The 144,179-nt window shown below is 31.8% G+C and overlaps 2 protein-coding genes and 1 long non-coding RNA gene across 5 annotated transcripts; 2 read left to right on the top strand and 1 right to left on the bottom strand.

Moving 5' to 3' along the window:
* Positions 1 to 498: 498 nt before the first annotated feature.
* Positions 499 to 65,454, bottom strand: LOC123656696 (calmodulin-A-like). Of its 3 annotated transcripts, none has more exons than XM_045592357.1 (9): positions 65,365 to 65,454; positions 57,954 to 57,995; positions 27,888 to 27,963; positions 25,302 to 25,474; positions 13,773 to 13,806; positions 12,750 to 12,851; positions 2,682 to 2,817; positions 2,056 to 2,204; positions 499 to 1,329 (listed from the first exon to the last, which is right to left on the bottom strand). In XM_045592357.1, the coding sequence occupies exons 1-9, from the start codon at positions 65,452 to 65,454 to the stop codon at positions 1,298 to 1,300; spliced, it is 834 nt and encodes a 277-aa protein (XP_045448313.1). In that variant the 3' UTR covers positions 499 to 1,297. The 3 variants fall into 3 exon arrangements, with proteins under 3 accessions (XP_045448313.1, XP_045448311.1, XP_045448314.1); XM_045592355.1 differs by having other exon boundaries at positions 27,879 to 27,963; XM_045592358.1 differs by lacking the exons at positions 25,302 to 25,474; positions 27,888 to 27,963; positions 57,954 to 57,995; positions 65,365 to 65,454 and adding an exon at positions 15,355 to 15,724.
* Positions 42,530 to 55,261, top strand: LOC123656278 (troponin C-like). The gene is made up of 5 exons (XM_045591983.1): positions 42,530 to 42,575; positions 42,630 to 42,773; positions 48,392 to 48,508; positions 53,887 to 54,018; positions 54,999 to 55,261. The coding sequence occupies exons 1-5, from the start codon at positions 42,530 to 42,532 to the stop codon at positions 55,025 to 55,027; spliced, it is 468 nt and encodes a 155-aa protein (XP_045447939.1). The 3' UTR covers positions 55,028 to 55,261.
* Positions 65,455 to 100,320: 34,866 nt separating the features above from the next.
* LOC123656306 lies at positions 100,321 to 124,816 on the top strand. Its single transcript, XR_006743515.1, has 3 exons — positions 100,321 to 100,390; positions 123,562 to 123,598; positions 124,803 to 124,816. It is a non-coding gene; the product is annotated as an uncharacterized LOC123656306 (long non-coding RNA).
* Positions 124,817 to 144,179: the final 19,363 nt, after the last annotated feature.

The following is a 144,179-nucleotide window of genomic DNA, read 5'->3' on the forward strand; positions in this document are numbered from 1 at the left end:
CTCGAAAACGCACAGTCTGTACATGGCCTTACATTTTTTATATTAAACGATTTTACGGTTACAAAATGGACACAACCGATTTAAAACTATCCTTTTTATATTTAATATTTTCTAAATATCTATTTCAATATCAAAACGACACGTATATTTCTAATTGAGTATATTATAATGTATAAACCAAGAGCCAACTAATGTTTTGATTATTATAAAAAAAAAGTAATCGTCTATTTTTTTTTTCATAAAGGACTTCTTGAATCGAGTAATGGAACTGACTTAGTTATCAAGACTCGATCCATTGTGGGCTCTTGGTCCACGTTAAGAAAATAATGGACTTATTTTCGGCCAGTATTGTTTTGTTCTTTTTTTAAAATAATGTATTGATTAATTGTTTCGGTGTTCAAATTTCGTTTCATATAAGTATTACCGAATTTACAACAAATGCTATTGTTACTAATAATAGTTTCGCATTTTGAATATCTTATGAATAAAAATATCTTAACGGATTTACAACGTCAATTTTTTTTTCATTTTTTTTTCTTTCACAGACCAAAAATCAAGCACTTGATAAAATACAACAAGCCTTACAAACTTGTTTAAAATATTTTTATTCAGTTTTATCATAATTTTATTATGTCTGTTAACAAATATATATATTTAAAACATTTATCAACTATATTCATTTAAATTATGAATATTTTAAATAAAACGGTCTCGACGGTCCGTTTACATCCACAGACAAACAATATTTACAGACCGCTCATACAGCCCGATATGTGGCTCTTTAAAATCATCGTACAAACATCAAGCGACAATTCTTATAGCGTTAATAAACAAACATATAAATAATCATGCAACAGCTTCATTAGCTAGCGAATCTACATTTAAATCCAAAGTTTTTCTCCATACTTTGATGTTATTTCATGTCAAGAGACACGTCTCATCACATCCGCTACAAAATTAGCGAGCCAGCGTTTCAATTTCAATAATAAATTAAAATACAGATAAACGACACGATTGAATAAATTGAAAAAATCACGGTAGTTATAAAAGGTGCACTTCCACGAAGGCCGTTCGTATTTCATGTCATGCAACAAAAAAATTCGTTGGGAGATTAGGCGTTTGTTCCACACAGATTCAGTATTAACACTCCCCCCACAAGCGTATAAAACAACACTTTCGAATTGAGTTTACACTGACTCATCTAAATAAGAGTTTCTTTCCCTCCGAGCTTTGTTAGTTCCGTATATGGACACTGTCGCGGCGGGGGACGATCTCTCTTGGGTTTTTGCTCTGCATACTAGTTTTTCGAAGTCAATATTGTTACAAACTCTGAAAACATCAAAAGAACATTTTGAATATCATAGAAATATTTCGTATCAAAAATGGTTAGGCGAGTTGCTTGTGTGGTGTTCTGAGCTAACACAGGCGCTTGCATAGTGCCTAAATATTGGAGAACTCAGAATGAAGAACTAACATGGTACGCATGGTCTTATGTCTCAAATAATGAACAAATGAACATTTAAAAGTTGTCTTTGGAAACAATTTCAGCATCAAAATACTGTATGCCGTCACTGCGTAATTCTGTAAAGCCCCAAAGCACACATTACTAGTGGGTCGACCGTTAAAAATTTGAATTAAAGAAGATCAAACAATTATGAAAATAAAGAACCTTTTTTAAAATGTTTGAATTTGACTAAAGACTAACAATCAATAAAAGAGTATATTATGCGTGGGTGTGTGTGTCAAATATGTGGTAGTGTGTGTAATGTTTTTTTTATTGATTCAATATATTTTCATGAATAATTAAAAAAAATAGCATTCTGCACTCTTTCCCCATATAAACTATAAGTGTACGAAATTTCCTAGTCCTCCATCCGCGCAATTTTCGTAAAAAGGGGTTTGCTTCACGTTTCATTTTCGTAAACAAAGTTTTTGCTTCACGTAATTAATATATAGATTATGCCCATTAAAAAGATCTTAATTTTAATTGTCAGTGTTCATGAGACATCATGCCATTTTCTTTTCTTACTTCTGGTACTATTTTAGATAACTTACCATCGTAATTGACCATGCCATCTCCATCGAGGTCAGCCTCACGGATCATATCATCTACTTCTTCTTCGCTAAGTCTCTCTCCAAGATTGGTCATGACGTGTCTAAGTTCAACTGAAGATATTAATCCATCGTTGTTCTTGTCGAATACCCTGCAAATATTCATTCATATATGTTTTAGTAAATATTATGCTATGACTTTACTAACTTCACTGATATTCACGGAACGGCGACACAATGTAAACAATGGCATCTTTATCCAGTCGATATTCAATGCATTCTTTTCAAATTGTTTTCATCCAGCTTTCTGATAGCAACTGCCGAGACTTTGATCTCCGTTGCCTCTTACAGTATCCGCGTTTTCTGCTACCTGTAACTTGTGTACTTTTTTGAAATAGGTATTTTCTGAATAAGTGAACTTCCACCGATAGATATCTCGTCTCACCAAGCGCCAGATTACCTCTTGTAAAAAATTTGGGTTATGATATTATTTATGTTTCATTCTACTAGAACTCAAGGAAATATATTTAAATCATGTTTTTTCTATATATGTCAAAGATTGGACATGAAAATATGATAATATAAATAAAGAAAATAGATAAAGTATAAAATAGAGATTTTATTTATACCTGAAAGCTTCCCTCAGCTCATCTTCGCCGTCTGCTCCGCGCATCTTTTTAGACATCATCTGCAGGAATTCATTGAACTCGATAGTTCCATTACCGTCTTGATCCACTTCTTTCACCATATCTCGGAGTTCAGTCTCTGAAAATATTTTTTATAAAATTTTAAGTTGTTCTAAAATATACTATTTATAATATTTATAAAAGTTATACGTTAAATCTTGATACACAAAGACTAATTAAAAATAATTACATTTTGAAATGAAAATATTTATGTAATAATACCAATATTTATAAACAATTTATTATCATACTGATAGTTACAATTTAACACATATAGAGAACAATGGTAGAACATATTTTACATAACCACCTAAGATAACAGGGGCAGCTGGCTCAGCTGCTTGCGTGATAGGACCGGAGTCTTTTTTTTTTGTTGAAAATGTTCGGAATCATTATTGGTATTCAAGAAGCTGTAGATTTTTAATTTTGACAAGAGTAGCTCTGGGTGCAGACAGTCAACAGTACTCTGATTGAAAGTCTAAATAGGCACAAAAATTCTTAATAGTCTTAGATAAAGGTTAATAATGTATCAAATAACGCCATCTATCGGAAAGCAATATTAAGTCGCGAGTGAATAGGTTACTTCTAGGTAAGCGTGCTCCATCTTAGACCGCATTTTCACTTATCATCAGGTGAAATAGCGGTCAAACGCCAGCCTATCTATGCATAAAAAAAAAAAAAAAAAAATATTATTAAAAAACGTCGATGGCGTTACAAGAAACTTAACGAGGTCATATATTCAGTAGATTTTAATCATCATATATTTTTTTTCATACCTTATATGAAAATCGATTCTTAAGTACCTAGTAAGCTCCGACAATAAGTACAAACAAAACAAAACCAATAAATTAAAATAAATAAAGAGAAATACAGAGAAACGAAAAAACAAACAAGCAGTAGATGAGTCATTCAAATCACTTTACTACAGTGTTTCCAACTTTATTTTTCAGAAGATCGTACCATATACTAGAAAAGATCGTATTTTGGTAACATTTCAAGGAAAAAAATGATACGTAATAAAATTTCAATAAAACAACGAAAATAATTTTTAAGGGGAAATTCATTTTATTTTATCATTAATTTTGAATCAATATTTATCATTTAAGGAACATGAATCAACATTTAAAATTAATAATTTATATATTTTTAGTTAAGAGAAAAGTTACATAGGTATATTCTAAAACATTGGAATTGAGAACCTCCTTTTTGAAGTCTGTTAAAAATAAACTTCAAATTTAAAAACAAACTTATATTTTACTTATTAACTAACAAAAATGAAACTAATTAACAATGTAATGGACTTAACAAAAATTGGTATTACTTATATGTATATATACATATTTTGTCACTAGTCACAGTCACTATCAGAGTCATTAGGCGCAGCAGCAGATGCAGGAGTGGAAGTATTTATTCTTTTTTACATAGCTAAATTCAATTTGCGTAACATTTCGTCAGATTGCTTGAAGTCGATACATGATCCAGCATCCTTAATATGTTGTGCAGTCAACAAAGTTCACCTACCCCACCCCAGCCTGCAAAATAATGATATTTGTAATAAAAAAATACTAATCGATAGATTTTCAATAGCTCAATTTAACTACGTTGTCCTTTGAAATTGCTCACCTTAAATTATTTGTTGTTTTTTTTTTATAATATCATAAATTAATTTAAATTGTCATCTATTTTTTCTTCGTTATGATGATGAGTATAAGATTTGAAAAAATCGTATATTTTGCGTACGATTTCGATTACTCGATCCTACATCGTACAAGAGACAAAAAGGTCGTTTAAATACGATTTAAAGCGTACGGTTGGCAACACTGATTTACTATCACTGTTAGACTACCTAACACGATTACGATCATTCACTCGGAAGTTTTATAAAATTATTTTAGTTTTTAGAAACACCACACAGCTGATACAATACAACGCCACACTTGTACTGTGAAAGTTTATACTTTGTTTGAGTTAATCAGCGATTTAGATTGGTTTAATCAATTTTTATGCAGCACAATACTGTTCCAACATCTTAGCAGACCTGCGGGCGCGGAAGGAGTCTATATCTGTCATGTATCACCTGTCAAAGAATTCCCTTTGACATGATGTCCTATATATTATTCAAAACATATTTATCAAAAGACATATCAAAAACTACGTTACGATTTTATCTTGGTTAAATTTGAAGCAGAATCTGAATTTTCGCCAATAAACAAGACATCCGTTAGAAAATTAATTATTTTGGACTTTTGTGGTGCACTAAAAAACTATACATTTTCTTACATGTAGTATTTAATGCCTTTTAATATTATATTTGTATTAACGTAAGCCATGTGTCTATTATCTATGAACATATTTCATTATACTCCTAGTCATACATTTCATAGTCTTTAGTGGGTAGTTAGAAAATGTTTATAACATTAAAAGCTCATCAATAAAAACAATAAAAATAAATATACAATGAATTTAGCATTTCATTCTTATTTCTAAGATTATGCCAATACAACAATAAAACAAGTTTTAGTTGAAATACAAAATATTCAAAATGGATACACTTTGACCTAGTCATACATAAAAACGTGGAACAATACCCGGGTACCCTCCCATTTAGCAAGATCCGTGTAAAATACAGGACCATAAATACAGGAGATCCGGACAGGTGGACATTTAATTTCGTAGCTACCTTATAAATGAGATATGATTCTAAGTTATGCTATTTTGGTAAAACCTGCATAAGTGGTAAATAAAACGTTAATTTGGAGTGAAAATATTGAATGTAGAAGTAAAAAAAAAAATACAACCACTTTGTGATGTAACCAGAACTTTAAAAAATATTAAATTCTAAAATACATACCTACCTACATTATATTTATTTTTACTTGTAATAAAATAATAGCAGTAAGCATTTATTCAAAGAAATTGCTATTTTTTTTTAAATCAAGATATGATTGAATTCGAACGGATGAAGTAACAGTGGTGGTAAGTTGATAAAAATTCATGAAAATCCATTTATACTGAGCCGCAAATTGAAACGTCTACCCACTGTTATCATTTATTCATTGCTGTTCGTCCAAATATCTCGATTGGTGAGAACGAGAAGTTAGATGGAAATGACATGTACGTAATAGTATCTATGTAGAGAGTATACCGGGCAAGTTTCATGAGTTTCGTGCACCTATAATTTAATAAATTTAATTTAAATAAAAATACACAATAAACCCATATTCGATTGGAACTTACGACAAGGAGCAAAGAGTTTGGTTATTGCAAACAGTGGCAATAGGCTCTTAAGGTATTAAGAGATTGACACATTAATATATTTATATTATACTATACTTGTTTATATTAAATAATAACTTACTTATGTAATTCAATGATTTATAAGCCAGGTTTAAATCTATAAAAATATAATAAACAAAACGAAATTTTCTCCAAAATATCTGCCGTGAGATTCTAAGATTATGTAGATTACGCCGGTTTCAATGTAATGCATAATGTTACAGAAGGATCTCTAATTTTTGAACTAGGGCTGTACACTTCAATAATTTATACCTACTCAACTCAAAGAGCTAACGGTGTTAATACTTTTACTATAGTATTTATATTTTATCACCTTATAAAGTTTTAATTTAGTTAAAATTAGAAATCGTTTGTCTAAATTCTCATCTTAATACCTTTGTGAAATATGGTGTCATCAAATCACTAAAATGTATCTTCGCATATAACATACGAATGACTGCACCAAATTGTATTTTAAAAAAAATGTGTTCGTTATTTTCAAGAGAAGGTTTGCTTTAAAAAAAATCAATGTATATACGAAAAAAATATGTCGGTACGAAATTCACTGAAACAACTGGCATAGACTTAAGTGTTAGTCATTTGTCATATTTAGTTTAGAATATTTTTTATGGTCTAGGATCCGAACCTAAGTCGATCTTTACCAAGCTGAAGAATGAAACATACTTTATAACAAATTTAGTATATTAAATAATATATTAAAAATTGGTTTCCTGAAAAAATTCTGGTCTAACTATTTTTACCTGACTTAATGAATTTTCTATAATTAGTAATTTTTCTATTGTAATGTATTTAGTTAAACTATAAGCCATTGTATTCTGTATAAATAACGTATTTTTTGTATTTAGATATAAGAAAAATTAGTTAAGTAGTAGGAAAGGTCGATTTTTGATATGATATTAAAAAATGTTTAGAATTTCTTAATGTGTGGGTAACACAAAAATAAAATCAAACAAATTAAAAATAGCATGGTGTCGTCTCCTGTCAAAGATTTTCATTGTTATATGAAACTTTGAATAGTTACGAGTTTCTGTAAAGAACTCACTATAGACGGCGCCACGGTTCGCTTAAACCGAATATAAAATCATCATACCAAAAATTTCGAATTAACGGGTACATCGTTCCATAGCTTAATTCGCTAGTGCACCGACACGGTCAGTCGGAGATCCAGGTTCGATCCCCGCTGGAACGGTCGAATTTGGATATGATATTAAAAATGTTTATAATAAAAATTACTATATCCGTTAGAATATTTAGCAAGATTATCGTAGTTAATATTTAAGTACGTATATGTAAAAGAATTAGCCGTTACATAATACATCTTTTCAAGCTAGCACAAGACACTGCAACATATGACACGTTATGAACTTTTAAAGATATGAAAAGAGGCACAGGTGTTAAAGTTACCTGCCCTAATATTAGCTGACGTTCATATACTTAAGTGTGATGTAAATCTAATAAATTATGAACATGCTGGGCCTATGAATTCGTATGAATTATTTGCAATTAAAAATATGGATTACTTAGTAACACTGTAATTGTCATTTATGAAAACAGACAACTACGGTACCATTATCAGCATTAATATTAATAATTATGCAGATATATTTATTTTGTTACAGTTTTCAAGCAATTTTTTTCGTGATACTTTCGCAGACAGGCTACTTTTACGGTATATATTTAGTTTCAAATTTTTTACACAAAACATAGAAACAGAAATAACTACTATGGTTTTATGCCTATATTTATTCGTATTTGTATAGATTAGGTGACTTGAGCGATTTTACTCACGTTATAGTTGATGGTTACCACTACAATTTAAGGAGTTGTAATACGATGTTTTATCGCCTAAAGTTCGTTTTTGTAAACGCCTTTCTGACAATCAGCTTCTCTTTAACCAGTCGATTCTAAAGTATTTACAATCAAACAAAGATCTTAATTTTTATATATTACTAGCTGACCCGTGCCCACTTCGTTGGGCGTTAATTATTATTTTTGATGCAAATATATAGTAAAATTTTTATTTCACTCGCATTTCTTCGACTTTATTTACATATACTATTATTTTTCACTGAAGTTTTCGGTCAATAACAATAAAATATAGCCTATACCACTCCATTTTTAATTAAGGACATGATTTATACCATAACTATCTGTAAATATTTAGTTGTTAAATTGTAGATTGTAAAAAAAAATATATTTATATATCTAACAGATCGTTCATATTAAATGAAATCTACAGCTTTTATATTTATCAAATTTATATCATTTGAACTTTTATCCATCTGGCGAATTGAAAAAGGTCGCGATGAGAAGTGACCCCCGTATAATCCCTGGAACGCTTCAATTAAGATGAAATCACGGAAATAAATCTTCTTATGGAGATTGATTTACTTTTACATTTTTTGCGTTTTTTATTCAAAAATATTTTTACTATAGAGAGAGCGTATTCTGCGTGGTTTTTAATTCTATTTATAATAAATAAGTACATTATGTTTATTTGATAAATTAATAAATAAATAATAAATAATGATAATATGATATTTTCTTTAATGTATTTTTTAATTGTACAATAAATAAATAAATTGTGATAGTACTGACTGAATTAATTGATTTGTTGTCGCTATTGGCAACCACGATTTCCGTTCCAGAGCTCTGGGTTCGATTAGAAGCAGACGAAACAATGTGTATGTTAAACGCTGCGTTATACTTCAGCTTGTAATATTTTCTTTCCCCATGTAAGAGAAGGATCAGAGCTTAATTAACCGCGATGGTTAAAATGCAGGTTGGCGGATATATTCCCTACTATGAATAACGATCGCTATCATGTGTACATGATAACAACCGACTTCTTAACGTGCTCTCCGAAGCACGGTGGGGAGATCCACAAGGACTGCACAAACACGCAGACCACGGTAAACGTCTATATGACCAATACAAATGTTCGCAACCATCAGCGCAACAGACATAAACCATTGCTGTGACCATTGCGTATGTATATTAAACATATTTAATTTAATAATTTACTGTTAGAATACTACGGAATTCTGACATAGTTTAGTAGTAATTTCTTATTATTTGTATTATTATACAACAAGAGATAAAATTATAATATTTGATTAATTTAAACAGAAAGAAATTTAACAATGACTATTGTTGCGTTAACTGTCATGGATTCAATTCTCACTCATGAGAAATATTTATATTATGGTCACCGCGAACTGGCAGTCTAAGCACTAGCTTGATTTAAAAAAAAAACTTTTTTTTAGCGAACAAAACAAAATGCTAGAACAACAAACAACCGCCTGTCGAGCGTTGAAACGAAACTCATACCGAGGGAATTTTAAAATTAATTATAAATAGATGACAATCTTAAATGACAGTGTTGATCGCCAACTATTTCGTATCATATCTGGCCGAAACTCCCGGATATTAATGTTGTTTGTGACTCACAAATAATATTAATCAAAGTTAATTAGATATGGGACTATTTATATTAGGGACAAGATATATATAGAAAATTACGAGTATCATATATATTAATACACTAAAGCTACCCTTTTTAGAAAAAAACCTCACAATTACTCCACATAAATTATATATCATTTTATTGATGATTGTTTGCTCTACCGGTACCCACAACTAAAAAAAATATTATTGCTTCTGTTTTTATAAATTAATTGATTTCAAATCAACTCACGTATAAATACTTTTTGTAATTCTGTAAAGTTATAAAAATTATACTTATTTAGTGCGAATTATTCGCACGGGTATAGCTAGTATTACATGAATGAATAGCTAACGCAGTAAACTTTGTACGACCCGTTTTTATTTTTTGTAGACACTATATCAATTTTTTTTAATTTTCTGTAATACAAACCTTGTCCTGATAATAACGTTCTTAAGTTACACGCGTACAATAGGTATTTAAGTATAACCGATTTCCTATATTTAGAAAACGATTCGTTTTCCTAAGAGTTCATTAAATTTCGAACATGTCGTATTCGGAATTTAACGGTTCCTTACCCGTTAGGAAAACGTATCGTTTTCTGATAGTGACCGGGCATAAAACATATCTGACATCGTGTAATATTTTTTAATAGTGCCTGAAGTACTTTGAGGTGGCGTAAAATTGAGACTGTCAAACTGAAAACGACAGAGTAAATGATGTTTTAAAAGTAGATTGTTTTTTACACAAACTAGTTGCGATGGCAAGTATATATTTTTTTTCTTTTTTTTTTAATTTATAACTTCGTGTTAAAAGTACAAATATTAACGAAATTTATAACAACAAATTTAATATTAAATTAATATAAATAACTATAGTTAAATTATCTATACTTATATCTTAAAGTTTTAATAATTCTCTTTGTTCATCCCTTTATACGGCTAATACGATATTTAAGATTTAGATAATAACTAGCGTCCCGCCGCGGCTTCGCGCGGGTAAAAAGCTGATACTAACAGATACTACAGAATGTCTATATATACAACGTTCACACCTTTATTGTCATTAAATATACAAACATATTTTCTTTAGATGTTACTCTTGAATTGATAAATTATGCTTTTAGTCTAAACCTATCCTACCTAATGTACTTACTATAAATTCAGTTTAAAAATTAACCTTAATACCGACTTTAGTCGGTACCGCAAAGTACGAACATACAATTTCGAAAAAATTGTCGCGCCGTACTTCTGGCCCGTACCGCCGCAACCGTTATGTCCCTACATTTTAATGTGTAATATCTTCGAAAATATCCATTTAAATTACATGCTGTAAAGGGCTATATTGATCTGTATTAAATGCACAATACAATTATGGTACTTAATTGGGTAAGGATTAATCCTTCCAGTATTAGTGCTGTGTTGCTTAAAATCGCTTCATAAAGAAGCCATTATTTCTCGTAAAAAGTAAAGGATACAAAATGGTTATTGTGGGTTATCCCTAAGAGATAGACATATACACGACTTTTTTGTAGACTTTTTTAAGATCTACAGTACTGTGGTACATTATTTTGATTTATTTTGTTGGGTTCAGCCAGCAATTAAATGAATATAATGTAAGAGCAAAAAAAATGAGTTTATTTACGACATCACATTAGAAACTTCTAAAATTTTATCTGTGTTTCTCTATTATATTTTGCATGTTATATACAAAAAAAAACCGTTAAAATCCGTTGCGTGGTTTTAAAGATATAAAGCATACATAGGGAAATAAGCATACATAGGGACAGACAGACAGCGGGAAACGATTTTGTTTTATACTATGTAATGATATGACTTCTACTAAACTGTTCATGTATAAAAAATACAAAATTCTTTTCATTAACAACATCATATGAAGCAAATTATTAACAAGTTACTACAAACCTATTCAGATGTCTGCCAAAACTACGAAAAGTACTAAAAATACAAAATAGTCGTTCATAACATTCAAATATATAACGCTACTCGTTTCTGAATGTTTATTCTTGTACAGACGAATAAATGAAGGTGAAATGACACACGTACGCCTCGGACAATAATTTCTTATTGTAAACAATACTCGTAATAAAAATTTTAAATATATAGTTCGACTACGTTATATAATGTATGCAAAATATTTTACTAGCTTATAACCCGCGGTCGCATCTGCGTTATTTTAAGAAAAAAATGTACTAAATTAGGCATCTAGTCAGAGTGAGTCTGTGAAATAATTTATATAAATTATAGTGTGTGTTTTTTCACATTGTTTGAAAAATATAACGAAATATAGTGGTAGAATTTTTTCCAAGAAAAAGTTGTATATGATAATTTAATTGTGTATATTTTATATTTATTAGTTCTTTTTTATGTGTTTTATATATTATATATGGCCTATAGCCTGTAGCCTTCCTCGGTAAATGGATTATTCCAAACAAAAATATTTTTTTATTCAAACCAGTAGTTACTGATCTTAGCGCGCTTAAACAAACAAACTACGATTCAATCTGTAACATCCCATTGATGGGCATAAACCTCTTTCTCCATGTGTAGGAGAAGGATTGAAACGTAATCCACTACGCTGTTCCACTGCAGGTTGCCGAATATGTCCCTACTATGAGTAACGATCGCTATCAGGTTTTTATGATAACAACCGGGACCGGCGTGGTGGATTAAGCTCTGATCCTTCTCCCACATGGGGAAAGAGACCTTGCCCAGTAGTAGCATATTATAGGCTGAAGCGAACCGGGACCAAATAACCAACAACGGGCTTGACGTGCTCTCTGAGATAAGGTGAGGAGACCCACAAAGATAGACATCCAAACCGGAAAGAAATATTTGTAAAAATACAAATATTCATCCCGATCTGCTGCGTCGTTACAGCAGTAAAGAATATAGCTACCCCATCTCTTCCCGTGGGTGGCGTAAGAGGCGACTGAGGGATAACACAGTTCTACCACCACCTTGGAACTTAAAAAGCTGACCGATGGCGGGATAACCATCCAACTGCTGGCTTTGAAATACACAGGCCAAAGACGGGCAGCAGCGTCTTCGGTGCGATAAAGCCAGCCCTGCGGTCACCAACCCGCCTGCCCAGCGTGGTGACTATAGGCAAAACACATGAGTTCACGCCATTTTTGGCGCCATTTTGTGGAGGCTAAGTCCAGCAGATCCAGCGGTGGACTGCGATAGCTGGAAGTGAGTGAGTAAAGTGATAATTTTTACTATGAAAGCTATATGTTGCTAAATTACCTGACGGCCTCTGTCCAAGTGATCTCATCACCACACCTAGTTCTGCCATCGTGATGGTGCCATCTTCGTCTTTGTCGAATAGCATAAATGCTTCCTTAAATTCTGGAACAAATATTTCGTAACTTACTCCAAATGTACCAATAGTCAATACACGTGCCTCGTGATAGATGGTGCCTGGGAATATAGGAAGGTAGTAGTATCTATGGATACTCATTAGAAGCGTCAAGAAATTACATGATTTTTGGAGAAGGTAGGAGCTAACTAAGCGATTCGCTAGTACATTCTTGATCCGTACAGCCAAAGAATGGAACTCTCTACCAGCGTCTGTGTTTCCGGAAAACTATAACCTGGGGATCTTTAAGTCGCGAGTGAATAGGTTACTTCTAGGTAAGCGTGCTCCATCTTAGAACGCATTTTCACTTATCATCAGGTCAAGCCTATCATTGTATTAAAAAAAATCCAAATATTTTGTCAAAAAAAAAACTGTTAACACGTTGTCGAGTCGCATTAGGCAAGGATTATTTTAATAAAATTTAAGAAACATTACTTGTAGTAAATTAAGTGTATGTACCCCATGTGTGTTCCCGTGTTGTGTTCTAAATTAAACGGTTCGTAAGCAAAATTTAAACAAATACTTAAAGATCTTAATGTATTGGTTGTCATTGTTTTCGGCAAATTGGCTGATCTCAATTAAGAAACTGATTATCAATTTTTTTATTCTGCCATATATTTTTTATGACAAAATAGGAATTTGTAACTATATTTTATCTTAACGGTTGCACAGGTCGAGAGTTATAAACTTCCTTAATTAGAAGGCACGATCATTTTTAAGCAACCATTATAATTTTATTTTGAAGAAAAAAATATTTAATCAAACATACATACATATACAATTTTACACATTTACCTATATATCAAATAAACAAGCAAACAATAACACCAATGCGGTTAAAAGGTACTTGAGTATAAAAATAATTACTGTTATGTTATACTGAGATCAAGTATAAATGTTTACTTACGTACCTGCGACTTGTTCTTCCGTGAGTCCGTATTCTGACTGAAAATTAAAAAAAAAATGTTAAACTTACTTTGACTGTATCAAGTATCAAGATTAATTTCTTCGTAATACAAGAAAATAATATACTTTCGTGTCAGATTTTGAGTGCCTTTCTACAATGACTAATTATTATCTATTATCGAAGTACCAAGATTAGTTTGTATGTAATTAATATACTTTTCTAGTATTGAGACATAAAATGACTAGTATTATCAAATTTTACATTACATCTATACAGAGGTTTCAAAATTTGCAATAACCTATATAATACGAATGGAAAGTTTCTACTGTTTTTAACGAAGGTTGTATTCTTGACCATTCTGATCAATACCCTTCGTGTATTTTTTTTCATACGTGACATTTGCGAAATTACCTGTACCTCTTGACATTGCAAGCCAATAAAAAAATTGTAGCTGCATAACTTGTATACTCATATTTTAGATTTTTCTTATTGGAGATAGAATTTAGTTGAGAAAAGAACTGGAATTAGAAATTGTATCAGAAATTTATCTACACACACACACACACACACACACACGCACGCACGCACGCACACACTCACACACACACACACACACATCATATATATATATATATATATATATATATATATTTATTTATTTATTTATTCTAGATTTCTAGTTATTTTATAAATATAAGTAATTGGAGTTATGAAGTTATACCTTTTCAGATATTTTTTGAAAACAGTGTGTTACACATTATTCCGCTTTTCACGCGAAAAGTAAAAATGAACTATTGCCAATGAAAAGTGCATATAGAACATAGTTGTAAGTAAGTTAAAATATATGTTTATGTGACATAGCTCTGATGTAGTAGTGCGTGCACCATGTGGACCACACACACCGACAATTGCGGGTTCTATTTCCGCTCGGGATGGATATTTATATTTGTAAAAATATATCTTTCCGGTCTGGTTGTCTGTCTGTCTCGGAGAGCATAATAAGCTGTCAGTCCCGGTTTTTATCATAGACAGCTGAAAGCGATCATTACTCCTAGTTAGGAATATATCCACCAACCTGCAGTGGAGTAGCATGGTGGATTAAGCTTCGATCCGTCTCTTATATGAAGATCGAGGTCTATGTTTTTATGCAAATAAAATAGCTTGATATATAAGCGTTAAAATGGTTTAATATTTCTTTTTAAAATGAATTTATTGTTTTTTTTTTTTTTCATTAATTGAAATGGTTTTAAGAACGTAATACAATTATTAAATATGTGTTTTTCAATGTTCGAAAAGTTTTCGTATAATTAAAACTTACGTTTTTACAGTAAAGTAAACAGTATATTATAGTATGTATAGTTATCTAGTTTATGTATAATTTCGAACATATTTATTGAATCTAACAATTATAAATCCAACTTACAGTGTCTATGTATGACAATCAACGATACATGATAACAAAAATGTACACTTGCTATTAGATAATACTAATTTATTTCTAAATTAATATAGTTTATATCTACTGTTGTGTTTTACTCTATTATATATTTGTTAGTAAACTAAATTTTAAAAAAAATGAAACTAACAGAAAACTGTCGAGTTGCAAAATCACTGGTAACTCTACGAATCCTTCTGTATTCCTTTTTATAAATATCATCTGTCCTAGCTCCCGCCATTTTTGACCGATAAAAACTTCACACGAAAAATCTGTACAACTTTAATCTTCCAATTCCCGACACTGGCACAAAAATGATTTAAAATAAAAAAATACTCTTGAAAATGGAACGCGAGCTTCGTATTCAATGCTACGAACATTCCAACGTATCAATACTTTTTACGTGACATTTTTTTTAAATTGAAGTTGACAATTTATTTTGTTTTATTTTTTTTTTTAAATCGAATAGCAACAAAGGTCGCTTGACACGCGCGGCGACAATGACAGCTGAATATATGTGTCTATATTTAAATTGGATTTTTGCGCTATATAATCAGTAAACATCTAGAATGGTGCCAAAATCGTTTAACTCGTTACGTGACCGTATTTTCGATTTTCAATGTAAACGACTCTTAATTAATTTTGGTTATTGCTCATAATTAAAAAGTTTTTTTTTTATTACTTAGAATATTTTTTCTTTAATATCTTCAAAGAATTATATTATTTTAAAACGTAAAAAAACAAACGCTACGGATTAAAATTTGTTAATTAATATCTATCTATACAATAAAATACATGTTTTGTATTTATGTTTTTTTTTTTAGCTCAATAAAAAAATATATAATAAAAATTATAGCAAAGCGATCTATATCATCTTTTTTTTTTAATTTAAAGTTTCTTCTGAAATTTGTGTTCATAAAATCTGTTCTGAAATTCTGTCAAAGGTAGGTAGCCCTTGACAGAATTTCATAACAACGACTGTTTCGTGTTCAAAATTAATGGTTTCAAGATTTTATGCTACCGTCTCAAGAAGTACTACACAGATTTTGATGAAAAGGGGCATAATTTGCTATAAACATTAAATTACATCTTACATAAATGTTGCGAAAACCATTAACATCAAAATCGGTATGGATGTAGGTCGTCAAGTGTATATAGAATTATCATATAATATAGAGTTGCATATAAATACTCTATTAATATGGTGCATCGAAAATAGTATAATATGTCGTAATAAAAATATTGCGTTCAAAATGCGGTCATTGTAAAACAAACAAATATTTCCGTGATCTTGGCACAGTGAGAATCATTTGAAACCGGTCGCTTTTGACGGGAAAATTATGGATAAGACATCAACGTAATCGTAATTATACACAGTAAAAAGTTCTGAGGTAGCATAGATAAAAAAAACAATAAAAAACTAAAGTCGAATTAAGAACCTCCTCTTCTAAGTTTTATCTGCTTCCACTGGCTATAGTGTCATGTATCAGATTTTATTTCTATTACCTGTAGTATGATTATATTAGTAGGAGATCAGAACTAGAAACGACCTTCACCTAACTGTTTAATGGACGAAAATTATTCTATATTTTTCTAAGTATAATAAAAAAAATTACGAATCAATTGACTGAAAAGTTCCTGGCCAGTCCAACCACTGTTCTAACTAGATTTTAGCAGACAACCCTATATCACTCTATTCGCAAAAAAAATAACGTCTATTTTGTTCTTAATTCGGATCTTAGACCATATATTTTAAAGCCAAGAAACTTTCCAGAAAGTTCGAAAGAACGGAAGCAGGTCGGATTAATCCTATTTTAATAGATTATAAATTCAAACGAGTTCCGCTTGCACCACACTTCTCTTAGCCTTATCTCATTTTCTACCTTTAAACTTAACATTTTCGTGTAGCAGGATGAGATTTTTAAATAAAGTTTTTTTTTTCTTTTTGTAGTTTTAACTCTTCATTGTAAATCTTGCAATGTCTCGCATATAAATCACGGAGCGTTAGCATTACTATTATAAATTATAATGGAATTATAGTAAGCTTTTACGTTATAAAAATATACACAATTCAGAATATAGCATCCCTCTGGTGGGCATAGGTCTTTCTCAGTGTAAGGGAAGGATTGGAGCTTAATTCACCTCGCTGCTCCACTACGGGTTGGCGCATATATTTATTTTACTGATTTCTTATATAACATGAAATTTTGACGAATTGGAAAATTATGTCTTCATTAAAATCCTCAGGCTAAGTTAATATTTTTAAATATAAAATACCGATTCAAATATGGCGACCCAGGAAAATATAGTAATTATTTAAGTAAATACATATCGATATCGATCGAAAAAAAATGTTGTACGGGTCTGATGTTACCGATAACAGAAACATTAAGTTGCTTATCTTAGAAACAGACGACTGAGAGTGTATGTCAAAAGTATTTTATTTAAGATTAAACTGTTTTTAATCTACGTCCAAAAAATGAGGAGGTTCTCAATTCGATTGTATTTTTTATGTATGTTACTTCAGAACTTTTGACTGGGTGAGTCGATTTCAATAAAAAAAATTAAACCGAAAGGTGGTACGTGCCATTTGGTCCCAATTAAATTTATTTGAGATCTAACAACTACTTTTTGTGTTATATCTAATAATGCGTTTTTACTTGACTATTTTTTCGTCGACATACGTTGTACCTATTTATGCCGCATAACTTTTTACTGGTTGTCGATTTTGATGATTTTTAATTTAATCAAAAGCTGGTGCTTATCATGTGGTCATATTTAAATTTCATCGAGTTCTGATTACAAGTTTTTGAGTAATCTTTGATAACGCGTATAGTGAAGTAATCACTATTTATTCGTTTACCAACGTTGTATTACGTGTTGAAGTAATTGAAGTCGGTTTTTTTTCACAATTATTTTTTTACCCTGTTGGATGCAAATAAGTAATATTAGTTTACGCTAGAAGAGAAAAACGTACTACAGACCTTCTTAAGATTTAAAATTTTCTAGTTCATACATTGTTCTTATGTAACTCTAGCCAGCGCTAAACATAGGAGCGTAAAATATAAAAATACTGCCTCTGTGCGACGCTTTTCACAAAACAATTTGTATGTAAATTGTTTGTAAATAACCCTGTAGTAGACCATCCGTGATTGATTTTTAAAGTAAACTTTGCTTGTAAAAATTAAACTGCACCAAGTCGTACAATAATATTTTAAGGCCACATTTTAGCAAGATGACTATTTATTTCGTTGTATATTCATATGGCATTATAATGGAATAATATTTTATTATCATTACGACTAGATGACGTAATGATGATGATGATGATTACGACTAGGTCGGTAAACTAGTGTACGGCCCAACTCATAGTAAACTATTACCAAAGCCTATGCCCGCTACACCAGAAGTATCGCAAGCGCGTTGCCGATTCTACCCCGGGTTCTCCTCAGAAGCTCTTGCCACTGGAACACTGCTTGTGTGCAGTCTTATTTAGCTGTTATTTTTAATTACTTTCTGTAAGGTTGAGGTACCTTAATAGAGATTATAATTAGTTAACAAATGCAAGTATAGTTTTATCAAAGAAGAAGTAATAGGACCTTTAAATGGTTATAATAACAAATATACTAGGTAGCTTTAAAATTATTATCAATATTAATTTGATATGGTCGAAATTTTCATTTATATAATACAGTTTCTTATTGTATTTTCATATGTAAGTGAAAATTTTATAACATTTTGTGTATTATCTCATTAGAAATAATCATGTTTACTTTTTTTTACGAATACCTAACGCCATCTGTGTATCGCTATAAAAAATATTTTAGTTAATAACGTCCATAGTAGATGGCAGCACATGCCTCAAATTTATTAACATTGAAATTGCCTCTACCAGTGAAAACAATCGTAATTATTTTTTAAAGTACCTAATACTTCTTTACGCACGCTTGACTTGGGTTAAGCTGGTGAATAAAAGTAAAATGAAAATATAATAACCAACTTTGTTTAACTTGGCTACCTGGAATACCTATGTATTCTGACATATTTTCTCGTGCACAGTAATGGTCTGATGAACATGATGAAATCAGATCCCTCTTCATGTTCCTCTTCTATTTTTGCTTCAAGCCATTACCTATATAGTGAGTGATTCTCCGGTCTTTTTTAATGAAATATACTATAATATGCCGAAGTATAAACTCAACTGTAAATAAGGGATTGACTTTCTGAGTTGTAAAACAAGAAAAAAAATACTAACGTCAATACGTAGTCGATTCGGTAAATATTTAGTTATCTAGGGTTTAAATCTCATATGAGTGTATAAATATATGTACCTAATATATATGTACATAAGGTAATAGTGTTTCTCTAAATTTAGCAGAATACGGTAAGGTCGAGCTTTACGAGCGCTGGTTAAAAAAATAAATTATAGAAATCCTGTCAACAAAATTATATGATATATATATATATATATATATATATATAAAATTGTAGCTATATCAGTCGGCTTATATATTATGTAACTAGACTGGCAAATAAGCGTACGACTCATGCAGAAGATCACAGTGTAAATAATACTGCTTTCAATCGTAAGGTGACCAGAGCTCCTGAGGGAATTGGGGATAGGGTAGGCAAAGCGCTTGCGATACTTCTGGGATTGCAACCGCCTATAAGCTACGGTAATCGCTTACCATCCGGTGAGCGTAGTTATATAAAAAAAATATATATCCTAAACGTAAAAAAAGGTGTAATTTGTGTAAACACCTGTTAAATACTCCAAGAATGACGACACTCCGTTGCATGAAATGCAAAATTCTGTTTGTGGTCCTCATAACATTGGCATCTACTATAACTATGCATACAAATATTTTTAGAATTTTGATTTCATTTAGTTCTTATAATACTAAACTTTATGACATAGAAAAAGTTATTACTATTTAAGAGTCGTGCTAAATATTGCTGTTTTTATTGCGTAGTCCGCACGACGAATGCTTAGTTACAACATAGTTTCCTTATCTACGGTTAGTAATAATAATTAATAATAAGAGTTGTTCGGTCTATCAGAATTTATTTCAAGACAGTTGGTAAAGCGTTGTTATTTATGAATATTAACAAGCCATGAAATTTCCCCGTCAAAATGTTTAAACACCAAAACAAGGAAGTTGATTAAATAAAGCGGTAGACCGGGGTGTGTTCACGCCTTGTCTTTTAGTTCTCATAAAAATGTCACTAGCACGTGATTATTCTATTTCATATCTGTATCATGAGAAAAAAAAATGTTGGTTAGTACTTGGAAACTAAGATTATATATGGCTTCTGCCCGCGACTTCATCCGCGTAGATTCCACTCCTATTGGTCTTAGCGTGATGATATATAGCCTATAGTCTTCCTCGATAAATTGGCTATCTAACACTGAAACTAGCAATTATTCTTATTATTCAATTAAGAATTGTTCCTGAGATTAGCGCGTTCAACTAAACAAACAAACAAACCCTTCAGCTTTATAATATTAGTATATATATAATTCAAACAAATATTAAAATAAAAGTGTTTGTCAACGCGACTGTAGTTTACTGCTTCATAGAAATTAACCATTACATTAAAAAATCAAAACGTTCTATTAAATAAATTCGACTAGAAGAAAAAAAATAATATAAATAGATTCTTGTTTTTCGTATCGGTATAGTAAATGCTGGTATTTCTACAAAGTATTGGTATTTCTACAAGTAAAAACGCTGAAAACGTCAATCCTAGCGCCACTTAGCGTCAGCGTCAATTGTTTCCTGAGTTCTCTCTCTTTTGATTATTTTTCATGACAACGACCTTATATCGTTTCTGGTAAACTAAACTGCAAAAACTGTTTGCTTGTATCTATACAACTGATTACTTGTAAGATTTGAAGATAGAGTGTTAAATCTTCACAAAATATCCGTGTGAAGTACTCATTGTTGCGTTGTGTACAGAAAATAAGAAAGCCAAAAGCAAACAGTGTTGAAGATGTGCTCCATCTATTTTCCTCCTTCCCCACAAACTAAAAGATACCCACAAGTACCTAAGTTTCGCTTATTTGACAGTTTGGAAAGGACAAAGTCTATCAGATCAGTTTTATATAAATAACGAGTGTGCTTTAGACCACACGACTGAAGTAAAACTTCTTTAGATCCGTCTAACTTATATCAAGATTCAACTTCCGTTCGCCTCGCTCGATCACACTTTTCGTAACTCTCTCGTCACGCATTCACCAGCTTACTCTCAGTTTTACTTCAAAAAAATCATTAATATCGTAACGATATCGTTCGTGATTATCAGAATAAAACCGGTATATCGTAAATCTATTACGGGATGTGAGAGCCCGTTTTTCAGTGTTGCTCTATCTTAGAAGGCTTTGTGAGTAAAATTAGATTATTTCAGTATTGTCGCTTTCAAAAACCTATAACTGGTTGCGATGAAAAGGAGCATTGTTTTCAGAGTTAATGTATGTGTGTAGGTCATAATGTTGTCGGTAGATACGTGATACTGTAGATTTGCTAGGTTGTGTATATATTTTTTTCTAATGTTTACGCGAATGTCACTCATTATAATCAAACAGCTTTTTTGGTTTTTATTGCAGTATATTAAGTATTTTAGATCCCTATAAGTTGTTTCATTGTAAAGATTGTGTATATTATATTAATAACGACGCGTTAGCGCAGTGGTAATAGCACTGGCTGTTGCGCTAGCGGTCGGAGTTCGATTCCCGCTCACGACAGACATTTGTATCGACCATATAGATGTTAGACGTGGTCTGGGTGTTGTGTTTGTGTATTGTATGTGTTGGACACACAGGAGAAAATCCTACTGGGGGATCCGTTGAGTGTGACCGCTTATATTAATAAAATATCACCTAGATAACAAATAAATAAAGGTTTCAAAGTCATAAATAACTTACAAAAATTTTAATGTTGTAATTTTAATTCTATACCAATACAATAATAGCTGAAAAATTTGTTTGTTTGTTTTTTCTTTTTAATTTGGATAGCGCATTTACCGTGGAAGACTAAAGGTATTTTTTTATATATAAGGGTTATTATCAGCCTTAACAATCGTTACATTGGCGTTTTCAAATGAACAAAACACCGGTATACTACGATACATTATTAAATCAATAGAAAGTACTTGTGTCTTCAAAACATAAACAACGTCGAATTTCGGCTTGAATCTCGAACCCCGTGGTTATTATGGCTATGATGAAAATAAACAGCGACCCCATTATAATTTAGGTGATTTTTATGTGGTTAGATTTATTACATAATAAAAATTTAATATTCTTTGTGTAATTAATTTCAAAGCGGCGAAAGAAAAATTATTAGGGCAGATATTTAGAATGACCAATACTTGTTAAGTAACTAAAGTGAAATATATCCCAACACCAAAAACCCAGAATTTTTTAATTGATATAATTCAATTGATGAAGATTTTGATTTTCAAGACTTTCACCAGAATTTAGATTTCGAATCTGTTCGTATTTTCATATTCAAGTATTATGATATTGTGCACTGAGGATTCAATTATAATTTAAAAATCTTTAAATCATATCAGAGTACAGTATCAATTTTGATTAATGGAGGACACACAGTATGAATATCCCGAGTAGAAAAAAGGTCAGGCTCAACCAGATCATGTATCTGGACTGGATCAGGATAGAATAAGGCATGCGTGATCCGGCAAGCTCTATCAGGACCAGGTCCGGTCCAAACAAGGATAGCCTGATATAAAATATAATCAAGTATGGTAAGGCATAGTGGATCAGGACCAGGTCCGGTCCAGACAAGGATAGCCTGATGTAAAATATAATCAAGTAGGGTAAGGCATACTGGATCAGGACCAGGTCCGGTCCAGACAAGGCTAGCCTGATGTAAAATCTTACCAAGTATGGTACATACTGGATCAGGACCTGGTCCGGTCCAGATCAGGATGACCTGAAAGAAATGACGCGAACTGAGCCTGAATCGCGCTATTAATGTTTTTAAGCGCACTTAGTATATATACAGTTATCAGGACAATCTAGCAGGGAGTCCATTTCTAAACAGTGGAGCAGTCGTAAGTAATAGGAAATAGTAGTTAGTAGTTAATCATTAGAAGTTAATAAATAAAATTTAATTAATAATAATAATTAATTAATAACATAAAAATAAATAATATTTAAAGTAAAAACATAAATAAATAATACATTGGAGAAAAAAAAGGGAAATAAATATTATAATAATTATGTTAATACATATTTATATTAATTCGCTTTTTTTTTTGTTAAACAATTTTTTCAAAAATATACATTCGTGTTTTTTAAAAGGACCGAACCGAACCCGCTGATCAGGATGAGATGAGATTTCCTGATCAGGTCCAGATCAGGAAATCTCATCTCATCATGATCAGGTCCAGACCAATCATCTGCGTTACATGCCATATCTAGTCCTGATCAGGCATGCCTGGTCCGGTCCTTCTAAGGAAGACGAAAAACTTTCTACTCGGGATCTTGCTCCAAATCTGGAGCTGCTTGAGAAAATACCATAATTTTAAAGAAGATCATAGTTAATACTGTACTGCTGTGCTTAAAATTGTGAGTTAGATAGTCAGAAGTCTTGAGAACGCGCTGTGTTGAAAGCGGGTATAGGGTCATTAATGCGCGTATGATATTGCTGGGGTTGCACGAGTCTATAGTCGGGCGAAGTGTACGCTTGTTTGTCACACTAGTTGTATAAAAAACACCCTAAAAGATTGCATAAAGTCACTGATATGAAGCGGCATATTAATAATCGTGACGAACTTCGCGTGTATACGAAATATTCACGCGTAAATTCAGTTGACAAACGGCCCAGCCCAGCACACGCCTACCGTGCCAAATCAATGCACGCTAATAGGCCAACGAATAGGACGGTATATGTTTTTAATTTTTCAACGAATTCAGGAGTTGGGTGTTTTGTCTTAAGTTTACGACATTTTTTATTTAACTCGATAATTTAACTAAACACAAAACTATTATATTGTTTTTTATTTATTTAATAAGTCAAATTGGTTCCAATTTTGTTAGTAGTGGTAAATTAAATGATACAATTAAAACTATATATTACGATACATAAACAATAATATGTATGAGTCGAGTAAAAACTAAATTAAATATTAAACCATTTTTATTTTTAAAAAAGTGTGTCAGATCGCACTTTTGTCTAAACGTTTTTTTTTATCACACATTTGTATTGTACACTTAAATTTTATTACTTTTCATTGGCCGAGAAATTTTTAAATAACTGTCTATTAAGTTATGCTCTATTTTACGGTCCTATGATAGACAAACGCATGTAGAAGAATATTTTTCAAATGGTGTCATTGGAGATCTTATTACGGAACCCCGAAAGGGCTGTATTCAAACAAACATTTCTAACTTGTCTAAACTTCTTTACATCACTCGAAACTTCGTTATCGTCCCTGTTTGTCTTATTGCCTCCAGACGTTTTCAAAGTTATATCAGACAGAGAAACATATAATTAAATTTGCGTTAGAAAGAGATAGAAAGAAAAAAATCTTGATAGATATATTTATGGTGGTCTTCTAGTTGATATCAAGATAGACTTAAATAATGCCGGATTCTTTTTAGAATTTAACTATACATTATTTGGCTGAAATATTGAAATTCTTTAGCTTAGTACGTAGTTAGTATATGTTACTAGTTGTACCCGCGACTTCGTGCGCTTGTAATTTAACAAAAAAGTTAGTTATTGTTCAGTTCGCAGAGTTACAAAATAAATAAATTTCTGAAATAAAACTAAACTAAACTACTCGTTATTACATCAGCTATCTTCCAATGAAAATCTCGTCCAAATCGGTCCAGGCGTTATAGATACTCAAAATACATTAACACACCCAGAGAAGAAAAGATATTTTAACTTTTTTATTTGTTTTTGGTTAAACTATGAGAGTGGAAGTTTAGTGATCATTTTGTTATTTATTTACTATAATATCTAGAGTTCACGTAGACTTTAAAATCTACAATAAATAGTAAAGAAAGAATTGCCCAAAAACATGAAATATGTTTCGTAATAAAGGATGTATTAGTATTATACTTACCAAATTTATAGTGACAATGAGTTCGTACTGTTGGTGTTTGTGGCCTTTTTTCTTCTTCCCCTGTGGCGTCTTCGCTCCAGCCGCTGCCGCCTGCTTGGGTGGTGCTGTCTTCGCCGCTCCTTTCTGTGCTGATGGCTTGACTGGAGTTTTTGGACCACCTTTTGTTGCTGCACCTAGACAAATTCAATTCAGTTAAATATGAAATCAATTTTATATTTAAGAACACCTGGCTGTCAATAACCTTTTAAAACTTGATACTCTTCTCCAAAACCCGTTGCTCGATATTTGAAAATATTCCATGTTAAATAATACTAATAGAAAAAGTTAGTTCGAAGGAGCTTCTTTACTTTTTCAATCCCCTTTGCCTACGAAATTATGGGGAGCAAGCCATAAACATACTTTTAAGAGTCGTCTGTTGGTTCCTTAATTACTAATACTTTGTCCGTAGTTCAGTCTTGTGATAGCGTATAAATAAAAATATTACTAACAACTACAGTTGTAGTAGATCGAAATCTATAAATAAATAAATATCTATACAATAGAAAGTAAGCAACTTAATGCTTGTATTACAGGTACAAGCTGACTGGTATAGCTACATTTTTTTTTTCGATGAAAACACTTATAAATAATACATATATAAATATATAAATAAATATTTATATTACACCCAGACTGGAGGTAGGAATCGAACTCACAACCCTCGGAGCATAAAACAGGGTCACTACAAACTGCGCCACCGAGCTAGTCTTTACGCACTACTCTACTACATAGTTTACATTAAGCTTACTTGTAGAAAAAAAAATTAAATGCTATTCAATACATTATTATTTTTTTTAATTTATAAAAGTATGGAATATTAATCAATAAAACAATAACTCACAATATGAATACCAATCATAACTACAATCGTAAATTACAATATATTATATGAAGTTGAAGCAAAGATTCATGTTCAGAGGTAGAATTAACAACCAGCACTTAATCGTTTTATACAAATTAAAGTGCACTATCGGTTAATATTATTGACGTCAAAATGTTGAAAACAATTATTCAAAAAGAACATATTGTTGTATTAATTGTTAGTTGTGCAATTTATCTGTATAAATAGGAAATAAATATTAAAAATATAAATAGGAAAAAGATATTAATATAGTTATGAAACGGAGCATAATAGAACACGCAAGGTATTTAGAGAAAAACAGTGTAGAATATGTAAAAAATTTTAGCTAATAGATCTTATCAAAACAAGAATAGCAAATAGGTCTTAATATGGCCATTAATACTAAACAAAAACAAAACAAGATGTATCGGAAAGCTAAACATTTTCAACATAAGATAAAATGTTAGTAAGCCTATGTCTCCGTCTAAGATTTTCCTACAATATAAGCGGTGACACGCCGTATGTACATCCTTATCTGTCACTTTCAACGCTCAAGATCGTTTCCTCTTTCTGTAGCGATAGGATGGATGTGACAAGACGTAGAGTTGACGTAATGTCGCTATAAGTAAATAAGCTGTTTGAAACATCAGTTGTGTGGAATAATATATTATAATATTTAAAAGAAAGTAAAATATATTCTTTTTATTTTATACAACTAGGTCGGCAATCGAGCGTACGGCTCACCTGATGGTAAGAGATTACCGTAGTTTATAGACGACTGCAACACCAGAAGCATCTCAAGTGCGTTGCCGACCCTACCCCTAATCCTTCTCAGGAACTCTGGTCACCTCACTCACCACAAGAATACATCACTGCTTGAAAGTAATATTATTTAGCTGTGATCTTCTGGTCAAGGTCAGGGTCAAGATACTTCCAAGATATTTCCTGCTGTGCTCTACCTCACTTCCATATTCTATTGAATCGACAAATAACCTCTTAGGTTTCGGTAATGCATTAGTTTAGTCTAATCCACGTTGCTCCAATGCGGGTTGGCGGATATTTTACAAAACACTATATAATAGTCTTAAAGGCTTATTATTACAATAGCTTAGTAATTTTTAATATTCTTTGCTGTCACGTGACTTCAACTTTGGTTTTGCAGTATCAGAAGCTACATAATGCTGTACATGATCGTACAAGTAAGTTTTCAATCTGAATTTTATTTCTTTGAGCCGCAAAGACTCAGCGAACGTACACGCACGTGTTTCGGTTTATTACATAAACACTTAATAACGTAGTCTAAGTTTCAATGAAGCACCATCGAGATGCAATCTCTTAACCATGTTGTATATTTATTTTATATTTTGCTATTATATTATAAATAATCCCTTTTTTTCTTTCTATCTCAGAACAATCAAGGATAAATAACAAAAGGTTGTCTGGAAGAGATCGCTCTTCTAGCGATAAGATCGCCTTTATACATTGTTCCTTATTTGTAATATGTTATTGTTTTGATTTTTATTATGTACAACGAAGAGAATAAATAAATAAATAAATAAACAACAATAATCAAGGATAAAAAATAATAACAACCAAAGTTTTACAATTGTCAATTAAGTAAGTATAGTATCGAAAATTTTATGTTTATATCATAGAATCTTCGATGTGTAACGCTAACTCTCCAAAAAAGCAATTACCTTTTTGACACGATGGCGTTGATTTCTGGCCCGCAGCATTTTTTTGATTGACATGTCCACTGCCATCAGCTGGCTTGTTTCGAGCCTGTAAACAAAGATATTTTAATATACAGCTTTGAGAAAATTCCGTAGAGTAACTAAAAATAGCACTAAAATTTGATGTAAGCTGCTTAAATTAAATTATTAAAATTTTTAATGGGAATTTGGCAGGGATCAGTATTAGTTTATATTAATATTTTATATAGTAATATACACACACTTCAGCCTATCGCAGTCCACTGCTGGACATAGGCCTCCCCAAGTTCGCGCCACACATCCCGGTCTTCCGCAATCCTCATCCAGCCTACACCGGCAATCTTACGTAAATCGTCGGTCCAACGGGCCGGAGGACGTCCCACACTGCGTTTGCCAAGACGCGGTCTCCACTCTAGGACCCGTCTACTCCAACGGCCATCGGTCCTGCGACATAGATGACCAGCCCACTGCCACTTCAACTTGCTAATTCTGTGGGCTATGTCGGTTACTTTCGTTCTCTCGCGGATAGTCTCATTTCTAATCCTGTCTTTGAGAGAGACCCCAAGCATAGCCCGTTCCATTGCACGTTGAGCGACTTTAAACTTGTGGACCAGTCCCTTGGTCAGTGTCCACGTCTCGGCTCCGTATGTTAACACAGGCAGAACGCATTGCTCGAAAACTTTTGTCTTCAAGCATTGCGGAATCTTCGAAGTGAAGACTCGACGGAGTCTGCCAAATGCCGCCCAGCCCAACCGAATCCTCCTATCGGCCTCCTTCTCGAAGTTGTTGCGGCCTAGTTGGATAGTATGGCCTAGGTAAATATAATCCTGAACAACTTCGAGAAGGGTACCATCGACCGATACCGGTATCGGTATGACTTGGTTGTTAAACATAACTTTCGTCTTATCCAAGTTCATACAGAGACCGACACGTCGGGAGGACTCGTTTAGGCCGGCCAGCATTTGGCCTAGCTCATCCAGCGTCTCCGCAAAGATGACAATATCGTCGGCGAAACGAAGGTGAGAGATGAATTCACCGTTGACGTTGATGCCCCGTTCCCCCCAATCCAAGGTCTTAAAAACATCCTCTAGCGCAGTGGTAAACAGTTTCGGTGATATTACATCCCCCTGTCTTACCCCTCGCCGGAGGGAAATAGGTCTTGTTCTTTGGTCATTGACATGAACGGTCATCGTCGCCGCGTCGTACATAGATTTCAGTACCTCGATATATCGCCAGTCAATATGACATCTCTGCAGAGAGTCCAGGACAGCCCAGGTCTCGACGGAGTCGAAGGCTTTCTCGTAGTCCACAAATGCCATACACAGCGGCTGATTATATTCTTCCGTCTTTTGGATAATCTGCCGAACAGTATGGATGTGGTCCACGGTGCTGTAGCCATTTCGAAACCCAGCCTGCTCTGGTGGTTGGAATTCGTCGAGTCTTCTGGCGAGACGATTCGTAACAACCCTCGAAAACAGCTTATAGACGTGAGATCGGTCTGTAATTCTTTAACAGAGACTTATCGCCTCTCTTAAAGAACAGCACCACCACACTCCTGGACCACGCCTCCGGCGTGGTACCTCGGTGGATGACGGCGTTAAATAGTCTTGCCAAGGCTTTCAGGACAGGTCGCCCTGCGGCTTTAAGGAGTTCAGTGGTAACTCCGTCATCCCCCGGGGCCCTCCCGTTTTTAAGCTGCCCGAGCGCTGCACCAATCTCATCCTCTTCGAAGTCCGGGATACACTCCGAATAATGGCGCAACAATGGTGCCCGTGGATCTTCGGTGTCCCAAGTCGCAGGCTTGCGTGCGCTCGACGAGTACAGCTGTCCATAAAAATTCTCAACCTCTTCTCGGACCTGAGGGCGAGAGCAGACGGTTCTGCCATCTGCTGTTTTAAGCTTCGCAAGAAGGCTTCTCCCCAATGGTCTTTGGAAAACTTTGGACCCCCTATTCTGCTCAATCAGAGTAGCAACCTCTCTCGTATTTGAGCAGCGGAGGTCTCGGCGAATAATTTTCCGTACCCTCTTGGAAAGAGCCCTCTGTTCCGGCGAAGCAGCCGGCAACTCGCGCCTCTGCCGCATCAGATCCAAGGCTTCGGGAGAAAGTTTGGACTGCTTCGTTGGCTTTGTTGGTGGAAAGTGCCTGCGACCCAGTGTACACACCGTCTTCACCACGTTGTCGGTTATCTCGTCCACGTCGCTAGTAGTTTCCAGCGAATCGAATCGGTTTTGGAGTTCCAACTGAAACTGCTCGGAGCCACATAGTATTTGGGGCAGCGTAGGTCGGAGAGTAGATTTCATCAAGCGGGTCCGCTCCTTTCGGAGACATATATTCAGAGTGCCCCGTACCAGCCGGTGGTCGCTGCCGGTGTTAAACCTGTTAACCACTGAGACATCTCTGAATATATGCCTTTTATCCGCTATGATGAAATCTATCTCGTTCCTCGTCACAGTATCGGGGCTTTGCCATGTCCACCTCCTTTGGGGCTTCTTCTGAAAAAATGAGTTCATCAAGAAGAGCCCCTCCGATTCGAGGAAGTTGACAAGCGTCTGCCCCCTGTGATTCCTGTGCCCCAATCCGTGTGGTCCGATGCTCGATCCGTCGCGGCCTTGTACTCCCACTTTAGCGTTGAAGTCTCCCATAACAACGCTGTAGAAGGTCGAAGTAGTGCCATGTATGGCCCTTGTAATATCTTCATACAAGGCTTCGACTTCATCGTCAGAGTGTGCCGAGGTCGGCGCATATACCTGTATCACTTTCAGGGAGCACCTGTCGGTGAGCTTAAGTACAAGGTACGCTACCCGGGTCGACACACTACTGACTTCCACAACGTTGTTAGTGAGAGTCTTGTGAACCAGAAAACCGACGCCACCTTGGGAAAGCCCATCACCTTCACGGAAGTAGAACAAGTGCCCGGAGTCCAGGATCATCGTGTCCTCTCCCTCTCTTCGGACTTCAGACAACCCCAGTATGCTCCACTTAATGTGACTAAGTTCTACCTCAAGTTCGGTGAGGTGATGGTCCAACCGTAGCGTGCGTCCATTATACGTAGCCAGGAATATTTTTCTATGGCAGCCTCCCGTACCCCGGTGATTCTTGGCACCCTCTACCCCACCGTTACCACGGCCGCTGCCGTAGCCGGGAATAGTGGGGCTGCCGGGAACTGAGGGCCTTATTTTTAGGTTCGAACTCATGGGGGTTTTTGCCCATAGTCACCACGCTGGGCAGGCGGGTTGGTGACCGCAGGGCTGACTTTGTCGCACCGAAGACGCTGCTGCCCGTCCTCGGTCTGTGCATTTAAAAAGCCAGCAGTTGGATGGCTATCCCGCCATCGGTCGGCCTTTTAAGTTCCAAGGTGGTAGTGGAACTGTGTTATCCCTTAGTCGCCTCTTACGACACCCACGGGAAGAGATGGGGTGGCTAAATTCTTTAGTGCCGTAACCACACAGCATAGTAATATGAATGATGAATATTTTTGTAATGGTATTTTTACAAAATCAAAATCAAAATCAGCTTTATTCAAATAGGTCCCAAGAGCACTTTCGAATCGTGGAATTCGAATTCGAATTTATTTTAAGCTGATTATCACCTACTTGAGGTAAAGTTGATAGCCAAAAAGTGTAGTTTTATTTTGTCTCATCATCATCATCATAGTTTCATTTAAATACTATTTTTTATTCCTATTCCTAATGTCTTGTCACGCCAAATATTATGAAGTCACGCTACAAATGATGTGTGGTTCATACAAGGGATATGGATATTAAATACCCTTGGATACTTTATCACGATTTTATAACGATATCTTAACAATTGTGTATTATCTATAATATTGAAAATTTTGACAAGAACATTGTCATAACATGAACAGAAATTGTGAACTTGTTACTCAAACAACAAATGTCGAGCTTTCTTGGTTTTCTAATAGTCCCGCATTAGATTCCTTGTCTGAAATTGGCTCTTTCTATGCATATACTGTAATGTATATTAGTGTACTTTAATTTAATCAAGCAATTAGTTGAATATACACTGCATTTAGTTTACTTAAACGATGGTAGTCTGACCTACTTTCGTTACTCTATATTGTATATTTAACTAATTGGTCGATCACAGTCATTAATGCAAGCGTAAATTTTCACATTTTCCTGAAATAGAACATTCAGTTTTAATGGTCTTGATTATTACTTACTTTCCCAATATTGAAAGATATTAGTTCATAAAGAATAATGTTATGTTTAACTAAAATTAATTACACATTACAGAAATGTGAAGGTAGTTTTTTTAAGGAAATAATTTACTGTGGTTTTAAAGTAAAGTAAAAATCTAACGCCAAATTCTATGGGTGAAACGCGGTTTGTCATTTGCATCTCCGAATTCTCTTTTATCTCTTCTTGACGTAATACCGTTTTTTATTTTACAATACCAATACCTTTTTTAGAGTGAAGTACTCCACTAGTATAAAATAATTATATAATTATAAATAGTAAAACAAGATTTTATTTTTATTTTTATTAAAACGTTTAAGCCATTCCTTTACTTTAAAAAAGGTTTTATAGCCCTTTGAGTACAGCAGAAACTCCTTCGTTACTAACAAACTTACTCTTTGAAACATCTGTTATAATACTCAATATTAAAATGGAAAACGTTTTAAATTATTTTGAAAATTACAGTAAGAATAATAGACATTAAAAAATAACTCGGGTGTTAGGGAATAAATTGCCTACGATAAAAATGAAACAATTTCAATTTGTTAAAGTTAATTTAAATGTTTCATAAAACTTTCACGGCTTATTTAATTAGCGTCGACCGTTCCATTTTTTCGCAAGTCGAGTTTAATGTAATTTTATAGTACTTTACAAAAATGGCAGACCAGCGCAACATAATATTGACGTGCGGTTTAATTAAAAACTTTTTCATAATAACGGTAAAGTAAAAACTGCGGTTTGGCGTAGGTGGAACGTTTATTATATGCTTCTGTTACTGTAATAATACGTCACTATTTTTTTTACTACACACTGGACTTTTTCTAAGCTTATATGGTAACTAATCTGCAGTTGCACGACTGGGGAAGTACCTCGACCTTACAGAAGATCACAGCTAAATAATACTGCTTTCAGGCGGTGTTGTGTTCCTGTGGTGATTAAGGTGACCAGAGCTCCTGGGGGGTAAGGTCGGCATCGCGCTTGCGACGCTTCTGTTATTAGCTTCATAATCTACGGTAATTGATCACCATCAGTTGTTTGCCGATGTAGTTGTATAAAAAATTGTACTATAAATTTGGATGAAAAAATAAAAAGTGTAAATATAAATGTGGTATATTTTAATATACATGTTTCTGTAAAATTCCGAAAATCTGAATATCCCAGCTTAACTTACAAATTATAAGATGTATGATATAATGTATTGCGAATAACGCAATATATTAGGATTTTAAATTTGAGATGGGATTAACCACACAAATACCAATGGAGTCACACACAACCTAACATTTACTACATTTTTAGTAAATGTATTTTATCACAACTATAAATCATATGAAATTTTTTTTATTATGTAATGAAATTTATCAAACTACTAGTAAATCTAGAAGAAATTAAAACAACGGTACAATAATATAGGTACTAGCAATAAGTAACATTTAAGACATATATAGAGAAAAAGCGTCTCAAAATAGGTTAGATTAAAGAACGTTAGATTTGAGGTCTTAGTTTCAATAATAACTAATGGTTAAGGTGTTAGTTATTGAGATTAAAAAATTCGTTCATTTTATTCTACGATTTTTTTTCATTTCTGTCTTTAAAACAATACTTTTGTTGACGGTAGTACGAGTACAATGAGAAACAGACATGCTAATTACGTTTTGTAGCGATTGTGACAGCGCTTCAAGTAATTTTACATAAAGCGCTTTTACACATGTTTAAGCTTCATTACAAAAATTGTGTATGAAATTTTTTTAATTACTATGGGTTGTTATTTGTTTATATATCTTTATTCTCGAAACGAATGTCATATTTAAAAATAAATGTTAAAGATAAAACGTTCTAAAGATCTGTGTTTTCTTTACAATAAAAACAAATGGTTAAGCAGTCGTTAAACTATTTGTAACTGCTCGTTTTCAACTGCGTTGAGAAAAATGTCGGACGGAAACGTAATGATAATTAAATCTATTTTGAAATATTCACATTGTGTCATGTTTGATTAAAACTATTATAATGTTATTTGTAACAACTAACGCGGATCTTTTTAGACAAAATATCAAAGAAAGAAAAAAGAATTCACAAAACTATTATATTTAACTTGACGTATATCCTTTTGATTATCTAATTGAAGTTAAAAATATCTTCTCGTTTAAAGTATCGTTTTTAGTCGTTTAGTGCTTTATATATTTGTATTTGTAATATGTGTATTTCTAGACCCATAGAATTTAATTCTTCTAGGAAGTGACATATGTGAGGCATTAACTTATTTTTTTTTTCAAGTATTACAGACGAAAACAATGCTTTAGATTTTTTAGGATTTAGATAAAGTATTATTTTCTATGTCTTCATTAAGTTAATGTTTTTTTTAGATTTGTAAAATATGAAAAACAAAATGTATAAAATAAAACATAAGAATCCTGTTTAACATATATAATAAAATAAAGTTATTTGTCGAAACCACATAAAGACTACACTTTTAAGTGTGTGTGTCCATGTGATGGTTTATTTTTAACTAGCGACCCGTCCCGGCTTCGCGCACTTGCAAAAAATATCAGTGTTCCTCTACTATATTATGCATATATTAAACATGTATTTATTCATCTAGAATCACTCTATTTAACAAGGAAAACCGCATCAAAATCCGTTGTGTAATTTTAAAGATCTAAGCATACAGACAGCGGGAAGCAACTTTGTTTTATACTATGTAATGATTTATATATGGACTAAATTGCAATGTAACATTACTATCATTTACAGACAGTTCCATTTGTTGGTAATACTGTTACAGCACTGATCTACTATAGCCACAAGATACAAAACTATTTAACCCTCCAGTACATAACCAATTATTTGTCCTCGATAGAGATAGAACTTGCAAGCAACTAGATTGAAGAACCATCAGTTTGTATAATCACTGTCTACTGACGAGGTGATTGTCAAAAACGTATCAAAAAAATAAAGGTGTATATACTCTTCATTTTTAATATAGTTTCATTGTAGGTCTAGATGAAAATTCATCTAAAGATGTCCTATAAAACCTTTTCACTCATAAAAAATAAAAAAGAATATCATATTTCTATTATATAAACGTTATATAATTATAATCTCGTTAACGTGAGAAGCTTTAACTCATCATAAGGTCAGCCGGTGTCAAAGTTCTAAGTAGTTGAATTTATTTGCGCGTCTGTGACGTGACACAGATTTCGTTTAAGTTAATTACATCTTTTGCATTTTATTAATTGAAACCTTTTTTAATCATTAATGTTTACTGAATATTCTAAGTCTTAATTTTTTTTGTTTGTACAATTTGGGGATTTTGCCCAAAATCACTACGCTGGGCAGGCAGGTTGGTGACCGCAGGGCTGGCTTTGTCTGGCGCGAACTTGGGGAGGCCTATGTCCAGCAGTGGACTGCAATAGGCTGAATTGACTGACTGACTGTACAATTTGGGTCAGTTTTGTACTCAAGTCTGTTTTTCCTTATTAAATTCATATAGTAAAACTTACCTTTTGTACTACCTGAACACCTTATCTATCTCGTTTGTTCGATATTAATATCAATGACTAATAATGGAAGAGCATTTTTATGATACGAAATATATTTTTATATTTGTATTGCATAAATGCACTTCTTTGCATCATTTTGTTTGTATTATCTGTTTCTTGTATAAAAATATTCAAAGGTGACATACATTAGATTGGTCATTAAACTATGAAAAAATAATTAATTTTAAATTTTATGACGAAATGAAAAATAAATACCGAATGGATTGTTATAATTCTTTTACAATTAAAAAGTATACAGGTGGAATATACAGTATAAATAAAATATGTCAAAACACCGATACAACAGTAAATTTCAAAGTCGTCAATGCCTTATTATTAATACACTCAACTGTCTAACAAATTGAATAAATAAGATATATTTTAAAAAGTATGACCTATAGATTATTTTCAGTAATAAAATGAACGCAGCCGTATTCCCTTGGGGCTTTAGCAATAACGGACTGTGATTCTAAGATTACATTTCCTTTCGTACGTTCAATCGAATCTTTTGGGAATTAAAGTTATAACCGTTTGATGTTGCCATTTTTTTGAAAAAATGGTATTATATTCGGAAGATTTATACGATGAAAGATTTATAATACACTAATATTTTAAGGAAACGTTTTACGTGTTTTAGCGCTAATCTAAATATTAACATATGAATCGAAAATTGCGGTCACCAACCCGCCTGCCCAGCGTGGTGACTATGGGCAACACACATGAGTTCACGCATTTTTGGCGCGAACTTGTGGAGGCCTATGTCCAGCAGTGGACTGCAATAGGCTGGAATAATGATGATGAATGATGAATCGAAAATTTATTTATACATATAACCTACAGAAGTACTTTAGAAATGTCATTTTAAGAACTATTATTCATTACCTTAATTAATTTTTATAATATTCATTATAATTTATTAGATATTGTTATGGTGAAACAACTGCAAATTCGGAATGTAAATACTGCTGAGATGAATCGATAAGAAACTAAGCAAGTTCATGACTTAAAAAACTGTAAATCATAACAAATTAGGTCACGTCTTAAGGAAATTTCCCTAAAAAGCAAATTATTTAAAAAAAAAGAGTTGAATTGCTACACATCTAATTTTTTGAACTCGGTTAAAAAATGCTGTGTCTTGCATAAAAAATAGTGCAACTAAACGCTTACCATTATTATTAATATTTAACCGAATTAACGTCTTTTAACATAATCTTAACCAGAAATCAATTTGGGAGTCGTCTTTTTTTACTTATTTTCTGGTTGGTCTTTTACAGTTCGTTGTGAAAAAGGTACACAAAAACAAAAGAATGCGATATCGTAAAAAGTTAAATGTTAACACGCATGATTTACATTACAAAATAAAACGAAATCTTTGTTTATTTAACTGTATTACAATTGATATATTTATAATAAACTCATGATAAATCCACACGATCTGTTGCAACTAGCGACTTTGTAAATTTGTGTGAAGTAAAAAGTTAAACTGACTTTCAGTTAAAATAAGACATCTTGAAAGAATTGAAATACGAATCAAAATATAGAATGTTACATTATTACGATGATTTGCGATACATAATAAGCAAACATATACATGATAAGCGAACGGTTGTAACAGACTCCATTTTCTAGTTAAATGTTTTTATATCATATATTATATAATATAATATCATATATTATATAATATAATATCATATATTATATAATATAATATCATATATTATATATATCATTATAATTGTAAATAAATCAAATTTTATTAGTTTTATTCGCGCTTTTTAAACTGACAGCCATTAGTAATAGAATAAAAATTAACGAAACTATTCTTTCTGTTTTATCTTTAGAAACTCGTAAAATAATGAGCAAACATTACGAATGTTGATGTGATAATGTTTTTACGAAGACATAAAAAAACTCCTTGAGGAAATTTTGTATGAATGTTGAAAATTTATTGTTACACGCAATAACCGTGCGGTTGGTCGCTAACGAGTTGTTCATGTTTCCGAAAATTATTTCAGCTTTATATCGCAATAGCGACATCTAGCGTGGCCATCACTTAATTAAATTTCTTTAATATTAGGTACTTGTGTATATAATTATGTAAATTTAGACATTCAGAAACTTTATTGTTTGTTCACCTATATTTCATTTGAGCTTTGTTCTTGTTGTGTAACGAGTTTGAACTCATGTTGACAGAACAAAATATAGTGCTTATTACTTATGTATGATTGAGCTGACTAACGATCTATAAAAATCATATGATTTAGTAAAAGTATGTTGAGATTTTTTTTTTAATAAAGAAATATATTTCATGTACTATTGGGTGCTATCCGATCATTTGACAATTAAAACGGCCCACTGAAGTAAATCAAATCGTGGACGACTCAAAAATCGTAGAAAGCGTATTTTGAATATAATCTGTCCATATTTTTTAATTATATTCTGCAATCATATAGCGCAACGGTCACAGCATTGGTATGTGGCTGTTGCGTTGGCAGCTGCGGGTTCGATCCCCGCACATGACTAACATTTGTATTGGCCATACAGATGTTTACAGTGGTGCGTGTTTGTGCAGTCCTTATGGATCTCCCCACCGTGCCTCGGAGAGCACGTTAAGCCGTCGGTCCCGGTTGTTACCATGTACACCTGATAGCAATCGTTACTCATAGTAGGGAATATATCCGCCAACCCGGATTGGAGCAATGTGGTGGATCAATCTCTGATTCTTCTCCTACATGGGGAAACAGGCCTATTCCCAGCAGTGGGATATTACAAGCTAAAGCGTTAATCATGTCAGAAGTTATTTACCTAGAGAATTATATAACTTTCTATTAACCTGTATCGAATATTTAATTGTTATTTTTTTTTTAATTTTTACTAATTTTTTTAACTAAGATTATGTACCGCTAAAATTTTGCCAGGTCTGTTTTTCTTGTTTTTAGCAGCTCGAATGTTAAAAAAAGTCTTACAAGCTGCTTTGAGATGAATGAAAATATATCCTACATATATTATAGACTTGCTTTCCTTAAATAATATACACACAATTTGTCAATAAGAATAACATTTAATATGTAAACATACATGTAAATGACTCCTTTTATAGCCATTTAATAATTTTTTGTTTTGTAATTAGATGTCTTCGCGTTTGTGTACCTAAAATAATGACTACCATCTCAATATCACATCTCATTTATGCCTCATGTACCATACTCGCCAGTTGGTTTCGGCACGCGTCGATTATACCGTGTTTCGTGGTATAAGGAGCTAACCCGAATTTTAAAATATGGTGCGTTTTAGGCTTATAATACAAATTATACGTGTTTTTATTTTATTTTTTATATTTAAATTCAGAATAACGATCATGTTTTTTTTCTTTTTAAGTTAAAAAATATCTACGTTTTTATTTTTTGTACACTTTATTAATTGGTGTAAAAATTTATTTTTTATATTATAGCAGACGAATCAAATAGATGACGAGCAGATAACAAGTAAGTGATCTAAATTATTATTTTTACCGTAGTATTAATAACAGATATAATTATTATAATATTATATAAAAATATTAAAATACTGGAAACATATAAAAAGGCAATAAAAAAAATATGTAAAGGATAGATCTTAAATATTTAGGAAAATTTCAAATCTTTCTTTTCGATTGTATTACGACTAAATAAAAATTCATCGATTTGATATATCATTTTGCTCTAATAATAAAATGCTAATTTTTGGTTCAATCTCAAAAATTAAAAAACGAATTAAAAAAAACCGCTTTACATATTTAAAATGTAGGCTACAAAACTCTGCCACTGAAAATTTGCTTAATAGGATATGTAAATTACAAAATATATGAATATTAAAAAAAAAAACAGATTTATTTTTCAGGTAATATACCACGGACTTATCCACTGTCATATGATATTAAATTAATTACCATAATATAAAAAAATAAAAGCATAAATTATACTCGCTGACATAAAGAGTTTATAAAAATATGAAACGTCACGTTTTAAACATTAATTTACAGTAAAATGTCGTAAAATAAAAAATAAAAAATATTATCTGCTCTTTTTACCCGCATTGTTAGAACTGTATCTAAAATATTAAAATTCGGGTAACATAAGACTTAAGTGTCATCATAATCTCAATTAATATTGTATACAATCATTTTATTTATAACTTGAAATAAATTAGTGATTATCTTTATATTAAGGACTAAGAGTGTTGTAAAAAAAATATCACGTGGGCTTCAAAACTATTTTTAAATTATCGTATTAAGTGTAAAATTTTTGGTTAGTTATTAATAACAGTTGATGTGAAGTTACCACAAACAATTATAAACTTTTTGAAAGGTCAGCCTAATATTTTTATAATCAAACTGATATTTCATTAATATTTGTACCAGGAAGGCTATTTTTAAGAAAAGGTTTAAAATTTTATTAGTTTCTTAAATTGTGTTTTACGTTAAAAGTTTGAAAATCTAAAATTTTAATGGAAGCATTTTTCATACAAAGGTTAGGTCGCAAATTGCATACAAATTTTCATTCTAAGCCATTTATCATCCAGTGGTACGAGCAAGTCCATAATGGGCAACGTATCGTGTATCGAAATTTATGTAGCTCACCTAAATTATTTATGCAACTATAGTAAATTCTAAAAAGATTATTATTTTTATGTCAAACGACCCGTTACATTTTATTGTATTTTACCATTGATTTTTACACACGTATCCAACTGCGATCATCAGTCGGATAGTGCAATTTCTTCAGCCATCTTTTTTATGGGCGAGAAAGAAGCGTTTATTTACAAAGTACTTTAATATTCTTATATATAAAATTCTCGTGTCACAATTTTAGTTAAAATAGGTACACCTGCAAAACGGCTGGACCGATTTTTATGAAATTTTTTGTGTATATTGGATAGGTCTGAGAATCGGCTGTGTGGCTACGGCACTAAAGAATTTAGCCACCCCCTCTCTTCCCGTGGGTGTCGTAAGAGGCGACTAAGGGATAACAAGGTTCCACAACCACCGTGGAACTTAAGAAGCCGACTGATGGCGGGATAACCATCCAAATGCTGGCTTTAAAATACACAGGCCGAAGACGGGCAGCAGCGTCTTCGGTGCGACAAAGCCAGTACTGCGGTCACCAACCCGCCTGCCCAGCGTGGTGACTATGGGCAAAACACATGAGTTCACGTTATTTTTGGCGTAAACTTGTGGAGGCCTATGTCCAGCAGTGGACTGTATAGGCTGTAATGATGATGATGATGATGAGAATCGGCCAACGTTAATTTTTCATACCTCTCAGTTATAAGTGGGGGGGATGAAGGAGGTTAATAACATATTTAAATAAATAAATAAAATATTGAATAATATTAATAATAAATTAATATAAATAAATTTAATAAAATATGTAACTATCAGTAAAAAAAAATTATTATTAATACGAGTATAAACAAATATATAATAAAATATTACACTAATTAAACCCTCTTTAATAAACAGGATATTCTACTAACATTTTAAAATCAAATATTTGTGAGGAAGGAGCGACGGGTGGATGTTTGTTATTCTTTTACGCAAAAACTACTAAACTAATTGTAATCAACCAGAATAATTTGTCCCAATATTCCTCAAAAATTACGCGGCTGAAGCCGCGAGGCGTAGCTAGTGAGATATATAAGATTGGTATTCGTAATAACATAGAAAAAATATCTTATATACATTATATTAGGGCGCTAGCTCAGAGCCCTTCACAATTGAGATGACAGATACAGTCATACCTTACCACAGTGAACTATTGACATGACGCCGCTGATCCGGTGATATAGAAAAAGTTACCGCTTTCGAAAAAAGATCATGCAAGCTGTCAGAGATAATTCAGAAAATGTTTTACGCATTTAATCGTGATATTCATACTAGATAAGATTTTAATTAACGTCAAAATTTTATTAATATATAGAAATATATAAAAAATAGAAAGAGATAGAAAAAATATTTGAAAATTTATCGTTAAATATTTGAAGAATCAATCTTTGCAACAGCTTAGGTGTTTCAAACTTCATCGTAGTTTCATTAATTTTTACTTCCAAGACATATAATATTGGTTAATATTAAAATTAAATAATAGTATTATAATAATTTCAGCTTCAAGCCGGTCTGGTAATTACTATCCGATCTACTAATTAAAACTTTAAGTTGTATTTTACTACTGTATAAAATGTGATGTACTTATTTTATAATTTGATAATTTAGAATTAGTCAATCTAGATTATACTTCATTTAAAATTAAATTAAGAATATTTTAAATTCAATAATAGTACGAGACACCGGTAAACCTTAGGATTTCAAATTCCACTCAGATAGAAATAAGAGGTTCAAACAAACCATTCCCTACAAACGAGAAATTCTGATATCGATTTTGTATTAAGGCCAAGCTTTAGATGCAATTCATTTCTGAATACTAAAATGATGACTAACTATTAATGCCAAAATCAATAATGAATCGCGATTTCCGTTTCTCATATTTTTATACTATTTGATAATACTAATGTTTGAAAAAAGAAATTGACGTCGTACGTATAATCGCTTCAGCCTGTAATATCCCACTGCTGAGTATAGGCCTCTTTCCTCGTGTAGCAGAAGGATCAGACCTTAATCTACCAAGCTGCTCTAAATATATATCTGTTTGTATACCTCCTATAGATTTATTCCCTACTATGAGTAACGCTCGCTATCAGGTGTACATGATAACAACTGGTACGGCTTAACGTGCTGTCCGAGGCACGGTGCGGAGATCCACTAGGACTGCACAAACACCCAGTTCACGGTTGTTTGCCATGGTCTGGGTGTTCCCCTAATCCTTTAACGGATGTAATAAATAAACTAGATCTGTAATGATGGACTATTTACAGTATTTACAGTTCAACATTGTACAGCCATATGGTTAAGTCTACTAAAACTCTCCTCGTTTAATTTCTCAAAATGTTTGCTTCGTAGTGCTACGACGCGCCTTCAGCATGTTCGACTCGAGCAAGCAAGGTCGTATCGAGAAGGAGAAAGTCAGAACAATTCTGAACACGATGGTCCACAGCTATGACGACAATGAACTGGATCAGATGCTGGACAACGAGGATGTTGACGGTTTGTGGATATTTTACTAAAATATGTCCTTTTCTTTTCGCCCTATGCAACAAAGTAGTAAATAAATGAATAAATAACATCCTTAAAGCTTCTTCAGTTTTACAATTACTTTGAAAGGATTTTTTGTGGAAAACTGTTTATTTTTTCCATTTCTATTAAGTAGTGTAAATAAAATTACATCCGCTTTAGATTTTTTTTTTTGTATATTGTCAAAATTTCAACCTATTTTAAATTTTGTGAATAAAACCTTAATTGATCAAAAACTTTGACATCTCACTTTTAGTCTACAAACCATATATTTTTAAATTAAGCACCATTGACAAACACTTCGCTCCTATTTCTTAACTCGTTTAATCTAACTTCATCTGTTGCAAACAATGTCATAAAATCGTCAACACTTTCAAGAAACGCTCAAACATTAAACAGATGACTTTGAACACTTTACGGTTTCCCAGGTGCTATTTCCGTCGCTTCGTCAAAAATGTCTCCCCTCATCAAAGAGTCATGATAGCCGTGACGAAATATACAGTACCAAAGTTTTGGGCATCAGTTGAGCTGTGACACAAACATCACGGCTAATTTCCTTCGAACGACATTTTTCTCTTATTAGTGTGATTTTACTACTGTCAAGTCAACTGGACATAGTCTTAGGTCAGCTTATAAATAAATGATCACGTATTTAGCTAAATTTGATTTTCGAAGAAAACAAAAGTTACAAAAAATAGTACTAGCATTTTTACTATTAATCAATTTTTTTGAAACTAATATTAGATGTTTTTATTTACAATTTCGGGTAATAATAGATTTAAAAAACTCATACATCCCATTACCTATAATTCAAACGACTACTTCCTTCCACAGTTAAATACAATCTGCAAAATACAAGATATATTCAATGAAATAAAAACGTAATATACCTAAAATGTATATTATATGTGCCAGAAGTGCCATCACTCTGTATACTTTGTGCCCTCAACGACCCTTAAAGGGCGTTTAGGATTGAACACGCCTTAAGCGGTAATATTATTCAAGGCTATATCATGTACGGTAGGAAAATTTTGTTTACTACTTATTCGGTCAATTACAGCAAATATTTTCATTACTCAAAAACACGACAGATTTATTATAAAAAAAATATGTTCATTAATTTTTTTCAGTGCTTAAAGTCTTTACGTTAGATTGTATGATTAACTTTTATCCCCCCCCCCCCTTTGAACCCCACTTTTCGTATTTATTATTGTTCTCTTTTTTAATTATTCATATTTTATTGTATTTATGTAACTCATTTTCGTAAAATATTTTTGAAAATCGAACGGGTGTCAAATATCACGATTTATGCATTCAAACTAAAAAAAAAAACATTTTGCTTTATCATAAGCATTTAAATTACAGACAGACAAAGACAGTGTAAGCATTAAGTTATTACCCAATTCTATGACATCGTAAAGTAACAAAATATTTATTTAGAGCAGCTGAATGACTAAACTTGAACCCTTCTCCTTCTAGGAGAAAATAGAAGATAACGCCTTCAATCTAGCAGTATTTCATTAAGAAACAATATGTTACATACGTTCGATAAAGTAACTTAATTTTTATATTTTATTTATTTCACTATTCCTTGCATTCATTACAGAAATACAATATAGTTAAAATGTCATCTAGGAGCTTTATTATTAGATAAATCAGCTTTAAAAGTTCTCATATAAATACAATTGATCTTTGGTTTTGATTTTTCATTCATATATATTATCTGTTCTAATTCCACTTAGGTATTTAAATACGTTTACGGTTCTTATAAAACCTAAATGTCTATTCTGTTAATAACATAATCTTTAAATCTCAATCTGTAGCTAGTTATATAATAAATCTGAAGAGTTTGGTTGTTTATTTGAAGGCGCTAATTTCAGGATATACTGCTTCAAATCGATTTTTTTTTTTGTATCGGATAGTCCATTTGCCGAGGAAGGCAAATAGGCTATATAATGTTTTAGTAGGTTTTCTCCCTCAAATTAGCGCAAATGAAACCGCAGAGCATATAATATAACATTATACACAATTCTATAAAAAATATGTTACTAAAAATTACCTAGCAGAAAAGAAAACTGAATAATGGTGAAACTGCTAAAATTGATGAGTTTTAAGAATTATTTACTTTTCAGAACTATTATTTAATTTTGTCAATGTCTAGCACCACAGCTTCCCACAACAACGCTATAATATGCCTAGTAATTATTTGTATAGCTATCGTTTTAATAATAATTGTTTAAGTATGCAAGTATTTGTCCATACACAGAACATGGTTGAACCTTGCGAATAAAATTTCGATTCCAGTTATTTTACAAAAAAACTAAATAAATCAAAAGTTAACTTTTGATTTACAAAAGAAGACTGAAGAACGATCAAATTAGTTTTACTTACGCAAAGGTAACCAGTAAAACTTTTTGCTCGAAATTTAAATTTTTCAAATTTCGAAATTGTTTTCCTAATAAACTTTTCTTGATTTCAAGAAAGATAGAAATAGATCAAAAAGCCTTAAAAGCTTTTAGCTTTCGAGTTTCAAATGCCCGTCACATAGTTTTATTGTAACAAACTGCAAAAGTTCTACTGATAGAAAAATGTCTCTTCCAAAAAGAAAGGTTTCTTATAATAAGATAAGTTTGTGCTCTATCCTTCCCACTGCCCTGCAACGGCTTCGTGTTAATGGATATACATTAGTACAAACTGTAAATATTGTTACATTAGTATGGAGTTACTAAAAGGAAAAGTTTTCGATGGTAGACCAATCCACTACCACTAATTTTAATCAAAACACTTACAAATAATGCGAAGTACCAAAAGCCACAGTCACCCAGCACTCAGACGACAAAATAACAAACTACTCCTCACCGGTATAATCCGATGTTAAACTTTCCTAATGTTCACATTCAACACTGTCAACTATTCACTAAATTCCATATAGTGCTTAGTAGTTGTAAACGTAGCTTGAATGGATTTTACCTAGTTTCGATAACTTATAACATAATTATAACAAGGATTTAACTGTTTCTGATTCGTACATTAGTAAACTTTATTCATTTAAATGTTTCCTTTCACCTGAGATTTGTAATCGATCGTTTCATTAATGAAAAACGTGCTTTGTATCCTACTTCTTGAATATACATATGATCTTTTCCCAAATACAGACCCTTAAATATACTATTTCAGGTAATATTGACATTAACAGGTATAAAGGAATTTTATCGTGGCTTTATCATTGGTGACACACTTCTCGAGAAATTATATTGTTTTAAACCTCATAATTATCGTGTTGACAGGAATTTAAGTAAGGAATTATACATTTCATTCCAATAAATAATTAGCCTATTTAATAGCAAGGAGACCGATAAACAGTATTAACTATTTTATTCTCTCTCACTCTTTTTATTATAATTTTAGAATTTCATATTTAATATTAAAAAAAAAAGAACTTTATAATCAATATGGTTATTTGGTCCTTTGAGCCAGATGGTCTTAGATCGACTTCCATTGGGTTTGATTTCTCATTAACCTTCCATCATATGTCATCTCTCACTCAAATATAAACTGTGTTCCATACAACATGTTACGCAGATCATTTTCACTCTTGACAAAAAATGTTAATACGTGTACACGTTCCATATGAAAGGTCAGTTTTACTTTGTTTCAAAAAAGATTTTAAAAGTTCAATACACTTGATGTTTATTACGCTCTTCATCGACCATCATTGTGAAGGTTTTTAAAATCAACTTGACATTTCTTTAAACGTTTTCAATTTAAAAGCTTTCCTTTTTCGTATGAAATACGTTTCTCATGGTTTTACTTCCATTTGAATACTTTAGAGATTTTTAATAAGTATATTTGTCGATGCATAGTAGTTTTATTTTAATGCTCTAAAATGGTTACCCTGAATTTTTGGAGAATATGTTCCTTACTACTTTCACCTTTTTTCAGGCAGTAAAATCATGTTTTGTTTGTTTTGGTAAATTCTATCTAAGATAAATTGAATGAGATACGGATTTAGATGCAATTTCATTGCCAATATATGTAAGAGGACGGTTATTAATCTTTAAATATTAAGTCATCATCTTATCTTATACTATTAAACGAGCAATTCTTGTATATATATAGAATCTGAATCTCGGAAACGACTCCAACAATTTTCATAAAATTTAGTATATAGGAGATTTCGGGGGAGATAAATCCATCTAGCTAGGATTCATTTTTAGAAAATGTCGTTTTATCCCTGTTTTTAGGGAGTGAAAAAATATCGCTAGAACGAAGGTAAATTTCGCATCTGTCAATTTAGTTGCAATAGCTCGGTGGGAAATCAACCGAGAAGATCGTGGTTCAGATCCCCATGTCCCTCATCAATTATTTTTTCTTTTTTTTCTAATTGCACTCGTTATTTTTTATTTAAATGGGCAGTTCTTATTTTTTATTATTATGTCTGTAAAATTTAAAAATATTATTCAGATTTTATCATTATTATTTTTTAATTATTTTTTATTTTTGATTTTTTATATATTTTTATATTTTGTATTATTGTCGGTAAAAAAAAAATATTATTCATATTTTATAAATATGTAATTCGTATTTAAATATGAGTTTCAAAAAAAACAAGATTTGTTGGAGCGCCTATCAGTTTTTGAGAAGCAATTACTCTCAATCTTGTAATTGTATATTTTGTATCAATTTTTAATTTAGCGTTATTTTTTATTTTTATTTTGCGTTAATTCATTATTAATAATTGGGTTTGCAGGCAAACGAAAAAAAATCGACTACAATTACATCGACAAGTAAAATCAAGTAGTTCAATGTAGTTACACGAAAAAATAGTTAAGAAATACGGATTATCAAATATTACTCCAAAGTTGTAATCAGATCTCGATGAAATATGACCACATGATAAACATCGGCTTTCGATTAAGTTAAAAATCATCAAAATCGGTACACCCAGTAAAAAGTGACGCGGATTTTCGAGAGTTTCCCTCGATTTCTCTGGAATCCCATCATCAGATCCTGGTTTCCTTATGATGGTACCACACCAGGGATATCTCCTTTCCAACAAAAAAACTATATATATATACATATAGTTTTTTAAATATATATATATATATATATATATTAAGTTGACTCCGGCCAAATTGAGTAACCTCCTCCTTTTTTGAAGTCGGTTAAAAAAGACTTCATCCAAACCGGCAGCGAATCATTTTAACTCTCTCTTCTACTACTAATCCTTCACGATTTACTAAAAATACCCCGCTGAGCTCGTTCACCCAGGTAATTTTATTACTCTACAATTAGAATAGTCTATATCAATATTTGTTTATTTTTTTGTTCATGCGTATCAAATACGTTATTCCTTTTTGATAATTTGCCAAACCAAATTATGTATCTATGAAGTTTATAAGAAGAAATAATTTAAATTTTTTTTTTACAAAGTCACATAAAAACTAAAGAACGGACAAGCTTTATACTGCAACTGTCTGTAACTATTTCGTTTCTAAGTTGTAAATTGTAAATATGGATAATAATGTAAAGTATCGAAATGAAAAAAAATAAGTGAAAATTAAATATTATTTAATCCATATAAATTTCAGGTTCAGGAAAGTTGAACTTTGACTCATTCGTTCGTGTTGCGACACACTTTTTGGATGAAGATGACGAGGCCTTGCAAAAAGAACTCAAGGAGGCTTTTAGACTTTACGACAAAGAAGGTAAGACTTGGCAATAAGTTGCAACGGAAAATCTATTAGAATATATATTGTCTATAATGAGGTAGATGCTTTAGATTTTATAAAATAGATCCTTGGGTTATTGAATAAGTAACCTATTTATTGCATAAATGCAATCAAAAAAGTATCCAATATCTTATAGCCGAGAGGATTCAGTGGATAGAACATCTAATTTTCTATTTAAAAAAGTTTACGAGTCTTTTTGAAGCTGGGCACTGCTTAGTTAAAAAATCATTTATTTTCATATCATGACCACTACATACACTAAAAACATTTTTTTTTCTGTAACTTGTATTGTATGTATGTTTCCGGATCCCTGACATTGGAAAAAATCTTCCTACGGGCCGTTGAGTGTGAAGCGTTTATTTATGTAAGGCTACTAAATACCATATGTTAAGGTTGAAAAAAATATCCATGTTTGGCTTAGTAGAAAACTTAGTGAAATATTACTAGAAATTTGGAAACAAGTTCTGTTTCCACAGTGAAGCTGTGTTAACACGTTCCAAAGAGATATACGTCTTACAATATTTATGTGGTATTCGCCAGAAAGTTTGGATATCGCATTGGGAAATAAAATATTCTGATTTACATAACGCTGCATTAGCAAATCCAGGCAAGTTCAATTACACGCCGTGTGCGTTAAATAAAATATCGAGAAACTTGTCTTGCAGGAAAAAATTAGGAAAATGATTTTTATTATTAGATTTTTTTATATAACAAGGTCGGCAAACGAGCGTACTGCTCAACTGATGGTAAGCGAACACTGTAGCTTATAGATACCGAAGATACCGAACCTATAACACCAGAAGCATCGCAAGCGTGTTGCCGACCCTACCGCCAAACCCTCCAAGGAGCTTGGTCACCTTACTCACCACAAGACCACAACACTGGTTAAAAAGCAGTATTATTTAGCTGTGATCTTTTCTTAGATTACGGTACTTCCACAGTCGGGCTGCTCAAGATTTTGAGCAGGCTACTTCCTGATGTGCCCTACCTCAGTTAACAATATTTTATACAAGGTTACGTATTTAATAATGGTAGAAAAATCAAACCAGGCAATTAGATGCAATGATAAATGGTTTTGCGTTTTAAATAAAGAATTAAATTTAATTATGTATACTATAATTGTATTTACTTGGAAATAAAAAAAAAACAACTTCAATTACATCGACAAGTAATACAACGAACATAGACGAAAAAAGTAGTCAATTTAGTACACGTTATCAAAGACTACTCAAAAGGAAGTCATTAGATCTCAATCAAATTTAAATAAGACTACAAGGCGCACGCATCCGCTTTCGATTTAAACAAGACTCATCAAAATCAGTAGGTATAAATCAATAAATCGGTCCACCCAGTCAAAAGTACCGAAGTAACATATAAATTAAAAAAATTCTTTACTATAACTCACCTTAGCATTAGCTTAGTATTATGAAAGCGACTTTATGACTTCTATAAGCTATCATTAAACTATCTATATTGGATTACAACATCCTGTATTAAGCGCATTACGATATTTTTTTAGTTTAAGCATGGTAAATAGAAACTACACTCGCGTGGTTCCCGCATTCGTAGTTATTTTTCTACTCTTAACAGTCAAAGCAATTTCTATAGCCTTCAGCCATAAATAGAATTTTTGAACAGACGAAAAAAAATTAGATTCTGTAAATCGTTCAAATACAAAAAGAAAGTCTCAGTTTTTATTATATTAATATCTACAGAAAACGAATCTATCATAATTGTTCACGATTCAGTTCAATCGATTCCTTGGACGATGGCCAACTTTATCGAAGTTTCAAAAACAATTGCATTATCGGAACTAACGAGAAACATCCCGACTTGTGTTAGCGACGTTGAAACAATTTGAAATTAAATTAATATTGAAATTATTTCACTCAAAACTTTATGTGACAAAGTCGTTTGTAGCATCTCAAAGATTTTTTTGGGTTCTACAACAGCTAGCGGGAGCTATAAGGAAACTATAAGAACTGGGAGTGAAATCGTGTGACATTTATATATGTGTGAGATAAATATACTATTTAATCTCACAGCAATCAATCTTAAAGATTAAATTACGAAAGCGTCGGAGCTTACACACACTTTTTTTAACAGAAGTTGTAATTTTTTTTTTTTGTTGTATATATTGTATATCTGTGTATATAGATAAATCCCAAAGGAACTTTTACTTACAAATGACTAACATCTTGGATGCCTAACGAAGTGTCGGTTCATGTCTTTTTATTTTTTACTAGCAGCCCGGACAGACATCGTTCTGTCAAAAGTTAATAGTAAAATTTTTTTTCATTTTTTTTATTTTTTTATTTTTTAGTATAAAAACCTTCCTTGCCTTAAGGAAAATACAAAAAAAATAGCTGAATTAGTCAAGCCATTCTCGAGTCATGCGCTTGGCAACATTCATTTTTATTTATATAGATTAACCAATTCTATTCTAAATTTACTTATTACATATATTTGGTTATTAGGATTACAATTAATATTGATGCAAATGTTTATAATTCATTAGTTTAGTTTAATATATTATAAAAATAATTTCTTTCAGACTTATAAATGGATTATCATTTTGATGCTTATTATTTCAAAACGATAGGAAGACAAAAAAATCCTGACATTCCCACATCATAATCTTTCAGTATGTGTACAGTATGTTTGTTGATAAAACCAAATATTTAGAACAAACTTGGTAGGTAGGTTTGAGTTAAAAAGCCGTTACTAAGTAATGATTATTTGTTAGTGGCATATGCGCAAACCGCGCGATGCCAAATATAAAAAAAGTAATGCTTAGGTTATAAAACATCATTTTTTTTTTCATTCATATGACAGGAACTACAAACTTATCATGAGTAAGACTTCGCAGGTTCTTTAGTTAAGCAACGCAGCACGCAATTTATATCCAAAGTTCTGGTTATAAACACATTTAAATGACTATTAAATTTCGTAAATGTGAAACGTTTACTAGTAAACATAAAATTTAATATTGCGACTTGTCGCGGTAGTAAATTTTATGTTAGTTAACTCTTAAGAGATTAACAATACAAGGTGTTCAGATAGTAAATTTGAATTTAAATAAACTTTTAGAAATTGTATGCAGCAAATAGTTTTAATACTTTTTACACTAAATAACAATAAAACTATATATTTTTTTAAATATACTAATCTTAGCTTGTTTCTGTAAAGAATTATCTATATACAAATAAATAAAATTGGTGTATCTGTTGTAATATTAAAATAACCGCTTTTTACTAAATGCATATGGATGTTTACACGGTACATATACCAAAATAACATTTTTACATATTTTGTCTGTCTGTCTGTCTATCTGTTTAATTGTTCCGGCTAATCTCTCCGGCCGTCTTGGATATCACCCGTAAATGGGTTCCCCTGCGATACCAAAAGAAGGCTACTTTTATTTTCGGAATTTATTTATTTTATAACTCTGCGAACAGAGCAATAACTTTTTTGTTGAATTTCACGCAGACGAAGTCGCAGGGACAGCTAGTTTTATTAATAAATATTTATTTGGACATTTAAGAAGGTGTGTTATTAACGCCAGTATCAATTTAATCTTAAAGGTCTATTGGTATTATTTCTATATTTATAGACATTAACGTACTTATTTTTAATAAATGATTAGCTATATATTAAAACTAAGTAAGTTATGTCATTTGTCATTAATTGGCAAGTTTGTCGCAATGTGCAAGGACCGTGCTTTCTGTTCAGCGCTTGTGGTTTTGATTCCTTCCGTCTTGTTTTTTAATAGACATTTATTTAAATATATATTTATTTGTATGTACATTTATTACAAAAAAATGTGTCTATATCATCCTTCTGACATCTACAACACAGATATTAAGTTCCTTACCTTGGGGACAGACGACCGTATTTGTATATTAAACAAAATTACCCACATTTTATTGTTAAAAGGTATTTTATATATCTTTATATATATATATATATATATATATATATATATATATCATGAAGCGAAGAATAAAAATAGAATATGATTATAAATGTTTAATACTACACAATAAGTATCTAAGTTTGTTATGTCCTTCTTAAGTCACATCTGTTGTGATTTAAATTATCACACGAAGTTTCTAAATATCTGTCTGTTAGGAGAAGCTTGATTTTAGAGCTAGGTTTATATGTGACGTCTAAAATCGTTCCGGCACGAATTATTGTGTTTCTGACACGTTTATTGTTCCGGAAAATTTATATTTTGTATTGCATTTACCGTTTCTAACGGTTCAATCGATTCTGGATACAAGAATTCTGGATGCTTTTAGAAATTGCATCAGCTATATAATAAAATTTATTGTTTTAATGTTTATTTCCTTTTAGATTTGTTTTGAAGTATAAATTCGACGAGTAAAAGAGAAAATTTAATTCAAAAGTATCAGTATTGTATTTAAATTTGTGTCGATTGAAGACTTTTCAATAAAGTTATTAATTAATTAGATTTGACGCAAGTATATAAGTAATAATAATAATGAAAAATAAGACTTCAAAAAAAGCCCACACATAGACCACAAGACTGAAGTCAAACTTATGAAACGTAATTCTCTCTCTTTCTATCTTCACTAAATTATATCTCCCTCTCAACTTCCATTCGTCTCACCCGATCGCACTTTTCGTAACGGTTTCGTCATGCATTCACCAAGTCAAGCGTGGATAAAGAAGTTTACTTAAATTATAAGTAATTAAAACCATCATGAGTTAGTTCTTTATTTCTGTACGAAATAATTGTCCAAATATACTGAGTTGAAAATAACAAACGCTTCATACTTAACGGCCCTTAGTAGGATTATCTCCTGGGTCGGGGGTCTGGAAACACAATACACAACCACAAACACCCAGACGACGACAAACATCTGTATGGCCAATACAAACAATTGTCATGTGCAGGGGTCGACCCCGCGATCGCTGTGCAACAGCGATGTGACCGCTGCGCCAAGGCGTCGTCTACATTGTAATTCTGATTACTTAATCATTAATTTCATAAGATATATTTGTTTTCATTTTTAAGCACTGGATATATGTAAATTCTGCTAGTAATTGTAAAAATTTGTTATTCAGTCAGCAACACGCTTCTAATATTCATGGTGTTGCAGACCGTAAATTATGGAAACCACTTACCATCAACCTTAAGCACTTTTATCACCAAAGTGATATTAACAAAAAATAACTTTTCTATTATTTATTTCTATATGCTTACTTCTAGGATATTTGACAGCAATATTATTAATTCTTGCCTGGATGGAAAAAGAAACCTAAGCCAGCAGATGTTACAGAATGGAATAAGCTGAATCGTGATCATAAAGAGAATATCTCAATTACAGGTAACGGTTACATCCCCACGTCCAGCTTAAGAGAAATCCTTGCAGCCTTAGATGATCAGCTGACACCGGACCAACTCAACGAAATGATTGCTGAAATAGATACAGATGCTTCTGGAACTGTCGATTTTGATGGTAATTATACGTTAACAATAACCGTAAATACTCAGACGCACGCAAAAGAACACTTTTAGTCTGTCAGTAGTAATAAAAAAGTTCAGCAACTTCTGAGTTAAAACGGAAGATAGTTTGAAAAAACTTTGTTAATCCTTTTCTACCTAGATACCTTATGTAAGCGATAAGGATTGGATGATCAAAAACAACCTGGCAAGTCATGGTTTCCACCCATTATCGTCGAACTGAAAACGACGTGTGTTTCAAAAGTTGTAATCTTAATATATTTTTTACGCTTATAAGTAAGAATCACAACAGTTTTATTTCCTATTTGACGGAAAAAAATTGATAATTATGTTGTAATTCTTTGTCTCTCAAACATTCATAAAATAAATGAAAAGTCCAGTTTCAAAACGAATTTTTGAATATTTTTTTTTTTACTTTAGGAGAATATAATGGCATCATTAACTTTAATATAAATCAGGCAAAAGACATTTAGAGTTATTTTGGATTTTTGTTATAAATAGTTACTAGAAAATTAAATTTTATTAACACAGCAAAATTTTCAAGTTTTTTTTTTTATGTAACTAGATCGGCAAACAGGTGTACGGCTCACCTGATGGTAAGCGATTTCCGTAGCTTACAGACGTCTGCAACACCAGAAGCATCGCAAGCGCTTTGCCGACCCCATCCTCAGTTCCCCCAGGAACTCACCACAACAGGTGGTCACCTAACTCACCAACAGGAACACAATACTGCTTGAAAACAGTATTATTTAGCTGTGATCTTCTGTAAGGTCGAGGTACTACTCCATTCGGACTTCTCCTTATTTTCAGCAGGAAATTTCTTGCTGTGCCCTATCTCAATTGTCTTAATTAGAAAATTGACAGTTATCAAATCGTCGTTACATACATTTTATAAATTACCAAACACTTAATTTGAAACCCTTAGACTCTTTTTTTACCTCAAATTGAACTACATTTTCGTTTCCTTTTTTTCAGAGTTCATGGAGATGATGACTGGCGACTAAAAAATTTTGAAGTAATTTAACGATTCAAAAAAGTACTTAGCTTCATTTAATATATTTAAAATGTACAATATTACAATATGTATTTGAAAGAATAGTGCCATTTTATATCACGATTGTATGAAGATTAAAAGTACACGCAGTAATAATTTTTTGAATGTAATTTTTATTTGTAACTCCAATAAAAACTTCAATAATAATAAACTTCAATAATATTGGTAAGGAGGTGTCCACTAATACAGTCAGTTTTTTTTTCCTTTAATTCAGACCTCTCACTTCTTTGTAAGATTAAGTGGAATTCAAAAGGTCTCATCTTATGAGGTTGAAGCAATAGTTACTGGTAGGTAAAGTCTTGGAAGATCATCGAGGGTTTTTCTACCATGTTAGCTATACACAAGGGATAGACGATATTTTATTTGACCTTTTCCCTTCTAATTTAAACCCATTTAATTAATTAATATTTCCTAAGACAAACATATTCTTATACAAGGGTTGAATCCGTACCTCAGCATCTATTTGTAATGACCACTAGACCCACTAGTTCATTCAGTCAATGTATCAATCAAGGCATTACTTATTCTGTCTGTTACCGCTGGTCTATAAATGCGTTGACTCGTGTAAAAAGCAACCTCCACTATATTATTTATGACAAGATGACCCTAGTTGTTTTACCCTACCTGAATATATGTATGTACATAAAATGTAGCCTATGTCCATCTTAAATAGAGTGCTTTTCGAAGTTAAATTGATCAATACATTTGTGACATCCAGTAAAGAAAATCTAGTAATTGTACTAGAAATAGAATAATCAACGACTGGGCACTCGGAAAAAAGTTTAAAAACAAACAAAAAACTATAAATTAAAAATAAGCTAAAGTTTAGGTGACACTCACTAGGGTCAATTTGTAAAATACCCTGTATATTCTCTAAAGGATTTATTTAAGTCCCGTACAAAGGTAAAATGTTCTATGTGTAGGATATAAGAAAGCTCTTCCTAGCCGTCTCGAAATACATGTTTAGATTTTCGTATATCCAAACAACAAGGGAATCCTTAGGGGATTACTATTGAGACTTATTTGTGTTTGTTACAAATAAATTATTTTAAACCAATTTGACGATTTAATCCATCATAGTTTTTTCATCATTGAGTTTCAATATCAGTACAAACGTTTGAACAAATTATTCTTGCCTTTTATAACATACATATTTCAAGGTAATAGAGCAATTTTTTCAACCCCAATAAACTGGCCAAATTTCAAATCTTTGAAATCGAAGAAGATGTCATTTCCTGTTTGGAAACGTTTACCATTTTCTTCATCAATTGTTAACAAATATTAAATTGAACCAAAATCGAGCGTATCATTTAAACATAGTTTTCGTAAAAAGAATAGTATTTTACCTAGAGTTAACTTAGAATACGCAAAAACTATTTATCACATAAACGATTATTTCAAAGAATTAGTCATTTTCTAATTCTACACTGGTTCTTATAATTTTGAATATTACGTTTGAAGAATTCAACGAATCTAATTACAGATTAATTACTAAAATAATTCTCAGCCGAAATCGTTAAATGCCACTCATTTTATATAATGGAGAATACGTGGGTAGCATAGTTAATGAGAAGCTATCCTTTCAAATATTTGGGAATATAGGTACGCTTGAAATTTGATAAATTGTGTTCAGAAATAATTAATAATTAACAAATACCAAAACAAATTATTTGAAATATCAATCAAATACGTGTCTCGTTCTTTAAATTGCTTTTTAGTGTACAGAAATCTAATTATTATATTATTAATGTAATTAATTTTAGTAGTACGACACATGAAATATCAGAATATTAAAATTATTTAGTCATTTAATAAAATAGGAAAATGATTCTTAATGTTATCAAGAGAAATGTGTTTCTTTATCAATAAATACGTTAAGGGGAACAAATGGCAAGTAATTTAAAAGTCATCTGTCTGTGCAGACATTGAAAAATGGAAGACAGGGGCTCGAAGGGAGGAAATAGGTTTGTAGGTCAGAGGATTTTTTTTTTTCGTTAGTGTGACAATTTTGGGCCCATTTCTCTATTATTATAGATGTCCGACAATAACGTATCCCGTATAAGGACGATTGAATCATATTGTGATATCATCAATTCTTGTAAATGAGATTGACAGAAGCTGGTATCAGCAAAAAATTAGTTTTTGATAATCGCTGAATCTATCTTCGATAATTATTATATTAAGATTATATTGTGATGATATGATTTAGGTATTCCATTAGTAGCTAGAATTTTTTGGTATATATGAGTAAAAGTTACGCCCTAATTTATATTCAATTCCTTAACTATATCGTAGAAATTATTCATAATTTGATAAAGGACAAACTAAATTTGATATAGATTTTAAAAACTATTTCTCTTTTTACATTGAACAAATTTTTCATGATGAAACATACATATATGTAAAAAGTAGCCTTATTGATGTTCACTTTGATATTTTAAGTGAAAAGTTTTAAATTGTATTAACAAATAATATTGACTTTTTGTACAATTAGGTATTTAGAACTGTATTCATCTGTAGTGTTATTATCTCGTACCCTTACCTCTGTGTCGGTTTGTCTACAGCAGATGATTGTGATGCGTCTACTGCTAATCAAACTACTGTAAAATAGCAAATGACTCGTGACATAATATTTGGCAATGATTTATCATCCGTATTTAACAATTAATTTAATATAACATGAATCATTAATTTTGTTTTAATCGAATTAATTAAATGTTAAAACATTTAGTGAATTTGATTAAAACAAAATATTTATTTCTTCCTAAAAAAATATCTCATCAAAGATAAAAATCATTGCCGACCAAAACAACCAACGAAATATAAAATCATCATGTATATGGCCAGGCGTGATCAAGCATATTTACTGTCATTACCTGACTTACACTCCTAAAGCTACTGGTGCTAGCGCTCCGGGCCTGCAAGAAGAAAGATTGGTCCTATACACCAAGCACACTTAGCAGTTATCACGACCGCGAAGTTTGACATGCTGTACCAACTAGACGTACAATAGTAATATGGTCACAAGTCATAAAAAGTTCTGTAACACTTTAATCTTGAACGCTTAGCGAACTGTCTATTCCTTAAAAAATTGCAGCATCTGTTTCATTAAAATTTTCGAATTTCATGTTTAAAAATCTTTATCGTAACTCACAGAATATAAAATCATAAAATTTTTAAACGATTAAGGCATTGCTCTTGAGTTCTCGACATCAATTTCATTTTCTGCCATCGTATAAAATTTTGAATGAACGTTCAGTAACAGGACTTTAAGATGAAATATGAGGTTGAGCGTTTACGATAGTCCCTTATCTCGTGAGCGTCATTCGCTTTTACAGTTTGACAATTTTGCAGCTATATTAAGTTTAAAAATTTCTTTACTTTTATGAATAAATTGCACTATTATATTATTACTTATGATTTATTTAACTGTCGTCATTTTCAAAATTATTGTAAGATAAATTTTTCAAGAGCATTTTGCTAATAATTAAACTCTTTATATTTAAACGCTTTACTTCCAAAGATTAATCGTGACCATTTACCACAGCGCGGACATAATTTTCAACGGAGATTAAAACGTCGACTTTTTACAATACAAATTTAAATTTATAAATTTTCGTCACGTTAATTTTCATTTTTCCAATACTTAAACACGAAAAAAGTTTTCCGCGTCGGATTCGTGTCACGTTTTTTAAATGCCCTATTACTTGTATACTTTAGCTTTTTGTTTTTTAGTTTATGTTCTTTTTCAGTGTTTTACGTGCCTAATCTCTGTAAAACGACACTATGTCTCTTTTAATGTCCTTACTTTAAAGGAAAATGAAGCACATTTTAAAAAGATTGACGCGCTTTATCATATCGCTCGTCCGCAGCCAGCTATAAAAGAATTTTAAATATTACTTTGAAATTTTTTGATCATATCATACTAACCCAGTATAACAATCTAAATATTTTCTAAGTAGTAACTTTTCCTTATTAGCTATTTGCAATTTTACTGGCAATGAATCACTGATATTGGGGTTGTTAATTACCTAATAATTAACCGCGGCGATCGTTGCTATCAAACATTAGTCCGAATGTCAGTTGAAAATTTCATTAACCTTTCATCGACTTGATATCTGGGAATTTTCGTGTTGTTCAGAGCTGACTTGTGACCATTTTACCGTGACAACATTCAATGTGCAAAGTGCAAAGATTGGAAAGAAGAAATAGTTGTGCAGCATATCAGCCTCATTGGTCTGGTACACATAGAACAGTTATCAAATGTTTGTATGCAAATAGATTTTAAGCTGTATTTGAGACAACATAATTTGATAATGTAAAAATAAACATTGAAGATTATAATTTTTTTAACTCAAATACAGCTTCAAAATACAACAAATATTTATATATGCAAGCAATATCCCGTGTAAATAGATAAATAGATTGAGAAGTGAGTAAATATTCAGTTAAGTCGCCAGAAGCGAAGTAGAAGTTTGCAAAGGCAAGTGACTCTCCACACATGTACAAATCTAAATATAAATACAAAAGATATTTATTTGGAAAATATTTTTTAAGTCATTGATTTTTTATTACATCATAAATACTACTGAAACTGCTGACAGAGAAACTATACAGCAGTTCAAATACGTACAGTCGCCAACACACTTATACCAGTACTAAAAGGCATTAAACATATATCGTCCAAAGTGTTCCTTTTCGGAGCTGAAGCTGTGTAGGATGCTATACAGACACTCACAATTATATAAGCAGATATAACATCCAAAGCATTTGCCAAGACCATCAGCGAACATCGATTACAACAGTTAAGTGTCTGCAATTTTGTACTGTGAATTTTACGGATGACACAGTACAAAGTAGCCCTGATTGTTTTTGAAAATGAATTACCTGGAACCTGAAATGTACCTGAAAATCACTTTATAACTTTGACGTCACACTTAGTTTTTATTATTGAATTATACTTAGAACTAAAATTTTATTTTTTATCCTGTAATATTAAATGAATGAGACATTCCAAATATACGCAGGTACTATATTAAGGTTGTTGTTTTAAAATAAAAATAAAAAAATATCATTTCAACCTCTTTTTATCTAGATTTGGTTAGTGAAATATCGTTATGATTATAAAAAAAATAATAATAATTATAGCAATAAAAAGAAAAAAATCTCTATAATAAGATAACATTTTTTATGATAATGCTTGAACAAATCTCTGGGATTTAAGCTTAAATTACACGGAAGCCTCAACCTTCGAGATTTTCCTTCAGACCCGGAAGCCTCTTCTATAATGTAATTTATTTGTCTCTCATATTTTATTGCCAATTTATTTGGATTCTTCGTAAAGTTAGTAAAATATGGACGACATTTACATGTATTTCTGTTTGGCAAATAAAAACAAACACAAATATTTGTTTTTATACAAATTAATACACTACTATGATTAACTCCAATATGATCATTTTTATATTAATTATTACTATATTACTAGTTCAAAATGTAATGTTTGTAAAGTAAAGTCTCAAATAAAAATTGAAAAATTAATTCTTCTAAATCACCAATACACCATCCAACAGTTATAATATTTATTTAATTTCCTTCTCTCTAATACTTAATACTGGAAAATATTTTAATACAGTAACACTTGCCTATCAATATCGTGCACAAGTTAGATCATTATTTAATAAAAGCAGAAATCATTGCGTCCGTCAGAACGTCCTACGTATACCCGTAAGTGAAAAACGATTTAGCTCTCTATTAGAGTTGTCATCTTACCGTTACTGAATAGAAGAAAATGCTCTTAGCAGTGAAACCTTTATACATTTTACTTACTTATATTTGTATCCAAAAGAATAGAAATAATACAATAATAATGATAAAAAAAGTACACATTTTTATCACAATATCAAAATTTAAAATAGGTACACATATAAAATACTATAATATTAATTTTGACATAATTCGATTACACACAGAAATAGCATATACTTATTTTTACGTATGTATGAAATCAACTAATATATTACGTTATACAGAATGGATTATGCAAAATAGTTTGAAATGTTCTGTCAGTTGTTTTATTTAAAACAAGGTAAAAATTAATATTGTACCAAAACGAATTGTTCTATTTGACTATTTTTTATACGTTTAGCTTAGAATCAATATGTGTATGTGATTTTATTTAACGCATCTGGCATGTCTCCATTCTGTATATATCAGTTAAATTCATTCGAAGAATTTCCACACCGCTAAGTTCACGCACCGAGGCAGTGATATGTGAATTACTGTGCAAACTCTCGTGTGGTTTCATTTAACATTTTAATATAATTCATATTTTATTATATAACTATATATATTTAATTTCATCAAATTGTTACTATAGGTACAGTTTATATTATTCCTTTTTTTATGAAATAAAATTTATTCTATATTTATTATTTATATAATTTCTAATTGGGAATTTTAAATGCATAATTTATATTATAAACTTGTATGAAAAGTGTATTCTATCAAATTTAATTTCTAAATATAAAATATCATAGCATTCATTATTATTATACCTAAAACAAAACTAATTAATATTCACATAAAACAAAAAGAAAAAGAAACTCTTTTCTAAATAAAAACTGGCGAAGGGATTCAAGACTCAGAAAACTTCATTCATCAAAATCCCTCGAGACGCCGGCCATGATGCCGTGTTATTACTCTGTCAATAAAACTTCCAAGATATGTAGGAGATGAGAAATAGTTCAACTCGTATGTTTTCGACAAACTTGTCTTAATGTGAAAACAATATTTTTAACTTTAATACTTCACTATATAATCTCGCATCATTCTGTAATATCCCATGTAGGAGAAGGATCAGAGCTTAATCCACCACGCCGCTCCAATCCGGTTTATCGAATATATATACTATAAGTAACAATCGCTATCAGGTATAAATGATATTAACCGGGATCGATAACAAAATGTGCTTTAAGAGGCACTGTAAGGTTTCCACACGGACAGACATTCAAACAGGAAACAAATATTTTTAAAAATACAAATTATTCATCCCGAGCGGGAATCGAATCTGCAAGCCGCTGGCACCATTACACTAGAGCGGATATTGTATTATTACTTGTTATTTGTATATAATTTCATTAATTTTCATATACTTACCTAATTCATCGAATCTATATGTATATCAATAACCGTAATTTCACATACAAAATAGTAGGAAATCTTGCTAGGAGCTAGCTATAGCGTTGTATTATCCCGATGTACTCAGGCAGTGTTGCGACGCGTAAACCAATTTCCGATGGCCGTGAGCCGCACTTCCGGCTACGTTACCGTGATGGGAAAAATGCACAGATTAAAAATAGTTCGCCCAAACATGACCTGAATTGAAATTTTCAAGGCGAAAGCTACTGTTATATAAAATTGAAAATATTTTTAGTATCAAATACAGATTTCATGTATATTTTATTCAATTTTGTAACTTAATCATAATAAAAATTTGAGTTCAAAAGATCCATGCCTTTTTAGTATCGCTTGTTATGCCAATATGGATATTTAATAAAGTAAGTCTTGAAAATATTATCGTTATCTCAATTCGTTTACGCAAACCTCACAAAACTTTTCATCCATTATGTCTATTTACTTTGATCCATATTTTTACTATCACAATTTGAAACTGAAATTGAATAAATAAATTACGTAAAAGAGTGGCATTCAAGACTTCATCATTCCGACATTACGATATTTAGCTTTTTACCCTATATACACGAGGTCTTCATTAAGCATACCTCGTTAACTAAATAACGCTCTTCACGTTACCAACATCGGCGGAAAATATCTGGACTCATTTACACTTATATGAACCCTAATTTCTTAATTTTAATATGGACACACAGAATGGATCTGTTCGTTGAATGGTTGTGTGTTGAAAGATGGTCAAGCCATGCTAAAATTTATAATTCAAATTTTAAATAATTATATGTTGAAACTAAAACAAAACATCTTGAGAATAGCTGATCTCCAGTCTAACAGCCACTTCAATAGTTAATAATCAAAATCAAATTAGGTTTATTCAAATAGGCTTTAAAAGCACCTTCGGGTCGTCATCTAAAATTTTAAATATTTTTAAAAGTGAAGCTACCACCGATTCGGAATGTAGATTCTAATATAAAATTCTATATCTATACAAATAAATAAAATTGGAGTGTCTGTTTGTAATATTCAAATAACAGCTTTTTACTAAGTGAATGTGGATGTAAAAACGATACATATACCAAAAATACATTTTTTACAATTTTTCCGTTCCGGCTAATCTCTGAAACGGCTGGACCGATTTTGACAGGACTTTCACTGGCAGATAGCTGATATAATAATGATTAGGAGTACCTTAGACTACTTTTATTTTAGGAATTTATTTATTTTATAACTGCGAACTGAACAATAAATTTTTGTTAAATTCCACGCGGACGAAGTAGCGGGCACAGCTAATTATTAATAAGTAAATATTACGTGCAAGTAAATTTATATAACCCTATTGCGTTCGTTTATTTAGCATTTGATATGGTATTAATCTTTTTCTTAGACTAGTAAGCCCCTTTTGTGCCTATTTAGACAGTCGATCTGAAGGAGTAGACCCCAGTTGTGCATTACAGCTGACACACAAAATATTTTTTTTTAACACACACGTCATTGTCAAGACAAAACACAGAATGTTTTGCTTACAGTGTTCCTAATTTAGTAAGTTAGACTTATACTTCAATGAATCAACTCTGTACCACATTTTTCAAAAATTGATAAACGTACATTTCATTAGTAGCGTGTTACTTGGCGGTGTGAATAATCCCCTAATTACTTCGACTTGACGTTACCTAATGAGAAATTTCCAAACGAATTAGAGTAATGAATCATTCTAGATTGTAGTTTATTTTTAATACATTAGCGTACAATTTACCATTTTTCTATTTAAGAGATAAATTTGTAATACATGAAAGTAATTTAATTACAATTTTAATATGTAATGATGAGGTTTATAATTGTATAAGAATTAATAATAACTTAATAAAAAATAAAACAATCACGAAGTATATCTAACAGTAACGATAAATTTAGTTACACGATTAAAAAGACATTGTAAGTATATACATATTATGTACAAACTTATAACTATACGAAAACTTTATTTTTCTAAGTTTTAAAATGTTACTAACTATTGTTAGATGACAATCTAAAAAAAAATATTTTTTTATTATTTACTAAGCGAATTTAAATTTTTACCTCACTAAAAAACTCCAAAAAAACGTCCTTTTTTATTGGTATTTTTTACAATAACTACAATAATATAAACTAATTATGAAAACATATCTGTTGTGTCTATAAATTTCTTAAAATAACATTAAAAGTATCAATTTACGCTCTTTTCTTCTTCTTTAGGCCATTTATAAATATAACTATTGTATGATGGAATTTTCATATTACATTGTACGATTTTATCTTAGAAGTCCCATAACGGTATGTCATCTAGTTCTCGTTAGATTAATTAAGTAAAAATTGCAAAAGAATTTTTCTTACGATTGGTAGAGATTTATACAAAAGGTAGGAAATGAAAAGGCTTCCTTTCTTCCCTACTTACCTTTGTAGTAGCCTAAATAATCCAAGATTTTTTTTAAATTAAAGGTTGATTATAATCTTAATTTACTCGTTCTATTCTAAAATCATTCCACACTAACTGTAAGAATTAATCGCAATTCGATTTTGGCCTACACTCAATCTGGTAGAAATACTTACAAGTAAAAAATTGATACAAGGTAGTAACATAAGGTGCAATCTTCAAGTTTCATCGTTCAAAATCCATTCCAGTCCCGATCTTATATTGCCACTGCAATATTGCAGTGTAACCAGACCGAGATCGGACGCGAACCGGGATCTTATTCAGACCAAATTCGGACCCACACGAGATCAGACCTCGACATAGATCAGACCGAGACCAAATAGTAGTCGTCCCAAAATCGATGTCCTAATAATTATATCTTTTCTATTAACTCATCACAAATTTACTTCTAAATTTCGCTATTAAATATTATATTGTACTTTTGTTATAGTTTAACCTTAAATTATAAGAACCAAACATAATAATACTTAAAATTTTGACTCTACGGGACTTACCGCGATTGCTATTTTGACGTTGCAGACCGGTAAGTCCGGTAAGTCACGTTAAATCAAGTGTCAATGACCGTAAAGGTTTAAAAAAAAAACAATATCTATTCTTAATCGTAAAACATATAAAATATATACCTTGCTCCTGTTTCTCGGATCTCTAAAATCTTCCTTAGAAGCCTTCCTTCTCTTATCTTTCAAAATCATGCGAGCCGCTGCAAAAGCCATCTTGGTTTTTTCTCAAATAACTCGATAACACACAACTAGAACACTTTGATTTTAGGCGTACTTTGATCACAGTCAAAATTTTTAAATTGACTTAGTAAAATTTTAATTTAATTTTTAAACACTTATTTTTACTGAAAATTATTGCCTTTTTTCGTTGGATTTTGTAAAATCTTATTTTTTGTTATTTATTATCTGTAAGTTAAATTTAAATTAGGTGATTCGACGGTGTTTTAAATAAAAATGATTAATTTGAAAAGGAGTTACAATATTGTTTATCCTCTATACTCTCATTATTTTGTACATATTCAGTAAATAATAAATTTGATAGATAATAAATTTGTTGTAATATTTTAAATAACCTTCGACTGTATTCTATATAAATTCGATTGTAGCTGCGTGCGTTTCACATAATCTTCAATGACTGAGTTAGAAAAATAGTAATTAATTCTATACTAAACCGTATGAAAACTATTACGTAATCTTTTTGTTTGTAGCTAATTAGATACGTTATTATGAGACAACTAATTTTACACCACGTACCTTGTTCTTATAAAGCAACATACATTCTAATCGTAAATATTTTTGCAAAACCATAATCAGCAATATACTCGTTTTGAAGAAAATCGTTACAGAAAAATAATGATTTTTTTGTGACGTACCTAACCAAGACAGTTCACAGGATAGTTTTTTCGGATCTTTTTCAGTAAATATGTATATAATAATTGTATTTTTTAAATCATATTGCAAAGAAAACAATAAGTAAAACTGCTTCCAATTTGGTGATGAAGTCATCGTGTGATGTATACGAAAAATAAAAACAGATCAATAATTTATTTTAAAATTTATTAGACACAGCAGGTTACACATGTGGCTATACATCCAGTATTAAAATTACATGGCGAAAAGGAAACGTTTTATTAAGAATGAGGATAAACTACAATTACAAAAATAAAGACTAAAAGGCCACCAAGGTATCACTTGGATGTCATTATTTTAATAGTTACCATGGATATATTTCAATAAAAGATAGCATAGTTAACTGAGGCAGAGCACATGGGCCCATGGAAGTTGCTGGATCCTGACAAAGCCAGCCCTGCGGTCACCAACCCGCCTGCCCAGCGTGGTGACTACGGGCAAAACACATGAGTTCACGCCGTTTTTGGCGTGAACTTGTGGAGGCCTATTTTCAGCAGTGGACTGCGATGGGCTGAAGTGATGACGTAAAATAAACTCACACTCAACGGTCCCTTGTAGGATTTCCTCCTGTATCCTGAGTCCGGAAACACACACAATGCACAAGTACAAACGCCAAAATGTTTGACATGTGCGATCATCGAATCCGCGAACGCTCGCGCAATAGCCAGTACTGTGAACGCCGCGCTAACGCGTCATTTGTATATTTTATTATACCAAGTTGCTTAAATAAGAATTAGTACTACAGCAAACGTGTATTATTTTGTAGTAAAATTATTAAAAGCTACATAAAATTTTCGTTGTTTTCTCTACTTACTTGACTATCATAAAAATAATCATAAAAATATTTTAAAAATTAATAAGTCTGCGTCTCAGTTACAGAAAAATATGATCATCGTCAACATATTCGCGGCGCATTCGCTAACAGTCGTAAGTTACAAACAATATTACACCCTATTTTTAAGGTATAAGGAATATAATATCTTAATCCAGAAGTCAAAACGCTATATGAAATTGTTCTACGCCGAAAGTAATATGATTTATTATTCAAAATATTGTTTTGTACAAATAAGAAATGGCACGCAATCATTTCGATGGCAGAAAAATCAGCTTTATTCCTTTGAAACTAAGGCTGCTTACAACTTGTATTGTTTGATTGTGTACAGAAATATAATAAAATTTATACTTTATAATTAGTCGAATCTTGGAAATTTTATTTCATTTTATATTTTAGCGTGTTTATGTTATTCGTGTTTCGGGACAAACAGCAAACTATCAAAATAAGGTTGATTTTATACAAACCTACTTGATTTATATAGATAAGGCCAATATTTTTTTCTCTTTATTTGGGTAAATGAACAGTATCAAACAATCAGTATATAACATGTCGATTATAGTTACAAGATAAACAAATATATATAATTTTAGGTAAAGAATTATTTTTAACACGCTTTAACTGTATTTTATGAAACAATGTACATTTGTACTTATTAAGTTTATATACATCTATCTGCCCGGAAATACTTCGTTCTGTCAAAAGTTAATATTAAAAATTAATTTATTTTTCATTTTTTAATTTGCTTTTTAGGTATTAAAACCTTCCCTGGGCCTTAAGGAACATAAAAAGAAATAAATTAGCAGAATCAGTCCAGCCATTCTCGAATTATGCGTTTAGCAACATTCATTTACTTACATAAAATGTCTTACTTGTCGGTTTTGTTTTCATATTCGTTAGTATTAATATTCACATTTCATTAAAAAGTCTCGTTATGAATTAAAACAAAATAAGATTCATAAATCAAATAAAAATAAAAAATATTAATATTATCACACTTTTCGTAACGCTCTCGTCACGCATTCAGCTTACTCCCCAAGTCAAGTGTGCGTAAAAAGGTTTTACTTCAAATATTTAAAAAATATTTTGCAGTAAGTCCTTAATTAAGTACACCGACATCTCTATGCTTATAGGTTCAAAGAAAATAAATATGACAATCGCCCATCCCTTTCCTACCTGAACCCTTTAAATGCTTCTATCCTTTTTCCACTCTTCTTACATTTTAAGTTACCTACTTATGAAAGACAAGTCTCAGTAACAGCAAACAAAACACACCGCAACGCTAATTAGATTTTACTTGGGCGGTATTTCGTAACAAGATATAAACATATGAAAATACTCTAGTGGGTACAATCAAGAATAAGTTAATATTATACACTCTTACATACGCGCTATGAATCATAATGCATTATTTGTGAGACCTACGTTTAACATACGCACACTATGAAGACATGAAATATGCTTTTGTGTGCAGCAAAATATAACTGTGCTGCAAAAAAAAACCAACTTCAATTACATGGACCATTAACACAATGTAGGTAACAATTAGTCAAGTAAATACGCATCATCAAAGATCGATCAAATTGAAACGGGACCAAAAGATAAGCGTTAGCTTACAATCAAAAAAAATTAAAATCGTTGCACTCATTAAAAACTTATGAGGAATAATATAATGTAGGGTGACAAAAAACCAATCAAGTGTTTACGCATTATTAGAAGTAACTCGGAAATTATTTGTGAGATCTCGATCAAACTTAAACCACACGACAACCTTTCGATAACATGAGGTATAATAACATACATTTTAAAAAAATACAATCGAATTGAGAATGTGCCTCCTCCTTTTTTAGAAGTCGCTCTACTCCATTATGTGTCCATTTATTTGTCACAGACTTCTATAATTGTCTGAATTATATAGACATGTTTATTTTAAAACCATGTAGAATTAGGGCCATCAAAATTGTTCTAGAAGCTTTTGCTCGATATTAAAAAATGTGTATTGTTGAATATTATACAGTATAAAGAGAATTACAGAACCTCTCGGTGTGTGGGCTTGAGCACTTGATTGTTTTTTTTTTTTTTAATTACTGTATTACATGTTTTCTATCGGACTCGCGTAACGTGTGTAATACACAAAGCATTGTGAATCCTTGTGTACAGAAAAGATCTAGCAGGCTTTTATGTTACTAATGAACATTTTAATCCTACGTATTACATCAGAGATCGCTCCCGATTACACAAGAGGTCGCTCTGCTAGCGATAAGACCGCCTTTGGGCACTGTTTTTTTTTTTTTTTTTATAACTAGCTGTGCGTGCGTTGTTACGATTTTTTTTCGTGGTCGTCGGGACTCGGAAACCTTTGTGGTCTCATTCACGACACTTTGCTGAAGATCATGACATGATCAAATGCATAGTTTACGATTCTATAAAGGACATACAGAAAAACATTAATTTCTATATATATGCTATTGTTTTGATTTTTGTTGTCTACAATAAAAAATTGTAATAAATAATAAATACATTGGTTTTAGTTACGATAAGCCAATGTCTGATTTTCACAGTATGTTCGGGACTGTTCGAGCTTATATTAATTTTTACAGTTCTTTGAAATTGATATATCACAAGTCTTTTTAAACTTGTGGAGGCCTGTGTCCAGCAGTGGAATGCAATATACTGAAGTGGTGATGATGATGGTGATGAGTGATGAAGTATTTTTAAAGAAATACTAATACTTCAAAGAAACTAAACTTTTATTTATTTATTTATTTATTTTTTAAGTACCTATATTTTTATGCATATTAAGTCTAGCAAGGAGTAGTTGAGGGAAAATGCCCAAAGGTTAAATTTCCTCGGTTGCATTTAACTATACAGTAATAAATTATCTTTATCACCATAAGGTAAAACGAACCCTTAAGGCTTATTTCCTAACATTGAATAAAAAATAATAATATCCAACGTTTTGTTTTTCATCTTGCGAATGCATTTCCAGATATAGATGCAATGGAGTTTGATTTTTTTTTTTTATATCACTAGTTCGGCAAACAAGCGTACGGCTCACCTGGTGGTAAGAGATTACCGTAGCTTATAGACGCCTGCAACACCAGAAGCATCGCAAGCGCGTTGCCGACCCTATACCCAATCCGCCCCAGGAGCTCTGGTCACCTTACTCACCAACAGGAACACAATACTGCTTAAAAACAGTATTATTTAGCTGTGGTCTTCTGTAAGGTCGAGGTACTACCCCAGTCGGGCTGCTCCATATTTTGAGCAGGAAATTCCTGCTGTGCCCTACCTCAGTTGACCTACTGACTTGCGACCTAGGTGGGAGGCCATTTTTTTCAATTTTTTTTTTCTAATAAACTGCAATAAAATTTGAAAAACTTGTTTCATTATAATTAGTGGAATTCGCGTAAACATTAGAAAACAATATTTGAAAAACAAAATTTAAATTTATTTTTGAACATTTATCGATTATTAATTATTATTATTATTAATTTAATTTATTTTTTAAAGTAAAGAAATACAACAAATTAACACTCTCGCGTCAAGTTCCTCCTTTATAAGAGGAAGCACACAAAGTCGGGAGTCGAGTACACTCAGTCATATCAGCTGGATGTTATAATTTCACAGTCAAGTGATTATATGCCGTGTATAATGGGAACAAGATTTATTTTCATTTGTATCAAAATCGAAAATTAGTTGGGGGAAATTAGAGGCTGAATGTTGTTTTTACATTCTTTGTCTGTAGATTCGTGTATTCTTTTTCTGTTTGTGGTTTTATAATGAAAAGTATTCACTCATAAAAGTAGCTTGAAAATTTTAAAGGAAATTACCGGCTTATTTTTGAGATTAAAGGCTATTTATATTTATTATTTTACAGTCAACTTCATCATTCAACTGAAGATCTATTTTGGTATGTTTAATACGCAATCAGACCTAACCTATTACTAGTACACATACACATCTCTTTCACGCTTTAAAGTAAAAATTTTCAAAATATAAAAAAAAAACAAACAATACAATTTTTGCCGATTGTTTTAAATAAAATTCTCGTGTCACAATGTTAGTTACAATCTCCTCGGAAACGGTTAGGCCGATTTTCATGTACATATCGGGTAGATCTGAGAATCGGGGGGGATAAAGGGGGTTAATCGCATATAATAAATAAATAAATAAATATATGGCAAAGAACGTTTTCGGAGTCAGCTAGTTCTTGTGAACAAAAACGTGCACTTAATTGATACGACTATCGACGATAACTAACATGGCGAGCAGTGCACTCATAATTAAACATCATTTTACGTGTTCGGTCGATTTCAATTTCAATCGATATTGGCCCCATGCAACAAAACACAATAAAACATTATATGTATCACTTTGGTGTTGTAGGAACTGTGCAACGCATTTACATCGTATTCAGCATTTTTTTACGCTTCAGCTTGTAATATCCCACTACTGGGCATAGGCCTCTTTCCCCATATAGGAGAAGGATCAAAGCTCAATCCACCACGCTGCTCCACTGCGGGTTGGCGGATATATTCCCTACTATAAGTAACGATCGCTATCAGGTGTACATGATAACAACCGGGGTCGACGGATTAATGTGCTCCCCGAGGCATGGTGAGGAGACCCACAAGGACAGACACCTAAACCGCAAAGAAAATTTTGTAGAGATACAATTATCCGTCTCGAGCGAGAATTGGCCACTGTATTTATAAACCATATTACTATGATGCAATACCACTCTGAAAAAATTCGAAACCAATGTGCGATCTCATTACAAACTTTTGGAACGATTTTTAACCATATTGAAGAGTCTTGCATACTGTAGAGACAATAAGACTTAAAACGTTTAATAGTAAACAAGCCTTAGATGCAACAACAATATCTCATTGATCTCTCATTATTTATTCACGTTTAAGCACTAAACACTATAACATATATTATATAAGAATATTAAGCGCTTTACTTCTCTTGTGGTATGTTATTTAAAATAGTTACATTATAGAATTATTTAATTTAAGTATAGCTTCTATACGTACCTCATCACAGTCATGATGTTTTATGACCTATAATCTTCAACGATGAATATGATTATTAAAAAAATATTTTAAAGAAATGTCAATAAATATAATTTTGTTGATTTTAACGCAGTATCCTATGAATACTACCATATCTATTTAAAGTGCTCATTACAAATGTATAATAAAAAAAAAAAAAAAATATAATAAAGTACTTTCATAAATGTTAACCATAAATGCCCAGCAATCAAAACAAGTCTCTAAGCACAACTAGCATAAATATGCAATAATAAAGCGTTTATAACATAAGTAATAAAAAACGAGTGTGCTTTAGACCACACGACTACAATAAAACTTCTGCACTCCAAAAATAACAAAAATTTGTATCTTACTAGTGTTAAGTTTCTTTTTGATAAAATACATTATTTTTAATAAACAACAAAACAATATTTAGTTCAATATTATCGATAAAAAGAGCATCAAAACAATAGTGTCAGATATTTCCCAGCAAACTTAAGATGCAACTGAGTGCTGAAACGTGTTCAAGAGAACACAAATGAAATATTTGATGAAAACTCTAACTACGGGCTTGCGTTCAAAGGGGGTCAACTATAAGTAGATGCTTTCATCGTTTTTTGAACAACGTACAAAAAAATCTAAATTAATATAGTTTTTATGCAAGCATCTTCACGTGGATTTTGTTGTCAATACTGATGAATGAAAATTGGAGTACTAGACTTTTTATTATAGTATTTATTTACGATCATATTAGATTACAAACATAATATACGCAAAAAATGAATTCGCTTAAAATGTTCAACAAAAACAAGTTGTAGTATTGGAAATTTTGCTTCTTTTCTTACTTTTCAAAAGCTCTAACAATATATAAAATTACGATCGTTATCAGGTGAAACAAAACTAAGAAACTCAATACTGTCCTATCATAGAAATTATCCTTTGTTAATTATTAGCGGTACCCTGCGTGCCTTGCTACGCAATTTTTTTTGACCGTATCAACTTTTGTGGACTCATGCCCAACACTTTGCTGAAGATCATGACATGATCAAATGCATAGTTTACGATTTTAAAAAGGACAAACAGACAAACATTCATTTTATATATATAGATAGAAGATGAAGACTCAAAAATGTAACAGTCGATTTTCTTGCCCTTCTCAGCCAAAGATTAAAAGACTAGTACATGTTTTATAAAATAACAATTCAAAAGTGCTCGTGAAAACTACTTTCAATAAGAAGTTTTTGATTCGATTTGAGTTTAATATACAATAATCATCTTCTAAAAAGTTCAACGTCCATAGCTGTATTCACGCATTTTTGTCGCTTAAATAACCTCGTACGAAATAAATGCCTACATCATTAATCTTTTGTTTAATATTTTGCTATGAAAGAATTCATTAATTTCGTTACTTCCTCCCCAGAGTGATATATTTTATTACGACTCTGGAGTTTTTCATAAGGAACCCAAAAAGTTATTCAATTACGCACATGTGACGCCTTTGTAACTGGGATCGATTTTGTTATATCCACGTTATTAGTGAAATTAGATTTAAAAGGTATATTATATTAAACAACTGTAGAGTCCTAACATGATATATTACAGCCTATTATTTGAAATAGATTTTCAAATTTAAATTTTATTTTTCAATATAGCAGAAGATTTTAAGATCTTATCTGCATATACATTACAACATTAATATAATATAACTTAAGCAAGCATAATCACTTATCGAACAGTAAAATAAATATTCACGCCTATATCCATAAATATGACTAAGAAAAAAGCTTTTCCGAAGCTCATTGGCACAATAAAGCTCGACGCCGGCATGTCTGCGACAGATGCTACAAAACCGCGGTATCAACACTGGAGTCTTGCCAGTGGATTCGTTCGTTAAATGCATTGTTTTTCGACAGTGTTGCCAGGTAAAAGCGGGACATCCCGATTTCTTAATGTGTCGAGTTTCTACTTATTTATTTTTATGTCATTTGGTTGGTAATGGCAATGTAAAATTTATAATAAATAATAATTGATTACATGTATAAGTTTATGTAGGCATAAAATACTATTGACAAATAAATGTATCAATTAAAATTACTCAAGAATTTTTATTTTTATTTTCAGAAACAGTTCTACTTAAGCTTTAGATTATATTGTTACAAATTCCACAATATGATGAAGATGTAATGTTGTCCCGCTATTCTGTAACTGTCCCGGGGCTACAAACATTTTTAATATCATAATTTCGTGGTGTCCTTTTGTTTTATGAAGGACAATTTATTTGTTAAACACTACATTACATTTTTTTTTATTTGATATTCTAGTTTTAAGACACATCTCTGTTGTAATAGTGCGTGTGACGTTCAGGCACCTAAACACTGGCGATTGCGAGTTTGGTTCCCGCTCAGGGTGGATATTTGTATGGTTTAAATATTTCCTTTCGGTTTAGGTGTCTATCCTCGTGGGTTTCGCCACCGTGCCTTGGAGAGCACTTTAAATTTCTTTAAACACGTTAAGATTCGGTCCCGTTGCTTATCATAGATACTTGATAGCGAGTATTACTCGTAATGTTCGGTATAAATCCGCCAATCCGGAGCGGAGCAGTGTGGTGGATTATGGTCCGATCCTTCAATTACATGAAGAAAGAAGCCTATAATTAGCCGTGGAATGTTAGAATACATGTCCATGACTAAATTTAATACTATTTTGTCATACACTCGACGACGGTTCTAGTATTTTTTCGCCGTGTTGAAATTTGTAACTATTTTTCCACTACATTAAATTGTAGCGTAAATAACTATATGGTAGAATGATTAATAAAATTGTTTTCATTATTTCAGAATTAATTCAAATTATTATTTTCTTTTAGAATAATAATAACATAAAATGTTACTAGATATTATACAACTACTTTCTCCTATTCTAAATGTAAAGCGAACTGTGTAGACTATTAATATTTTAATAAATCACCGGGATTTTTTTTATTAGAATATCAAATGTCCAAATCAGTAAAACTGGTGGAGACAAACTTTGATTCTCAGATTCCAATTACAAAGTTTGCCCAAAACTTTGACTCAAGTCACGAAATCAGAAATCGAGAAGAGAAAGTTAACGCAACGGTCGAATATTTTGAGTCCAAAGATAGCAACAAATTCGACTAAATTAATGGTATTTTTTGAGTTGGAAACATTCCAGCGATATGGCAGTCAGATTTATTTCGAAGTAATTTATATTTGAATATGCTTCGTTAAACGTATCTTCACCAGGCCTATCATTTTTTACTAATCTTTTTAACATGTCGTTACAGGACGAATAAATTTCAGACATCCATCAAGAACTTTGACGAATCCTACATTTATGCCGCTGCAGTTTTATCTTACCACCGCTTAAACTTATTTTTATACTTTTTAACAATGTCGATTGATAAAAAAATTAGATATTCAATTATAAAACAAATCAACAATCACAAAAAATGCCTTTAAAAAAATCAAATGCTAGGTTACCGTTCATCTAAAAATCTAATAGAAACTTACACAGTAAAAACTACTTATTCCCTACTACGATCTGCTTGAAATGGAATCCAAGCAATCACAGCCTTTATTGCCACTACATTTGAATAAATATTCCACGATCCTGTTCTAGTCGTATCGCTCTAATTGCTGAAGAAATAAAGGTTACATTTCAACCAAATCATCTCCATTCAATTCACATGTCAGCCCTAATGCTATGGATATAAGATTGATGTTCCCGTCTCACTTAAAGTGTTACAGATCGCATCATCAGTGCTGTAATCAAGTATATATAACATTGACCTTATTTTAAAAGACTTAAGGTTTATTTTTGAAGGACTATTTGAATGAAAAGTTTGCTCTGGCATGCCAATTAGAGAAATGGAGGTATCGTTTAACTCTAACGTAGACTGTTAGGAATACAAATGTTTAACCCGACCATTGTCAGTAATTACTTCTGATTTAAAACAATGGTTAAATAACACCGTCTTTTATATTGTGAGAGCTTAATGAATTCCCTTTTACTATTTCTAATATGAATAAAATACTACCTCGTTTGGAGATTGGATTGAGATTTCGAGAAAGTGTGTTCATTCCTAGATGCTAGTTTCTCTGTTCGTTTGTTTGTAGTTCCAGTACTGATTTTAGGAAAAATTTGATAGGTGTATTATATAGGAGTACAAATAAGTTTCCGGCGTTTTGAGAGGAAGGTTTAGGTTATAATTTCAGATAAAAACCGGTTTAAGAATTAAAATAATAAATAAATAAATATCTACACAATACACACATGGTAGTCTGTTCCTAAAGTAAGGAACTTAATGCTTGTGTTATAGGTAACAGCCAACTAGTATATAGCTACATTTTTTTTCGATAAACATACTTATGAATAATACATATATAAATATATAAATAAATATTTATATTACACCCAGACTCGGGGTGGGAATCGAACCCACAGCCCTCGGAGCAGAAAGAAGGGTCACTACAAACTGCGCCAACGGGCCAGTCAATTACTCATTCACGAAAAACATACCTTATCATATTGATTACTTAGCTTTAGCATCATATTTTATTTTCTGAGAATGTCTAAATTAGAGCCATAGAAGCGTAATTTGCGTAAACTTATAATTTATATATTATCTATTTTTTTTAATTAATTACTTCTTTACTTAAAAAAAAAAACCTTGCAAATGTGGCGCATCGATTTCTCGTAGAAGCGTACAATAAGGCTGCTTTGAGTGAGAGAATATTTCGTGAATGGTTTCAAAAGTTTATGAACGGTGATTTTGATGTCGAAGGCAAAGATTGCAGTGAAAGGCCAAAAATGTACGACGATGCACAATTAGAGGAATAATTGGCGGGAAATTCGACTCAAACACAAAAGGACTTACACTTACATTAGAAGTCACTCAGCGAGCAGTATACTGTTTTTATTTAAACTACCGTTCAGGCACAATAAATATTTAATTTTTAACAAAAAACGGCTGAGACTCATTCGAACTCCTAATAAAATACTGCATTAAAATATTCAAATGAAATTCTATTTGTTATATTGAAAAAATTATATTAAAAAAAAAGAATAATACTTTTTTAGGCTATCATAAGAAGAGAGAGCGGCAATAAAACCTGTAAATAGATCGAGTAAAAAAAAATGTTAATGTGAATGGCAATTTCGGGAACAACCCCGTTTTTTAGCAATTTCCTCTGTCTTCTATTCAAATTACATAAGAGTAATAATTCTTGAAAATTATTATGTATTAAAATGTTATTGATACATAAGAAAAGTGAATCTAATACTACAAATGAAATCGAATATTCTTGACAATATTATATTATTATTTAAACAATAATTAATTATTTAATTGTTGTTGTAGTTGATTTATTTAACCATTAATAAAATTTACGGCTTATATAGGTAGCTTATAACATTTTGAACAGGAGTTAATGATATCGTTTATTAGAAGCAGGAAAAACGGTCCATCGGAGTTTGCCTAAATAGTAAACATCCAATTATGAATTCACAGGCTACAAATAGCAATTTTAATAGTATGTTTGGCGGCGCGTTGGTGCAGCGGTCACAGCACTGACTGTTGCGCTGGGGGTCGCGGGTTTGATCCCTGCTCACGACAGATATTTGTATTGGCCATATAGATGTTTGTCGTGGTCTCGACGTTTATGCTTGTGGATTGTGCGTGTTTTCGGACCCCGGATACAGGAGAAAATCTTACTGGGGGCCGTTGAGTGTGAAGCGTTTAGTTATGTAACCATCACCACGCTGTTGATAAAGAAAAATTATATCGAACATTTTTATCTGTTGGATACCGTTACGCATCAGATAGCTTTGTCAGCTAGTGGAGAAACACGTCCTCAATAAATTTGAGTTGTCTCATTAGTTTCAAGTTCTAAATTATGCTACAACTACTACAGAATGTGGTTGAAAACTCTACGATTTGCATCTGATAACTAAGTTTTGTGGCGCTAAGTAACGCCTAACTTCAACTTGGTTCGTTTGACGGTCATGTGTAATTTCGTGTTCCAAAGTTTCCATATGTAAATATCAAAGATAAAACTCTCACTTTAACCTTACAACGACAAGATTTGTTTCTTTAGTTGAGGTCAATAAACTTTAATTTTGAAAATAATTTTACTAATAAATAACTTTGTTAACAAGTATTAACACAGAGACAATATAAGAATCATAAAATTGTAAAAGATCGTAACATTGTGCAATAGTGTTAACTTCATAATATCACATCTACTACCTACCTGTGAACGATTTACACATTTCTCAAATGTGTACATTAAAATATACATATCTTCACCTATGTGGATAATTCTTTTATTTAACAACGTCATCTAACGGTACGTATAGTAATATTTAAATAATTATAAATACTATTGTCACCCATAGATCGAAATTCGACCATAATTAAAAATTTCAGTTAAAGAAAACCAAAAAATCTATACATATAATAAAATAGTATATATATATATATATATATATATATATATATATATATATAATTATGTACAACGTGTATCTCGTCTCATGAAATAATGGTTCGATACTCAAATTAAAACTTTTGAGAAGCTCCTATCAGGCATGTTTTTGTATGTACCTATGTACCTCCCTACTCTATACCGAAAAATGTATCAAAATATCTTTCGATGGAATTGATATTCAAATATGCATTAAGTTTATTCCATAGGTTATATTCCATTATCTGGAAATGTATTGAGCTATCATACAATGTAGCGCTGGCTTTGATAGAATATCGGGCGTGAAAATAAATGAAAAAAATATTCGTGAGAAATATTATATTATATATTATACTATGACTAGCCCGTTGGCGCAGTTTGTAGTGACCCTGCTTTCTGCTCCGAGGGTTGTGGGTTCGATTCCCACCCCGAGTCTGGGTGTAATATAAATATTTATTTATATATTTATATATGTATTATTTATAAGTATGTTTATCGAAAAAAAAAATATGTAGCTATATACCAGTCGGCTGTTACCTATAACACAAGCATTAAGTTGCTTACTTTAGGAACAGACGACCGTGTGTGTATTGTGTAAATATTTATTTATTTATTTATTTATTTATTTATTTAAAAAAAAAAAAAAAAAAAAAATATTTAATACTATTTTTTATTTAAATATAGTTATATACTATAATAATAAGAGCCTCATTCGATTAGGCGAATTTCGTAAACAATATTTTTCGTAATATGTTTAGATAGCTTCAAGGTTGCAAGGGATTGTTACTAGGGGTTTTATAACACACTCGTTTGTGTCGCAATAAAAGCTAGGTAATGCTCCCAGAAGATTTGTAACGCTGGCCGTTATAGCCAGTATCACAAAATGTGTACAAAAAAAGTTTCATATACAATCCAAGTTATATGGTTAATATAATTTATATGATAGTCTAAGCCTATGATACCAATTTATACAGGCTGTTTATTTACTCAATGGTGAGACTGAATATATCGGTTATTTTAATCGCTACATATTTAATAATTTAATAAGTAGCAATACAAATGTGTCTGAAAGGATATGGTTTCTTGTAAACTTATTATTTTGTATGAATAAAACATCGACGTGTCTTTTTGTTTTTTTGATTGTTGTCTATTTAAAGGTAAATAAATACCATTAAAAATAATACAATCGAAAAAGATCGTCACAATCCTTTGTTTTCATTTTATTTAAATTATTTTTAGATATAAAATTTTAATAGAATATAGTTCATATATATATATATATATATATATATCCTATTTTTTTAATTCAGCATGAAACTTTGCTATACATTGCCGAAATTAAAATATTTAAATTGAGTTTCTAAAAAATACTGCTTCGAAACATTTTTGTCAATAAAAAATTAAGCGCTATAAAATACAAATGCAAGGTTAGCTAAAGAACAATCGAAATATGGAATGATTTGGATCCCTGAGCGGTTCATAATAGATTAAAACCGCAAATCCACAGATGTGCACGGTTCCGCACGGACGTGTACACACTATGGTCTATCAAGTTATATCCATGTATGACATGCCATTTTGTGGGATGTGGCGGGATCTGCACGGTTGTAGTGTTACGTGACTTTTTATTGAATTGTTATATAATTTGTACAATTGTTTACATTATATAATTGTGTTTACTAGCAAATGAAATAAACTGACTTCAATCACATCGGCAAGTACATAATATAATATAAGTAGTCGAAACAAATTAACAAACCTACAAGTCGCCACTACGATTTTCGAAGGTTCCCCTCGATTTCTTTGGAATGCCATCATCAGTTTCTGGTTTCTTTATCATAGCATCACCCTTGAGATAACTCCTTTACAACAAAAAAAAAGAATAAGCAAAATCGGTACATCAAGTTATCCGCGAACACACCTAAAAATATATATCTACTAGCTGACCCGGCGAACTTCGTATCGCCTAACAGTCGATTCTTTAATTTTTTATTTTTTTGAGTTAATAAGTCAACAATTACATTATGTCAAAAATTAAAAATTATAAAACTCACAAAATTCTTTTAATAGTCACTAAAAAATCACAATGAAATTTTTTTTTTAGAATTTTTCTCTCCGTAAGAACCATCCCCGTACTTCAAGGAATATTTTAAAAAAAGAATTAGCGAAATCGGTCCAACCCATAGATCAAGTAAAAAAAGGTAGATAACGCACCTAGAACAGAAAACTGAAGCCACTTTTTTAAAGATGTGTGAGTGAGTGAAGTGTTGACACCTTTTAAAAAAAGTCCCTAAATTTTTTATTAAACAATTAATTTAATATAGGTAAAATGGGTATGTGAAAATAAAAACCTGTTTATAGTTTTAAATAAATTTACTAAAAATAAAACAAAAAATCGGTAGAATAATAAAAAAAATCTATTCGTAAGATAATCGTATGAATGGACACTTCCTATCCCCTCTGTTTATCTCTTTTCAGTTTGCAGTCGGTTTTTTTTTTAACTATTTTTCTTAAACCTAGAATCCTTTATGTTGTATAAGTTTTTTAAATTTTTGTCGCTTAGAACTCAGAGTCATCGTCATTGTTTGCATTTTACTAATATGATGTAGTCTTATGTTCAAATATTTTTCAATCACTAATCGTATTAAATTGACTTTATGCGCATGGCCAGCACAATTGTGGTCATTTTCTCAGTCTTACAGCCGCTACCCGTTCACCTCTTATTAAAATATTCGTTGGAAACCTAAAACCATGAAATTTGATAGTAAAATATGTGTACCTAGTTTACTCAAAAATTGTAAAAAGTTAAAACATAAAACAAACGAGTTAATAATTCATAAATATATTTTGATTTTTTTATTTTCAATTTATGTTACATAAAATAACACGAGAAAAAAAAACAATAACTATGTCTACTTTTTATTTATTTTTCTGATTGCGTACAATTTACTTACCCACATTTTGGGGTATTGAAAAAAAGAACTACTGGCAACACTCCCGTGGTACGTCATTTCGTGACATTGAAATTATAAGTTCCGAATAACCTCAATATTATTTTGGAATAACAAGAAATATAAAGTTTTATATGTACTTACGTGTGAAACGATATTCCTTCAGATTTTTTGTTTACTTTGGTATTGTTTTTGCACCATTTAATCACACAAGACGGCATTTTATAAGCAAAGTTACTGTATGAAGCCTCGTGACATACTAACGAAAATGAGCGTAGTTTGATGCATATGTGTGCGTGAGCGCGTGTATTTACTTGAAGGAGCCGAGTTTTGTGGCTTCACTAACAACAAAGGTCGCGCATTATCTACTTTTTTTTACTATATCTATGGTCCAACCGTTCTCGAGTTTTGCGCTTAGCAACACATTCAGCGACTCATTTTTATATTATAGATACATATACTAGCTGACTCGGCAAACGTTGTCTTGCCGCTAAACGCTATTTAAAAATAGGGGTTGGTAGTAGAAGGGTGAAAATTTAGGGTTGTATGTATTTTTCAACGACAAATCATAATAAAATAAAAAATAAATAATTTATCTAAAAATTAAAAAAAAATTGGGTTGGACTACCCTTGACATTTAGGGGGATGAAAAATAGATGTTGTTCGATTCTCAGACCTACCCAATATGCACACAAAATTTCATGAGAATCGGTCAAGCCGTTTCGGAGGAGTTTAACTACAAACACCGCAACACGAGAATTTTATATATACCTATATATATATATAATTCTCTCTCTATATATATATGGTATGGTAAAATTGGCACTATATATTTCATAATTACATTTGAAATGTTACAGTTAATTAAATTTGATTTCTATTTCCGTGAAACAATGTTGGTAAACTTGAACTAATTAAAACCAATGCTCTTCTATACGTGTCATTATTGACACTGAGATGTGGTTCTGTATCTGCCAACAGTGACCGCTTTGTGTCGGAAAATTGATTTCCAACTGACGGTTTCGCATTACCGGTGCAGTCTTAGTAGATAATACTGCCTGCTGCTTCCCTTACATTGATATTAACATTTGTAGCTACCTCTCCGGTATGAGAAATAAAAAAGACGTGTTTATTGCAGAAAAATCTAGCTTTCTTATCACGCAATGTTTGATAAAAATAGTTTGTAATTTCTGAAATCGTCAGCTAAATACAAACAATGAGATTTTTCTTCTTTACAAAAATTAGTCGAACTATAAGCACTTACAGCCATATCACAAATTCACTTCTTTCATTTAATATTTCATATCAAGTATTGTAATATATTATTATTATGTACACGTTGACTTACAAAAAATAAATGAATACTAGTAGTTGTTACTTGTAACATCCCTCTACTGGGCATCGGCCTTTTTCTGCATGTAGGAGAAGGGTTGAAGTTTGATCCGCCACGTTGCTTCACTGCTGTTTGGCGGATATATGAGTGTAATGAGTAACAACCTTTCATTCGTGAGTTAGATATAAGTTGAAAATATGTTGAGTATCTTTGTAACTAAAAAAAGTAATATAATTTTTTTTATAAAGAATAAAAAATATAAGTACGAAGAATAAAAATATGAGTAGAGACATACTATCTATGTAGGTATGTATGTATGTCTATTTATTGAGTTGTTTCACATTATATTTTATAAAATTAAACTGGTACACCTACACCGTCAATATATCATTAACTTTGCCCTAAGGTTTCCTGGAAGAGATTGCTTTTAAGCAATAAGGCCACCTTTTGTACATTTTTTTTTCTAATAATTATTGTTAATGTTGCTTGTTTATTTTATTTGTTTGGTGTACAATAAAGTGTAAAATAAATAATAATAATAATAGAGATTGCGAGAACTTAGAAGGAGTATTAGTAGCTACTGATCTCCCTCTATGAAGGCTTAGTATAAAACAAAAAAAAAATATTTCAGCTATACAATTTATGGTATTGTGGCTACGGTACTAAAGAATATAGCCACCCCCTCTCTTTCCGTGGGTGTCGTAAGAGGCGACTAAGGGATAACACAGTTCCGCTACCACCTTGGAACTTAAAAAGCCGACCGGTGGCGGGATAACCATCCAACTACTGGCATTGAAATACACAGGCCGAAGACGGACAGCAGCGTCTTCGGTGCGACAAAGTCAGCCTTGCGGTCACCAACCCGCCTGCCCAGCGTGGTGACTATGGGCAAAACACATGAGTTCACGTTATTTTTGGCGTAAACTTGTGGAGGCCTATGTCCAGCAGTGGACTGTATAGGCTGTAATGATGATACAATTTATGACTTCGTTTGCATCTGAACGACAACCAATAATGAAATTACGATAATTGTGAGATGCATTTCAACCTCAGTTCGGGACAAACCCTATTACAGCCCGGATGGCACTGCTTTGTAATTCAAAATTGATTTTAGACCATCTCGTGATTTAATGGAACGATTAGTTATCTTTGAATATGTGAGTTTTTATTCAAAGTGCATTAAATTCTATGCTATTGTATTACTGTATACTCATATGAGAAATAATAAGACAAGTTAAGAAAAATGAAAAATGAGAAATAAATAAAAACCTTGCAATTGATTCACTAATTGTAATTTTTTTTTTTTTTTTTTTACTAATTTTATTTTTATGGTAAAAATACTGCTAAGTGTGTTTGAGATATAGTATTTAATATTTCGTTTATTGGCACATTTTACATTATTGGTCAAAAGCAGTGGCGTAGCGAGCTTAACTCGCACCAATACCTTTTTAATCTCCCCTCCCCATTCAAAAACCATATAATATGTCCAGCAATGTTTTGTTTTAAGTTTATGTACAAATTAAATTAAACAGAAATAAAAAACCTTTTGAAATCGGACATACAGTCGAGATTTATAACAACAAAATTCATACGGTGAGTCTAAAATCTTTTATAAATATTAAACAGCATGTACGTTACAAACAGCACGTTTATTTATTTTATTTATTTATTCTTAATGTACACCGAAATACAGACACATATAAAGAAAGATACAATAGAAGATGTACAAAGGCGATCTTATCGCTAAATAGCGATTTCTTCCAGATAACCTTTGGGTACTGGACACAATACAGTAGCAGCGGTTAAGGTGTGCACAAATTAAGGAGTAAAAATAATCATAAATACACGTCATTAAGATGACTCAGCTTAAAATCTAGCCAAGCAAAGAATATCATTACAAATATGAAAAATCATCCAATTTTAACAAAAATACTCCAATTTTCAGTGTTTATTATTTAACAAAGTTTCCCGCCAACGCTTTGTAAAAATCCTCAAAGTAAAATCCGTAAAAAGCAGTGGCGTTCAATTCAGAAAAACATTTCGCTTCACCGTTTGTTGCGAAAAAGACGAAAACATTTCGCAAATCACATCTCAGCTGCAACGTTTCTCTCGTGGCTGCGGCGATTTGATAATTTCATTTTACCTTTTAAAACATTTTGCGCTACGATATTAAACTTTTAGGATTGTGAACTAAATTTCAGTTACCTAACTGGTTACTGTGTTAAAATCAATAATCTATGCTCTGGATCACTAAAAAAGTATATCAAAACTATCACGTCTATTTTTGTATTTAAATACGTTCTTCGTGAAGTAACGTACACACTAACGTAGACATACAAAAAAATCCACTTATTTATTTTAGTGAAAGTCCCGTCAAAATCGGTCCAGCCGTTTCAGAGATCAGTCGGAACAAACAGACAGGCAGACAGAAAAAAATTGTAAAAAAAAAATGATATTTTTGTATATGTACCGTGTATACAACCATATGCATTTAGTAAAAGTGGTTATTTTAATATTACAAACAGACACTCCAATTTTATTTATTTGTATAGATTTTTGAACATTCATGTTGCAAGAACATCAATTTCAGTCAGATCTAAGCTTTGACCAATCAGTTGATTCTTAAGAATTGCAAAGTCACAAAAAGTAGGATAAAACTGAAAGACGATTGAGTTTGTTAGAGCGCGGGTTGATGGGTATTGAGAAGCTTGATGGAAAAATCCAAATATCAACTCTAGATTAATTTATTTAGGTTCTTTAAAGTTAGTAAAGAAATTTACAGATTTTTTTATTTTGGACTTAGTAACTAGGTCTTGAGTATCCAATATGAATAGTTGTAATATATAAAGCTAATCTTATATTCAGAGCCGATTTATAATTTCCTCATTGTAACACAAACGTAATTATTATTTACTTTCAATTTAATGGTACTGATAAAATATAATTTTCATATTCACAATGTATCTGTAAACAAAAAATCATCTAGACCAAAATTAAACAATTAAGGTCATTAGATTTCAATGACATTATATTGCTGAGTGTTCAGTTTCAAACGCTTATAAACTCGTAAAAATATAGTAACATTCGAATAAAGACTTTGGTTCAGATTATTAAAAAAAAAATAGAAACGCAGATGTCCCGAAACCGTTCGGAATATATAAATGACGATTAATTGATGGAGTGCAGTCATAAACCTTCGCACTTTGTGTTCAGGCAGCGTAAGTATGCTTTCGCTGCGTTGCGGTTTACTGAATAATTGGCAATTAAACTACATAAATTGGTGCCAACGGTTCCCGGCATCTGACTTTCCGACTTTGAAGTATTAATAAACCATTTCACTATTGTTCTATTAAAATTAAAACAAAACCGTTTAAAAATTGTGATTATTTTGTAAAAAGTATTACTAAAAATGAAAAAAAAATCACAGATAACTAAAAATTAGTCGAACTTCATATATTGAACATGTTTTCAAAAAAAATTAAAAAATATATTCACAAAAAGTTATCATAATAATAAGTATGTATTAATAATGATATGGTAAGTACAATTTTTTTTTTTTTTGTTACTTATAAAATATCGAACTGTAAGCTCGGAATAGTAATTCCGAAAATTACTATACACATTTTAATCATAGCCGGGACAAAAAACTAATCCTTAACACATTTAAAACAAAGCAGAAACCTGTAACGTAAACGCGGGTAAATCCGCGGAGGTCGGATAGTAGCCAATTAAAAAAATCGAATGCTCTAGAGCAGGAAAAGCAAATCAACGTCACTAATTTTCTGTCGCGTGTCAATTATAGTAGAATCTACCACGCCAAAAACTAATAAAGATTTATGTATTAATTATTTTCTAGGTAGTTAGTCAATAAAATTAGTAACAAACAGCCAATACTACTATTGAATTCGTGTTACAAAGGTAATAATTGAAAGAAGCTAATTAATGACTAAAATATACTTCATTATGTAATAAAACAGAATTGGTACTTTTATTGAAAAACGTACGTAGAAAACATTGTTATAATTTGAAAACAACAACTCACAGATAGATAATATGATAAAATATCGTATTGTAAATAATTAACTTCGTTAAAAACATATTTTTACAACACTAGTAGTAGTGGTGCCAACACTTTTTATGCTGCTAACAATGTTAACTGTTACTCTTACATTACAAATGTGTATTTTCAAAGAATATTAATGGTCGTTCACTGACCGACCAATATGAATTTAGCAACGTAAGGTTGTTTGGCACAAATCTTTTCGGACTGATAAATCATGGGTTAGAACGATACGTTCGGAACACAATAGAAATAGTAAAATCGACTCCCCGAGTGCGGTACAGGAATGGACAAAAAAGAAACGCAACATAAAAATTGCTCTCCATTCAAAGGAGCTTTTGGTAAATTGTATAAAATAAATTATATCTCATTATAATTATAAATTTTCCATTAAGTGTATATAATGTTTCAATTAAAAATATAATTAATAAAATGATACTTATGTTGATTAAGTTTTCAAGTTTTAATTGTATGCTCACGATAAGGCGCCTCCTGCGTTCATTTTCCACAAACATTTTCTCATCGACCTTGGGTTAATGAGGTTATTATATAACATGACGATATTATGATAGCTTAATTGAAATTCTACCACAAATTATTATGTCAAATACTTTGAGGACGCAAATGAAATAATTATAATGTTTGTTGAACTGTATAATTTATAGAGCTATATTCCTTGTTAAAATAATATTTTTGAATAGCGCTCTTGTTAGTTATATGTTTAAATTATGTTATTTACATTATATCTAGTATACTTATTAAACTATAGACGTCTTTTGCGGTTTTGTTCATTTTTTTATATTTTATGGACATTTCGTCTTAGAATTATATTTATTAGCGTAGACTGGACGTAGGTCTATCCAGAATAATGTATCCTGTGAAAGGTGAAAAGTGTTTCAATATGTTTTATGTCTAAAGCTCATCACCTACAAACACAAATACGGAATTAACTTTCCCGCTTTAAAAATTAGATTATAATATCATAGAAAATAGCCTTCACAACTGCAAAGTACACAATATGTAAAATAGTTATGTAAAAGTGAAGCATAGGGAAAGGCACGTATGTTCTGCATTTTCAGCGTTTTTAATGTTGGGAGAAAAATGAGTTTTTACGTAAGTCAATGCACGTATTAAAATTAAATTATAAACAGTTTAGCACTAGGAAACTCGATGGCGCTCAGCTGAATTTACAGCTACGATTTCCGGCGAAATTTATGAATTTTAATCGCTGAATCGCTTAATTTTATTACTTTTATACGTAAATTAAAAGTCGCAATAATTTATAAAGCTGATTTTTAAGTACCGAAACTAAACTTTTTTTAATTTATGCTCATTTGTTATTGCGAGTGAAAATTTTGTATAATGCCGCAGCAAATCTATTGCTCTCGAAATTTGCGTTTTCTTCATTACCAAATTATATAAATATTTTATTGTATTTAACCTAACATTTTATTTCTTCATATTTAGGTATTGTTTTATATATAACGATATACATAAGATAGGACAATCTTTATAGCTACTTAAGAATAGTCACCACAGTAAAAAACTGATTTCAGTAAATCCACAGTTTTTACTCTCATACATAGATAGAATGTTTACACACCCTTTGAATGGAACCTGTGATATCATACTTGAGAATTATCCCGTTCATATTTTTTTATACAACTAAGTCGGCAAACAAGCGTACAGCTCACCTGGTGGTAAGCGATTACCGTAGTATAAAAATGCCTGCAATATTACAAGCATCGCAAGCGCGTTGCTGATCCTATACCAGGACCCAGGATATTTCCTGATGTGAATCTGTTACATATGAAATAGGATATATCATATAAAAAAGATGTTAAATTCGTTTCACAATTGATTAAAAATATCCTATAATATTTATAAGTTCGTTTTAAGAATATATGTTTTATATATGTCTTGGAAGGGTATGAAAATAATTTATCTTGTCATCCTTATGTTCAGAGCGTGATACAGGATTTAATTGTCTCAGCATTATAAGCGCCATTTTAGATTGGTTGACGCTTATTAAATCTGCTTCGCTTTTATGAATCTATAATAGGCTACAAGCAGTGCTTTCCAATTTTACTTATGAAATTACTAATTTTTTGGATTATTCTTATGTCGCTTTTATATGACTCGAGTCAAATAAAATTCGAAATTTTTTTCTAATTTACCTATACAGGAATTATATTTTTTATACCGGTAAACTCTTAATCAAATTAATCCTTGTGTTAATATTTGTAGATCTACTAGAGTGTAACCTATTTAGTTCAAACTTTTACAAGATTGTGCCTAAGCGGGGAAAGTCACAGTATACATTTAGTACTAACATGGCGTATTAAATTGTTCCAACGTTTCAAATTATGTCCGAGCGTGGCAACAGCTGAGTCATCTCGTGTTATACGATATTGAAACGAAACCTCTCGTTCATGATTGATAGCTATTATATTTTGTTTCTATTTTGTTGTTTGTGTGTAAGGATATAATCGAACAAATAAGTCAAAATTTACTTATGTATATGTATGTATGTTTGGCTGTATTGATTTTATATTTATCAATACATAATTATGTCTCTCACCAGTCCTATGTATACTGGTATTCCATATCTATTGTCTAGTAAAAGGATTTAACAAAAATACCGAGAAAGCGGTAAATATATGTCTGTAATGTATCAGTAAGATAGCGCAATACTTTATCAGAACAGCATCAGTTGTCATAATAATAATGAATTATAGGTTCATCTTTTAAAAATAATAATAATAGGTGACATAGTTGTCAGTTTAGGTTTTTAAAACTAGTAAAACATGAAAAAAAAACACACTTAACTTAAAAAGAGTTTTAAAGTAATTTGTAATGAAAGAAGTAGGTATATAGCCCGACTGGGGTAGTACCTCGACCTTACAGAAGATCACAGCAAAATAATACTGTTTCCAAGCAGTATTGTGTTCCTGTTGATGAGTAAGGTGACCAGAGCTCCTGGGGGGATTTCGGATTAGGTCGGCAACGCACTTGCGATGCTTTTGGTGTTGCAGGCGTCTATAAGCTACGGTAATCGCTTACCATCAGGTGAGCCGTACGCTTGTTTGCCGACCTAGTGACATAAAAAAAAGGAAGTATTTAACTACATGAAAAATTGGATGGATGGATGGCACATGGATGTGCACGCATTGAAGATGGCTGTAACTTAAACGAGACACAAAATTCTTAAGAGTCGAGATCAGCGATTCCCAACCTGTGGTATGCGTGTCCCTACAAATACACGGGAACCCATTCGGGCTATTGGTAACAGTGGAAATACTAATAAATTAAAACAATTTACTTATGCTAGTATTATTTAAATATATTACAATTTATTAATTCTTAACCAAATTAAGCACATACTCGTAACTAAGAATTTATAACGGTGCTTGAATGTGAGAGGAACAAAACACATGTAAAGGCGTAGATATAGAGTTAATAGTGAAGATGTGGTCACACATAAAAAAATAATAAAGGCTGTAAACTGTGGAGGAAAACTTCCCTTAAGGGGGAAGAAAAAAGGTTGGCAAGCACTGGTCTAGATTATCCAAGGCGGAATCTCACAACAAAGCGATCAGAACAAAAATTATACAGCCTTTGTGGCAAACACACAATGCGTCAGAAAATCCGAAAGGCTTATAAAGAGTCGAAATTAAAGTCTTTGTCTTAATCATAACGAGGTAAAAACGTAAGTAATTAAAATTCCATCATGAAAAAAAAACACACACAGAAGTATTCTGGTGGAATTCGGTTTCTTTTGCCAACTCTAAAAATCCGAGCAAAACCATCGTTAGCTCAAAAACCGTTTAAAACAATTAAAACAAAAACCATTTTTCAATTTTAATTTTGGTATTTCCTTGAGGAATCAAGATTTTATTAACTGACATGAGTCTTCCTCGATTTTTTGACTCCTAAAGATTTTGATTAGAGTTAATGAAACATTAAACTCGAAAAAATGTAATTAACCAACATCACAGCAATGAGGAGAGCAGGGGTTTTTCAACTATTTTGTAATTTGTAAGCAGAGCTCCTGTCTCTACTCGAATAGCTTAAAAGAGATTTTAAAAATATTTTAGTATGTGTTAACGCGTTTTTTTTAAATACATACGCCTATACTTTTATCTATACAAATAAATAAAATTGAAGTGTCTGTTTGTAATATTAAAATAGCCGCTTTTTACTAAATGCATATAGATGTATACACGGTACATAACCAAAATAACATTTTTTATAATTTTTGTCTGTCTGTTTTTTCTGGCTAATCTCTGAAACGGCTGGACCGATTTTAATGGGAATTTCACTGGCAGATAGCTGATATAGTAAGGAGTAACTTATGCTATTTTTATTTTAGAAATTTATTTATTTTGTAACTCTGCGAACTGAACAGTAACTTTTTTGTTAAATTCCACGCGAACGGAGTCGCGGGCATATATATGTACATATACAACATTAAAACAGATTAATAGTAAATATTAAAAAAAACGCATTAATAAATTGCTTTTTATTTCTTGACACTCGCCGTATCCTTGTCATTTTTCCTGAACTGACTCAGACGTTTTTAAGATAATACGAGCCTCTACGCCGTCATTTCGTTTACATATTTCAAAGATTTAATCTAACCTTTTTTGTTACCCAAATAAAACTACAAACATTTATTAACATAAACGTAATGCGGTCAAACTTACTTTGTAATGAGTAAATGAGAAATCAGTCTTTATATAAAAATGTTTAATAGGTACGAAATTTTGTGCCATTACTTATATTGACTCAACTTAGTGGACTCAGAAGATATTGAACTCTTGACTTAGAGGAGTAGAAATATCACCGGCATATCAAAAGCCTGAAGTGGATAAATTAATTGTTACATCAATTAAATAATAAGCCTTTTTTCTTTATTTTATAACTATCTTAATTACTAGAAAATAACACTATCACTGGTTTTATTTCATACATAAAATTATAAAATATAACAGCATTTATAAGGTGCCAGAAAATTAACAAATGGCGTTGTAATTGCCTTGTAAAATATAATTTGAAAGTAATTTCTTTAATAGTATTTATTATGTACTTTATACGGAAATGACTCGTTTCGAGAGCGTTTAAATTTAATAATCACTTGTAATTATCGTCGATTATGTAAGCGTTGTTTGTTGTGAATATTTTAAAAGTTTTAGATGTTAGATTTTGCACCTCCAGGTATTCGATTCTAAGTTGATTTTGATATTTAAATTTGTTCAAACAAATATAAATATATACATAATACTACATTTATATAATTAAATATTGAAACCAAGTGACATAAAAAAAAACCAGCACTTATTGTGCAGTATTTTGTAATTAAAACCAAAAAAGTACCTTTTTTTTTTTTTAACCAGGTCGGCAAACAAGAGTAGGGCTCGTCTATTGGTAAGCGATTACCGTGGCTTATATTGGCAGCAACACCAGAAGCATATCAAGCGCGTTACCGACCCCACCCCGACCCTCCCCAAGAGCTCTCATCACCTTAATCACTACAGGAAGATAACACTGGTTGAAAGCAGTCTTGTTTAGCTAAGATATTCTGTAAGGTTGAAGTAATTCCCCAGTCGAGCTGCTCCAGAATTTGAGCAGGATAGAGTAAGAAACCTACTACGCACCACCTCAGTCAAAATACTGGCTTTGAAATGCACAGGCCGAGGACTGCCCAGAGTGGTGACTATGGGCAACACACATGAGTTCGCGCCTATTTTGGCGCAAACTTGTAGAGGCCTATCTCCAGCAGTGGACTGCAGTTGGCTGAAATGATGATGATGATGAGGAATGAATGAACTTATACTGTTTTCCTTAACGTTTTACATTTTAATTATAACTTACGAATTGTCACGAAAACGTTCACCCACTTCTCGTAGGGATATAACATTTTTTTTTAATCCTATGTTTCGGGCTGTCTTCGCTCGTTTAAGCTTAGCAATCATGCATTGCTTGGTCAATCAGTTATGTTAAATTAGAAGGATATATAAACCATATAATGCCAATGCCTGCATATAAATCCCAAGAAAATTGTAATAAGAAAAATTATACAAAAGCTTTAAATATTTATGTCAAAAAATTTAATATTCATTACGATGGCTATCGTCAAAAAGACTGTATATCTGAAAAATGAAGAGAAAAAAAGTCTTAAACCTTTTTGTTTGGAGTTCCTTTGTCCGTTTCTCATTTATGCCTCTGCTTTTGATAAAGGGGTTTTACTTTAATTGCAATGCATTAAATAGCTGGACAAGTAAATTTGTTTATACTTCAAAGTATCATTACTTTACTTAAAAGTATATTACGGAACCTTATAAAGTTTTAATATTAAGAGAGAGTTATTTATATGTATAAGTTTATATGTATAGATTATATTTACTGCGATTGGATTTTTCTTACATTAAAAAATAATTTAAATTAAAATATTTTTGAATATCAATCAATAGTTTTTTTTTTAATATATCGGTGGTTTTTTAAATCTTAATACGAGAATAGATCAATATTAGTAATTTTACTAAAAATAAATTAAAATGTTTACAAGAATTTCACAAAATTACAATAGCGGTATCATATGTGTTTATAGAGACCGAAAAAGTTTAAATACTTATTTATATTAATATAAATTACGTAAATAATAATAAAATCTGTATTGTATTCTGCTACTAAATCTCGAGATGTATTTAACCTGGTAAATACTATTTCAGTTTTAAAAAGGATATTTTATCAAATTATATTTATTTAATAAAATTGGGATATATATTTGTTTGTTTTATTTTATTCTTATTTTAGACGACCTGTCCGTTGAGAAATATTACGAGGTTGTAAATCCTCGCGCTACAACTGATAAGGGAAAAGTAGTTTCTATAAACTTAAATACACCGACATGTATCGAATATAAACGCGAAATTTGTAATATTTTAAACCAATAAAATATACTTGTCTTTATAATTTTACTTGACATTAAAATAAACAAGAGTTATTTTGATTTTCCGTAATTTTTCATTTAGTATCGTTGTTACAGAGTTGCAGTAAATAATCAATAGATTTACTAAGCTGGAAAAGAAATAAAATACAAAATAAAAATAATTAGTGGACCATTTTTTTTCTTTTATAACGCACATATAATATTAACGCAGACAAATATAATAATTTTGCACAGAACTGTCTGTATTTCTAATTTAAGTTCGTACGCTACAATGCATATGATGTACTAATTTTAATCTTCTCTAAAATCTAATATATAAAATTCTCGTGTCGCGGTGGTTGTAGTTAAACTCCTCCGAAACGGCTTGACCGATTCTCATGTAATTTTGGGAGCATATTGGGCAGGTCTCAGAATCGAACAACATCTATTTTTCATACTTCTAAGTTAAAAGGGAGGGGGAGATTAAGGGTATTAATAACATATATGGCAAAACAACGTTTGCGGGGTCAGCTAGTTTTAATATAAAATAAATGCAGAAACATTTCTAGTGTAATAATAATTAATGATTTACTTCGTCACATCGCCACGAAATCACGCTAATAGTCCCACAGCACGGGATAACGTTATTATTACCATAGAATTAATTTTGAGTTATACAATTATTTCAAGTCTTGCATGTTTGTATACAATCTGTTTTTTATAATAATATAAAGGTGACAAATGAGCTTATGGTCCACATGAACTAGCAAAGCGAACACCGCCAGAACTGGAGCACAGAACGCTTTGCCAAACCAATCGTCTCCCCCCCTTCGCCCCCTGAACAGCTTACTCACCACAAGAACACAACATTACCTGAGAAAAGTGTTATGAAGATCCGATCTTCTATAAAACTGATGTACTTCTTCAGTCGATATGCTCCAAATTTTGAGGAACGTATTTCCTGCTGTACTTAGTACTTACTGTACTTGAAAATAATCGACATCCAAGATTCGAAGTTGGTATTTTTGTTTAAGTATCCCGTGTTCTAACAATTAGGTCATCTAGTTGTAGTAGTCATTGTGGTGTCAATAATATTCCAAACAATAACTAAGCGATAGTGCTTATCACTACTGTACCCAACACTGTAACATAACTATAATGGGTGAAATAGATGACCTAAATGACTGTTTAGTGCGGGCGAGTTAATTATTATAATATGCTTAATGAACGACAATCGCATTCAAATTGAAAACAATTTCGATAACGATAAGTACATTTGATTTAATTTTCTATTTTAATCATCTATTATATAAAATTCTCGTGTCGCGGTGTTTGTAGTTAAACTCTCTGAAACGGCTTGACCGATTCTCATGAAATTTTGTGTACATATTGGGTAGGTCTGAGAATCGAACAACATCTATTTTTTACCATCCACCGCAAAGTTTTTTTTTAATTTTTTGATAAATTATTTATTTTATTTTATTATGATTTGGCGTTGAAAAATACATAAAACCCTAAATTTTCACCCTTCTACCATCAACCCCTATTTTTAAATAGCGTTTAGCGGCAAGACAAAGTTTGACGAGTCAGCTAGTTATAAATATAATATTGACTAAAACCCTAGCGCAGGTTTAACCCTTCGAGTGTGGGGTTAAAGTGTGTAACACGGAGCGCCAGGTGGCTGTAGCAGCATACCCTGATAGTAATTGCGTGGTTTTAATATAGAACTATTTTTATTACTTAATTAATCCAATATTAAATTGATATTAATTTCTATCTGTAACTGTATTTAAGGCTCAAATTAAAAAATAAAGTAGTTATGTTACTTGTTGAATTAAGTAAATTAATAATTTGAACTTAGAGTTATTGCTTAAGCCATATGCTGCATGGTGGTCGTCGACTAAAGAGAAGGCAATCGATGCTTCTTTACCTTCTTCCACGCAGCTACTCAGATGCACAGAGTATTAAAAAAATCGGTATTAAGATATTTATTGATTTATCGTGGTATGGTTGTACCACACCCAACCTTACGCTCGCCGGGTTAAAGACCTTTTGACCGACTTCAAAAAAGGAGGAGGTTCTCAATTAGACTGTATTTTTTTATCTTTGTGTTACTAATAGGAGTTGTCAAAATCGGTCCAGCTAGTAAAAAGTTTTGAGATAGGTCACACATAAAATGCAAACGAATCGAGAACTTCTCCTTGTCTTGAATTGGTAAAAAATTAAGCTAGCTAATTCAGTTTCCAATTTCAATTTTATTTGTATCTTTTTATGTACTTAAAACCTATTAGAAGACTTACTGTAATCAAGACAAAGTAAATATAAAGAAAATCAAAGAAAAGTAAATATTTTGTCAAACTCCTCCTATTTTTATTCCTTTCTTTTTTTTTCATTAAAAGTAAATAATGTTTAATTTTTGCGTGACTAACTAACCAACATCCGACCTACACAATTATAATATTAATTAGTAAAAGCAACAAAAGTTCTTTGGAAATGTACCAACATTCTTTCACGTTTAAAAAACACGAAGCATTGTACCGGCTTTCAGAAATGTGTAATGTATTTATATTTTTACGACTAAGTAGAATAAATGGATCACATCAAAATTAAGCAAAATTGTAACTTTTTTTAATTATGTTAAACACAGTTATAAACAAAAACAGTTACAACACACAGTTTACAACCAGAAAAAATAACTGTAGGAAATGTATGATTCGTTCAGCAATATTGACATATGGTATATTTTTTGTTTCGCCTTTTTCTTCTTCTTCTCCGACTTTGGAGTCAATGGCTTTCATTGTTCTTTCTTTATACTATTTTATATAATTATTGTAATCCACAATTAAGAAATAATTCATTTTAATTAGTAACAAGAAGAAAATAACTATGTCCTATTTTATAAATATGGTAACATTTTTACAACATACCTTCAATTTGTACTTCACGACCTAGGTACACAACTTTACATGTATTGTTGTAATACATTTATAGTAAAGTACGATGTTGTAGTTTATTGTATTTCCTTGAATGGAATTTTTTATTCCCGACGCGAGTATTTTCAACAAGGACGTTTGTTAAGTCAAGCTTGAATTTCTAGTGCATTTGGATGCTGTCCAGAATCACAAGGAAACCAAATGATAAGACCCCTCACTCTCAAAAAACGACTCATAAAATAGTACCGCTTAGATATAATTCTGTTGAACACACGAGTTCTTTCATAATTGGTGATGGGATAGTTTCGGTGTAAAATAGTGAAAAATCGTTAACCGCAAACTATTATCGGTTTCCGCTAGTTACTTAAACGGTTTAAGTAATTTTAAAGTAGGTTTATTTATGTTTTTACTACTTAGTTTTTCCATACTTTGTATTCCATTTTTAGCTCACATTTAGTTTTAAAAAATCGTAAAAAGAAATAGCATATATGGACCACATGATTATTAATTAATATATTAGCTGTGCACTATAACTAGCAAAAGTTAAGAATTTATTTTTGAGATTTTTAGTAGGTAGGTATTATATAAAATGAGCCTTAAATAATTATGCTTATTATGCACGTAAATTTCAGACTGCTTATGCATAAAATAAATCAGTGGACCGTAAAAAACCTAATTAGATCATTAAAACTTTATTTTTACTATTTCGTTTTCTAGATCTTTCGACGAATCGTTTTTCATGTGAATTTATAATGTTTGAGCATAGGGTTGCCGATTATCATATTTTTTTAAGTTTTGCCTCAATCATCAGACAACAACAGTAAATCTAAAATTCTGACTTAAAACAGACCAACATTTCATTACTAATGTAATAAATTAAACTTATCTGTCTATGTATCATACATATCTATACTAATATTAGGTTAAAAAGGTAAAGTTTCTAACTTTGTTTATTTGTAATATTTGCAAATACTGATCCCATCATAAAAATTATTCAATTAACAGAACGCTACACTATTCAGGAGTAATATAGACAATATTTTATTGTGATTAAACAAAATATTCAGTATAAAATAATAGTATAGGTAAATCAAGTTGGAGAAATGCGAGCGAGATGAAAACTTACTATATATTTGCATTACAATAATAATAATTAACGCCCAAAGAAGTGGGCACGGATCGGCTAATGTCATATATGTTGGTTAAATTGTTCTATACGTTGTTAAAATCCGATAAAATTCCCTCTTTCATTCAGATTTTCCAGATAAGTTCCAACAAAAGTTCTAACAGGACGGCGAATGAGACTGAAAATAAAATGTTCAATATTAAATTCAAAACTTCTCTTTTAAAATATACAGTTACGCTTTAGATGCTTCTTTATTCTAGTTGACAGTGTTATTTGAAACTGATTTCATATTAATAAATAATACAGTCGTAGGATAGCAAGTACAAATTAATTTTTAAAACACGTGAAATTTGCATGAATAGTTCATAGTGGAAAAAGGGTTAAATTATACCATCCAGATTTTGTAAAATACCTACTCCAGAATAAAACAATTAATAATCACAAAAAAAACATTTGAAAACTATAAAATCATAACCAAAGGGGATTTGGAATGTTAAATATAGGATGTGTTTTTTACCAATCAGTTTGTAAGGATCATGCCAACCTACGGAGCAATTTCAAAACTCTACGGCCTTAAAAATTCCTATTAAATTTTTTTCAATTTCTACATATCATTTACAACCATTTAATTTTTTTTTATTGCTAACTTACACAGCGCTTTTCAAGTTTTGTCATCCTCGATAAATGTAAACAAAATCACACCCGACAGTAAAATTATACCAGAGTAATTCTACTATAACTTAGCATTTAGCAAACGTACGCAATAGATGTGTTCGTGAGTTCCCTGGTGTTTGCGTAATGACTAAGTAATAAAAAAATGTATGCCCTAGCTTAGCCGGGCTCAAGTCTTTAGTCGTTATCTTACAATGATTGCTGTTTTTTTTTTTACAAAGGCAGACGATTAGAAATGTAAAACTTCAGAATTTAAGCTTCACGTGGTTAACGTTTCACAAGTATTTTAATAAATATCAAAAGTATACTAAAGAAAAAATTAAATATTTTCGAATTAAAACTTGGACTTAAAACGGTTATTTGAAAATGTTGTACCAATTAAACACATTTGTTTCAAATTGGAATTTCCAGCCAGATTCTTACGTCTCATTCCTAACGATTAAAAACGGTTAGAATTGTTCGTAACTACTCGAGCTTGTGGTAGCGCCCGTGTGGTTTTCTCTTTGTTCCTAAATAAATAAAGTACTGTGAAAAGTATGTTTGTTAACTTTGTAAATGTTGTTAAAATTTGGCAATGAATTAATGTCAAACTTCTGATGTTATATTATGACTGGTCTGTATTTGATTTTTGTATTCTATATTTATAAAGACACAGATGGACATTTTTCTTAAAAAATATTTTTTGACTATGCTAGTATTAAAGCGAAATAAAAAAAGAAATAGTGAAACATTGGAGAGGAGAATAAGATGGCAGCAGGATAGAAGGGGAGGAAGGTAGAAAGATGGCACATAAGGATAGATAGGCTAATTGAATGTTCGTTTGACGTCTGTATTATTAAAATCTTTATATATTATGTTCATAAGTTACGTTTAAAAACCAAACATATGAATAGTAATATGCAATAAGTAAAATAGTTAGTAAATTTTCTGATTATTCACAAATAAAATTGACCTGTAAACTGTCAAAAATAATTATTATCGTAAAGTAAACGCTCTTAGATAGTAAATGTCGTTCGCATTATTATTTCTCAAGTTAAATTAAATATATGACTCGGTAACTAATCGATTTTCCGGCTCGTTATAAGTTCGTTAGTTATTAAATATTTCGTTCTCGAATATTAATATTTATTGTATAGTCAGTCGTCTGTATTAATAATACATTAATTTGACACTTTATGTGTGCTATCCTTAAACATATTTATACATATAGTTATTACACACACTTAAACAGTTAAGCACTTTTCTTTTACCTATCTTCAATGAATCACCGAAATGTATGTGCATGCATTACTTCCGAAAGACTTATCCAAATTGTTTTTTAAATGTTCATTATTGTTAGGAGAGCGTCATGAAAAAAATATAGCAGTAGAAAGCTCGCCGGGACTGCTATTTTTTTGTAACAAAATAAATAACAAAATAATTAGATACGAGTAAATTATTTAAGAAGCCGACCGATGGCGGGATAACCATCCAACTGCTGGCTTTGAAATACACAGGCTGAAGACGGGCAGCAGCGTCTTCGGTGCGACAAAGCCAGTACTGCGGTCACCAACCCGCCTGCCCAGCGTGGTGACTATGGGCAAAACACATGAGTTCACGTTATTTGTGGCGTAAACTTGTGGAGGCCTATGTCCAGCAGTGGACTGTATAGGCTGTAATGATGATGATGATGATGAAATTATTTAACTATCTATATCCGTACTAAATCAGGTAAATCGCATTATTAATAGGGAACACATCACGTTGATACGAGTACTTGGCGTCAGGCCAAATCTACTACGTGTGCTGACGAATTAATTTCAACTCTCACAACCATTTACAGGGCTTAGTGAAGTGTGAACAAGGTACGGCGATAGGAGAAATTTTAACAAAAAAAATGTAAGTACTATGCGAATTATACATATCGATATCGTGTAATATTGTATGCGAATTTTAAATGAATGTGTGCATACGCTTAGATTTATTTTTATTTTTAATGAATTTTGAGATTTTTATGAAAATATAATTAAATGACTTAGTTATTTTTTAAATTTTTCATTATAGAGAGATGATTTGAATTCTTAAATTAACTGTGCCATTCTGCTACTCCTTTTTTTTAACAGACCAAAAAACAACAACGGTCTGATAAAGGCCAAATCTACCATACGGCTTTTTGGGATTCAGCCCAGGGCCCCATGGAATCAAGGAGCCCCCAGCTAAGTCAAGTTAAAGTAAAATATAGACGATAATGCGAAAGAATCCATAATTTTGTTATTTAAACAGATCGTATGGTTTGCAACCCTGCGGTTCCTACGATTTATCAAACTCATTCAATTCATTTAATTCAAGTCAACGTTCAGGTGTTGGTGCTTCAAATTAACAGTTAAAATGTTCGGCTGCCTTACACACTCATCTCAATCGTTGTCAAATTAAGTGGGCCCCTAAGTAGTATTAGTCCAGTGCCCCCTAAACTCACGGCCCGGCCCTGATTCTGATGACAAGATTTGACATTTACAGACTTTTTCAATTCAGTAATCATATTAATTAATTTTATTTTAAAAAATTTAAATTATAAATATAATAATTTATATGTTGCATTGGTGCTTATATATTGTATGGGTTGCCAAGCAATTACAGCATACCGTGGAGTTTTAAACTATAACGGTAATTATGAACTTATTAAAAAAGTCCCGTAGAATAAAAGTTTACCATACCGTGGGATGGTAAATTCAATATTAGTCATATGATCGGGTAACCCAAGACAATTTGTCAATTATAGTTCTCAAATTATAGTTTGTTAAAACACTTTGTGACTTTTGTTTAAGCGAATTAATTGAATCAAAAAATATGATTGAAATATTATTTTTAATGTAAAAAAAATAGTAAAAGATAATTTTATCCGTTACGTACAACGTGTGTAGATAAATATAGATCTTAACATTTTTATGCAATTCCAAATATAGTTCAAGTTCAATCCTGTAATAAAGCTGTACTAAACCAAATATTGGCATCAGGCGAATTGAAAAGCAATTTATACTTAGCTGAAGACATTATGTAACTTGTTTTGTTACATAACATGTATGTAGGATATGTGTGGATTCACAATGCAACCAACTGTGTACTTAGAGAGTACAGCTTACTAAATAACGCGAACCAATTTTCTTTAATTAAAATGTTTTTTTTTTTTTGTTTTGTTTTGATCCAGATGTTTTTATTCTATTATCAGTCAATTTCCTAATCAAGCTTAGTCTTGTCAGACTTTAAGAAATGCAGTGCTACAACTTTTTTACTAAACAGAATTGAAAAAGAGCATTACGTAGCAGCTAAAGCGTAGTCATTTGTTTATACTTCATACTAACCCAATTAAAATGAAAACATATATTAACAGTAGTTCAATGGATATTAAAACTGAAACAACTGTGAACTAAATTTTATTCGAACGGTATTCAAACAGTTGCAACTACGAAGCGTTAGCGACGTTAAGTTTGCAGTTTTGACAAACGAGTCTCTCGCGACAACAATCGCTTCAGCAATTTCACCGTCGCGAGCAATTCTACCCGAGTGGACAATTCCTACGCGGACAATTCTCGCGCGTCGAATGTCACAATTTGACGCCGGAAACAATAAGTCAAATCTTTTTGTTCACGAGTATTTCATATGTGAATTTTGTATAACTTTACAAATATAAAATGGACATTTATTTGAATAAGAACATATAAATTTTCAGATTTTATAATTTTAAATTGTGCTTTCCACATCAATATTAGGTTACTTGGATAAATCGTACACCACAGTATATTCATAAATATTTCGTAATATATTCTCATGGTCATTTATACTGTGTATTATAATTATTATTACCTATATATCTAACAGTACATAATAACAATTTTTTATATCCTAGACTCTCAAAAATATTATTTACAACTTCACTCACCATTATTTTCAATCCAAAATTATAAAAAATAATGTTTAGTGTAAATCTTAAATATTGATTGCATTTTGATTTGACACTTCAGTCGAATTCCGATTTCACGCTACTTCGATCAAAACTATAATTTCAAATATTTTAATAAACTTAAATACAATTTAAAATAAAATTTTAATTTTATAAATAGATTTTTTACGAGGAGTTTGTCCTACTTTACAAATCTGCATCATATTAAAATTTTGAACCAACTTGAGACGTAAATTTTACTAAAGACATATCGTGACGACGTTTGTCAACCTGTTATATAAAACTTAGTAATTACTTTTTCATATTCCCCTCTTTGATAACTCAAATTTTATGTCTAAAAAGAATAGTCGTTAAAAATAAATTATGTACAGTCTGTTTGAACTATTACAGCTAATCAATTTGTGTCTCTTAATTCGGTATATTTTTTGGCTATATACAATTTCACAGTTTTTTTTTGTCAAGTATTATTAAAACAAATGACGTTTATTAAAACAATGATCACTGTTGATCTAATCAGCAGAGTTCAATGTCTATTAGTTGACAATAATGGTCTAATATTAATGAAGATAGTAACTAGTAAGCATATAATATTGAAACACGTTGCATGCGGTTAAACGGAGCTAATTCATCAATTTTTTATACTCTATACACATTTCTCAATAAACCAATTTTCCTTAGAGCGCATAATAACAAAATCGAACTCAATGACTTATATTAAAATGTACAATAAACAAATAGACTTCTTTACCTTATTGTCATAATTGACTAGTCCGTTTCCGCTATTTGCAGTAACCCTCCTTTCTCCTCTGGGAGTTTTTAGTTCGTTTACCGCCTTGAGTCTAGGTGTGATGTATGTATTTATCTATATAAGTAATATTTATATGTATATTTATCAGAAAAATTATGTAGCTATATCAGCTAACAGTTACATCGACGACTGTGAATGTGCGTGTCTGCTATAAAATATTTATTTATAATATATGCGAATGAATATGACAACCATTCCAATTTAATAAAATACGAATTCGTTGGCAACACAGTACCAAAGTTTCTTTTAGACGTTTCACAGTTGCCAAAATAATACTAGAAAAAGGCAAAAATAGAAGTTAGAAACAATGTATCTATCTTAGCATGCTCAGGCTTACAACATGAATGGAATGGAATATATATATATATATATATATATATATATATATATATATATTTAATATACACACACAGTCATCCGTTTCTAAGGTAAGCAATTTAATGCTTGTGTGATATGTGAAAGTCAACTGATATTCCACTAACACCTTGGAGCTTAAAAAGCCGACCGATGGTGGGATAATCATCCAACTGCTCGCTTTAAAAGACGCAGGCCGAAGACTAATAGATTTAATAGATTTTCTTTAACTACAGCTAAGATTTGTAATGATATCTGAATGATAAGATTATAAGCTATAAAGTTTGTTTATTGTTTTATTCAGGGTATTGCGTTCCAGTTTCGAAATTTTTATCGTGTTAATCAAAATCTCTACAGTCGTAGGATACATATATACCTATAAAGCATTAGCTATTTTTTTATACAATTATAGGCTTGCGTTTGACCACTATTTCACATGATGATAAGTGAAAATGCGTTCTAAGATGGAGCACGCTTACCTAGAAGTAACCTATTCACTCACGACTTAAAGATCCCCAGGTTACAGTTTTCCGGAAACATAGGTACTGACAACCATGACAACCATGATGAGATACTTGACAACCATGTTTAAATATTATTGCATATGAAACCGACATGAATTCGCCGCGATGAAATCTACCAATAAAACTATCGAAACCAATAAATAAATAAAAAAGAACATATAATTATACTTGTTTTAAAAACCATTCTGTGTTCGATACTAAGCATAGTTAGGATATATAGTCCGTTTATGTTTTCATGTATAAAAATACTATATATTACAGGGTATATTTAAAACTGTAGTAATCAGTCGTATGGTCTGAAGCACACACTTTTTTTATTATATAAAATTAGTAACTTAAAATAAACTTTTTAATGTTATTATTTAAAACAAACTAAGATTGTCAAAACAGTATAAGTAAAATCGAAAATCATAAATTACTAAATGCATAAAGGCTATTCCTGATCTAAAAATCGATAAAAACTCGTTCAACTGTTAAAGAAAACATTAGCGTACCTAGCGTTCTGAATATCTTCTAGGCTAAGGGACTGTACTAGAACATTTAAGACTTTTATATGTATATTAAGTATATAAAACAAAGGCTATTCTTCTTAGTATACGAGTATGTACCTAACTACGAGTACTTACATGAGTTTAATTTTTTTTTCTTCATAAAATTATTATAATTGCTATATCTGTTTTGAAATTTGACAAGATTCTGGTTTTTCAACAATGGTATATGTTGAAAAAATGTCTTTGTCAGAGGTCAAAAACAGCCCATACATACAAAACCTATCTTGATACCGCTACGGTCGACATGTAATATATCATTCAAGGAATTTGCTAACCCAACTTAGAAGTACCTCTCAAAAAAGGTATCAAACTCATTGAAATGGAAATTGTCAGTTTGTACTGACATAAATAGGTGTGGTATATGTATAGGTGTGTGTATGTAGCAATTTCAATAAAGAAATAAAAAAAATAGTTGAAGTTTTTATGATATTGAAGTCGAACTTAAATTTCAGTGCTTCTATTTCAAAAACTTTGAAAACTTGTAACTTAATTAAAAACTACTTTAACTACTTAACTTTATAAAGACAACTAATAGGTGTTTTAGACAAACTTAACAATTTTTTTATACAATAACGCTAGCAAAATTCAGCTTTGGTAATACTTATATCGCCGGTAATAAAAATTGATTGGTTTTTTTTATAATCCATTAACCCATAGTGGAAATGTGTTTGTTCATATTATAAGAGCCTTTGCCTAGCCGTGAGGATTTTAGAAGCAGTCTAGGTTCATTTATATTCAAAAAAGCTTTGCTTAAAATTGCTAGTTTTGGGGATTACTCCTTCAGTTTAGAATATTTTTACGTTAGACTAAGAGTCTGAACATTGTAGAAGGCTTAACTTAGTGGCGAATGCTAGCGCGAACCCATCTCGCCCTACCCAGGCGGACGACTGCTCACACGTGGTGGTTTTTTAGTCAGTAGGAGTCTGACATTACCCTCTGGCGCCCCCGCGCTCGAGGGTATCAATGAAGGATTTTCCTCACGTAAAAAAAAGGGAAAGCATTGGCTAAAAACAAATTTATAGAATTGAATAATTTTCTTAAATTTCAAAGAATTAACGCAATTTTTAAGCTCCATTATAATTAGTAATTGTCATTTATACTATACACTAATATTATACAGAGGAAAATATTAGATTTTTGTTACCTTAGGAATGCTACGTTTCGCTAAATGATTTAGGCGACTATCATAATCATATAGCCCACTTGAGCGAAGCCGTAACGAAGAGCTAGTTTATGACTTTACAACTATTAACTGTTAATTTACATGCAAAAACTAAAAATATATTTTGATACTGATACAAATAAAATAGACAGACTAATAGTAAACACTGTTTTTTTATATTTTTTTTTTTTTATATGTCACTAGGTCGGCAAACAAGCTTACGGCTCACCTGATGGTAAGCGATTACCGTAGCCTATAGACACCTGCAACACCAGAAGCATCGCAAGCGCGTTGCCGACCCAATCCCCAATCCCCAATCCAATGTATTTTTAATATGCTCATTACAATTCCACTGGCATCGATATTGTTTTCCAACAATCGTTACGCATAATCGTTAAGAATAAATGCATATAATTTTCGGTCAACCGTACTTCTCGCATAATAAGGATTTTTTTTTAATTAATGCGAATCAGATTTATCTAACCTAATATGAAAAAAAAATTAAAACCAATAATTGAAACACTATTCTAAATTTAATCTCAGCCCATGAGCATTTATGTACAACGAAAAAGTTGCTCATAAGAAAGGCTTACCTACCTATCTTTACAACATGATACGGCTTAAACTAGCTAATTGTATGAGATAATTGGTAATTTAAGGTGTACCAAACTCAATCCAACAGAAACTGTGGATGATTATCTTGCGTATAGAGTAATTTTCTTCAATACACTTCAGGCTGTCAAATCCCACTTCTGGGCATAGGCCTCTTTCACTATGTAGGAGAAAGAACTGAACTTAATTCACCACGCTGCTCCAATGCGGGTTGGCGGATATATTCCCTACTATGAGTAACGATAGCTATCAGGTGCGGCCCACTGGACCGACAATCTAATATGTTAAATTGCTGGTGGAGACTAGATGAGGATTGCGGAAAACTGGGATGTTTAGCACGAACTCGGGGAGACCTATGTCCAGCAGCTTACTGCGATAGGCTGATATGATGATCTAACGAACGAAAATATTTTTTACGCACCAGGAGATGATTTAATAGATGAAGAAACTTGTATAGTTTATACAATTTGTTGAATAATATAAATACGTAAAAAGCAATAAAATAAGTAAAGATTGCAAATGAATACATGCAATTGAATAAATATTTATTCATTCATTACTAAATTGTATTCGTTTTCACGTTTCAAAAATATTAAACACGTCAATTCGACGAGCGTTGGCATCGCACAGCTTTAATTTGTCTCTGAAAACAGCTCGCTGGAAATCAAATTATTTCTCAACGCTGAATATACATTTTTTTCTATATTTAACTTAAGATTCGAAATCACTATTTTTAGTTGATACTTTTTACCGTATCTTTTTCATCCCTCCATTTAGTTTTATGGCTTTCAATGGTACCAGAATACCCTTTTTGTAACCGACTTCAAAAAAGCAGGTTTCTCAATTCGACCTATATATTTTTTTAAATGTATGTTTGTGGATAACTTCGTCATTTATTAACCGATTTTGATAATTCTTATTTTGTCGGAAAGGAAATATTGCAAGGATAGTACCATGATAAGAAAATCACGATCTAATGATGGCATCCCAGGGAAACCGAGGAGAAACTCCGAAAATCGTAGTGACGACTAGTGTATTTGTTATTTTTTTCATCTACTTACGTTGTATTACTCGTCGATGTAATTGAAGTCAGTTTTTTTCGTTTGCTACCTAACTCAATTATTATTACATTTATTTGGATTATTTATTTCTTAAATACCCGACTAAAATTTCATAAATTTTATCATGGTATATAGTATGATATTTACTTTATTTATTCCCATCTTGTTCCAGTTTAACCGTCCCATACCTAATCTAATTCTGGGGTTTCTTTTATATTTCTATATTTCACTCGTTTAATCACTTACTTACACACTTATACACACAACACAGACACACACACACGCACACATACACACACACACACACAAATGAACACACGCATAAAAATTATAATTTTTTTCTTTATTTGATTATTATTTGTGTGATATTGATTAATATTGTAAGCCTTGTTGGTTAAGCGGGATACCCAGTAATACGGGACACCACCCATTACAGGGGCCCTTGCGATTTGTTTGTTAAAACTTATTATTATCAATAAACTATTTTGTATTTTGTATTTTATATAAACAAAGTAGAAATTCGCTTTCCAAAAACGGATTAAATGTAACTTTAAGATAATTTTCACATACATTTTCGTGAAATAGTTTTCAAAGAAATTGTCAAAAATTTTCTTTGATACAAACGAAACGCAAGCAGAAAACAGTATTGTTTATGCGTGTGATATCCTGTAAAGTTGTGCTACTTTCCGTGATTCTTCCTCAGTGATTATCGACAACATACAAAATGTCCACTAAAATATTCTGTGTTAGACGGACAAATTAATGATGACATATATGTATATATGTACATTTTACAGAAGTTGAAAATAACTCAACAATTCCATCAAGAACTACTTCTTAGAATTGTGTTAAGCGATTCACAAATACAATTGAAACAGACTTACGTATCTGTAAAATATAAAAATCTTATCGAAATAGTATCGTCATCTGGCAGCCTATCTCGATTCGTACGTGATCCGCCTCGTAATAAACCTTCGACTTGAACACACGCCCTTTGTTTACAGACGATATTGGATTGCCAGGTGCTTGTGAGAGCCTTGCCGACTGGGTCGCGATGTATTAACGACATGGTCCAATCTTTGAAAGGAAATTGAAAATTGAAACGGTTATATTTTTAACGCTATTCGATAAAAAAATCTACGATTTTTTACAGTTTAATATTTTTTAGAGAAATTGGCAAGTTAAATTTGGGCAAAGTTATCATATACTAGTATATAAGTATAAAAATACAATTTATTTTTTACTTTCAAGGACATAAAATTATATAAAATGACACAAAAGATGTTTTGTAAAAGTAAATGTTAGTTTGGCACTTCTTTGTAACTGTCAATTCCTATCTTCGAATTAAACAAATTTATTTTAAGACTAGTTTTTAAAATAGGAATTTATACACAATAAGTGTATGTCATAGACAAACCATATTCCACGCGAATGTCTATTTCCCCACAAAGGTCTATCACCCCACAAATTGTTGATTTCACGCATACGTTGACAATATATCTTTCCGTCATAATATGTTTACGCGTACTATATCGACATAATATGTTATTATACTGGATAACATAACAAAAAATTTCGTAATAAGCTCTCGTACTCAAATAGGCTTTAAAGATAACTTCGAATCGTCATTTTACAAATTAGAATTTTAATTATCCTTAAAAGTTAAGTTATTTTCACCACTTAATGATAAATGGTAGTTTTAATTTTTTTTAATTCTACTTGTAATTGTAATCATCGGGAGTCCAAATGGACTTTATTTATTTCTTATTATTAACTTCAAGCCCTAGTTGCTAATAAGTAAATTTTTCTTACCCTTGGCGTGGTAAAACGTTCTACATTTTAAAACTCGACTTGCTTTAATTGAGAAAAGGCAAAATGCCAATGTAGTTTGCAAAATTTTTACAATAATAGATTATTGTAAAAATTTTGCAAACTACATTGGCATTTTGCATTGGCACTAAATTTTTTTCTTTATTTTCTATAAAAATTGTTTTTTTTTTTTCTAATGTGCCAAAATTCAATATTCTTTATTATTGACTACTTGAACAAGTATAATTTATTTACTACAATTTACAATAATATGATGATGAGACTAATGTTAGTTTTGTACTATAACTACTTTCTCATTTAAGTTAATTACTGCTTCCGATATTATATTATGAACAGACATCGCTAAAGCGGATAATTAATGACTGTTTTCTCCAAATTAACTTGTTTACTGGTTTATTTAATTTTCTATATAGCGACATTTCCCTAAACACATTACCCAACCCTATCAAATCCCAAAGATAAGGAAGGTTGATAGATTAACCAATTTTGTTAAAGCTGTCCTGAGAATGGCCCGTCAGATTTATTAGAGCTCCATTTACAAAGTCGAATTTTATGATAGTTTACGTTTAGATTTGAAATAGTTATTTTTCGTGTTGAAGAAGTTATGATACTGGCAATGCTATTTAGGGTTTCTTGACGAGGGTTCTGGAACCCTGACAACAATTTCCGCAACAGTAATTATAAAATTTTATATCTTTTCATAAACTATCGGTCTTCTATATTTATATCGAAAAATGAATTCAATATATATTTATTTATTTTGGAATGTATTCTTGAATCGAATAATCGATATGAAATAAACAACAACCGTAATAAACTGGCGAGCAGACCTTTGACTTCGGCACAAAAGAAGAGCCCTGTGTTCTGTTTACAGGCTGTTTCGGAATACTTCATTTTGTATAAACGTAGGCAGTAAGATTTTTAGGTTGTTCCAGTCATTCATTATAAAAGAATGGAATTTTCACGTCAGTGATATAATGCGAATTTAAAATTAAAACCCTTAATTTGTTCAATAAAAACTTATTATAAACAATTATAATTATATTCTTTGCCAAAATTGCAATTTGCAAAAGACGACGAGTATCCTAAAGTAAAGACTGATGTATCTAAGACTAGGCTCGAGGAGCTCTAGATTTAACTCACTAAAGGGAAAATGTTGGTCCAAAGCTCGAGCCTTTCATAAATTAATTTGAATATGAATTTTTTTACCGCTATTTTAAATATTAAAAAAGAAAATAAGAATAGACTGACTTCGGCATTTATTTCAAAACCAATTATAATTAATAAATGTGTTTATTTAAAAATGAACTAAGTGGTGACTTATAATAATGTTTTTTTTTTTTAATTCCAACATATTTCCCATTTATTTCTTCTAATATTGAGGTCACAGTTGTTTAAGCGTAATAAAAACTTTTCCTTATGCCATATTGTGTTCAAGTTTTCTGGAATGTGACCAACATTGTCATTTTTGTATTAATACTAAGACAAAGCTTACAAGTAGAGGTACACCTTTTAATTTATTGATAATTTATTATAATTTGGCAAAAGTAAAATTATTATTAGTGCTGTGTGGCTACGGCACTAAAGAATTTAGCCACCCCCTCTCTTCCCGTGGGTGTCGTAAGAGGCGACTAAGGGATAACAAGGTTCCACAACCACCTTGGAACCTAAGAAGCCGACCGATGGCGGGATAACCATCCAACTGCTGGCTTTGAAATACAAAGGCCGAATACGGGCAGCAGCGTCTTCGGTGCGACAAAGCCAGTACTGCGGTCACCAATCCGCCTGCCCAGCGTGGTGACTATGGGCAAAACACATGAGTTCACGTTATTTTTGGCGTAAACTTGTGGAGGCCTATGTCCAGCAGTGGACTGTCTGTATAGGCTGTAATGATGATGATGATGAAAATTATTATTTAATATTAATAAATTTATTTAGCTTCGTTTTTGCTAAGCTCATTGAACTCTGAATTAAGGAAACCCTACAGACTTACTCGTGTATGTATTTCCGCTTATCACAGCCATTGGCTTCGAATCTACTTAATTCTTTTTAGTTGTAATTTGGTAAGCTTACATGATATACATGGTATATATAAAATACATGATCAGAATGAATGAATCAGTACGCTACTTCGAAAAAAAAAATTCTATAATTCTTGAGCTAAATTCAGTAGGAACAATGATATAAAACAGTCTCAACTATAAGTATAAGTATAACATCAAATCAAAATTATTATTACTGAATTATAGTAAGAGGTAAATTTTATGTTATAAAATAAATATTTTGAATAAAAGTTTCACAAGGAAATAAGTAAATATTTGCCACTCCCAACTTTCCATTATCTTCAAATCTACTACGCCTATAATTTTGAGTTAAATATTTAAAAAAATCCTAACAAAAAGCCTAAAAATATCGATGTCTACATAATAAAGCAATTATTTCTCACTGTAGATAAATAAATAAATAGTTTACCTACATATTGAAATTTTAAACTCATGACAAAACGTTATACAGTTTTGAACTTAAAGAAAAAATTTGAAACCTATCAAAACCCAAAATATAACAGAAAATAATAAAATATTATTTTATTTAAATTAATAATTTCATTAGTAGTAACAAAAAAGTTTTTAAAAAATGTCAATGTGTTTCATACATACGTATACCAGAAAATATCACAGTACGTCGTTATTACTATTATTCCTAAAAAAAAATGAAATTTTGACTAAAAAAGTTTTAATGTGAGCCGTTATAATTACTTTTACTGATCCCCTTTAGATAGTGCACGATAAAATTTCCTTAAAAAATAAATTCCTTTAAGATTTTCATTCAAGATTAAGGTTTCGTAAATGTAGGAATACACGAAGGCTATAAAAGAAAACAAAAAAGTAGTTTCTGAATAAATATAGGGACTTCTCCGACTGGAAAATACATCCCAAAGGACCGCTTTCGAGGATACACAGGATAACAATATCGACAATTTAAACAGTTTCTCCGCAGACCTTACGTAAGCTTACATTCTTAGCTTTTTAACATACTCACATATTACACGTTGACAACAAAAAAGTGACAACATTTAAAAATTAAACCGTCGAACCACCCTTACACGTAATTAAAAACTAGTAACACCGTATTATTGCTTCGCGTTTTATTAGCACTAAATAAAGTTGACAGATTGACAGGTGTTTTGGCGCGAAAGCGTGTCAGCTTATTAGAAATCTGTGGCGCGGAAAATTTATTTCTTTTTTTTTTAAATTTTTGCCACGATACGGATTGTTTCCAGCCAGGGTCGTGTTTTGTTTTGGAGGTTAATGTTTATGTCGGGAAGAAGAAGCGTGCGGCCCGGCTGGCAACTGCCGGCGGAGTAGGGAGTGCATGCTTAGTGCTGCGCGCGCATTACAAAACGATAAAACCTGCGTCAATTTTATTACGTAGGTGTAACTTTGGGCTAAGTATTGGGTGCGTTGGGACTATTAATCGGTAAGGACCGGATAACCACTTCCAAGCAATTCTTTTTTTACGAATTTAACATTTTTTTTAATTAAAATTAATTTAACAAAAACAAAAAACACTAACAAATAAAACCTGAAAAATATAATGTAACTGCGTTTATTAAGCTAATTAAAAATATTTTAAAAATATAAAATATTTTTCTAGGTAGGTAATTTAAAAAATTGGTATAGTTTAAATTAAATTTGATATAAATTTTACAGTCACGCACGCTTGTTACTCGATTAACTTTGTTTAAGATCTGTGGTAATAATTCAAAAAAAGCTATTCTAAAAAATAACTTAAAAAGAGGTTAAGTTAATTATTTCAGAATATTCAAATAGTCATCCCGAATTCAAATAAAAGTCTTTAAAATGACTGTTAGCTCCGAAACCGTAAGCAAAACTTTAGCAAAGCAACATTTTAATGGGAAAATAAGTAAATATTATTTTGCTCCGAAGCTAAGCCACTACTAAACAATCTTTTAAAGACACTGTCATTTGACGACCTAACAGCTAACACTAAATAAATTCCAACAACTCCTTGAAAATAGCATTATCTTCAAGTTACATTGAACATAAAATGTGACGCGACGAAAACAAACACAACGACAAAAAATACCGTAAATGTAGGAAGTCAGCCCAACACCTGAGACAAACAATTCACACTGTAGATCCCTTGATAAAATATTTGCCCTTCGCAAGCTATCACTTGTCTTTCAATGGCAACCAAACAAAGGGACTTAAAAATATAAAGGACAATAGGAAATACTTGTGGTTCGACCTACGCCGTGTTTAAAAACTCATTAAAGTTACTGATCCAAATCATGATATCAAACAAGTTCAATAAATGTGTTATCTAAAAACACATTTAAATGTTTAAGCAATCTAGCAAACACTAGCTTTATTTAAGTATCGATATTCATAATTAATTCAAATATCCAACAATATTTTCTGATTTTGGAAAGTGATTTGTTGTTTATATTCTCAGGGTCATCAGACGACATATGGACTCACTGACCACGCTAATGATACTTAAAAAGCCATGACAAACATTTGTAATGGCCATATAGATGTTGATGTGTTGTGTGGTTACGACAGTAAAGAATATAGCCTCCCCCTCTCTTCCCGTGGGTGTCGTAAGAAACGACTAAGGGATAACACAGTTCCAGTTGGAACTTAAAAAAACCGACCGGTGACAACCATCATATACCAGGATAACCATCCAACTGCTGACTTTGAAATACACAGGCCAAAGACGGACACCAGAGTCTTCGATGCGACAAAGCCAGCCCTGCGGTCACCAACCCGCTTGCGTAGCGTGGTGACTATGGGCAACACACATAAACTCACGCCATTTATGGCGCAAGCTTGTGGAGGGCTATGTCCAGCAGTACTGTGATAGGCTGAAATGATGATTACAATAATGATGATGATAATGATGATGATAATGACGATGATATATGTAGATGTTTGTCATGGACTGAGCGTTTGTACTTGTGTATTGTGTGTCTTCGGATCCCTGACCCAGGAGAAAATCCTGCTGGGGGTCGTTAAGTGTGAAGCGTTTATTTATTTATTTTTTTAATATTTCTTGCACTATAAGTTAGATACTACTACGTCATTCTCATGTTTGTATTCAATGCGTGTCTAAAGGCACGCCGTTGCAACTGTGTGACCATTTTATAAGAAGTAAGACAATAGCAAAGTGGATCATCTTTTCTAAAACAGAAATATAAATGGAAACCTAGAGAATGAATGAATGGTGTATAAAGGACATTAAAATTTTAAATAAAAAATAAAAATGTAATATTAAAGTCAAATTCGATCGTCCATCACTTCAAAATATAAAGTAGTAATTAATAGCTGTGCCCCGCGATTTTAACTGCGTTAAAATGAGGAATAAAGGTACTAAAATATTATATTTCTTTCTCGGTAAATGGATACAACACAGAAATCAGTTTTCAATTCAAACCAGTAGTTCCTGAGATTAGCGCGTTCAAAAAACCAAACAAACAAAACAAACTCTTCAGCTTTTTAATACTAGTACAGATATAGGTACTTATTGCACGTATTGTTGCCGCTTAATATCGTAGATTTTATTCATTTATAAAAAAAAAAAACATTTATTTCTATAATCTCTAGTACAAAGCATCACCGAATCTTCCTAGTAAGTAGTCAGAGACACTTGTATTGGGAATGACTCGCTAATAAATAATTACTCGCTAATAATAATTTATTTTTCATTAAAACGGTGAATCCGATTTAAAACACCGTACTGTCATTTGTCGTATACTAAAAAATAAGCACCCAATAATTGTTTTTTATATCTTTTAAATCCGGTTTATTTCCCATAAAGTATAGGGAGTACAGAATATATCCACCCCCTCTCCTGCCGTGAGTGTCGTAAGAGGCGAGGATACCACAGTTCCACTAACACCCTGGAACTTAAAAAGCAGACTGATGGCGAGATACCCATCCTGCTGCTGGCTTTGAAATACACAGGCTGAAGACGGGCAGCAGCGTCTTCGATGCGACAAAGCCAACCCTACGGTCACTATCCCGCCTGTCCAGCATGGTGACTATGGGCAACACACATGAGTTCACGCCATTTTTGGCGCGAACTTATGAAGGCCTATGTCCAGCAGTGGAATGCGATAGGCAAAATTAAAGTTTCGAAAGTTTTAATTTGTAAAATGACGATTCGAAAGTGCTCTTGGAGCCTATTTGAATAAAACTATTTTTGATTTTGATTTTGATTTTAGGCTGTAGTGTGTGTGTGTGTGTGTGTGTGTGTGTGTGTGTGTGTGTGTGTGTGTGTGTGTGTGTGTGCGTTATTTATAAGTGAATTAACTAGTACCTTTATTATATTGATATTTATATACATAAAACTTCTAAACTTTAACTAACTAAAACTTTTTGTACTAAAAAATCAACGAACAGATTTCAATTTATAACATTCTTTTGTCTCCAAGACTTAAGAGTATTCCACAATCTCCTTGACTTAGTTATCATTAAATTAATTACTCATAGTAAACTAAATTAAAGATTAATAAACCAAAATATTAGTTATAAAAGCTTAGCTGTCTATACTTGGCCGATTGAAGTTATAAATTTAAATCTCGTTTAAAAAAAATATTTTAGAGGTTATAGGATTCAACTGAGGTAGGGCACAGTAGAAAATTTCCTGCTCAAAATATGGAGCAGGCCGACTGGGGAAGTACCTCGACCTTACAGAAGTTCACATCTCAATAATAATATTTTCGAGTAGTGTTGTGTACTTGTTGATGAATAATGGTAATCAACACAGCTCCTGGGGGTAATTAGAGATAAGGTTGGCAACGCTCTTGCGATACTTCTGGCGTTGCATACGTCTATAAGCTACGGTAATCGCTTACTTTATTCGCTTTATTGTGTCTATAAGCTACGGTAATCGCTTACTACCAAGTGAGCGCTACGCTTGATTGCCGACCTAGTTATATAATTTAAAACAAAAACTTGTAAGTTAAATAACATGACATAAAGTTGTATATCTTAAATAAAACAAACAAATTTGTATACTGATTAAAAAATTAAATTTAAATGGTAACCAATTTAACAAGTACCAAAATTAAACGCCAACAACACTAAACCACAATACATATATCTTTTTGATAGTGTAAATATTATTACCCCGTTAAGTCCAGATATTCTAATGCCCCGTTTTCAAAGGCCATTCCAAGTCTAACTGGGTCCAAAATGGCGTACAAAAACAGAAACTGGATAGTAATTCATTGGTGTAATCTACTTTGCGTAAACAGGCTTAACACAAATTTACATGCCCTAGTTACGTCAGTTTAGGATAGTAGAGAGGCCTCTTTTAACGAACCATTGTACCTTTCGTAAATGTCATATTTGAGTGGACTAACATAGAATGTAGCTGTCTGTATTTAATTACCCACAATATTTTTGGTATCTTCAGCTTACAATCAATCTACAAAGCACAAAATTGTTACTTTTCCGTTTTGTAAAATGATGAATATAAAATTGATCAGGTTAAGCTACCCTTTTAGTAGACTTCTTCAGTTGTAACAAATGACAAATAATTTAATATAACAAATTTTAGTATTTTCATATATACTAGTGGTCGCCCAGAGATCGAAGTTCGACCATAATTAAAATGTTTAATTAAATAAAATCAAAAATTATGAAAGTAAAGAACCTTTTTAAAAATTATTCAATTTGACTAGAGACTTTATTTTAGATCAGAGATTATAATATGCGTGTTTGTGTGTCAAATATGTGGTAGTTTGTTTAATTGATTTATTATATATTTTTATGCATAATTTAAAAAATATATTAGCATTTTACACTCGTTCTCTATATAAACTCTAAGTATACGAAATTTCATACTCCTCCATCTGCGCAATTTTCGTAGAAAGGGGTACAAAGTTTTTGCTTCACGTATTAATATATAGATATATATTTTAGAAATTCATCATTCATCATTATCATTACAGCCTATACAGTCCACTGCTGGACATAGGCCTCCACAAGTTTACGCCAAAAATAACATAAACTCATGTGTTTTGCCCATAGTCACCACGCTGGGCAGGCGGGTTGGTGACCGCAGTACTGGCTTTGTCGCACCGAAGACGCTGCTGCCCGTCTTCGGCCCGTGTATTTCAAAGCCAGCAGTTTAGAAATTATCAATATTTAATAAGCGGTGACATATAATTACTAACATATATACCATGTTGCTATGCTTTATATTATTATTTAAGCCAGATACGATTCAGCATGTTATATCTCACTGCTGGACGAAGGCCTCTTTCTCTATGTAGTAGAAGGATTACAGCTTAATTCACCACGCTGATCTACTTTGGGTTGGATACCAACCCATAAATCAACCAAATCGGGAACTAGATATACAAGCGAAATCCTTCAAGCAACTGCTGGAGATATCGGATATAGTCGTGAAACCAGTTAAAGATGCGTATATGCATTAAGTCACGCTTCAGCCTGTAATATCCCACTGCTGGGCATAGGCCTCTTTCCCCGTGTAGGAGAAGGATCAGAGCTTAATCCACCACGCTGCTCCAATGCGGGTTGGCGGATATATTCCCTACTATGAGTAACGATCGCTACCAGGTGTAGGTACATGATAACAACCGGGACCGACGGCTTAACGTGCTCTCCGAGGCACGGTGGGGAGACCCACAAAGACTGCACAAACACCCAGACCATGGCATACACCTGTATGGCCAATACAAATGTTTTTCATGTGCGGGGATCGAACCCGCAACCGCCAGCGCAACAGGTACAATCCATGGCTGTGACCGTTGCGCCAACGCGTGTCGCACTATATATGCACATGCAAGTATAGGTATTTAACTAATTACTTTTAACCCACATCTAACCATAAAACTCGATTAAGATCTGAAATCTATATCTATTCATAAAAATTATTTTTATAATTATGTGTGTTCTTAGTATTTGGTTAAGAACAATAGCTGCTCTGTTATCTACTTATTTTAGTTATCTGAACTATTATCTAAATGTAGATAATAGTAGCTTTAACTCGTTCTGACTATCATCTTAATATACAAATTAAGCCTACGTTCGCTGCAATTTCGCCGCTTACAAATTACGAACGAAATAGGAAGGAAAATTCTGTAAAATGCGTACAAAATGCACACTTATATTCTTTGTTAAAATTGTTCAAAATGTAATCCCATTACTGGGAATTTGAAATTCGTTCATGGAATGGTTTGTCATAAGACCATACGTCGTTGGCCTTATTCCGTCTATTGCAGACGATTTAGACAGTGTCAGAAAGACACTGTGTTGCCTAGGACACTCTTCAGGAAAACGTAGAGTTGCCTAAGTTCTGCGCCACCCTCTCGACCTCACTGGCTAGACCCACAGGAACGACGAATCGATACGTATGGAGTCAGTTCGGCTGCAGGAGTCTTTCGCATTTTAGAGCTATGCCACGAAAGCTTGACGGAGACCCAATTACAGGTTTTAAATGAAGTTTTCCTTCTCCAGGACCCTGATGATTTTGAGCCAGGTTTATCCCTCAGTCGCCTCTTACGACACCCACGGGAAGAAAGGAGGTGGTGCTATTCTACTCGGTCGATACCATGCGGCAAAAGATCTTAAGACCATCATAATATCACATAAGACCATACATAAATAAGGTATTATTACAAAGTACCAGTAATATAGGTCGTGGAAAAAGTATTTTTGTATTTTCTGGTAAAAAGTTGCAATAAAATCTTATTCATTGAACTGTTTGTAACTGGCTGATTCTGATACCATGAAAGGGTGACATTCTAAAAATGAAATTAAAAAGTAAAAAGCAGTTTTCCGCCACTTTTCATTTGTTTTAATGTCCACCGAAATATGCATTTTTCTCTTTTTAAAGTAACATTTTAAATTGTTACTTTAAAAAGAGAAAAATGCTTCTTAAACCGCGAAAAAAAGTTTTTGCGCTTATGGACCTAATACAGTGTCAATAAATGTAAATTGGTTTGAGCATTTTTAGTCAGGAAGTTTTGATGTCAAAGATGCATTTCACTGTGGTCACCCAGTTACGGATAAACTACACAACATTTTTAAAAAAATTGACTAACAGTATAGCTGAAAATCTGAGAATTTATCATAAAACCGTTTTAACCCAATTGAAAAAGGCTGGCTATACAAAAAACTCGATATATGAGTGCCACATCATGTCACTGAAAAAACCTAATGAACCTGTACTCATATATATTACCTCTTAAGACTCAATAATATCGAACTATTACTATATTATTTGAAGAGATTGATCACTGGTGACGAAAAATGGATCACCTACGATAAAATGTACGAAAGAGATCGTAGTCAAAGGTCAGTCAAGCTGAACAGACTATCGCAAAACTCGAGTTGACACGCAATAAGGCGAGGTTGAGTGTATGGTGGGATTGGAAGCGCATCATTAATTATGAGCTTCTACCGCCGGGCAAAACCATCAATTCGGATTTTTACTGTCAACAAGCGCTTAAACAAGAAATTAAAAATAAGCGGTCAGAATTAATCAACAGAAAAGGCTTGCCCCTCAGATTTCCATCTGTTTCGATCTCTATAGATTCTTTAGGTAGTGTAGAGTTAACATCAAGAGGAGACTGTCAAAACTACTTGTCGCGATTTTTTAACGAGAAATCCCAACATATCTACAGCAGCGGAATTCTGTCACTACCTAGCGGCAAGTTATCTAACAAAATGGTACATATATATATATTTTTTTTTAATATAAATAAATTTTATAAAATCTTACTTCTATATAAAATACGAAGAAACTGTTTTTGCCTGACCTAATACATACGTATTACAATTTATTTCGTTATTTGCTGTTACAGCATGACTGTATTTCTTTGAGTGTCTCATCACAAATTGCTTATTGAGCATTTGTATAGTGTATTGTTACTAGTAAATACGTCGTTATTTTGCCTTTATTCAATAAATACCGCATAAAAGTTAAATACAGAAAAAGTATTTTTTTTTTTCATTTTAATTTACTTTAAATAAACAAATAAAAGCGTCACACTCAACGGCCCCTACTAGGGATTTCTCCTGTGTCGTTTGCCATGTGCGGGGATCGAACCCGCAACCGCCACAAACCAGTGCTGTCCGTTGAGCCAACGCGTCGTCAAAATTCTTGTAAATAATTGCTAATAATAAGTGTAGGATTGAATCCTTGTTATTAATTTGTATGAATTCTAAGTTCTGAAGCCAAATTGAAGTTGGGCGGCGCGGCTAAGGCTGTTTAGTTTGAAAATGGGGTAAGATTGTACAAACCTTAAATACTACTAAATACGGGACATGATTAGAATTAATAAACATATTCTATGTTACCAAACCTATTTTATTAAATACTAGTCAATCTGCATTTTATTCCGTGACTGGCAACATTTACTGCATACTAATTTAAAAAAAAAAAAAAATTGTCAAAACCGAATTTAAAATAATATTAACGTGTATTTAGTGGGTAAATAGGTTAATAATAACATGAAATCTCATTGTACTAGAAAAAAAAATATATAAATTATATTCTCACTTACAATATAGGGTAACAGCACCAGTGGCCAGCCAGTAACCAGTGGTCAGCCTTTTGCGTCGTTTATTGGTCATAAATATTGCTACAATTAGAATAAATGAATCACGTGTACCTAAATAGAAACTTTGATTCCTCATTGAATAATATGTCACACAATAGGTGCGGCAGGGAATCAGGGGGGAGATTTAAACCCGTTCTTACAGGTGACGGCGGTTGAAAAGAGCAGTAGTGTCACGTCCGCCATATTTTTTACTTCGCGTGGTGTTCTTTTAAAAGGTAAGAAAAAACATGTTTTATTATTAAATGTGATAGGCTTTTATGCAATTTGACATTGTGTAGTACTTCATGTATTGAATTATATTAAATTTGAATAAAAATATCGCTGATTTAAGTAAATATTGTAGGGGCTGACCATTGGGTACTACTTTTTTATAAAAGATCCAATGGTCGGCCCCCCGGGGCTGTTCACTGGATTCTTGAATTATTTTTAAAATTGCGAGAAAAGGCGTCATTACAACCAATAAATTAAAATTTTCAAATTTAGTAAGGCATGTTCTTTCATATTCCACAAAAAACCCAGTGGTCAGCCGCATTTAACATTTTATTTTTACGCGGCTGGCCACTAGGTGTTGCTGATCCAGTATTCAGCCCCGATAGACTACATTTTAGTTTTACCTCAAATGGTTATAAAATGTATTTAGGTAGTTTGTATTTCAGTAATTGAGAAGATATTTTTAGCCCAAAATGTCGCCAAGACAAACTTATCCTCCAGAGAAGCTCTCTTCCACCATCGAAGCCATACGAAACGGAATGCCGATAAGAGAGGCTAGTAGAACGTTTGGAATTCTTGGAGGCACACTACAAGATCGGCTCCACCTACGTGTCCCAGAAGGTCCAAGAAAAATGGGTCCAGATTCCATTTTTAATAAAGCAGAATAAGCACTGGTAGATTTGTGTCCAAAATTAACAAAATGCGGGTTTCCTTTAAAGACTGACAATTTATTAAATACGGTCCAAGCAATAGTAAAGGCCGATGGAAGACCTAATCCTTTCGTAAATGACAGACCAGGAAAAAAATGGCTTAAATCCTTTTTTCGAAGATACCCTTCCTTATCTATACGAACAGCTGAAGAAATTTCTAAGGGACGAGCAGTAATAACAGAAGAATATATAAGAAAGTGGTTTTAAGACTTGACAGAGTTCTTAAAAAAACACGATGCTCTGAATATACTGGATGATCCTATGAGAATATTTAATGGTGATGAAACAAGTTTTATGATTTGCCCCAAAACTGGAAAAGTGATTTCTCTATCTTAGAAAGAAAATTAAAACGGGAAATAATAAAAAAAGAACACGCAGAAAAAATAGCAGCCAAACGAATTAAAAAAGTAAGCGTGAGCACTAGTAAAGTAAATAAAAAGTGAACAAGGAAAAGGAAAATAGATCTTGAGATTCAGTTCCTACTGACGAAACCCTATCCAAAGAAAATAAAAAAAGTGTGTTAAAAAATCTAAGTGTATAGGGTACCGGGAAATAATGTATATCTTAATTACAAGTAACAGTTCGGATGATTAGATAGATATGAGTACAAGATAGATATCTTCGTTGAGAGTTGAGACATACAAAAATAGGAAGATTATGGCTGTGATTATTTGATTGTAAATAGATTTTACTAGGTACTATTAGTAGATTTGCTAGTGGCCCTTTTCTCTTTCGTGTTATGCGTATTAAACCTAAAAGAAATTTACATAGTATATAAGTATGCACAGATACTAATGTCGTTGATTATTTTATAAATAAATATTGATGTTTTAATGATTAAGTTCTAGAAAAATAAGAACACAAATAAGTACTGTGATTGTTTAGCTATAAGAAATAAGAGAGATATAAATAATATTGTTGATTTTGATATAAATAATACTCATTTTGATCTCATGCTTATTCATAGTTATAAGGGCTGAACACTGGGTTCATCAAGGCTGATTACTGGATTTTAGAGGCTGACCACTGGCAAAAAGTGCCATATTTTGTTTGAATTTATATATATATATTATAAAGAGAGAGGTTGTTTTTGACATATGTTGTTTAAAAACTATAATAAACAATTAATCCAATCATGTACTACGTTTCATTATCCGACGACTCCTGTAAAAATGCCAGCTTTCCAAACTTCAAAAAGTTGTTATGAGGCTGACCACTGGTGCCATTACCCTACTCACTTACAAAGCTATTTTATGAATAAATTATATATTTTTCTATACTGTAAACTCTTAGAATTTAGATATTGTTATTAAATAGATAGTGTGTCACAGCGAAATTATTTATGTGAATGCTTTGAAGATAATTTATTTTATAAGAAAGGGTGAATTCTTAAGCATAACTGTTAACAAAATGATTCATTTATCAAACTATAATAAAATACCTACATAGCTTATACTTTATTGCTTATAAGATACTGAATTTAATTTATTTTGTTCACGCAAAATCTGTTTTGACAGAGGTTACACGTTACTCGAACAGGTAAGTACACGTATAATACCTATTAAATACATATGGATACGAATTAAAAATTAAAAATAAAAATTATAGATGTTGAATGAAGTTTAACATTATTAATATAATTATTAAATAGTTCGTTATATTTCCAGATATCATAACCAAAAGCTCAACTTGTACAGAACTCAGGTATTTATAGTTTTGTACTTTATTTACTTATAAATTGCAATAAATTCAAATTTAGATAAATGTATGATTATGACTTACCGAAAAACCAATTCTAAGATTAAATATTGTGAAAAGCGCACACACGTACCTGAAAATGAAAAAAATATTTAATAATAATGCACTTATAATATTTAAATGAACTTAAAGTAATTAAGCCATCGGGACAATTAGCTAGGTATTAAAAAAGTATCAAGTACATACAAGTACATGTATTATATAGTAACGCCATCTATGAAGGTATGCGGAAAAGTTTTCGACGTGTCTACATTTCAGCATAACGAAACCGTGACTGAATATGCAAGCGTCTGCAGTTTCAACTGGACGACGCTAGATGGCGTTAAACATTTCAGCTTGATTGTATAAAAATATAAATAAAACTTCACCCACTTTTATAGAGGCCCAAAGCGAGAAAACACTTAAATAGAAAATGCAATTAATGTTTTACTAATTCTAACCATTTGACTATAGCAAAAACTAAAACATATAAATTAGAGCCGAGGCACTTCGTTGGATCGAGTGTATTAATCATTTTGAGAAGAAGCGGGTTCAAATCCGTCAAGAACGTTCATCGTGTAAAAAATAATACTTATTTAGCAAATATAATATTTCTCTACTACAGAACGTACTGGAGGAATCATATCGTTCTACTGAGGATTGATTTACAATTTCCCTACCATAGATAACGATTTCGGCGTTTGCGATTGTTTGTACATAAAAATCCGTATCTAAGAAAAAATGTAAAGACATGCTGTCCTAGATACGACAAGTACACGAGGATGTAAGCCTAGACCAGTAACAAAAATTTGTACCATACCATTAGGTACGTAACTATTTACAAGGGCTACTCTTACCACACCTACACATACTCCATTAGAATCGTTGCATCTCTACTATAAATATTATTTCTTACAACACACATACATAGAAAACAAATGAAAGATAGAAATAGTGTAATTTATTCCTAAATCTGTCTCTCAACCTCAACCCAACCCAAACCCAACGCGATCATGTAAATCTATCTATTAATTATTATTCCGATCACAGGATCTCATTTGCATAGACACTGGTAAATTTCATTTACTTTGCGATTACCATTTTACTATACTGAAACAGCCATTTGTGCCGTGATAATTGTTATACCGCTAAAATTATGTTTGTTTTTAAGGTTACATCATCATCATAAGATCATAGACGCGTTAGCGCGACGGTCACTGCGCTGGATTACGGCTGTTGCTTCTGGCAGTTGCGGGTTCGATCATGGCATACATTTGTATTGGCTATACAGATGCTGCCAAGGTCTGAGCGTTTATGCTTAATGCACCCAAGAGACAGGAATAAATCCTGATTGGGACCGTTGAGCGTAAGGCGTTTATTTATTTATTATTTATATATTATATTTATAATAAGGTTATGTATTATTTATGCTCTCATATATGTATTTTGCATTAGTAAATATATTTTTATTGCATCTAAATTTATTTTATATCTGCACTAGCTTCTTAGTCTTGACATTAATTTTATCATTTCTCTACGAAAATTGTACTACACAGACTGTAACTATTTTAAAATATGTTTAATGTATATCTTGTAGTTGTGGTGTACAATAAAATATACCTAAATTTTAGACGTTAGACTGATATCAACTGCTGAATGTAAGACTTCCCAGCAACCTCTAAAGCAAGATCATATCATATCAATATTTATTTCAAAAAATACAATGTAATAAATAATGCTATTTAAATCTGGTTCGAATGTAAAATTATGTTAAGATATATTATCTGTATTTTTACCCGACTGCCAAGGAAGGGTTATGTTTTTCGCGCGTATCTTGTATGTATGTATGTTTGTATGTAATATTTTTTACTACCTCATATTTCCAGAACCACTGAACGGATTTACATAACTGAGGTATCGTTAGGTTCGTCTTAGCTGCCCAAGTGTTCTTAGATAGGTGACATTAAAAAAAATCATACATGGCGGCTGCGCGAAGCCATTGTAGTTAATGAAAAAAATTTTTTTTTTCTCGAATACTTCAATATGAGTATCAAATTGAAGGGCACAATACAAGGATTTTAAAAAGGTATATCATGATTATTAAGTTGTCTTTTTTGTACATTTCTTATAACAAATTTTTTTCAAATTTTAAAATAAAACATCATAAATTCTTTTCAGATTACTGTGATAAAGCGAGATATTTTTCATAGAATTCTTGTAAAACTTATCAGAAGACTCATTATCAGTATAAATCGTTCAATTAATAAAAATTTGTAAATTTCTTTGTCACATCTTTAACAAAAAACTAAACTACATATCCCTATATGCCCTATTCCTTATTAAGTACAGAAATAAATGTTCTACATACTATTTAGACACACAGTGACAGAATTATTATGTGTTGGAAAAAAGAAGTGTCACACACTGTCTGACATAAATGTGTACCTACGTTTCATAGACACACAGAAGATATTAAACATTATATTTCTTGTTCTAGCTGTGTCCTTACACATTGATTAAAATGAGAACTAAACCGTTTTGTACGATATTTCGTATATTTTGTTAGTTTTCACTAATAAAACTTTTTAAAATAGAACCATTTGTATGCAGTCTGGAGTATAACCAACTTCGTCCTTAAGCATGTAAATACACAAGAAAATAAAAAAGACTCAAGTAAAAAATTACGTCTTTATTCATTTTTATTTTCAATTAAAACAATAATAAAATAATATAACATTGTTAAAAAACCGACTTCAATTCCATCGACAAGTAATACAACGTAAGTAGACGAAAAAAAATAACAAACGCACTAGTTGTCACTACGATTTTGAGGATTTCCCTCGATTTCTCTGGAATTACATCATTAGGTCCTGATTTCCTTATCATGTACCACACTTGAGATATCTCCTTTCCAACAAAAAAAAGGAATTATCAAAATTGGTTCATAGACGACGAAATTATCCCCGAACATACATAATATTATATATCGGTCGAATTGAGTAACCTCCTCCTTTTTTGAAGTCGGTTAAATAAAATAATAATTCATTTCGTTACATAACGATTTCGAAGAATGTAATAAGAGAAAGAAAGAAAAGACAATTATTCGAATATTATAAAGACTTGCCCTTTGTAACCGGAGACAATAAGAAAAGGCTTTAAGTGGAAACAATGTAATGATATAAAGTTATTGCTATGGTTTAGAAAATGGTATTCGTTTTAAAGCAAAACAACATCGTTATTACAAAATTTGAAAGACGCTTTTCAGAGATTAAGTTTTTAAGTTTAAAGATTTCTTGAAGGATACTAGTTTTAACAACATACGATTAAAAAATTTAAAAAGAAACTTAAGGAAGAAACTGAATTATTAGTTCTGATACATATGTAAGATGTACCTTAGCGTAAGACCTTAACAAAATTACATGTACTGCGCGATACATTGGTGCACCTACTTTTTTTAACCGCCTTAAGGCTAGGTATTCCTGCAAAAGTAGGCATTTAGCGCTGAGCCGGCCGCGCGTAATAATACTTCGCGCGGACACTGCGGCAGTGAACTCGCATTGCAAACGTGACCCCGCCGTCAGTGACACAGTGCAGAATTAAGCAGTAGGATAATTTTATTTGGCTTTAAAATAGAAAGGCATTTATTATGATCATTTTTTATAGTAGTAATAAATAATATCTAGTTTCGTAAATAAATGAAAGTAAAGGATTTTAGGGTTATTTATATTAAAGACTGTTTGACATAAATAGAATAAAGGGTATCAAATGAAACAAATTACATTACAAAATTTAAAATATTATTATGTATCATCTCAATAAAATAGTCTGTAATTAAATTAGTTCTCCGATGTTGATGAATTTTAAAATTACTTCATCGGCATAGGCGTAAAAATATAACAGACAGACTGACTTTTGAATTTTGTAATTGTATTTACTTAAAATAAAAAATAATTGTATTTGCTCGCAAACGAAAAAAACCGACTTCAATTACATCGACAAGTAATAAAATGTAGATCGACGAAAAAATAGTCAAGTATCTACGCGTTATCAAAGATTACTCAAAAAGTAGTTATCAGATCTCAATAAAATTTACATGTGACCACCTGATAAACATCAGCTTTCGATTAAATTAAAAATTATTAAAAGCGGTACACCCAATAAAAAGTTATGCGGATTTTCGAGAGTTTCCTTCGATTTCTCTAGGATCTCATCATCAGATCCTGGTTTTCTTATCACGGTATCAAACTAGGGTAGCAGTAAAAAGTTATGCAGTATAATACAACGTAGGTCGACGAAAAAAGCGTCAAGTAAAAACGCATTATTAGATATAACTCGAAAAGTAGTTGTTAGATCTCAAATAAATTTAAATGTAACCAAATGACACACACCACCTTTCGATTTAAAAAAATTTGTCGAAATCTGTCCACCCAGTCAAAAGTTCTGAAGTCACATACATTGCAGTCGAATTGAGAACCTCTTCCTTTTTTGGAAGTCGGTTAAAAATATAATTTAGATTATTCATTTTTAGCTGTGTACGAGTGTAAGGTTTGACATGTAGCGTTGCTTAGTTTAAACTAGTGTCAAAATTATTTTAAAACTCATTAAATTTTAATTGGCGTGTGCTTTGTGCCGGCATTGAATCATCAGGGTTATCAGAGCTAGGATTAGGGGGATCTATGGCAAGCTTTTCATATTCCTTTTGACTTGATATGTCTCTAATGGGCATACTCCTTGCATTTCTACTGTCTATTATTTCAGGCAGCAAGCAATTTATATAAAATGTTAATAATTTAGGTTTCATATTAGTGTTCCAAAATACATCATCCTTTTCTATCAATTGTGTGTATATTTTTTCATTCTCGCCTGCCCATATGGCCAAAAGACACTTTTGTCGTTCTGATACGTGCAACTGACCTTGTATTTGGCGATACCAGTTAATTTTTTTATTAATTGTGGTTGTTTTAGTATTTTTATTATACTTTAAAATTCGTATCTTGTTTTCTTCTACTGCAGTAGAAAGTCCTTTTTTTATATGCTGCAATTGGACACTTGACTTCGACAATAGTATCATGTCCAATTAAGCCGTCAGGCGTTGCCCCTATAAAAGGGTAATCTTTGTCAATAAATAAACCACAGGGTGCAATGATAACACCTTCCTGCTGTTGTAATTGCTGCAAAGCTTGTTGCTCATGCACGACTCCGTGTGCAACAGTCGTGACATGGGACAAATTTTTTCTGTTAAGTAAGTTTTTTACGAGAGGAGCTGTACTTGAGGTTACTTTTCTTTTGCATATAAGGCCTTTGCCTTTGACAATTGCATTGATCCTGAACAGAAAATTGAATTTATTATTTTTAAAATTGAATATATTATTAAATATGTTTATATGCGAGCGACAAAGACAAAATATGGGGAGTCGGTGTGCGAAATTCTTCGTACTCCGCGTCCGTACTATAATAAGTGAATAGTTCCATATAATATATTTATTATTCTTCTTTTTGAACCTACTGATAAAGTTAGACTGTGGTCAGTAGGTACGGATATTGAATCCGCACTAATATTAAAAATACGAGAAATAAAACTTACCATATTTTATTCGCTATTATTATTAGTTCTATTAATCAAAATTATTATAATATGAAAATATGCTTTACGCAACAGAAGGGACTCGCGCGCAAAAAATCGTCACACGTCCTATCTCGGTAACGTCCCGCTGGACAATGCGAGCGCCTCGCGCGGATCGAAAATCACTTGAAAAATTGATAAAAAATTAATAAATTTATTTAAAAAAAAAAACATCGGGTGTAAACCCTCCAGTTATATATGACCTTTATTTAGGTAAGTAACTCATAATATTTAATCAGTTATTTTAAAAATAAAACCGAAAATAGAACATAATATGACCCGAAAAGAGGTAACTTTGTGAATTTATTCTATCGAGCCAAATTTATCAAATCATGTTTTCATCGGATATAATCCCTAAAGTATACCCTAAACAATATTAATTAAATTTATTAGATTACAATTTCACTGTTTACTATTCCAAAAATGAATAATAGAAAAGTGTTTTGCAGGAATACCTGAAACAGCTCCCCTTAAATAATGATTCTCAATTCGACAGTATTTTTTAATGTGTGTTAACCTCATATTTTTTACTGGAGGTTTTAATGATTCCTTTTTTATACGAAAACTAGTTTTTGTTATGTCCCATTTTGTTTTGGTTATCCCATTTAAATTTGAGCGAGATCTGACGAATGGTTTTGTGCTATCTTTTGTAAAGCGTAATTTCATTGACTTTTTTCGAACTACCTACAGTGATGATTTTTTTTATTCTTTAAAAAATTGGAGGTTGTGTCACACAGTGACCACGTCACCTCCATCATTCTTAACTAAATCAACAACGTCTCTTTAAATATATTAGGACTAATTTATAAACATTTCTAGCCTCTTCAGAAGTTGGTGAAGCCAAGATTCTGTTGATCACATTATTTAAATTATATTCTGGGTACTGCATAAAAGACAAACTTCTTTCAGTTTCAATTCGCACACATCCATCCATTAAAACATGATACGTATCGTCTACTCGGTCACATTCTGTGCACAATGGCGAATCAAATTTCTTCATTAGAAAGCCAATTCTATTTCATGGAATGTGTCCGGATCGAAGCCTATGTGCTGTGGTGACCTCCTGTCTACTTAAACCTGTATTGGCAAACCAGGGACGCCGCGATAAAGCTTGAATAGCTTTTTTACCATATTCCTTTGCTTAAGGAATCCTTCGTCAAAATGTTCTTTCCACTCCTTCCAACACATATCTTTTAACGAGCCCAGTACTTCCGAAAGGTATGGTACACAGTGTAATTCTTTCTACTATTGCGTTCGAACTAAGTTATCTACTTTTTCATTCCCTGGAATGCCGACATGCGAAGTTATCCATTGCAGTATCACTTTTCTATTTTGTGCATTCATTCCATACATATACCGCATTATAGACTATGCTATTGGAAATCCTCTAACAGTCGAGGCGCAGTAAGCCACGTACAGTGATGATATTCTCATTTGATTACTTGTCGATGTAAACATGTGACATCGTTTGTTTTCATATATATATACATATATATATAACGGCGCGTGATATATTTTAAAGGAAATAATTAAATTTTGATTTGATTAATACTGTTGCCATGTGAAATTATTTACGTTAATAACGAATTATGTGCTTTATTACGATTATTGTATTTTGGAGCAGGTAAACACCGGATGGAGTTGTCAGTCAGGTGTCAGTTCGGTCGCTGGTCACTTTTTGGATTGACAGCGGACGTGTGACATGTACTCGCAAACCCATCAGCTCCAAATCAGATTGTTTCTTTGTAATCTTTTCAAATTCAGTTTCTTAAATTATTTTGCCAATTAAAATTAGTTCGATAATATTTCGTAGTGGTATAATTATTTGTTTTAAAACCTTTGTACAACAATATCCATGATGGACGATTCTGAGAGAGCACCCGCTAAGAATAACCATGATGAAGAGAGTCTGGACTATCCTGAGAATTCTCTCGGCGCTCCTTCATCAGAAGTGGGATGTACCGAAACGTCCTAGGAGTAAGCAGGTCACATTTTTCATGATATTTGTGATAATAATCATTGAAAAATTTTGTTCGAAGCGTAGTAACGCCAAATGTAGGTATTAATTCGTGCCTTAAAACAATCTGTTACTTGTACTGATTCAAAGATAACATTCTCTTAATATAATCCAGATGCACGAGATAGTGATGCACGCACTTGTTGCAATACAGTAGATTACAAATAGCCATTACGGTTACAGTTTAGCTGCCTTGCCTAGAAATGCAAAAAAAAACGCGATTAGGCCGAGTAAGGCGATGTTATACGTGGAAAAAATTGAGCACATGTCTCAAGAGTATTTTAGCAAAAGCAATCGAAACACTAATGCTATTTCGTGTTCCGAGGTTTCAGGGGAAAAGGTGACACTGCTAAACAATGATGGTAGGGCCGCAAAGAAGCCATCACCTTCCTGCTATTTTGTTATGAAAAGGACCACCTTGCAACGCTTTGCCCGAAAAAGTAAGTTACTACAAATGAAGGGCGTATCGAGCATTGCGTTGATGTTTGCCCCATCAAGCCAGCTACGGATTATTTTGCTACGGAGACGGGTGAGAAGTTTTCATTTTGTTTCAATTCTGGTTCCGAATGCTCTTTACTTAAGGAAAGTATAGTGAATAGATTCCCGAGCAAATGGCAAAATACTATAGTTACTTTGATAGTTATCGGTAGTACGAATATTGAGAGTAACCTCCAAATTTCAAATACTGTAGTAATACAGGTTACCCGATTTGGTTATTATTTCACGTTGTGCCTGACTACTATATTTTGATTGACAATGATTGGTAGGTATTTGCTTTCCTAAGAGCTTTCTGTTGAACTATGTGAGACACAAATTGTACTAAAGAATGTCACCGTTGTGTCAGTTTGTAACGTAGGTATGAAAGTAGGTAATTTTAATGAAATTGATACTGACATACCGATAGAAGACCAACAATCATTAATTTCTTTGCTTAAGAAATATTGTGATTATTTTGTTGTCGGTAAACCAATGGTCGTGTCAATAATAGACAGTTAGATATAAGGCTATCGATCCTCATCGTACGGTTCAACGACAACCGTACAGACTAAGTATAGAGAAGCATCAGAAAGTCAGAAATAAAATTAAAGAACTTCGTTCGCTGGTATTATACGCGAGACTTGTTCGCCTTTCTCTAGTCCAATCCTATTGGTAAAGAAAAAGGATGGAACTGAACGCTTGTGTGTGGACTATCTGGAGTTAAACCTTTGAGTGAGACCTTTGCTGTGACATACATCGATGACGTCATTATTCCATCCCGCACAGTAGATGAAGGTATTGATAAACTACGCAAAGCTCTTAAGGCTTTAACAAAGTGTGGCTTTGCAATAAATTAAAAAAAAATGCTCTTTTTTGAAAACTACGGTTGAATTTTTGAAGTTTGAAGTATTTACTGGTGAAGTTCGACCAAACTCGCGTAAAATAAAGGCTTTGACTGAACTACCGCCTCCCCAAACCGTTACTCAACTCCGACAATTTATAGGCTTGGCTTCGTATTTTCGACAGTTTGTGCCTGATTTCTCTCAAGAAATCGCTCCTTTGTACAGGCTTACTTCAGGTAAGGGTAAAATCACCTAGACGCCGCCTTTTGAGAAAATTAGAAAAGATATTATAAGCGTACAGACTGATAGACCAGTTCTTACCATATTTGACCTTGAAAAATCTAATGGAGTCCACACTGATGCCAGCGTTGATGGATATGGGGCGATTCTGATACATAAATTCGCAGGAAAGACTCATGTGGTCGAATATCACAGCCGTCGTACAAAACTCCGCTGAGTCTAGGTTTCATATGAGTTGGAAACTCTCGCGGTAGTTAACGCCTACAAAACACCTTTTGATGCAGAGTCAGGACGTGCCGATAACGGCGATGGTAGGTATGTGATTTCTTGTGATAAACCACAGTTTATGTGATAGTAGCCTGTGTGGCATAGTAGCCTGTGTGGCAAAGTAGCCTGTGTGGCATAGTAGCCTGTGTGGCATAGTAGCCTGTGTGGCATAGTAGCCTGTGTGGCATAGTAGCCTGTGTGGCATAGTAGCCTGTGTGGCATAGTAGCCTGTGTGGCATAGTAGCCTGTGTGGCATAGTAGCCTGTGTGGCATAGTAGCTTGTGTGGCAAAGTAGCCTGTATGGCTTAATAGCCTGTGTCGCATAATAGCCTCTGTGGCATAATAGCTTGTGTGACATAGTAACCTGTGTGACAAAGTAGCCTGTGTGGCATAATAGCTTGTGTGGTATAGTAACCTGTGTGGCATAATAGCTTGTGTGGTATAGTAGCCTGTGTGGCAAAATATGCTGTATGGCATAGCAGCCTAAGTGCGTTATGTGCCTGTGCAGCATAACGTGACTTTATTTAGTTGGTCAGTATGACCGAGCATACAAGTATTAACAACATGTTTGGCTTTGTTTTCAAAAACTTTCGAGGATACACACGAGGACGTGTGAAGATGCAGGACGGCCGTAACGGCGCGTGATATATTTTAAAGGAAATAATTAAATTTTGATTTGATTAATACTGTTGCCATGTGAAATTATTTACGTTAATAACGAATTATGTGCTTTATTACGATTATTGTATTTTGGAGCAGATAAACACCGGATGGAGTTGTCAGTCAGGTGTCAGTTCGGTCGCTGGTCACTTTTTGGATTGACAGCGGACGTGTGACATGTACTCGCAAACCCATCAGCAGATTGTTTCTTTGTAATCTTTTCAAATTCAGTTTCTTAAATTATTTTGCCAATTAAAATTAGTTCGATAATATTTCATAGTGGTATAATTATTTGTTTTAAAACCTTTGTACAACAACATCCATTATGGACGATTCTGAGAGAGCACCCGCTAAGAATAACCATGATGAAGAGAGTCTGGACTATCCTGAGAATTCGCTCGCCGCTCCTTCATATATATAGCTACACAATTATTATACACATACATATATTGTATAGGCCTATGAAAAAAAAAACTTCTGAATAAAATATCAGCTATATTTTATTTTCTAGTGGAATATTAGACCTCTAAAATTTAAATTATTATATATATTTTATATGTATAATTTAATTTTAGCTTAACAACTTCGTTAGCTTGAATATTAAACGAGCGGGAGGGCAACAGATGCTAAGGATATACCACACCGGTGATACTGAAAACTACTAGCTTTGTACATTTACTCCTTTCAAAGAATTTTCTTACCAAGTAGAATGCTTATCGTTGCTGCTTTTGAATATTTTCTATAAACATTTACTACGAACTAATTGACGAAATGAATGTACGCGCATAACTTCCAAATGCCTTGTACTTCCAAACTGCATAAAATTGGATATATTTTTTAAGTCTTCAGGACAAGAATAAAGTAAAATAAAATCGATATGTGCACGATAAATATCCCTTGGCAGTCGGATAAACAATGTGGTGGTACGAAGTTCACCAAGTCATCTAATACACAATTATAAGTTTGATGAAGAAAAAACGTAACTACCTGAAATATTTAAATGTGTACTCTGCAATACATCAAATAAAGTTTCACTTCATGGTCTAGTAAGTTTCGAGCAAATAAGCACTCGAGTTAGCAGAACTTTTCGGTATAAAACCCCAGGCGACTACAGTCAATACCTATATAAACCAAACATGTCTTCGCTACAAATATCTTCCATTTTATCACGACGCCGATAATCCCCCAGGATCAGAAATACACGGGGAATTTTCCGCCGCTCAGGTAATCTTATTTTCATTACCGATTAAGCTGAATTTATCTTACCATCAATAAAAACTTTCCTTTTGATTAAGATGTACAGTGGTCAAAGCAAATCCCTTATAATTACAAAGTTTTATTAAACTTGCTATTTTCGTATGTGATTCAAATATAATGGGAATAAGTTTTTGTCGCTTCTGCGATGAATTAAGCTATACGTTAAGCTGCCTTGGAGTATTGAAGACGATAAGTTGGTCCATCATTGAGATTTTAACAAGCTGTTTCAATTCAATCCAATTATAACTATAATATTTAACTTCTAACAGTACAGTAATTTTTTATTATGAATAATGTTTAATGGCCTATAACCTTCATCTTAGTACGGTCTATTTTGCATTAAAAGAATTTTAGAATTATAAATATGACACACTGATCCCAAGATTAGCGCGTTGGAAAAAATTAACAGTGCGAGGACTAAATACTTACGAACTTACTATTTAATAATGTGAAATATTAACAAATTATAAGCAAAACGTTTATAAATAAAAATGAAATAAAATGAACTGATATTTAATTAACTTTTTCATAAATATGCAATTACTTTTTTATGTTATTTCGTTTTTATACTAGCTACAATTCAAATATCTTTATTTAGTATCAAATGTTATCGCTGAGGATATAAAAATCAAATGGTATAGCCACGAGTATATGAATTGCGGAACTATGAACAATTTATTGTATTATATTAGCAGAAGAACAAACATGTGATTCATATATGTATACACACTAGCTGTGCCCACGACTTCGTCCGCGTGGAATAGTAACTTTGGATAGCATTTTTGGATATATCTTTTGGTTTATTTTGGATTATAAACACCGTCGTTTGGGTATTTACATGTTCAACGTGATTCTTAAAATTTTCATAACTTTTTTATTTATGAACCGATTGACATGAAATAGACTCTAATTGTTAAATGAAGCTCAATGACAGACAAAAATTCTAATAATCATTGTTTTGGGTGCTATTTACGTTGATAAAGGTCCCAATAATATTTGTTCTCATATATTTTCCATGTACAGACAGCGAGCCGCTGTATTTTTATTATATATATATTGATATGTATCCACAAAAACAAAAAAACAGAAATATTCCATAGCAAAATAGATTTTAACACAGTATCATTAGGTACAAAGGGCAGCCTTTATTGCTGGAAAACGATCTCTTCTAAGCAATTTAGGGGCACAAAAGATAGTATTGTGTCAGTGTAGGTGTACCAATCTACACAAATAAATAAAATTGGTGTGTCTATTTGTAATATTAAAATAACCGCATTTTACTAAATGCATATAGATGTATACATTTTTTTTTTCATTTTTTGTCTGTCTGTCTGTCTGTCTGTTTGTTCCAGCTAAACTTTGAAACGGCTCGACCGATTTTGACGGGGCTTTCACTGGCAGATAGCTGATATAATAAGGAGTACTTACTTTTATTTTAGAAATTTATTCATTGTATAACTCTGCGAACTGAACAATAACTTTTTTGTTAAATTCCAGTCGCGGGCACTCAATCGAAATTGTCATTCTATCCTCATTTTCTTTTTATTATTAGCACACACCTCTTCAAACTCTTTTTTAAGCCAACACATTAATTTGTTGTTCTTCTGATGCTGATAAAATGAACTATGACATGTGGTGGTCAATAAATGTGACGTAAATCACCTACTTGTCTGCTCGTTCATTGAAATTATCATAAAAACAATATAGCCCATTGCATAGCGCATTTTAAATTAAATTAAGTACTAACTGTGATTAAAAACTAACAGGTGTAACTAAAAATCAAAGCTCATTAGTGTGAAAATAACCAAAAATGAATTTGAGAACGATATTATAAAAATAATATCAAGTTTTCGTGGGTATGTAATAACAAATCACAAAAAAACAGGACTGCAAATAAGCCGTCCACATCCGCTATAAATGTAAATTGTGACACAGTAATTATTTGTCGGAAATAAGAAATGTCACAAGCTCCGTGTAACATATGTACTCGCGTACCGTACATTTTTCTTCGTAATTCCTTGTTTCTCCGTTCGTTTACTTTTAATTAAAAAATAGAAATAATTTGTTTTTCTTGATGTTTTTATTTTCTAGTTCTTTCTGAGCTCGAGAAGAAAAAGCTTAGAATTGAAAACATTGAAGTAGGTCGCAGAATCACATTCAAAGGGAGACTATTGTAAAATGTTTAATGATCTGTGTATATATTTTTAATCCAAGATGAATACATAGAAATCATGTTTCTTGTATTATTTTACTGTTTATCGTAACTATAATAATACATATTCTATAAACATTTGAAGGTTCTACTATATATGTAGGCTATAGTCTCGCTTAGAAACTGCACGCTGACCGCTAACTGGTCCGCGCGTAGCTCGTTAACGCTAAGGTCAGGATAGCTACGCGTTATTTAGAAAGGCTTCCTAGAAGTTTATACATGTCATATTTCAGTCGTAGTTCCAGAACAGACAGCTCAGCGACAAAATTGAGTTTGAGTTTAAATGCCTGTACTAATGTTTAAATTCGAATGTATATTTACTAAAACATTCTAATAACCTATGCCCTAAATAGAATGACAAAACAGAGAGGGCGCCACAGAGACACTTTTTCACAAACTCCAAAAGATGCCGTTTGATAGTGCATATTAAAATTAAGTCAATGTAGATCTAATCGGTCTACCTAGATTACCTAGTTTTAAATGTAGATATTAATTGACAATATTATAATCAATTCTACTAAAGATAAATAATTATATTATAAGATATATTTCTAGAGTTACAGTTAATTTATACGAATGTATATAATATCTAATGTAAAGTCACATAATGTTCAAAACTATTGAAGCTGAAGTGGTTATAAGTAAAATATGAAAGTTTACGGCATTGTGATTGACGCTAGTTATAATTATACTATAAACGCTACTTTAAATGTCACTAAAATAGTTTTACACATAACTATGTTTTATATCAACAGAAAATGGAACGATATTTTTTATAGCTTTACTAGCTGCTGCCTGCGACGTCGTCTGCGTAAACGCTATACAGCACCAAAAATACCTATGTTACCTATATTATGCCTTTTAAAATAACATTCATTTACCCGTTTCTTCTTTACATTTCATACCTACAGAAAAATCTCATAGATGGCGCTGCTTTAAAATTGTTTTGTCTACTGTTTTTGTCATTTAATTATGTTTATCGGCTTAGTAACTTATATTGCGTGATTTTTATACTGTGAATCTAGCTTATATAGCATGATTATTAACATAATAACAACAACATTCAAATATGCGTCGTTAGATTACACGTGTTACAGATTGCGTTGAGGAAATAAAGGTTCACTGCTCGTTCCTGGTAGATGATAGCATGATAATATCTAGCCTATATGTTGACCCGACTTCTTAATAATATTCGTGGCAAATTTGAAGTAAATCCATGCGGTACTTTTTGAGTTTATTGCGGACATACATATTACAGACAAACAGACAAAAATTCTAAAAACTATATTTTTGGCTTTGGTTTCGATTGTAGATCACACCCCAAGTATTAAAAAAAAAAATATAGTCAATGTACATTTTTGACTTTCCTATCATTTTATTATATGTATAGATAACACAAAACTGTACTTAAATACAAGAGTATATATTACACAATTCTTATAGTTATGATATAATGGCCATTTATAAAAACAATAAACGATATGTATATCATACAAGGTCCATTCAATAAAAAAAAAAACATCATACAAATAGATAGCGTGGAAACAAAGAAAATTAGAAATAAACGTAGTAAAACAATAAACCTACTATAAGAAATCAAAGTTAAAGTACAGATTAGATGAATTAAATTATTTAAATGTCAATATTAGAAAATGCTATGTCAAATCAAATTAAATTATAAATTATATTAATAAACAAAAAAAATACACAACGAAATACGTCAAAAATTTATAAAAGTTACATGTTTCAATAAATTTATTTGTACACTAGTGACCCGTCCCGGCTTTGCACAGGTGCAATGCTGATAATAAATATACTACAGAATGTCTTTATTTATAGTATTACGGCTTAGTAGCGCCTTGGAACCATAATAAAGAAAGTTGTTGTTTGAGTAAAGAAAACTGTTACAATAATTAATTACTATGAGTAACATATCATAAAAGATTTTCACGTGGACGCTATAGTTACTAAAATACTTCTTAGCTTACGTACTTTAAGTTTTAATAATTCTCCGTTAAACTACTCATTCATTAAACAATTTTAAAGGTGAACTCTTTATTTACTGACTCGAAGTTGTTCAGTCGCTTGCAACTTTCTTGTGATTACATTTGCATCTTAAAGTTTAAATTCTACGGTATCTGATTCCGTAGTTCATTTGTTATCTGACCCACTTTGGGGTCAAGTTTTGAAGATAGTTTCATACTGGAATACGGTCAACTTCACTATTATCCTTCTTTACGTTATTTACCTCAATTCGTATCTAGTACGTCTATCTTTTATAACTTTTGACTATTTGTAGTATCTAAAAAGTTTTATTTTACATAATGTTGTTTAAGACAATTAGTATGTTAATATACTTCTCGACATTTTTAATTATTGTTGAATAAAATGATAACAGTAGCGTTAGAAACATTTTGCACAAAATGAAGCAGTTTCCCTTTTTTTTGTTTAATTGATTCTATATTTTTTAAATCAAAAATTATTTTAAAGCTCATGAACGCGCTAAAATATGTATCAAATTATAAAGCAAGCTTTTAAAACAACAATTTGTATTGAAAGCTTCGAAGAATTCCCTTTTGACTATTAAGGATTTTTTCATCTAAATTCCTGAATAAACGAATCCCTTCATTCCGAACTTGCTATAGACTCGTAGGATGCTGATCAAAAAGTTTTAATATGTTTATAACAAGCTATCCTGAAAAGGGTTGTGAAACCAATTTAAGAATGTACACAAAAAATTATTTTTATAAACTTTTTTTTTTCAAAAAGAATAAATTCTATGTAAATGTCATTTCACTCGAAAACTATAAAAATTTTGCGATTTGCATGCACTGATTTTTACGGATATTATATTGCTGGCTTCGATTAGTTACTTCTTGATAATGAAACATGAATCTAAGCAAGACGCCGAAATTAAAAACACTTTATGCTTTTATACGGATTTAATCGATATAAAAATGACAAAATCTTGGCTACTACGTTGATATCTACTACTACGAGTACACGTTGCTCGTAACTATATTTTCATGGATATTTGTTCCACGAGAAATATATTATATTTTTCAGGATACCGCTCAACGCTGTGGTGTAGTGGTCCATGTAGTGACCTAAAACACCGACCGTTTGCGAGCTCGAATCCCGCTCAGGTTAGATATTGTATCATCACCATTATCATCATCACATCAGCCTTTCGCAGTCCACTACTGGACATAGGCCTTCTTTCCTTATTTTTTAAATAAGGAAACAAAAAATTTAATTTATTAAGCCTTTTTTGTAATGATACTTCGCTTTCCCAAATTATAATAATTACAGTACAGAATTACACATCTTTTTCACAATTTAATATGAATTATCTTTACTTTTATGGCTAAGCAATATAACTGCTCTATGATATCATCACTTCAGCCTATCGCAGTCCACTGTTAGACACAGACCTCCATAAATTCGCGCCAAAAATGGCGTGAACTCATGTGTGTTGCCCATAGTCACCTCGCTGGGCAGGCGGGTTGGTGACCGCAGTCCGCAGGGCTGGCTTTGTCGCACCGAAGACGCTGCTGCCGGTATTCGGCCTGTGTATTTCAAAGCCAGCAGTTTGATGGGTATCCCGGCATCGGTCGTCTTTTTAAGTTCCAAGGTAGTAATGGAACTGTGTTATCCCTTAGTCGCTTCTTACGACACCCACGGGAGGAGAGATATATTATTTAATGCCGTAACCACACAGTATTGTATATGTATTCAAATATTTCTTTCCGGTTTGGATGCCTGTCCTTATGGATCATCCCAACGTGCCTCGGAAAGTACGTAAAGCCATCGCTCCCGGTTGTTATCATAAATGTCTGATACCGATCGTTACTCATAGTAGCGAATATATCTGCCAATATGTTATGGATGTTATAGGCTAATCGAAAAGTTTGTCCATTTTTACGTGCCATCGCGAGTAAAGAAAGAATAAACTAATATTGCATTAAAAATAAATTTTTATTGCACCTTGTCTCCTTAATGACGTTTATTTGATAATACATAACCTCTACATGAATATTCATTAATTCTGCTCAATTACAGCACCCTAAATATGTAAATGAAATGTTTCAGATTATCTGGTCTCATATGTCTAGAATTCTAATTACATATTACATAATTATAGTAATTTATAAGCACGTGGAACAGATTACTCTAATAAGAAATACAACGACATCGACCTCTTGCAAAATATTATATGGCTTAAGTTATGCTCGTAATCCCCAAGGCTCACCGTTACATGAGTAATTTTCCGCTGCTTAGCTTTTATTAGGGATTACGAAAATAATTCTTGACGTCATCCAAGATTATCTTCTTTTATTAAATTATATTTTAAGGTATTTAAAATTGTATAATTTTTTAAACAATCTTAAGGAGTTTCAGTTTTCGATTTGTTGTTCAGATTATTTATTTTAAAATTCTATTTTTAAAATAAAAATAATATTTTCATTGTTTTTTTTTAATTTACTGATCTAATAAAAAAATTTAAAAAAACTTTCAATTGACTACAAGAAAAATTCTACTAACGAGATTATTGTTACTAAGGTGATTATTTAGTAATAGAATGTACTGTATTGCGTGACAACATATCGTTCTACTGCATTGCAATATCAGTTGACCTGTTTTAAAATATAAACTAAACGCCTCCAAAAGCTTTAATATGACTTGACAATAATTATTACTGCTGCATAGTAAATTGCAGCTGTTAGCTGGATCTGCCAACGCCTGCAAAGTAGCTATGAAATTCCTCGTTATGTAGTTAGACGAATTAATTATATATAATAGTTGCTCATTGGTCGAAATTCGACCATATTTAATTATAATTATACTCGTAAATTTGAACATTATAAAGGTTCTGTTGTCAAAGACTATACTTCTATAATAATAAAGAAAAGAGTATATATGCGTGTGTGTGTGTCAAATACATTGTAGTTTGTGTAATATCTTTTTTTATATTATTAAAAAGAATTAGCATTCTGCACTCGTTATCTATATAAACTATAAGTGTAGCTTAACGTAACTTTCATACTCCTCCGTCCGTGCAATTTTCATAAAAAAAGGGTACAAAGTTTTTGCTTCACATATTAATATAGTGATATATGATAGACGGACTGATTGTGGAACGGATTTAAATCCCAATGTTCTCAAATAATTTTAAATAAAATAGCATCTTGATCCTTACAACCTATTCATCCCTTCGTTATGACAATATAATCTGGAATCACGCTAAACCATAAGAACGAGGATCAACACGTTAAAATTTTATCTTATGACATTACCAATATAGTCATTTCGTAATAAAGTAAAATCCCAGATCTTTCTGATTTTCTGATGGACAATATATGTGCAATAGTAGTTTCAGTATGTACAGTAAACGTATACATACCCGCTAGCTGAGGCTGTGATAAATCTATCGATGGCTAGTAAAGAATGGTTTTACCATTAAGTAAACCCTTAGTACTATAATGTATTACGTAATGTAGCAAAAATAAATATACTTTGTCTTGACTCACAGGAGTTCCCTTCGAAGAAAATATCAATTGAAATAGTGCTAGTTCAAAAAAAAATAATGAATTTGCGTGTAACTTTTCTTTTTTTATATATTTGTTTCATCACTCATCACTTCAGCCTAATACAGTCCACTGCTGGATACAGGCCTGCACAAGTTCGCGTCAAAAATGGCAGGAACTCGTGTGTTTTGCCAGTCACCACGCTGGGCATGCGGGTTGGTGACTGCAGTGCTGGCTTTTTCAGACCGAAGACGCTGCTGTCCGTCTTCGGCCTGTGTATTTCAAAACCAGCAGTTAGATGGCTATCCCGCCATCGGTCGGCTTTTTAAGTTCCAAGGTGGTAGTGGAACTGTGTTATCCCTTAGTCGCCTCTTACGACAACCACGGGAAGAGAGGGGGTGGCTATATTCTTTAATGCCTTAACCACACAGCTTATAATATATTTGTTTGGTTTATGGCAAAACACATCCTCGTGCTAGCGTTTCTATTGGATAAAAGCCAAGCACAATATTTACTATAGATACGCAGTCGTAAAGTATTCGATAGGGCTAAGTCTGATGTTAACTTCAATTTATCTTTATTGCCGTAATTCGATTTTGTATACAAAAAAAACAAAAGCAGATAATCTTAAAATTTTCCGTTACTAAAATCGAACATAAATTATTTAATAAATTAAAAGTAAATAAATAAAACAGTGTAAGATAAACTTTTTAAAGAAATCTTTATGAATTTATTTTTATTAAAATCTTTATTAAGATTTCTTTCTAAAATTAATTAATAAATTTAGTAAGAAAAATAACCATTTTAATTTAAAATCTTATTAAGATTATTACAAATGTTATTCAATCTCACGAGTGGATATGGTATATTATGGTATATACGAGTATATTATGGTATAATCGATCTAATAGCATAAAAAGAAATGCATACATTTACATAATTTACAATCTAAATTCATACGTTTTTCCTTTGTTTTATTTCTCTCGATTTGTAAAATACTTTCGAGCTTAAATCTCAGACGAAAACATAAACATGTACAATAACCCATATATATATATATATTACATCCAGACTCAGTTGGGAATCGAACCCACAACCCACGAAGCAGAAAACAGGGTCACTACAAACTGTGCCAACGGGCTTGTAAATCAGGTCATGGTTAATCAAGAGTTGAATTTTCGCTTCAAATTTTTACAGTGCAAACATTGTTTCCAGTAATAAATTATATGTAACGTATGCTTTTATTTTATAGTTTTAAACAATACAAACAAAAACAATATATTATAATTTCTGCTTGTACACCGTCGTCATTACTCGATTCAATAATCTCGTATCCGTGTTGCCAACGGTAACAAACACATTTATTAGACATTACATTATCATTTCAATTATTATTGAATTTGATAATCATCGCTGGACATTTAT

The sequence above is a fragment of the Melitaea cinxia genome, chromosome 9 (genome assembly GCF_905220565.1).
Source record: "Melitaea cinxia chromosome 9, ilMelCinx1.1, whole genome shotgun sequence".
Lineage (NCBI taxonomy): Eukaryota > Metazoa > Arthropoda > Insecta > Lepidoptera > Nymphalidae > Melitaea > Melitaea cinxia.

Bases quoted from the DNA above. Each gene is read 5' to 3' on its own strand.
- LOC123656278 (XM_045591983.1), top strand. From the start codon at position 42,530: ATGGACTATTTACAGTATTTACAGTTCAACATTGTACAGCCATATG. The intron at 48,509-53,886 runs GTAAGACTTGGC...TCTCAATTACAG, and splicing joins TAGACTTTACGACAAAGAAG to GTAACGGTTACATCCCCACG. The intron at 54,019-54,998 runs GTAATTATACGT...CCTTTTTTTCAG, and splicing joins TGGAACTGTCGATTTTGATG to AGTTCATGGAGATGATGACT.
- LOC123656696 (XM_045592355.1), bottom strand. From the start codon at position 65,454: ATGGCTTTTGCAGCGGCTCGCATGATTTTGAAAGATAAGAGAAGGAAG. The intron at 13,807-25,301 runs GTAAGTATAATA...TTTAATTTTCAG, and splicing joins TCATTGTCACTATAAATTTG to TCAGAATACGGACTCACGGA. The intron at 2,205-2,681 runs GTATAAATAAAA...GAATATTTGCAG, and splicing joins GAGCTGAGGGAAGCTTTCAG to GGTATTCGACAAGAACAACG.